Source organism: Pipistrellus kuhlii, unplaced genomic scaffold (genome assembly GCF_014108245.1).
Source record: "Pipistrellus kuhlii isolate mPipKuh1 unplaced genomic scaffold, mPipKuh1.p scaffold_m20_p_100, whole genome shotgun sequence".
In the NCBI taxonomy this organism is placed as follows: domain Eukaryota; kingdom Metazoa; phylum Chordata; class Mammalia; order Chiroptera; family Vespertilionidae; genus Pipistrellus; species Pipistrellus kuhlii.
In genome coordinates, this window is record NW_023425406.1 from 427986 (window position 1) to 553443 (window position 125458).

Consider the following 125458-nt stretch of genomic DNA (forward strand, 5'->3'; position numbering starts at 1 on the left):
AGAGACAGAAAGGGGATTGGTGGCTGGCAGGGGCCTGAGAGGAGAGGAATGGAGAATGACTGTTAATAGGTACAAGGTTTCCTTTTGGGGTGATGAAAATATTCTAGAACAGAGGTAATGGTTGCACAATACTGTGAATGCACTAAATGCCACTGAATTGTGCACTTTGGAAGGAACAATTTTGTGTTATGTGAATGTCACCTCAAAAAATAGATGACTGATTGATGATAGAGAATAGATTGATACATGATAGACAGAGAGAGGGGGGCATAGATGAGCAAACACACCACCTAAACTTTAGGTCCTAAAGCAACATAGACAAGATGTGCTGAGGCCTGAAATCCTGGACAGATTAGAGAGAGATTAAAAGAAAGTCAACAGGCATGGGAGAGGGGGCAGGTCAGGCACTGGGGATAGGGAAGGGGAAAGTCAAGAGGATCCCTAGGTTCTGGCTTGGGTGGTCTGATGGGTGACAGCACCCTTCACTGAGGGGTCAGGTTGGAGAGTAGCTGTCACCCAGTTAGCACTTGCTGGGCCTGCGCCTATAGCCCCCTGGGAAATGATGAGTAGGCAGTGGCCAGGGGAGTTTTCAGCTTGGATGAACTCTAGCCTTGAGATCCTCCGAGGCATCCAGGCATGTTGATTGAAGATCTGCATAGACAGCCTGGGGAAAGGGTGCTTGGTCTCATGGGGGTTGGGGAATGCGATACAGACTGCATTTTATCCAAGTTTTGAGGTTAGGATTTATTCCTGATTCCCGGGAAGTAGTAAATGCAAAGGTGGAGAGTTTTTGCCCAGCTCAGTGGTTGAGCATCAACTTACAACTCAGGAGGTCACAGTTTGATTCCCAGTCAGGCACATGCCTGGGCTCAGTCCCCAGTGTGGGGTGTGCAGGAGGCAACCGATCCCCAGTGTGGGGTGTGCAGGAGGCAACCGATCCACACAGCCACACACACACACACACACACACACACACACACATCTTTCCAAACAACCCTCCACACACACACACACACACACACACACACACATCTTGTGGGCTCAGTCCCCAGTGTGGGGTGTGCAGGAGGCAACCGATCAATGATTCTCTCTCATCATTGATGTTTCCCTCCCTTTCCCTCTCCCTCTCTGAAATCAATTTTTTCTAAAATTTTAAAGAAGGAGAGAAGTTGTTGAGTTGTTCCTTCTTCTCTTCCCAAGATTGTGTAAGTCATCCCTATCTGAACATAAATTCTTAAAAAAAATTAAATAGCTAGAATGGTTCTGTGGTCTGCCACCAAATCCTAATTGATTTGGATGAAAAGAGACAATCCAGGAAATACCATACTAATGGAAGTTAGTGAAGAGACATTAATATCAGACAAAGTAGACCTCAGGGCACAAATATTATTAGGGATTAAAAGAGGTTGCTGCATAATGATGAAATAAATAATTCATTTGCAGTATTAAACATTGTGAATATGTGCGTACCTGCCTAATGACAGAGCCTTGAACAAAAACAGGAAAAGGAAAAATTTATAAATCATCACATTCACCACAATAAATTATACCACCTCTCACTACAATTGGCAGCTCAAGCAGACAAAACTAGTATGAATATAGTGGGAGGGAATGAACAAACTTGATGAATGGGTTTCCCAAACCTAGAGACTATACATTCTTACCAGTTCACTTTGAACATTTACTATAACTCACCATGTCCTGAGCCACAAAACAAATCTCAATAAATACTGAAAGAATTGGTATGGCTGAAACCAGTTTGACTCAGTGGATAGAGCGTCAGCCTGCAGACTGAAGGGTCCCAGGTTCAATTCCGGTCAAGGGCATGTACGTTGGTTGTGGGCACATCCCCAATGAGGGGTGTGCAGGAGGCAGCTGATCAATGCTTCTATCTCTCTCCCTTCCTCTATGTAAAAAAATCAATATATATACATATTTTTTTTAATTTTTTTAAATAATGAAAAGAAAAAAAACACATGAGGAAATCTCTATGCTCTTGGGTAGGGGAGGATTTCTGAAACAAGACAAAAAGGACAAACCATAAAATAGAAGATCAATAAATGTAATTATATTCAAATCAATATTTCTTCATCTAATGATGCTATAGGCAAACTGAGAAGACAAATCCTGGGCATGAAGAAGACATAACAGACCAAAGACTGGTTTCTAAACTATGTGAAGACTCTCTCAAAATACTAAGGAAAAGACAATTCATATAGAAAAATTGACAAAGACGTGATCAGGCATTTTGCAGAAGAGGAAACACAAAGAAGCTCAATATTATTAGTACTCAGGGAATGTCGATTAAAAGCCCAGCAAGCCCTGGTCAGGGGGCTTGCTCAGTGGTTAGAGCATTGGCCCATGCACCAAAGGGTTGCGGGTTCAATTCTCAGTCAAGGGCACAATACCAGGTTCATTCCCCACCAGGTACATGTGGAAGGCAACCAATGAATCTTACATCAATGTTTCTCTCTCTCTCTCTCTCTCTCTCTCTCTCTCTCTCTCTCTCTCTCTCTTTCCTTCCCTCCCTCCCTCCCTCCCTCCCACTCTCTGAAAAGCAATAGATAAAATATCCTCAGGTGAGGATTAATAACAAAAAATAATAATAATAAGCAGCAAGGCATAACCACTTCACACGCCTCATATTGACACTAAGTACTAGGTAAAAGCACTAAGTACAGGGTTGGTAAAGTGTGAAGAAAAAGAAATGCACCAAATAAGTTCAAGTTCTCCCTGATTTGCTGACCTCTGCACCCTCAAAGCATACCTGACGATCCTTGTGCTCCAGGAAGAGGGAAACACCCATGGGCATGTCACCTGCAGATAGCCTCAGCAGTCCCTATCTCTCCGTCTTACAAAGCCTACCACGTTCATGGTCCAGGGCCACGTGGCCTCTTGGTTAAGTGCAGGGGCCCTGTGGTTGACTCTTAGCCTTGCCACTTACTAGCTGTGTAACCTTTTTATTTTTTTTTTATTTTTAAATATATTTTATTTATTTACCGAGAGGAAGGGAGAGGAAAAGAGTTATTGGATAGAAACATTGATGATTTTTTAAAATATATATTTTATTGATTTTTCACAGAGAGGAAGGGAGAGGGATAGAGAGCTAGAAACATCGATGAGAGAGAAACATCAATCAGCTGCCTCCTGCACACCTCCTACTGGGGATGTGCCTGCAACCAATGTACAAGCCCTTGACCAGAATCGAACCTGAGACCCTTCAGTCTGCAGGCCGACCCTCTATCCACTGAGCCAAACCGGTTAGGGCCCTTTTATATTTCTTAATATATTTTATTGATTTCAGAGAGGAAGGGATATATATATATATATATATATATATATATATATATATATATAATATATATATGAACATCAATGATGAGAGAGAATCACTGATTGGCTGCCTCCTACAGGGGTATGGAGCCCGCAACCTAGGCATGTGCCCTTGACCGAAATCGAACCTGGGACCCTTCAGTCTGCAGGCTGATGCTCTATCCATTCAGCCAAACCAGCTAGGGCTTTAAATCAATATATTTAAATCAATATATTCAAATATATATATATTGATTTCAGAGAGGAAGGGAGAGGGAAAGAGAGGAAAAAAACATCAATAATGAGAATCATTGATCGGCTGCCTCCTGCACACTCCACAGTAGGGGTCAAGCCGCCAACTGGGCATGTGCCTTGGCTGGGAATCGAACTGTGATCTCCTGGTTCATAGGTCGACGCTCAACCACTAAATTATACCAGCTGGGCCTAGCTGTGTAACCTTGTATAAGTTTCTTAACCTCTTATGGCTCAGTTTCCTCTCCTGTGAACTGGGAGAAATAGCTATACCCCCTTCTGGGGCCAGGAGAAGGACTGAATGAGTTAATATACCTGGAACACTTAGCCCTGTGGTTCCCATCCTTTCTTTGGCCATGCCCCACCTAAGCATCTCTGAAATCCTGATGGCATATAATTCTTATTATTCGAAAAGTGAACTCCTATTCACATGGAGGAAGCCTTAAAGGCTATTCACTTGGTCTAAACAAAAGGACCTGGCATCCATAAAAGAGAAAAAGAAAAGAATGAAAGGACAGTTGAAGTACTAAGGAGGAAGAAATCACTAAGAATTTTTTTTTAATGATAATAATATGAAGTGATATGAAAAAAATAGCAAATAGTTTCAAAAACTATAATAGAGAACTGAAACACATAAATATGTCACTATATATTTATACACTGAGTGGCTAGATTACTATGATCTCTGATCATTCAATATATAATGAAAGGCTAATATGCAAATTGCCCCATTAACCAAGAGTTCGACCAGCAGGCAGGCTGGCCAACCACCCATGTCCCCTCCCCCTGGCCAGGCTGGCCGGACCCCACCCATGCACAAATTCATGCATCAGGCCTCTAATATATATATATACTGAGTAGCCAGATTATTATGATCTCTGAACGCATAATAATCTGGCCACTCAGTCTATATTGTATATGAGGCCTCTACAATATGAGGCCCCTAGAACCATAAGAAATGCAAAAATTTCACTGTTAATAATTCATTCTCGAATTGTCCCCCTTAAAACTCAAATTGTCCCTGACTGGTTTGGCTTGGTGGATAGAACGTCGGCCTGCAGACTGAAGGGTCCCAGGTTCGATTCTGGTCAAGGGCATATACGTTGGTTGCCGGCACATCCCCAGTGGGGTGTGTGCAGGAGACAGCGGATCGATGTTTCTAACTCTCTCTCCTTCTCCCTTCCTTTCTGCAAAAAATCAATAAAATATATTTTTTTAAAAACTCAAATTGCCCCCTTATGGGGCGTGTGCCCCACGTCGGGAACCACAGACTTAGCCCAGGCCCAGACCTCCTAGGAGGGCCATAGTCACAGCCCTGGTTTAAAGTTCGCTTAAACCTCACTTCCGCTTCCTGAGACCCTGAGTGCCTGTAATTGTGACTTCTCCTCCCTGTGCCTCAAGATGCCCTCCACAGATGGGCTTTTCTGGCTGTGGGCGTTCACTGTTGGCAAGTAGTTCTGCCTGAGACCCAGAAAACATGAGCATGTGGATGTGGGTTTTGTCTCTGAACGGTGCCAATGCCTGGCACCCAGAAGGCACTTCCTGGAAGGCTATGGAACGCTTCCCTGACAACTCAGTGGGAGGGTACCATCCTGTTCTCACCTGCTCCAGCCAGGTGCCCACAGCCTGCCCCCTGCCATGCCTATCAAGGCCAGCAGAGGGCAGCAGCAACCGCCCAGCGCTGTTGGGCAAAGGGGTGGATGGGGAGGGGCTGGGCTGCTTCATCCGCCAGGATGAGCCCGGTTGGGCACGATTGCATTGTGGGGAGGGAGGCCGGGGCTCCACGGAGACGCACTTCTGGCACCAGCTGCTCCTCAGCCTCTGCCCGCGGCCCACCCAGGTAGGCAAGAACCAGGGCTGGTGAGAGAGAGGGGCGCAGGGGCCTCTGGATTGGGGAGTACCACCTCGGGCTGTGCTGGGACCCGAGAGAAGCAAGGGGTCCACAGGGCCAACTAACTCTCATCCAGGAAAGGCCTTCAGGGGGCAGCCCCGTGATGGTACCTCCTGATGCCTAAAGGGGCACAGCGCCCCACTGGGAAGTAGGACCCCGAACTTCTGCCCCCAAATGGAAGAGCTGGCGCTGCCAAGGGCAGGGCACAGGGTAGGGAGGTGGCCCGCCTGGCTCCCTGCCCCCACAGCCACCCAACTGGCCCAGCCAGATGGCGGCAAACCTGCTGCTGCCACCTTGCCTGCTGCTGCAGCGCACCGTGGCGAAGGGAGGGTCTCCAATCTCTGCACACCTGCCCCTGCGCCCCCGGGCAGAGCCCTGGCACTGCCGGCTTGGTGTGCCCACGGTGCCCTGTGAGGGTGGCAAGGCAGCCAGCTGCCAATGGGCACTCCTTTCCCCGCCCCGTGCATGGAGGGGGATGTAGGCCCTTCCTGGGATGGTGTTTCCTTGGGGGAGAGGGAGGGGCACTGCCAGCCACCAGTTGCCATGCCTGAAGCTCAGGGTTGAGTTTCTGCGGGCCATGCCCCCCACCCCTTGCTGTGCACCCTCTGCTGGCACCGTGCACCACCGCCAGGGTGTACCTGGCACGACTTTGCTGGTCCCCCGAGGTGGGGCTGGATGGGCCAGTTCTTCTGGGCCAAGGGGTGGGGGTGTTGGGGGAGAAAGTGTCCTGGACGCCTTGCCTTTGTCAGCGTCTCCCCTGCCCCCAGTCCGGACAAAGGCAGGCATTGAGAGCCAGGGCTGGCACTCCAGCCAGGCACCAAGGCTACTAAGGCTGAGTCTGGCATGGCGGGGACTGAGCGCCCTGACCCTCCCGTGGGGGCCGCGGGGCCTCCCCTGGGCTGCTCACAAGGAGGAGCTCGCTGGCTGACACCACAGGGGTGGGGCCGGCTGTGTGGCTCTCATTTTTCTGACTGGAGGAAACCCTGTCCCTTTGTCCCCAGATCCTGGGGGGTGTCTCTGAGGATGGGGAGTGGCAGGGAGCCCCCTGGCCAGAGCAGCCGGGGCGGGGTGCAGGGAAAGCACCAGATAGTGGGTTCCTGGCCTCTGAACAGAGGGGACATTGTTGAGGTGGAGGCAGGGCTCCCTTGGCCCGGCCACTATTGACAAAGCTGCCAGCTGTGGTGGAGCCTGGCCACTAGGCCCTTGCCCACCCCCCCCCAACCTCCCACCTCCCCCAAGGCCAGTGTGAATGGGGCCAAGCCTCAACTGTCTCCCTCCCACTCAGGGCAATGCCCCCCACAGCAGTCTTGTGCCTGTCACCACTGCCCTGGGGCAGCTGAAGTGAGGAGATGTGCTTCCCGCTGTTGCTCCCCTTCTCCACGGTGAGTGCTCGGGTCCCCAGCCCCCAGGGATGCCCCTGGGAGGGGTGGGCCAAGTAAAACAGCACCGGGGAGCCTGGGTGTGGGGCTCCAACGTGCTGAACCTCCTGGCCACAGTCCCTCTAGCCCATCACCCACAGGCCACGGCCACCACCGCCGCTGATATCCCAGGTCCAGAGGAAATGGCCCTGCCTTTCAGCCAGGCCTGACCTTCCTGTCTGTGTTCGCGAGATAAAGAGCTCTGACGCAGCCACATGCCTGCGAGCCCGGGCGTGCGTCCCCGCTGGCGTCTCTGCTGGCAGGCCTGGGACACCGAGCGACTGTGGGCCTGCCCCTGGCGCGCCCACATGCACAGTTATGCGGGAGCCTAGCTCGGCTTGCCAGCCAGCTCTGTCCCCTTCTCTGTGGCTCTGGGCTTGGGGTCAGGAGGAGGGTGAAGCGAGAGTCCGCCAAGGCCCACAGGCTCTGCCCTGTTGGCATTTCTCTCTCTGTCTCTCCTGCCTGGTCACCGAGGCAGCCGCTAGGGCTGTTGGGCAGGGACTGCTGTGAATGGCCCTCCGCCGGGAGGCAGGGATCAGGCTCACTCCCCCAGCAGGCCCGTGGGAGCTACCTCCGGTCTGGGGTCCGAATGGCTCCAAATGGGTGAGGAGCTGCGCCTATGGGGCCTTCCTCCCCTCTACCCTCTCCTCACTCAAGCTCTCTTCCTGGCTGTCTTCTTCTCACTCCCCCCTTTTCTCTGTCCACATCCACACTCGGGGTGCCAGGCCCCAACGGACCCTGGCCCTGAGGCCCACGAAGCAGGGGACAGACCTCCTGTACCCATGCTGTCTCTTAGTGACCTCCACTCACCTCCCCAGGCCCAGCTCTCCCCAACCTCTGCTCTGACCACCCCCTAGCCCTCTGTGGCATGACCCTGTTCTCATTGGTCCTGGCTTGCCCCCACTCCTTGCCATCTTTGGGGAGAGCTGAGGTGGTGTCCCGGCCTGCATTCCTTCGACTGCCTCAGTTTCTCCCTGACTCATTCTCCTCTCTCTAACACTTCCTCTCCACGCTAGTGAAGGTCCCTCTTTGTCACTGACCCAGGGCCAGTTTCCTATCCCTGATGGGTTCTCCCAGCTCTAGCCCCCATGCCATCTCTCTTGTCCGGGTGGGGGGCACAGATCCCCCACAATATGGCTGCCATCAGCCTTCCTTCTCCCACATCCTCTTCTGTCTGTGGGTTCCTGCTCCCTTTCCCCCTCTTCCGGGTGCTCCCATACCTCTGCCTCCAGCCTCTCTCCCCATCACCACCCCCTCTGCCCTGCCCTCCTCTCCATGCCTTTCCTCTCTGTGTCACAGCCCCCTCTGTCACTGTGTCCTATTTGTGCTCTGGTGGCTTTTCAGGATCTGTCCCCATTCAACAATCTAAACACATACATTTAAAGTAGAAGGTGAAAGAATTCTTCCCTTGTGACCCCCTCCCCTCCAACTCTTGGATACGCTCTTTGTCACTCTTTCTGTTCTCTCTCTGTCCCCTTTCTGGCTCCTTCTGGCTCTGTCTCCATGTCTCTCTCTGCTCTCTCTCTTCTTTTAAAATATATTTTTATTGATTTCAGAGAGAAAGGGAGGGGGGGGAGAGAGAGAAACATCAATGATGACAGAGCATCATTGATTGGTTGCCTCCTGCACGCCCCACACTGGGGATCGAGCCCGCAACCAGGGCATGCGCCCTGACCAGGAATTGAAACGTTACCTCCTGGTTCACAGGTCAACACTCAACCACTGAGCCACGCCAGCTGGGCTGTCTCTTCTTTTTGCTTCTCTCTGCTTTCTTTGTCCCTGCTTGATGCTTCTCTCCCTCTCTTTTTATCTCTCTTCTCAATTCTTCTCTCCCTCTGGTGCTCTTTCTCTACCCCCTCTTCCTCGGTCCCCCTCACCGCCCTGACTCATGCCGGCCAGGGGTGGGGAGGCAGTGCTCCCTCCCACTGGGCCTCAGGTGCTCGGCTCTCCCCCAGGCCCCCATGATGGCTCCCTGGTCTCCCTTCGGCCCCCACCTCCTGCTCGTGCTGCTGCTGCTGTGCCCACCGCTGCCCTCGACTCAGGCCCATCGCTTCTCCGCACTCAACACTACCTTCAACCACTTGGCACTGGCGCCCGGCCGGGGCACGGTCTACGTGGGGGCGGTGAACCGCCTCTTCCAGCTCAGCCCGGAATTACAGCTCGAGGCCGTGGCTGTCACCGGCCCCATCTTCGACAGTCCCGACTGCGTGCCTTTCCGTGACCCGGCTGAGTGCCCGCAGGCCCAGCTCACCGACAACGCCAACCAGCTGCTGCTGGTGAGCAGCCGGGCCCAGGAGCTGGTAGCTTGTGGGCAGGTGCGGCAGGGCGTGTGCGAGAAGCGGCGCCTGGAGGACGTGTCTCAGCTTCTGTACCAGGCCGAGGACCCGGGCGATGGGCAGTTTGTGGCCGCCAATGCCCCAGGCGTGGCCACGGTGGGCCTGGTGGTGCCTGCACCAGGCCGGGACCTCCTGCTGGTGGCCAGAGGCCTGGCGGGCAAGCTGTCAGGAGGGGTGCCACCCCTGACTGTCCGCCAACTGGCTGGGCCACAGCCCTTCTCCAGCGAGGGCCTGGGCCGCCTCGTGGTGGGAGACCTGTCCGACTACAACAACAGCTACGTGGCGGCCTTTGCCAACGCCCGCTCCGCCTACTTCGTCTTCCGCCGTCGGGGGGCCCGGGCACAGGCCGAATATCGCTCCTATGTTGCCCGAGTCTGCCTGGGCGATGCCAATCTTTACTCGTACGTGGAGGTGCCCCTTCACTGCCATGGGCAGGGCCTCATCCAGGCTGCCTTCCTCGCCCCGGACACCTTGCTGGGGGCCTTTGCCACAGGCCCAAAGGGGGCACAGGCAGCCCTGTGCGCCTTCCCCCTGGCAGAGCTGGATGGCAGCATGGAGCAGGCCCGGCGCCTTTGCTACACAGCGGGCGGCCGGGGCCCCAGTGGCACAGAGGAAGCCATCGTGGAGTATGGCGTCACTTCCCACTGCGTCACCCTGCCCCCTGTAAGTGGCTGGGCCCAGGCCCCACACTTGTCCTCTCACCTCAGGCTTTGCCCACCACCATCTTTTGGTGGCGGCTCTGGTCTCTTGCTGCCTCCTCTGGCCTTGCCTGCCTCTCTGTCCCTGTGCCTTGTGGTCCTGCGGCATCTCTCAGCCCAGGGCAGGAGCGGCCTTATGTAGTCCTGAGCCGCAGGCAGCTGGACACTCCCCTGTGACAATTATCCCTGGCCTCTTGGTTAGAGGATGTCACGAAGGGGCCAGCTTGATCTCTAAGTCTCCTAGCTCGTCTTTCTCCCTCTCTGCAGTGGGCTTGGTCTTGCCATGGGGCTCCCTGGCCCTCCCCTCCATCCTGCCTTGTTCTCTTCTCACTGGTCACTTGGCTGATCTCCTCTGACTAGCTCTGGGCCTGGGGAAGTACCTTCTGCCTTTTCTGAGAACTGATTGTGCCCTCCCTGCCTGTCCAGGACTCCCCTGAGTCGTACCCCTGTGGCGATGAGCACACCCCCAGCCCCATCGCTGGCCGCCAGCCCCTGGAGGCCAGGCCGCTGCTGCAGCTCGGGCAGCCCATCAGCGCCATCGCAGCCCTCCAGGCAGATGGGCACATGGTAGCCTTCCTGGGGGACACCCAGGGCCAGCTGCATAAGGTGAGGGCCTGCCATGGCCAGCCTCCTGGCCCTGAGATCATAACACTGCCGGGCCAGGTGCCCTCCGCCTCAGCTTGTGTCCTGGCTGGCTGGCTGCCACCTGCTGGCTGCCTGGCGCCCAGAGACATGATCTAGACCAGTGGTCGGCAAACTCATCAGTCAACAGAGCCAAATCTCAACAGTACAAGGATTGAAATTTCTTTGGAGAGCCACATTTTTTAAACTTAAACTTCTTCTAATGCCACTTCTTCAACATAGACTTTCCCAGTCTGTGGTATTTTGTGGAAGAGCCACACTCAAGGGGCCAAAGAGCCGCATGTGGCTCGCGAGCCGTAGTTTGCCGACCACGGGCCTAGGATGACGGCCCGGGTGCTTCCTAGGCAACCGCAACTTCTCCAGCCAATAGTGGGAGCTAACAGCCAAGGTGGATGAGGGTGGCATGGTGACAGGGTGGGCAGTGCCTGGCCCTCAGAGCCAGCCTAGCCCCAGAAGTCTCTCCGAGGCAAACTCTTGCCTTCTTATGACCTGTTTGCCTCCCCACAACTGCCTTCCCGCCCCTGATGCCCAAGGGCCTCACCCAGGGTGGCTCTGCCACCCTAGCTGGGTGATGCTGAATGGAGGAGGCAACCTGGGCAGAATGGACACCCACCCTATGTGGCCTGGGATCCCCAGTCTGGAAAAGAGCGCATGCCCTGAACAGGCACCTGGGGCCATCGGAGAGGGGTCGTGGCTCAGCGGTCTAGCCCAGCCCTGTCCTTGTCATCCCCCAGGTCTTTCTCAATGGCTCCCAAAGCAGGATTTACCACTCCCAGCAGGTGGGGCCTCCAGGCTCAGCGATCAGCCCCGACCTGCTGGTGGATAACAGCAGCAGCCACCTCTACGTCCTGACCGCCCAGCAGGTGAGGGGTGGCCCAGGAGTCTGGGTACATGAGGCCCGAGTGCCCGCACCCACTGCTTCTGTCCCTACTGCCCGTCCAGGTGGACCGGGTACCCGTGGCGGCCTGCCCCCAGTTCCCCGACTGCGCCAGCTGCCTCCAGGCCAGGGACCCGCTGTGTGGCTGGTGCATCCTCCAGGGCAGGTGAGTGCAGCGCCTATGCCCAGGTGTTGGCTGACATGTGGTGCATGCTGGGAGGCCACACCTGGAAGCAGCTCTGGGCATGCCAGGAGGCCAGTTGGGCTCCCTATGGCAAAAATTTGGGCCGTGCCCAACGTGGCTCAGTGGTTGAGCATTGACCAAGGAGGTCATGGTTCGATTCCCTGTAGGGCACATGCCCAGGTTGTGGGCTCGATCCTCAGTGTGGGGTGTGCAGGAGGCAGCTGATCAGTGATTCGCTCTCATCATTGATGTCCCTATCACTCTCTCCCTTCCACTTGGCCCTGACAGTGTCTACCACCTCCCCCACCCCAGCCCCATAAAATATATTAAAGATAAAAAGACTCAGGCCACTACGGAGTTCCTCCATTCTGTCCTATCCCACCAAACCAGGACTCTGCTCGGCAGCCCCTTCCCACCATGGCCAAACCTACTCACTTCCCATTCTCCCACCTCTACCTTGGTCCAGGCTTCTGTCACCTCTCCCAGGTGTCCCCTCCAGCCCAGGCTCTGCATGGCAGCCCCAGGAATCCCTACGGCACCCCTCAGAGGCGTGTGCCTTCCTTCTGCAGCGTGGCCTCCTCTTACTGTCAAGGTCAAAGCCCATGCATTGTCCACCTAGCCCTGGTGCTTGGCCCCTTCCTCCTAGGCCATCCTTCCAACCCCCTTGAGGCCAGTCATCCAAATAGCCTGAGACCCATGCGGTGACCCAGTGGGCCCCTGCCCGCAGGTGTACCCGCAAGGGCCAATGTGCGAGGGCAGCTCAACCCAACCAGTGGCTGTGGAGCTATGAGGAGGACAGTCGCTGCCTGCATGTCCAGAGCTTGCTGCCGGCCCACCACCCCCGCCAGGAGCAGGGCCAGGTGAGGCTTCTGTACCACCTGCATGGGAGGGATGCCCCAGGCTGCACCCATCACCCCTGTCCTCCTCTCCTACTGCGTCTACTTTCACTCCCTGTACTCTGGCTCCATCTCTCTCAGCGAGTTGTCCCCCCCTCCCCACCCAAGAAACCCTTGCCTGCTCTGTTTTCCTTGCACATCCCTCAGGTCACCTTGTCTGTCCCCCGGCTGCCCACCCTGGCTATGGATGAATACTTCCATTGTGCCTTCGGAGACTACGACAGCTTGGCTCAAGTGGAAGGGCCCCACGTGGCCTGTGTCACCCCTCCCCACGACCAGCTGCCACTTAACCCTCCAGGCACAGGTGAGGGGTCCCTGGGCTGGGTAGCCGGGGCAGGAACTGGAGGGGCAGAGCCAGGTGACCTATTCTGCTGCCACTGTCCCCTCCTAGACCACGTCACCTTGTCCCTGGCCTTGATGTTTGAGGATGTGGCCGTCGCTGTCACCAACTTCTCCTTCTATGACTGCAGCGCTGTCCATGCCTTGGAGGTGGCTGCCCCGTGAGTGCTAGGCCTGGCTGCGGGTAAGGGTGGCGACCCAGATAGTGCCCAGCCTGAGCAGCCCCCTGCCCCTCAGGTGCCATGCTTGTGTGAGCAGCCTCTGGCGATGCCACTGGTGCCCCCAGAGCAGCCGCTGTGTGTACGGAGAGCACTGCCCAGAGGGCGAGAGGACCATCTATAGCACCCAGGAGGTAGGTGGGCCCTGCCTGTTGGGCTCCCCTTCGCTGCTCAACCTCTCCCCTTTCCCCCCAATGGCTGCAGGGCTGCGTGTGTGGGCCTCTGCCTTTGCTGCCACTGCAGACCCACCTCACCCTGTGCCCTGCCCAGGTCCCTGAACTTCTGAAGGGCTAATGGAGCTTCTTTCCCCAGGTGGATGTCCAGATGCGTGGCCCAGGGGTGTGTCCTCAGGTTGAGGGCCTGGCAAGTCCCCTCCTGGTGCCTGTGGGCTGGGAGAGCCGCTTGGCCCTGCGAGTTCGGAACCTTCAGCATTTCCGAGTAAGCCATCTGGTGGGCAGTGAATGGGGACAGAGTGGGAGGTGGCTGACCATGTCCAGGGTCTTGACAGCGTCTACCCCCAGGGTCTGCCTGCCTCCTACCACTGCTGGCTGGAGCTGCCCGGAGAACTACAGAGGCTGCCAGCCTTCCTAGAAGAGACGGATGGGGATGCGGGCCTTGTCCACTGCCAGGCCCAGCAGGTGAGCAGCCATCCGCAGGCTCGCCTGCCATTGGATGCCTTCTGCAGCCCTCCCAACTTGTCCCATCCCTTCAGAGGCTCCCGCCCTACATCCCTTTGTCACGAGGCCCGCTCTGTGTAGCAGGAACACCATGCCCACAGCCTCTGCCCCAGGCTTGCTGTCTGGTGGGTGATGTGGGCACTGAACAATGGCACCCATTCTGGGTGGAGTGTCCCAGAGGAGGCAAGGGTCAGTGGTGCCCTGAGTTGGGCTAGGCATGACCCACCCTCCACCCACAGTTCCACCCCCCCATGGCCCAGCGGGAGCTCCCGGTGCCCATCTACGTCACCCGGGGTGAGGGTCAGCGGCTGGACAATGCCCGTCCTCTTCATGGTGAGTTTGGGGGCGACAGGGCAGGCCGGGCAGGGGGGGGGGGCGGGCGGCAGAGGGGAGGCGCCTCAGTGTGCTGCCTGACCTTCCCCAGTGACCCTGTACGACTGTGCCGTGGGCCACCCCGACTGCAGCCACTGCCAGGCAGCCAACGGGAGCCTGGGCTGCCTGTGGTGCAGCCATGGCCAGCCTGCCTGTCTCTATGGGCCACTGTGCCCACCTGGGGCCGTGGAGCTGCTGTGTCCAACACCCACCATCGACATGGTCAGCCCCCCAGCCCCAGCCCTGATCTCCACCCCCAACTCCTCCTCCATGGCCCAGTCCCTCCCCTCGTCCCCCACCCCCTCCCCATCTGCCTTGCCGTGCCCCTCACTGTCCTAGCCTCACCCAGGTCAGAAGAGCTGCCTCCAGCTGGCCAGCTGGTCAGGCACGCCCCACTGCAGAGCAGGCATGGCTTTGGGGATCCCACGGCCACCTTCCTTGCTGCAGATCGAGCCCCTGACTGGCCCCCCTGAGGGCGGCTTAGCCCTCACCATCCTGGGCTCCAATCTGGGCCGAGACTTCGCAGACGTGCAGGACGCCGTGAGCGTGGCCGGCCAGCCCTGCAACCCGGACCCTGCTCTCTACCGCACCTCTGCCCGGTAAGGCCCCCCGGGACCCAGAGATAAAGGAAGCTTGCAGCCAAGAAATGAGGGTCTGGGTCAGATGTGCCAAGGGAGGGGGCAGCTGGCAGTGAGAGGGGTGGAGCGGGTAGGCTTCAGGCAGTGGCTGGTGGGTGGTTCCCAGCTCCTGCCAGGGAAGGACCAGCGCATAAGGGCCCTAATAACTCCCGGGCCTCTGCTCCCCAGGATTGTGTGTGTGACATCTCCGGCCCCCAAAGGCACCACGGGGCCAATCCAAGTGGCCATTAAGAGTCGGCCACCAGGCATCTCCATCCAACACTTCACCTACCAGGTCAGTGCCCAGCCTGAGCTGGTCCCCATGCAGAGGAAGTAGGAGGGAGGGGCAGAAAGGCAGGGACACCCAGGTGAGGCTTTCAAACTTGACCTCAGCGTAGCCGGGAGTGTTGCTGCATGTGCAGTAGGGAAGCTACGTGATCTGAGTGGAGGACGAGCTGAGACAGTGACGCCACAGTGCAGACACTGCTGGCAGCAGCTGTCCAGGAGGGAGGCGGGCAGCAGAAGCAATAAGAACAGAGGGTGGCCCTGACTGGTCTGGCTCAGTGGATAGAGCGTCGGCCTGCAGACTGAAGGTTCCCAGGTTCGATTCCGGTCAAGGGCATGTACCTTGGTTTCAGACATGTCCCCAGTGGGGAATGTGCAGGAGGCAGCTGATTGATGTTTCTCTCTCATCAATGTTTCTAACTATCTCTCTCCTTTCCTCTCTGTAAAAAATCAAGAAAATACATTTTTTTAAAAAAAGAAAGAACAGCCGAAACTGGTTTGGCTCAATGGATAGAGCGTCAGCCTGCGGACTGAAGGGTCTCGGGTTCAATTCCAGTCAAGGGCACATACCTTGGTTGCAGGCACATCCCCAGTAGGAGGTGTGCAAGAGGCAGCTGATCTATGATTCTCTCTCATCGATGTTTCTAACTCTCTATCCCTCTCTCTTCCTCTCTGTAAAAAAATCAATAAAAAATATTTTTAGCCAAAACCAGTTTGGCTCAGCGGTAGAGCGTCGGTCTGCGGACTGAAAGGTCCCGGGTTCGATTCCAGTCAAGGGCATGTACATTGGTTGCAGACACATGCTCGGTAGGGGGTGTGCAGGAGGCAGCTGGTCGATGTTTCTCTCTCATCGACGTTTCTAGCTTTCTATCTCTCTCCCTTCCTCTCTGTAAAAAATCAATAAAATATATTTTAAAAAAATGTTATAAAAAGAAAGAAAGATAAAAAGAACAGAGCGTGGCGGGGCTTAGAGATGCTGGGACTTGCTGCAGGCCTGGCTGCCTGCGAACAGGGGGCTGGGGAGGGCAGGGATGCCTTCAAGTGTTAGCCTGAGCCTTAGGCACCTGCTGGGGCTATTTAGGGAGCCAAGAAGCCCAGGGCAGGAGTAGTGAAAGGCAGGGGCAGGTTAGCATTGGGTTAGCACTTGCTTGGCACATGCAGCATCCTAAAGAGGCAATTGGATCTCAGGGTTTACCGCTCAGGGAGGCCTGGGTGGTGCAAGCGATGGCAGAGGTGGCCATCTGGGAGGGGCAGACACAATGAGAGAAGGCCCTCCGTCCCCATGGGGCAAGGAGGCCGAGAGGAGAGTTGTGGGGCTATGGAAGCTGAGCATAGGGCTTCCGGGTGGGTGCTGTGGTCTGTAGCCAGGAGACAGAGCTGAGAAGTGGGCCAGCACCTCACAGCCCAAGAGCTTTGGGGGCTGGAGCTGAGGCAAGGAAGCGCCAGGAAGGGCTGCCATGCCTGCTGGTCTGCCATGCCTGCCCTGTCCCCCAGGACCCCATCCTGCTGAGCCTGAGTCCCCAGAGAGGTCCCCAGGCAGGGGGCACCCAGCTCACCATCCATGGGCAACACCTCCAGACAGGAGGCAACATCAGTGCCTTTGTGGGCAGCCAATCCTGTCCTATGTGAGTATGTCTCTCCTTTCTGTTCTGGCCGGGCTGCTGTCAGCTGCGGACATTCCTTGTGGGCCTCAGTGACCCCCTTTTGTACAGCCCAGAGGGGTGGACTCAGGGCTCCCTGAGGGCCCCATGAAAGTTCAAGAGAAGCCTGGCCAGTGTGGCTCAGTGGTTGAGCGTTGACCTATGAACCAGGAGGTCATGGCTGGATCCCCGGTTAGGGTACATATCCGGGATGCGGGCTCAGTCCCCAATTGGGAGCATGCAGGAGGCAGTCAGTCAATGACTCTCTCATCACTGATGTTTCCATCACTCTCTCCTTCTCCCTTCCTCTCTGAGATCAACTAAAAAATATATATTAAAAAAAAAAAAAAAAAGTCCAAGAGAAGTGGTCACTGCGACCACCCTTGGTGGACTCTGCCCTACAGGGAGCCTAAGCGGGGTTCTTGTGGGGTGGCCAGGCTGAAGCTAGAGTCCAAGATGCCAGACCCCCTCCCCCCTGCAGCCAGAAGCCAGTGTGTCCTGAGGCCATTGTGTGCCACACCATGCCGCAGGCTGGCCCCGGAGAAGCTGTGGTTCGCGTGGTCTTTGGCCAGGCCCAGCGCACCCTGGGAGCCAGCCCTTTCCGCTACACGGCCAACCCCCAGCTCACGGCGGCAGAGCCCAGCGTCAGCTTCAGAGGGTGAGGACCTGGGCCACCAGGGCGAGGGTGAGGACCTGGGCCACCTGCTGCCCCCACCCCTGCTGACCACTATCCTGGCACAGGGGCGGGCGGCTGATCCGAGTCAGGGGCCAGGATCTGGACGTGGTGCGGCAGCCCCTGCTGTCCGTGTGGCTGGAGACCGCAGCGGAGGCGCAGGCCATGAGAGCCCAGCCCAAGGACCTCAGGAGGGGCTGTGGGACTCCTGCTGAACCCCCGCAGGCTTGTGTCCAGCTTGAGGGGGGTTTGCTGCAGGTGAGCCCCCACCAGAAATCCTCGGGGCTGCCAGTGTGGCGGTGCCCAGTGAAGGGGGCAGGGCGGGTCACCCTGTTCCTGGGAGTGAGCGGGGAAGCCCCAGCTCATCCCACCTCATCCTGGCCCCACAGTGCTCCACCGTCTGCTCCATCAACTCCTCCAGCCTCCTCCTGTGCCGGAGCCCCGCCGTGCCCGACGGCGCCCGCCCCCAGCGCGTCTTCTTCTCCCTAGACAACGTGCGAGTGGACTTTGCCAACGCCAGCGGGGGCCAGGACTTTCTGTACCAGCCCAACCCCCGGCTGGCGCCCCTCAGCCGCAAGGGGCCTGCCCGCCTCAAGCCAGGCAACGTCCTAGACGTGGAGGTGAGGGCTTCCGTTACCATGGCTGCACAGGGGGGCTGAGGGCAGGCCTGGGCAGCCTGGCTCAGGCCCCTCGTCTGTCTCCCAGGGTGAGGGCCTCAACTTGGGGATCAGCAAGGAGGAGGTGCGCGTGTACATCGGCGACGGCGAGTGCCTGGTCAAGACGCTCACGCTCACCCACCTGTACTGTGAGCCCCCCCTGCGGGTCCCGCAGCCCGCCAACGGCTCCGGTGCGCTGCCGCAGTTTGTGGTGAGGCCAGGCCCTTGGTGCAGGGGCAGGTGGTCAGGGGAGCAATAAAGGCCCACACTCAAGAGCCTGCCTCCCCCCCTTCCCCCCCCCCCCCAGGTACAGATGGGCAACCTGCGGCTGGCCCTGGGCCCAGTGCAGTATGAGGCGGAGCCTGCACCACCTGCCTTCCCCGTGGAAGCCCAGGTCGGTTTGGGCATGGGCGTTGCTGTGCTGACGGCCGCTGTGCTACTCCTGACTCTCATGTACAGGTGAGCACCTCGCCCCCCGCCCCCCACCCCTTGTGCACCTGCACGAACTTTCCTCTTCACTTTGATTTGTTATTGTTTTGAATATATATTTTTAATATATTTTATTGAATTTTTTACAGAGAGGAAGGGAGAGAAATAGAGAACTAGAAACGTCGATGAGAGAGAAACATCGACCAGCTGCCTCCTGCACACCCCCTACTGGGGATGTGCCCGCAACCAGCGTATATGCCCTTGACCGGAATCGAACCCGGGACCTTTCAGTCCACAGGCCGATGCTCTATCCACTGAGCCAAATCGGTTTCGGCTGTTTTGAATATATTTTTATTGATTTCAGAGAGGGAGAGGGAGAGAGAGATAGGAACACCAATGATGAGAGAGAATCATGGATCGGCTGCCCCCGGCACGCCCCACACTGGGGATCGAGCCGGCAACCTGGACAGGCGCCCTGATTGGGGAATCATACTGCAACCTCCTGGTTCATAGGTCAGTGCTCAACCACTGAGCCACACCGGCCGGGCTCCTTCTTCACTTTGGAAAAGGGTGTCCCATGGCAGGCCTCCCAGCAGGCAGCTCTCCCGGCTTGGTGGCCTCCGTGCAGGCAGGCCTGGGTCTGTGGCTGACACCCGGTCTCGGGGCTGCAGGCACAAGAGCAAGCAGGCCCTGCGTGACTATCAGAAGGTTCTGGTGCAGCTGGAGAATCTGGAGATTGGTGTGGGTGACCAGTGCCGCAAGGAATTCACAGGTGAGGAGGGGGCGGTGGGGAGGGGGCCGAGGGCCCACTTGGGCCTGAGCCCACACCTCGGTGGCTCCCGGTCTGCAGACCTGATGACCGAGATGACTGACCTCAGCAGCGACCTGGAGACCAGCGGGATCCCCTTCCTGGACTTCCGCACCTACACCGAGCGCGTCTTCTTCCCAGGCCACGGCAGCTGCCCGCTGCAGCCCGTGTTCGAGGGGCCTGGGGAAGAGGGCCACCGTGTCCCCGTCCGCCAGGGCCTCACGCAGCTCTCCAATCTGCTCAACAGCAAGCTTTTCCTTCTCACAGTGAGGGCCACGAGGACGGGGAGGGGGTCTCCTGAGAGGTGGGGGGCAAGGAGATCGGGGGTGGGGGCTGGGCACAGGCTGGGCTGGGTGGCAGGTACAGGAACAACGCGGGGGTGGGAGAACTCCCGGGGGGAGGAGCTTCACAGAGTGAGCAGCAGCTTCCCTGCCACCACCCAGCTCATCCACACGCTGGAGGAGCAGCCCAGCTTCTCCCAGCGGGACCGCTGCCACGTGGCCTCGCTGCTGTCCCTGGCGCTGCACAGCAAGCTGGAGTACCTGACCGACATCATGAAGACGCTGCTTGGTGACTTAGCCGCCCATTATGTGCACAAGAACCCCAAGCTCATGCTCCGAAGGTTGGCTTGGGCCTGCCTTGGTCCTGGCAGCAGGGATGGTGGCTCCTCCATCTCTTTCCAGCTTTGCTCTGTCCTGGGGTGGGCGGGGCCAGGAACACCCAGGATGTGGGCGGGGCCAGGCACGCTCAGGAAGTGGGCGGGGTCGGGAACACCCAGGGAGTGGGCGGAGTCGGGAACACCCGGGAACTGGGCTAGGACCTAAGCCACTGGTGAGGGAGGATACCGACACAGAGGGTGACAGGTGGCAAAGCTCTGCATTGCCTCCAGTGCCTCCTGAGCTCAAGGACATGGCCCTGCAGTGCCCTCTCTAACCCGAGGCCTGCTCCCTGCAGGACGGAGACCATGGTGGAGAAGCTGCTCACTAACTGGCTGTCCATCTGTCTCTACACCTTCCTGAGGGTGAGGGGCGCCCTGAACTGCACCTTCTCCCCTTGCTCCAATGAGGGACTGTCGCCTCATTAACCTGCACCCAAATTCCCTCAGGGCCCAATGGGGGGATGGAAAGGGAAGGGCTTTGGACCACCCCTTCCCCACCCCCCGCCTCCCAGGGCCAGCTGTCGTGATCCACCCTCACTCTGTACAGCTGGCTGCTCCTCCCCAGCCCCACCCCCCAAGCCCTCTGCACCTCCCACAGCCCACTGACGCTGGCCCATCCTAACCGGTTGCAGGAGGTGGCTGGGGAGCCGCTGTATATGCTCCTCCGGGCCATCCAGTACCAGGTGGATAAGGGTCCTGTGGATGCCGTGACAGGCAAGGCTAAAAGGACCCTGAATGACAGTCGCCTGCTTCGGGAGGACATGGACTTCCGGCCCCTAACATTGATGGTGCTGGTGGGCCCTGGGGCCGGTGGGGCCTCAGGGAGCAGCTCAGCACAGCACGTGCCCGCCCGGGTGCTCGACACAGACACCATCACTCAGGTCAAGGAGAAGGTGCTGGAGCAAGTCTACAAGGGGACCCCGTTCTCCCAGAGGCCCTCTGTGCACACCCTAGACCTCGGTGAGTGAGCCCGACCACCTTCCCCTCCTGGGGCACCCGTAGAGGCTCAGCTCTGCCTTGCCCTGAATGGCAGACTTGGGGGACGGGCTACAGGCTGATTGGCTTCCCCGGGTCTCCCCCTGAATCCCCCCAGAGTGGCGCTCGGGCCTGGCTGGTCACCTAACCTTATCGGATGAGGACCTGACCTCAGTGACCCAGAATCACTGGAAGAGACTCAACACCCTCCAGCACTACAAGGTCCGGGGCGGGTGGGCACGGGCTGGGGGCAGGCCTCCTGCCTCTGGATCGGCCAGAGAAGAAGCCCAGCCTCTGCTCCCCTCCCGCCCAGGTCCCAGACGGGGCCACAGTGAGGCTCATCCCCCAGCTGCACAATGGAGGCACCGTCTCCCAGAGCCTGGCCCAGAGCTGCTCCTCCGGGGAGAGTAAGTCCCGAAATCCAGATGTGTGCCTCTGTCCCCAGGAGCTCGAGGCCGCCAGGCAGGAGTCCCTGGCCATACCGTCACCTGGGGCTCCCCATGCCTTGCCAGCGGGCCAGCCAAAACTCCAGGCTGAGCAAAGGGCCTGGGGCAGTGCGGGTAGCTGTGTGTCCCAGTCAGGGAGCCCTTGTGTTGGGCTGAACAAGCCCCTCCTTTCCGCATCATTACCCGCTGCTTCCATGGGCTCCTCCCAGCCTCTCTCAGCTTGCCAGATGGAGTGGGGTGGGCAGCAGGGCATAGGGCTGAGGCCGGCACATGCGTCCCCAGACATCCCCATGCTGGAGGACGGCGAGGAGAGCGGGGTCCGCCTCTGGCACCTGGTGAAAGGCACCGAGGAGCCAGAAGGGAACAAGGTTCGGCGCAGCAGCCTGCGGGAGCGGGAGCGGGAGCGGGCACGGGCCAAAGCCATCCCGGAAATCTACCTCACCCGCCTGCTCTCCATGAAGGTCAGTGCAGCTGGGAGCTGGGTCCCGGGGGAGCCAAGTGACAGGAAGGCTCCCCCAGGGCCCCCTGACTGAGGTGGGGGGCACGCATGCTCCTGAGATGCTGAGGGGCAGCCCCACACCCGCTGATGGAGCCTGTTCCCCTGCCTGTCCAGGGCACGCTGCAGAAGTTCGTGGACGACACGTTCCAAGCCATCCTGAGCGTGAACCGGCCAGTGCCCATCGCCGTCAAGTACCTGTTCGACTTCCTGGATGAGCTGGCAGAGAAACATGGCATCGAGGACCCAGAGACCTTGCACATCTGGAAGACTAACAGGTACCGTGCAGATGGGACGTGCATCCCAGAGGGACAAGGCCATGGCCACGATGAGGGCAGTGGGACCTGAACCGGAAGCCAAGCTCGGTTTCTGGCCACCCCCAGCATGGACTCACGGGACCGCTCAGGGCCCAGGCTGGTGAGGGGAGCTGGGCTAGCCACGCCTCACACCCACGGCTGGCCTGTGTCTCCAGCCTGCTGCTCCGATTCTGGGTGAACACGCTGAAGAACCCCCAGCTCATCTTTGACATCCGGGTGTCAGACAACGTGGATGCCATTCTCGCCGTCATCGCCCAGACCTTCATCGACTCCTGTACAGTCTCAGAGCACAAAGTGGGCCGGGTGAGAGCAGAGCCAGCCCATGGCGAGTGGCTGCAGAGCCCTGGGTGGGGCTGGGAGGGAAGGCGCATAGTGGGGACCAAGGGGAGGGGCATTGGTGGCGCGGTCAGGGTGACAGGGCCAGAGCTCTCCACCTCCTCACTCCCCCCCTCCCCCCAATCCGGAGCAGGATTCCCCGGTGAACAAGCTGCTCTACGCCCGGGAGATCCCTCGCTACAAGCAGATGGTGGAGAGGTAGGTGTTGGGGTGCCCGGCTGGGGGTGGAAGCTGCCTGCCCCTAACAGTGTCCCCTCCTCCAGATATTACTCTGACATCCGCCAGAGCTCTCCGGCAAGCTACCAGGAAATGAATTCAGCTCTGGCCGAGCTCTCGGGGGTGAGGCATGGCCCAGGGACCTCTCCACGTTTAGGGGACAGGGTGTAGGGGGAGGCTTGGGGCTGGAGGCCCAGGCCGGGGACTCACACCCTCCCCAATGTGCTGCCCCCAGAACTACACCTCTGCTCCCCACTGTCTGGAAGCCCTGCAAGAACTCTATAACCACATCCACCGGTACTATGACCAGGTGAGACCAGGGCGCTCTGGGGGGGGAGGGGGGACTCCCCTGGGGGTGGAGGAGGCGTCCGGGCCCACCCCTGCAGGCGGATGCGAGGAAGGGCCCAGGTTGGGAAGGGGCTTGGTTTCTGTTTGTTTGTTTGCTTGCTTGCTTGTTTTTATTGATATCAGAGAGGGAGGGAGGGAGGGAGAGAGAGAGAGAGAGAGAGAGAGAGAAACATTAATGATGAGAGAAAATCATTGACTAGCTGCCTCCTACATGCCCCACACTGGGGATCCAGCCCAATGTGCCCTGACCAGGAATTGAACCGTGACCTCCTGGTTCATAGATCGATGCTCCACCACTGAGCCACTCTGGCCCGACTGGTTTCTGTTTAGATTTCCCAGGGAGGCCCAGGGCAGCCCTGCTGAGATACAAGCAGGGCTGGGTAGCATGGAGTCAGTGGGCAGAGGGCTGGGGGCTATTGAGGGGTGCCCTGCTCTGCCGCGGCAGATCATCAATGCCCTGGAGGAGGACCCTGTGGGCCAGAAGATGCAGCTGGCCTGCCGCCTGCAGCAGATCGCCGCCCTGGTGGAGAACAAGGTGACTGACCTGTGAGGGCAGGCCACGGTGGGCGCCTGAGGCCCAGCAGCTTGGAGGGAAGCCAGCAGGACCCACCACCACAGTGCCTTATGATTCCTGGACCAAGCAGAAGAGGGACTGCAGAGAGTGGGGGGAGGGGGAGGGGGAGGGCCCCTGCAACCTCTCCTCCCCCACCCTCCCTGCCCCGGGCTTTTTTCTAATTTATAGCAATCCTTCCCCCTCCTCCTCATTATATTTATTTGCTTGCTGGAAAGTTGCATCTGGAAATAAAATCTTTTTAGAAAAAAAGTACAGTCCCCAGCCCCTTCCTTCCGCTGGAGTCCACACAGCCCTGTCCTTGGTGCCATGGCTGTGACTTCCTGAGGAAAAGAGGGGTCACGGGGCATCCTCAGGCCTGCTCTCCTCCCTCCCTTTGCCTCTACTGCCCCCTGCAGGAAAAGTGCCCCTGCCCTCCCATCCCTGTCTATGCCCACCCCACCCTACCGTTCTTTCCTGGCACAGGGACACAGGACCAAGTGTCCCCCATCCTGGGCTAACCATCCATCGTCACTGCTAAGCCCCCGTTTCGTTCTGAGTCCTCAACAGTCCCCAGCTGCCGGCTCTACCTTAGAATTTTTAAAAATATATATATCCTATATAATAAAAGCATAGTATGGAAATTGTTCCCTGGACCAGGATGTCATCTGCAAGTTGACCAGGGGGCAGGGCGAGCTGGGGGAAGGGAGGGAGGCCCCAGCTGGCAGCACTGGGCCTCTACTATATATATGCTTGATTTCAGACAGGAAGAGAGAAGGAGAGAGAGATAGAAAGATCAAAGATGAGAGAGAATCATTGATCGGCTGCCTCCTGCACACCCACAGGGGTTGAGCTGGGAACCTAGGCATGTTCCCTGACTGGGAATCGAACCCCCTGGTTTATAGATTGATGCTCAACCACTGAACCATGCTGGTCAGGCCGGCTCCACTCTTGCCCCCTCCATTCCATCCTGGGAGCCGCCAGAGTGACCTTTCAAAAGTGCCCATCCGTCTGCCAGAAACCCATAATTGGCCACCCAAGGCCTCCCCTCCGTTCCCCCACCCCAGCCACTCTGTGGCCAGGCCAGCCACGGAGGTCGCCAGCCGAGCAGGCTTCCAGCCCATCCTTTTGCCAGCCTTACCCCAACCAGCCCCTTTGTCACCCTGGAGACTTACCCTTCCACCCCCTTTCTGAGGACCCCATTCTTCTTGGTCCCCTCGGATGCAGCTCCAAGGTCACGAGATCTGCCTCTGACCTGGACATCTCTTTGTCACCAGCCCACGAGAGCCGTGGGCTTGTTTGCTCCCCACTAGACAAGGACCCCTGAGGGCAGGGCCGGTGTGGACAGCTCCCTGTGCCTCCCACTCGGGCACATGGCACGTGTGGGTGGAGACAATGAGCGGGGCCGGGAATGGCAGGCCTGAAACAGAGCCGCAGGAGACTGCACAGGGTCTCGGTGCCAGAGGCCTGGCTGGCCAGGTTCCCAGGCTTCCATTCGGCCGGCACCTCGGGTGGGAGGAACCAGTCGCCTTCAGCTCGTGTCCCTGACTCTTGCCACCCCAGGGCCCCCAGTGAGCCACATCCAGGAAAAGGAGGACATGGGGCTTCCATCTCTCTTGGGGGTCCATGAGACACAGGAAAAGCGGGAACCGGGCTGAGAGCGGGCAGGAAATGTGGTGCCCATGGGAATATGAGGGATCGCCTCTGGGAAGGCAGAGAATGTCCCCAAAGGGTCAATGGTGCTGGGCGAGGGGGGTGGGGTGAGGGGGTGGAGAGTAGGGACTGTTCTTGGCCTTAGAACTGGTTCGCCACTTCCACGGAGTCCCTGCATGGCTGCTCCCCTCAGCTGGCTCTGGAATTCAAGAACTCAGCCTGGAGTCCGGTCGGGTCGCCGTTTCCCCTCATGGGTAACCCCCTTGATCCTGAGGTGTCTGTGGGGCTGCTCAGTATGGAGGCTGGGTCACAGCCTGTCCCCGAGGCGGCCCCTCTGCCAGCCCTGGGGCGGCAGCGGGGGGGACTCATCCTGAGGGCCGGGCTGTCTCTGACCACTGTGGCCGCCTCACTGCCCCCTCCCCGCTGCATACCTTGCCCACAGCTGAGCAGCTGGGAGGCTATTTATAAAGGCGGGTGAGATCAGCGGCCGAGGCTATAAATTCACAGGCCGAGACCGGGCCCCACAGGAGCAGCGGCTCGGGACGCCAGAGCTGCAGGCCTTAGGGCCGGGATGAGCGCCAGCACAGGCGGTGGCGGCGGGGACAGTGTCAGCAGCAGCAACAGCAGGTAGGGCTCGGCCCTGGCGCCTGGCGGGGGACGTGAGGGGGTGGCCCTGGCGCCTCATGTGCTCACTGCTCGCCTGCCCCGCGCGCAGCTCACAGGCCTCCTGCGGGCCTGAGTCCTCGGGCTCCGAACTAGCACCCGCTGTGCCCGCACCTCGGATGCTGCAGGGGCTGCTGGGCTCCGATGACGAGGAGCAGGAGGACCCCAAGGACTACTGCAAGGGTAAGGGTGAGGCCTGGCCTGGGGCGCAGGCGGCCAGGGGCTGCCGTGTGTATGTGTGTGTGTGTGTGTGTGTGTGTGTGTGTGTGTGTGTGTGAGAGAGAGAGAGAGACAGAGAGAGACAGAGAGAGACAGAGAGAGGGTGCTGGCACCAGCCCTCATGGGCTGGGAGCCACAAGGGTCGTGGCTCCCACAAAGCTCTATTCACTCCCTTCCCCAGGTGGCTACTACCCCGTGAAGATTGGCGATCTGTTCAATGGGCGGTACCACGTGGTGCGCAAGCTGGGCTGGGGCCACTTCTCCACCGTCTGGCTCTGCTGGGACATCCAGTGAGTGTCCCCTTTGCCTCCTGGGTCCCAGTGCCAGCTGGGATCCTGCCTCCGGGCTTGGTTGGGGCCACCGTGATGTTCGCATGGGGCCGGCTGGGGCTGGCAGCCAACGCGGGTCTCGGCGTTGCAGGCGCAAGCGCTTTGTGGCCCTCAAAGTGGTAAAGAGCGCAGGGCATTACACGGAGACAGCTGTGGATGAGATCAAGCTCCTGAAATGTGTGAGACACCTCCCCTACCAGCTCCCAGCTCCCCGTGAGCTGCCCACGACCTGGCAATGTGGGTGCAAGGCCTGCCGGGGCTCCTGGCGGGGGGCAAAGGGGGTGGGACTCCCAGAGGGGCAGGCTCCAGCTGGCTCTACCCTCATGGGAGGGCCTTGAGGCGCTGTCGAGGGAGGGGGCCAGCAGCCCGGTGGGCATGGGAGAGGGGCCACTGCTGCTGGGAGCGACTGGTGAGGGGCAGGTTGGAGCCATTCATGGCTGCTTGGTTTTTTGCTCCAGGTCCGAGACAGTGATCCCAGTGATCCCAAAAGAGAGACCATTGTCCAGCTCATTGATGACTTCAGGATCTCAGGGGTTAATGGAGTCCGTATCCTCTGTGGGGGAGTGGGTACCCAGGGGGCTGAGTTATCGCCAAATAGCAGGGGCTGCCTCAGTGGCACAGCTGGGCACAGGAGGGGGCTGGTCTGAGAGGCCTGTGTCTGCTCAAGTGGCCTCTCTCTAGGATGACCACAGAATGTACCATCCTAGGGACACTAGGACCCTGGGGCAGCGGTGATCACCAAGACCACCCAGGCCCGACTCTGCAGCGCCTGAGCCTCATTGCTCCCCCATGCCAGCTGAGGTTGCTTGAGGCCTGGGATCCAGCTGTGCGCCCACCAGCTATCCTTCACTCCCAGTCCCAGATGTGTGCATGGTGCTGGAGGTCCTGGGCCACCAGCTCCTCAAGTGGATCATCAAGTCCAACTACCAGGGCCTGCCCGTGCCCTGCGTGAAGAGCATTGTGAGACAGGTGGGCAGCCGGGGCCCCGTGCGACAGCACCGGGCAGCCTGGGCAGGGCTGGCAGTGCTCAGGAGTGGCTCCCCCCAGGTGCTGCATGGCCTGGACTACCTCCACACCAAATGCAAGATCATCCACACAGACATCAAGCCGGAGAACATCCTGCTGTGCGTGGGTGACACCTACATCAGGCGCCTGGCTGCTGAGGCCACAGAGTGGCAGCAATCAGGGGCATCGCCCCCATCCCGCTCCACAGGTGCGATCCTGCGCGGGGCTGGGGCTGGGCCTGTGGGCCTCACTCCTGCCTGAGTCTCTGTTCCTTTCTCCCCTCTCCCCCATGCTCCTCCTCCCCCACAGTGAGCACTGCCCCCCAGGAGGCCACGGTAAGTTGGGGCACCCCTTTTCCTGTGCATCTCTCCAAGTCCTCAAAGCTTGTCTCAGCCTCCCTACTCTCCCCAGCACCCCTGCAGTGGCATTTCCAAAGGCTGTTGGCTCGGATGAGGGTGCTACACAGGGTGGGTCACGTGTCCCTAATGGCTTGCCACTGTGCTCAGGAAAAATACCCCACATTTTGGGCCAGGAGGGTCCAAGGCTGGTGCCAAGGGGTGGACTGGAGGGGGTTCGTGCCATGTTCTAATGTCCTCAGAAGCCCAGGGGCCAGGAAGTCTTGTCCCCTAGGGGGTGTGTGAGCCACAGACAGAGATCTGGGATGGTCAAGGGATGACCCTGGGGTGACCCTGGCTCTAACGGCAGCCGGGTAAGCTGTCAAAAAACAAGAAAAAGAAGATGAGGCGCAAAAGGAAACAGCAGAAGTGGCTGCTGGAGGAGCGGCTGCGTGACCTGCAGAGGCTGGAGGCCTTGGAGGCAGCGGCGCAAGCTGAGGGTGAGGAGCTGAAGGCACTGGAGGCGCCCGGGGGCTGCCAAGCATGGCAACCAGGTCTTTGGCTCTCATACCACTTCTGTCCATGTCCCCAGACTCTGGCTCAAGACTAGAAGGGGGCAGCGGCTCCACCTCTTCTTCTGGCTGCCACCCTGGGGGGGCCAGGACCGGCCCCTCCCCAGCTTCCTCCTCCCCGGCCCCAGGTGGCAACCGCAGCCTCAGCCCCGGCTCCCAGACTTCAGGCTTCTCCGGCTCCCTTTTCTCTCCTGCCTCGTGCTCCATCCTCTCAGGCTCATCCAATCAGCGGGAGACTGGGGGCCTCCTGTCTCCCAGCAGTAAGCCGGGCCGGGCCAGTGGGTAGTGGGCAGGTAAGGTGCTCAGGGCCAGGCCAGCTCAGCCTCTCCCTTCTCTTCCTTCCTCAGCACCATTTGGTGCCTCGAACCTCCTGGTGAACCCCCTGGAACCTCAAAATGCAGACAAGATCAAGATCAAGATCGCAGACCTGGGCAACGCCTGCTGGGTGGTATGACTATGGCTTGGAGAGCAGAGCTGGGTGTCCCGCCGTGAGGGTAGAGGGACAGGCCCACTTCCGGGGAGCCCCAACTCGGGCCTGTGGGGCACTTGGTCATTTGTTCAGCAAGGGCTCACCCAGCAGCACAGACTAGACCCCATGGTCTGCCTGGCACAGCAGACCCAGGGCAGACCCTATAGTCCTGCCCAGGCAGAACTGGGCCCATGGCAAGGGGTGGGACCCCTGGGAAGGGCTGGCCTCTGCCTCAGATCATCCGGCCCGTTCCTCCCGGGACTTTTGGGAGCCCCGAGGCTCACAGTGAGCTCCACTGAGCTCCTTGGGTACGTGGCCTAGAGGAGGTGGGAGATGAGTGAGAGGCTGGTGGGGCAGGCCAGCTGCGGCCCCAGCTCCTCCCCAGGACTCCCTCTGCCTCCAGCACAAGCACTTCACTGAGGACATACAGACTCGGCAGTACCGGGCCCTGGAGGTGCTAATTGGTGCCGAGTACGGGCCCCCCGCCGACATCTGGAGCACAGCGTGCATGGTAGGCCTGGGCTGTCCCCACCGGGGGCTAGCCTGCTGGCCAGCAGCCTCAACCTCTCCCTCTTCCAGGCCTTTGAGCTAGCCACCGGCGACTACCTGTTCGAGCCCCACTCTGGAGAAGACTACAGTCGTGATGAGGGTAGGGGAGGCATGCCTGGGCTCGGCCTCGGGGCCTCGGGGCTTCATGGCTGCCTCCCAACCTCATCTCTGTCCACAGACCACATCGCCCACATCGTGGAGCTCCTGGGAGACATCCCCCCAGCCTTCGCCCTCTCCGGCCGCTACTCCCGGGAGTTCTTCAACCGGAGAGGTGGGGCCCCACGGGCTCAAACTACCTGGGTCTGCGGGGGGGGGGGGGGGGGGGGGGGGCCTTGGGTTCTGAAAGAGGGGAGACAGGTCCCAGAACAAAGGCTATGCTGGCAGAGCCTGACCTGAGTCCCGCGCCCGCCCCAGGAGAGCTGCGGCACATCCACAACCTCAAGCGCTGGGGCCTGTACGAGGTGCTCATGGAGAAGTACGAGTGGCCGCTGGAGCAGGCCACGCAGTTCAGTGCCTTCCTGCTGCCCATGATGGAGTACATCCCCGAGAAGCGGGCCAGCGCAGCCGACTGCCTCCGGCACCCTTGGCTCAACCCCTAGACCCCGCCAGCTCCTGCCCCGACCCTCACCTGTCAGTGCCTTTAGGGAAAGAGTGAGCCAACTCCTGCCTCCCTCCTAGAGCTGCCCTCGCCTCCCCCAAGGGCACAAGCTCTCACAACCCGCCCCCCTAGCGGGGCAGACACGCTGGGGACAGGCCCGCCTTTGAGAATGTGTTCTGCCCCTGACCCTCACCGAGGGTCCCGAGTGCGAAGTGTACGTGTTTCTTTTCTTAATAAAGTGTGACCTGGAGCACCGGTGTCCTGGAGTGACAGAACACAAGGCCGAGAGCTAGGGCAGAAGGCAGTTTATTCTGGGTCTGCCGGAGAAGCCAGCTGGGGTGCTGGGGTTGGGAGGGGGGCAGCCTAGGCCTCCACGGCCCGGCCGTTGATGATGCGGATATGGCGGATGATGTCCTGGATGGCTTGCGACGTAGTGCCCTGGCCCCCGATGTCTGGAGTGTGCATCTGCGGGACAAGGTTGTGGTACCAGCTAAGGCCCAGAGCCTTACCCTACCTGGTACCACCCTCCACTTGGGGGCAGCAGGAAGTGCCAGGTCACACCCCCCCCCCAGCCCCTCGGGCATCACACCAGCTCAATCCAAGCTAGAGGAAGGGTTTTGGGGTGGGGGAAGGCAGGAGCGGGGGAAGGGGAGCCTCACGTTTTCATTGTCCATGGATGCCAAGACAGCCTTGCGGATGGAGGTGGCGTAGGAGTGGAGCCTAAGGAGGGAGAGCAGCCTTCAGTCCCCAGGACCTAAGGGGCCGGTTAGGGGGCTGACGGCCGGGCACGGAGAGGCCACTTACTTAAGGTGATCGAGCATCATGCAACTGGCCAGCAGCGTAGCCGTGGGGTTGGCAATATTCTTATTGGCAATACTTTTGCCTGTGTTCCTTGTAGCCTGGAAAAGCCAAGATGACAAAGGGGGGAGCAAATGTGAGAATGTAGGGAGTACGTTTCTATTCTTGTGAAGCATCCAGACAGGCAAATCCATGGAGGCAGAAAGCAGGATCAGGGGGTGCCAGGGGCCGAGAGGGGGGATGAGGACTGCCTGCTAATGGGGACAGGGTCTCCTTTTGGGGTGATGGAAATGTTCTGGAACTCGACAGAATTGATGCACAACACAGTGGGTGTACTTAATAGCCCTGAATTATTTACTTTTAAATAGTTACACTACGTTATGCGAATTTCATCACAATTTTTTAAAAAAAGGAAACCAAAAATGGGTCAATAAAACGTGGTTTATCTATATAACCAACTATTATGGAATCATAAAAAGGAATGACAGTCTACAACATAGATCAACCTTGAAAACATTATGCTAAAAGAAAGAAACCATTAATAAGAGGCCATCTATTATAGGATTCCATTTATAGAAAATGTCTAAAACAGGCAAATCCCGGAGACAGAAATCAGATCAGTGGATGCTAGTGGCAAGGATGGGGGGGTTGGAAAGCAACAGCTGACAGTATGGGGTTTCTATTTGGGGTGATGAAAATGTTCTGGAATTAGCCCAGCTGGTGTGGCTCAGTGGTTGAGCATTGACCTATGAACCAAGAGGTCCCCAGTTCAATTCCCAGTCAGGGCACATACCCGGAGTTCCGGGCTTAATCCCCAATATAGGGCATGGAGGAGTCAGCCAATGGGTGTGCGCCTTTCATCAATGCTTCTCTCTCTTTCTCTCTTCCTCTCTCTCTAAAATCAATAAAAACATATTGTTAAAAAGTGTTCTGGAATTAGATAGTGGTGAGCTGTGAATATTCTAAAAACCGCTGAATTGTACACTCTCAGTGGGTGAAGTGGATGGCACAGGAGCTATGACTCAAAAAGGCCAGCAGCTCTGGCACCATGGGCAGTACTCACCGTCTCAAACACAGCGTACACATGGCCATAGTTGGCTCCAGCCACAAGGCCGGGGCCCCCGACCAGCCCTGCGCAGACGTTGTTGACAATGTTCCCGTAGAGATTGGGCATCACCATGACATCGAACTGCTGGGGCCGGGACACCAGCTACAGGGCACGGAGGGGGCAGACAAAAGCTTGAGCATGAGAGGCCCGGGAGAGGGGGGGGGGGACACTAGAGCAGGCGGCCTCGGAGCCCAGTGGGCAATTACCTGCATGGTGGTGTTGTCCACAATCATATTCTCAAAGGTGATCTGGGGGTAGCGGGCTGCCACCTCCTTGCAGCACTGGAGGAAGAGACCATCGCCCAGTTTCCTGTGGGGGACACAGGACAGCAGCTTGGCCACTGCAATGGTCAGCTAGAAGGACGGGGTGTGCAGATGACCATGGAAGGCTGGGTTCTAACCTCTAGCCAGTCCCCCTTCTGCAAAATGGGCAGAATCCTACTCCGCCTCCCCCAGGTGGGCACTGGGGTGAGGGCACAGGCAACAGGGAACAACCCTAGGCATGGCCCCTTCGTAGGTGGCCCCGAATCCATGAGACCAGGCTGAGCAGGCTGCTCCTGTCAGCTGCTTCAGGACAATTGGCAGAATGGGCAGCAGCATGGCAAGGCAAGGGCAGGGAGCATACATAATGTTGGCCTTGTGCACGGCTGTCACTTTCTTGCGCCCAGTCTCATGGGCCAGTTTGAAGGCGTATTCAGCAATGCGCAGGGACTTGGTCTTGGTGATGATCTTCAGGCTCTCCACCACTCCTGCCACGCTCTGAGAAGAGGTGGAGAGAAGAGACCCGGGTCCTATCGGATCCTGCTCCCAGCACAAGCTTCTCCTTGGGCCCAGCCTGCTTCTCACCCACCTCGTGCTCCAGGCTGCTGTACTCGCCCTCCGTGTTTTCCCGGACAATCAGGATATCTATGTCCCTATGCCGGGTCACCACTCCTGGCAGGCTCTTGCAGTGGATGACGTTGGCATAGAGGTCCAGGCTGGTGCTGGGGGGAACACGGAGAGGCAGCAGGCCAGTGCCACCACACTCAGCTGGCACAGCCCATACTACCCTTGTGGAGCCCCCACCACATGTACTTGGCTCTCACCGGAGGATGTTGTTGCGGGATTTGTAGGATGGTGGCAGGTTATGGTTTGTTTCAATATTGCCTGCAGGACAGAGACAAGACAGGCAGTCTGAAGAGGGGACCCCCCCAGGCTCAGTTGTGCCACCATATTCTCCATCCTGACCCAGGGGACGGACACCAAAGGCAGCTCCAACCAGAGGAGATGGCTTTTGGCAACAGAAAGACTTCACAGGAAACTACATTGTGACTGCCTACATGAGCCCCATGAGGGCAGAGGGAGTGCGTGTGTTCACTTGGCTGCTGGCTTCTGCGGACCTAGAGGAGCACAGGCCCATACCAGACACTCAGTAAGTACTTACTGAGCGAATAAACGGACAAGGCTTGGCAGCTAACCAGGTCTCTCCAGACCCTAAGAGGAAAATGGCAAGACCAGGGTCTGGCTGGATAGAAAGTGACCACTCCTGCTTACTAATCGCTAGTAGGCCAGGCTGGTGCCAGCAAGGTGACCTTGGCCAAGGTTACTGCTAGGCCCTGCATCAAGGTGCCACAGAAGCCCCACCTCCGGGGCAGGAAGGAGCTGCCAGGAAAAGACCATGGCTTGGCCGTGGCTGGACTGAGGGCACCCAGAGCAGCGGGGGCAGCGGGCATTGGGAAAAGGCAGTCAGAGGGTGCCACGTAGAAAAAGCCACGAGGGCCACCGGCCCCTCAGAGTCATGCTCTGCCTGTACTGTCTTCACCCAGAGTGCCTCGGGCACCCTGTGGCTGGCATGTTAGCCCCTCCATTTGACGGCCAGGGCCTTGGCCTCTACTCTGGTTCACCTTTGCTCACACACTCCTCACGCCAGCAGTGATGGATTAAGAATCTGGACCAGCCGAGACCGGTTTGGCTCAGTGGATAGAGCGTTGGCCTGCGGACTGAAGGGTCCTGGGTTCGATTCCTGTCAAGGGCATGTACCTTGGTTGCGGGCACATCCCCAGTAGGGGATGTGCAAGAGGCAGCTGATCGATGATTCTCTCTCATCGATGTTTCTAACTCTCTATCCCTCTCTCTTCCTCTCTGTAAAAAATCAATAAAATATATATATATAAAAAAAAAGAAGAAATATTGATGAGAGAGAATCATCGATCAGCTGCCTCTTGCACACCCCCTACTGGGGATGTGCCCGCAACCAAGGTACATGCCCTTGACCGGAATCGAACCTGGGACCTTTCAGTCCGCAGACTGACGCTCTATCCACTGACCTAAACCGGTTTGGGCTCTCATCGATATTTCTAACTCTCTATCCCTCTCCCTTCCTCTCTGTACAAAATCAATAAAATATATTAAAAAAAAAAAAAGAATCTGGACCAAACCAAGGCAAACTTAGGAGGGCTAGAATTCATGTCTGTAACATCCACAGCTGTGCCAGCTGGAGCCAAGGTGGCAGGCAGAGGTTGAGAAATGCATCTCTGTGACATTTGGTTTGTAAAGACAGATTCTGAGGGTCAAATCTGACCCCAAGAGAGAGGGTTTCCTCAAGAGGGAAGAAGTCAGCCCAGCCGGTATGGTTCAGTGATTGAGCGTCAACCCAGGAACCAAGAGGTCCCCGGTTTGATTCCCGGTCAGGGCACATGCCCAGGTCATGGGCATGACCCCCAGTAGGGGGTGTGCAGGAGGCAGCCAATTGATGATGTTTCTCTGTCATCATTGATGTTTCTATCTCTCTATCCCTCTCCCTTCCTCTCTCTCATACAAAATCAATGAAAACATATTAAAAAAAAAGGGGGGGGGGAGTGGATGAGAGGCAGCCCATCACCCGCACAAACTAGTGCCACTAAGATCTCAGAATCGTGGCATGGACAGGCCCCAACTTCCATGCACTCTCCAAGCACAACGGTCCCCTCTCGCCAGAAAAGCCCGGAAGTCAGAGCTATGGGGCCCCAGGGACAAGTATCAGCTCAGTGGTGAAATGATCACGCACAGCACCCCACCCTGGGCCCCAAGCTCACCCTTCAGGGCCACGCGGTTCCGGCGGATGGCCATGATGGCGTTACGGATGTCCTCTTCGTCAGCATTGGAGCTCACATGCACCTCTTCAAAGTCCACAGGCACACACGCGTGCCTGGGGCAAAGCAGGGTCAGGGCAGCTGGCCTGGGCCCCTCCACACCTCTTCTAAGAAGCCTGCCTGGACCCACCCCGACCTGGCTCTGGCTGACAGGAGACTGGGTCCACTGGCCACAACCGATGGGGACTTGCTTGAACTCTACAACACAGTCAGCAGAACTGGTGCTACCTTCCCCAGCCCAGACCGGCCTGGTGGGATCGCCAGCAATGATGAAAGGCCTGGGCTTTCAGCCTTCCTGCCACTGGTGCACTGGGTACTTGGGCAAAGCCCCAGACAGCAGGGCTTCTGGGCTCACAGCCCCACTGGCACAATGTTGTCAGGGTACCTCCAGGCTGAGCCTGGGGCACACCCTTCGCTAAGGGGACACGTCACAGGGAGGGGCCTGGGGGCTCCATACCTGAACACAGACTTGACGTGCAACATGAGCTCCGGCCCAATGCCATCCCCTGGGATCATGGTCACCGTGTGCCGCCCGCCATACTTAGCAGATGGAGGCTGGATGGAGAGGGAGGGTGAAGGCAGGCCCTTAGTTCCCTTCCTCCTACAGCACTGGCCTGGTGGGGGGCCAGCTTGGCATATCTTAGCGCTGCACCCCACCCCATCCCAGGCAGGGCTGCTCACGGGGACTCCTGGGTCAGGAGGAAGCAGGAGAAGGAGTCCCTGCCCCCACCTGGACTTCGGTCAACCCCAAAGCAACTAAAAGCCCCAACTCTAATAGGCAGATGATAAGAATACTCACAATTGTTTGTTGCTAGAGGGGAGACAGAAGGAAGAAGACTCAGATTAGCCAAGGTTGGAGAACAAGACTCTGTCTTTTCCCTGGGGATGCTGTCTAACTAGCACAGCGAAGGTAAGGAGGTGAGGAGGAGGGTGGGTGACCTCTGGAGACCATGCCTCAGAGGGAAGGACATAAGGGAGCAAAGAGGCACAACACACAGAGCACATGCACACATCTACACACACACACACACACACACGAACATAAATGTACATATGTGCAAGCATGCACATGCACACACACCCACGCAAGTACTTACTGAGATGCTCCTCCGGGGGGCCTCATTGGCACCCAGAACCTGGCAAAGAGAAACCAGATGCTAGTGGTGTTGTCCAGCCCAGAAAGTCAATTTAGCATGGGAGAGCAACTTAACCCATGAACAATGTCTGGTAAACAACAGCACACAGCATATGCCCAGACAAATGGCTCCAGAGCCATTTCCCAGAGACCAGCCTGCTGAAGCACCACGGGGGGGTGGTCCTAACCCTTCATGCCTCCTTCAGCTGCATGGTCAGTTTTTCCTTTTTTGTTGTTGTTCATCCTCATCTGGGGGTATTTTTCCATTGATTTTAGAGAGTGGAAAGGAGGAGGAGAGACGGGGGGGGGGGGGGGGGGGGTGGTGGATCAATGTGAGAGAGACACACTGATTGGTTGCCTCCTGCACATGCCCTGACCAGGGCCGGGAAGGAGCCTGCAGCCAAGATAAGTGCCCTTGACTGGGAATCGAACCCACGACCCCTCAGTCTGCAGGTGATGCTCTATCCACTGAGCCAAACCAGCTAGGGCTGCATGGTCAGTTTTGAAAAAAAAAAAAAATGTCTCCTTCCCCCCTCTTAGGTTGTTTCTGATTCCTTTTTGGACAATTATTACTGTTCAGTGATGTTTGTAACATGGAAAAGGTGGTACCCTGAACATAATACAATGAGGAAATCACTATAACAAAATGGAGGGCCACCACGATGATCATTTGATCTTTATTCCTTATTACAAAAGTAGAACACGGAGAAAATCTAGAACATGGAGATATGGAGATCAGAAGAAAAAGACAGCTCCCAGCACCCCCTCCAGAATCAGAAATCCAAATTCAACCATGTTTATATGTGGGTGTTTTGTTTTGTTTTTAAATTTTCATCTGAGGATATTTTTTTCCATTGATTTTTTTTTTTTTCTTAGAGTGGAAGGGACAGGGAGAGCAGAGAGAGAAACATCAATGTGAGCGAGACTCATCGATTGGTTGCTTCCCATATGCGCTCTGACCAGGGCAGGGGATCGAACCTGCAATCGAAGTGCATGCCCTTGACTGGAATTGAGCCTGCAGCCTTCAGTCTGCGGGCTGATGCTCTAACCGCTAAGAAAAACCAGGTAGGGCTCGGCCATTTATAGAAGAATAACAGACACCAATCTTTTGGAAGACTTTCATAAAGGATTGCAAAACTGCTTCCCGGCTTACATGGATGGCAAATGTCCCCAACTGTGACTCAGAGGAGCCATGTTTGGCCACATGAGTGCCGTGCCTGACAGCTCCAGAGCAAAAGCCACCAAGCCAAATAGGACAGGTGCTGAGAAGTGACCAATGTGGAGTCCCCACACTGACCTGGAGGAAGCCACCCTCATCCAAGGTCCCCCCGCAGGGTGGCCACAGGCCCGCACTTTCCTCCCTGCTGTGCCCCCACCTGGGAACACACCGGGTGGCCCTCAATCCAGAGAGGCAGGGCAGAGCCAAGGTCCTCCTCGTCACTTGGGGATGCCCTGCCACTTGCCTGCGGAGCAGCAGCAGAGCATTCCAGTCAACAGCAGAGTCACCATGGCCATCTCTCAAAGAGCCGTGCCTTCCTGCTAGAAGTCTAGAAAGCTCAGGGAGAGGCTGACCAGGGGCTAAGAGGGGGAGGGGTGACTGCGAGGACAAGATGCCCTGGGGGTATCTGCTGATTCACGTGGCCCCTGTATCTGTAGCCACAGACGACACACTCGGAGCATTTCGGTTTTCCTTCTAGTCCCTGTCAATATTTGGAATCGTCTTGTCTTATAGGCTTTCATATAACCTTGTGAAAGGACACTTGAATTGCTCTTCCCCCAGGAAACCTTCTCTAATGCCCTGAGGGTGTTGAGCTATTAGCACCTTCCCCCTCCCCTGGGCCTCCCAAAGCCTTACCTCAATTCCTCCCAGTCCAAGCACGATCTTCTAGAAGGTTGTCTCTGCCTGGCTCCTTCCCCAACCCCTAAGTCCCTGAAAGCGGAGGCCAAATCTGTCCTGCCCCCTACTGTCACCCCAAGACCCAGCAGAATGCCTTGCCCAGAGCCAGGACACAGAAACATTTCCTGAATGAATGAGCACATCAGAAAAAGAAAGAAGAGATGGAGGGCTCTGGGGCTGGGGAGACCTCAGTTCAAATCCACATCCACTACTCTTGGCTGCAAACACCTTAACCTTGTCAGCTTCCCGTCCTCCCCTGGAACCCCCAGAACAGAGGTGCTTACTTATGTGACTCCTGAAGGATTGGGCAAGAGGTATGCGAGCTGTTCAGTCCCTAGCAGGGCACACAGAACTGTGCAAAAGCATACCTGCCCCTTTACCCCAACAGCCCCTCAGGCCAGTGGTCAAGGCTGGTGTCCAATGAGAGGGGAGGCTGGGCTGACCCCTGCAGTCCTGACGGTAATTCCTCCTGGGCTTCAATCCTCTGAAGTCCACTGAGTTCGGTGTGGTGGTGAGCCAGCCCTTGCACCAGGCCTGGCTCTGCTTCTGTGCAACTCCCCTCCCCCACCTTGATCACATCACCTCTTCCTCACCTGGTCCCTATGCTTTGGCCAAAGACTCAGGGGGCTCTCAGGATAAAGACTTCCTTAGCCTTGCTCTGAACGATGCAGGCACCTTCCTTCAGGGTTAAAGAGGTTCTGCCTCAAATCCAGGTCCAGTGAAGCTACCCATCAAAGGAGCTTGGTAGCCGAAACCGGTTTGGCTCAGTGGATAGAGCTTCCGCTTGCGGACTGGGGGGTCTCGGGTTCGATTCCGGTCAAGGGCATGTACCTTAGTTGTGGGCACATCCCCAGTAGGGGGTGTGCAGGAGGCAGCTAATCGATGATTCTCTCTCATCGATGTTTCTAACTCTCTATCCCTCTCTGTAAAAAAATCAATAAAAATATATATTTTTTAAAAAGGAGCTTGGTATGCAGCAGGATGGGGTATACGCACAGGCTTCCTGCTCATTCTTCAAATGGCAGGGGGTGGACTATCAGCCTTCGTTCTTTAAAAAAAAAACCAAAAAACACATATATTTTTTATTGATTTTAGAGAGGAAGCAAAAAACAGAAACATCAATGATGAGAGAGAATCACTGACTGGCTGCCTCCTGCACGCACCAAACTGGTGATTGAGCCTGCAACCTGGGCATGTGCCGATGAGGAATCAAACCGTGACCTCCTGGTTCACAGGTAGACACTCAACCACTGAGCCACGCCAAGACTCAGCCTTCGTTCTTTAATGTGCCATGAAAAGAACAGAGTCCAGGGTGATATATATTCTCACCAAAGGGCCCCCACACTCCACAGCTTACTGAGGCTTCTCTCTTCAACACGTTCGTTGGATTAAGTGTCAGTGGTGGCTACATGTTTTCCCACAGGGTCCCATCAGTGGGAGCAAAACTCTGGGGTTAATTTCTAAAGGTTCCCATAACCAGGTCAACCAGTCTCAGGGCAATGCCCTACCCGGATTGTTCACAGGCCCCCATGCCCACCTCACATGGATACATGCACACACACACACACAAAGGAGGTCAGGGAGGAGACGGATGTCTTCACCAAGACCCTGTGGGAGCCTAGCTGCCAGAATCTGGAAAGTCTCTCAGGTGGGAGGAGCCAGCTTTTTAAACAGAATTTCATAAAGGGTGTGCTGTTACAGGGCCATGTTCCCGAGGGGCCTGATAGGGAAAGCATGACAGGGGATGTGTCCACAAGGAGTGTCAGCAAAGTCGCAGGGTTCTGGAAGGTCAAAGTTGGCTGGATCCTTGAGACAGAGGTGAAATTGAAGCCCAAATAGAGGAGGGACCTGGCCTAAGGCCACACAGTGGGTCAGTGGGGTAGCCAGGCCTAGAGATCATAGCTTTTGTCCTCCAGGCCAGTTCTGGCTCACTGATGCTTCACGCAGAGATTAAATTATTCTCATTTACGTTTGTCAAGAGAGAGGAATCAGACCAGAATCCTAAAGGAAGGATTCGGTTAGCAAAGCCCCAGAGGCCTCCCACCCGGCCAGCCTCACAAACCCTAGCTCCTTCCTATTCCAAGCACCTGCGATGGGGAGAACTGGGGCTAGAAGAATGTCATGAGGAGGGTTGGGGGTCCTGGCAAGTCCATTTCTCCATCTCCACTGGAACATGCGGCAAAACAGTCCACAAGAAGAGAAACCCGAGGAACGTAGGCAGGTAACGGGATTCCGAAGGTAGCAACAAGAAGGCAGGCCAAGATACGTGACTGCCTCGTGGGGGATCCCACAAACGCACTAGGGAGGTGATACTCGGGCCTAGGCCCCCTCTTCCCACCTGTCTGGAGCAGCCCCACCACAAGATGCAGAAACCAGGGGAAGCCGGACCAACGTCATTGACAACGTAGACGGCCAATGAACTCCGGCGCGGAGCCCTCTCCCCGCCCCCAGATCCAATCCCACCGAGGGGCAAGCACCCCCGGCGAGCGCTGCGACCGGCCCTGCCGCCCGCTCGCCCCTCTCACCTCCCAAGGACGGCAGAGGAAGGCCGGCCTGAGCACTGCCTTCGCAGGGCCGCCAACAGCCATTGCCACCTTCAGCGCCATGACGGAAAGTGAGAGCAGCAGCACGCCCCTGCAGGCAGACGCCGCTCTCACGAGAGTTCGGATGGTTGCGGATCCGCGGAGTGGGCGTGTCCTTGTGGTGCGCATGCGCGTGACTTGCCGGTTCCCACGCCCTTTTCCGGTGCCGAGAGCGCAGCCGCCGCCGCCGCCGCCGCCGCCGCCGCCGCCGCCATCTTGGGGGGGCACCCAGCTGGGCCACAGGTCCAGTAAGGGGACACGTCAGTGCCGCTAGCAACGTCACAGGCCCGCCCGGCCCGCCGGCGTCTGATTGGCTGCCGCGGCCTCTTACGTGTCGCGCTTCCTTGTCTGCCCCTCGTGCTCAGTGGAGTCGCTCTCTTTTTACCTCGGCACAGAAGAGGCGATGGTGGCGCTGGCATCTCTCGGCGCCCTGGCGCTCCTCCTGCTGTCGGGCCTCTCCTGCTGCTCAGGTAGCGGCATGGCAGGAGCTCGTTTCTGGCGAGCTTCTCTTCCACTACTGGTGGTGCGTGGCGGGGCGGAGGGGTGCGGGGGAAAGCGGGGTACGGGGCCTTCTTCGTCTTGAGAGGCAGGTCGCCACGGGGCGCGACGACCAAGGCCACCAAGCGCCCCTGCACCACACATGTTTACCCAGCAGCCAGGCTGCTGGAAGAAACAAACCAACCTTTCTCCTTTCCTCTCCTGCGAGGAAGAGTTTCAGAGGTGCACCCGGCTCCCTCTCCAGCAGGGAAAGTGACACACGTCTCTGCTCCCTCTCCCAGAGTTCCGGGTCTCGGAGGAGGGTCGTTCAGGAGCAAAGCTCTACAGCGCAGGGTGATCAGGGGGAGAAAATGGGCTGGAGAAGAGGGCGCGGTGGGGCCAGGCCTCCCCAGGAAGGGAGCTCTTAAAGTGAAGAGGGAGAAGGGACCGACCAGGCAGAGCATGGGCGAGTTAGATCTGAGCTGAAGCGGTTACGGTAAGCGGGAGCTTGGCTGTCAGGCCAGACTGTTGACTTGAGTTTTTATCTGAGGCCCTGATGTAACTTGAAAGGGCTTTTCGGCAGAGCAGAACCACAGATCAATTGGCGTTCTTGAGAGATGAACACGTAGTGGCAGGGTTGAGCCCAGTCTGGAGTCCCGGAAGTGTGCTGAGGAGGATGTCCTTGCCGGAGCCGGAGCCTCCTAGGGGCTGGACTGGGGAGGGGTCGCTTTCTGTGCTTTCACTTTCCCTGCCCTCCTTCAGACCAGCGCCCTTGGTGTCCGCACCAGCTTAACTGGCCTGCCTGCACCCTTCTCACTTATCTCTCAGGGATTCCCCATGTTGTAGACAGAGAGGTCTGGAAAGGACATACCTGGCTGTAAACACGTTTTGGTGCCAAGCTTAGCTGGACACGGAAGAATCTCCAGGATGTGGCTCCTAAGAACTGCCCCACCAGTGTTCCCAGGCATCTCCCCGATGTCCAAATCTTCCCTGATTGCCTCAACCTAAGGCAGGGACACCACATTCAGAGAACTTTACCATTGGTAGCATTTATTATACTTGGCACCCTTTGACTTCAGTGGCACCTTTTCTCTCTAGCTTCTAGAGGTGGCTAAGGTGGCTAAGGCAGCATTCTTTCTCAGGGCAGCCCTGGTCAAGGGACCAATTGTGCATCTGGATCCAGAACCCCTCCCATTTCCTTCCCTCGGGAAACATTGGGGCTACTGTTGGCCTGTGTCAACAGTAGCTGGAGGCGGAGACCCCTCCCATCTTGAAAGCCCACGTGCTTTGCCAGCAGCACCACCTATGGTGTCTGTGGAGGACACTTTGAATAAACTGCCCAGGGTTCTTTTAAAAATATATATATTTTATTGATTTTTTGCAGAGAGGAAGAGAGAGGGATAGAGAGTTAGAAACATGGATGGGAGAGAATCATTGATCAGCTGCCTCTTGCACACCCCTTACTGGGGATGTGCCCGCAACCAAGATACATGCCCTTGACCAGAATCGAACCTGGGACCTTTCAGTCCACAGGCCGACGCTCTATCCACTGAGCCAAACCGGTTTTGGCTGCCCAGGGTTCTTCATGGCTCTGAACTGAGGTCAGCTTAAACCCCTGGGTTTCTAGAGTGCTATAGGCCAAAGGCAGGCTGTAGCCCCAAACCTTTGCATGGCTTCCCTATCTGTAGGTCTACAGACAGACACGAGTTATGCAGTGAATCCATCCAGTTCCCCCACCCCCCAATTGCCTGCTCTTTTGCCCTTCCATTGAGCTCCCACCTATACAAAGCCTTCCCATTCCCCACCCTGCCTTGCCATTGACTTCTGACTTATTTAGATCTGTTTCCCATATCTTACCTGGCAGAGTCCAAAGGGTTCCATGTGTCCTTAGCTGATGAGGTGTGATCATTGGGGTCAGGGTGGCCCCTCTGTCCTCCTGCCCAGCATGCATCAACTAGACCTTACTCAGGCATTCTCTGCCTTTTCCCCACAGCAGAGGCCTGCATGGAGCCCCAAATCACCCCTTCCTACTACACAACTTCTGATGCCGTCATTTCTACTGAGACTGTCTTCATTGTGGAGATTTCCTTGACATGCAAGAACAGGGTCCAGGTAAAGGAGGGGTGTTCAGCCAGGAGGGTACTGGGGTGAGAAACGGGTAGTGAGCCTGGGACCTTGGGCATTAGCTACTCAACTAGCAGACTCGAGGACCCCATGTGGATTTCCATTCACTAAGATCAAATTCTAGCAGGTGTTCAGAGAACATTCTCCTAAGCCGCCTGGTTTTGCCTAGATGCAGTAATGTAGGTAGACACTTTGCTGTGTCTTAAGAGAATGTATGTTGCCCAGCCAGTGTGCCTCAGTGGTTGAACATCAACCCATGAACCAGGAGTTCACGGTCAGGGCACATGACCGAATTTTGGGCTCAATCCCCAGTCTGGGGCATGTAGGAGGCAGCTGATCAATGATTCTCTCATCACTGATGTTTCTCTCTTCCTTCCTCTCTCTGAAACCAATAAAAACATTAAAAAAAAAAAAAAAAAAAAAAGAATGTATGTGGAAGTGAGAAACAGCCAGGGGTCAGTCCCCAGGCTCCTTCATCCATTTTCTGATTGCTCTTTGCCAAGGTATATATCCATGTGGGCATTAAGACTGAACAGACCTAGCTTCGGCCCCTGACCTTAACCAGCATCGCAAAGGCCCAAAGAAGGAAGTTAGTCCTTTTTGGGTACATTTCTTGGACAGCTCATTGGGTACTCCTTGACCCCAATGTCCCCTTACAAGCTCAGAAATAATGACATGTCAATCATCCCATGCTGATCACAGTTGACAGGATTGCTGTGGGTTAGGAGGGTCAGGCCAAAAAAGGAATGTACCCTCCCCCCCAGAATTGAGGAACCAGAGAAGTAGTGACAGTATCTGTGGGTGTTGGCTTCCTGGCAAGGCTCTGGGTTGTGCCCGGGCTACCTCCATGATTCTTACATGGTATCCCCTGTTCATAGGCCACAGGTGGGCAGCACAGTGGGGCCTCTGCCAACAGCCATATAGGGGAGAAAATGACTCCCCCCTTGTCTTCACCCCAGAACATGGCTCTTTATGCTGACGTCAGTGGAAAACAATTTCCTGTCACCCGGGGCCAGGACGTGGGACGTTACCAGGTAAGGGATACTGTGGCTGTCATCTTGGGGGAAGGCCACCCGCACCCGGGTGTGACTGGAAGCCCTAGAGGTGGCCTGGTCAAGCAGCATCAGGGTTCTTTGTCTTGGGCGGCTGGCAGTGGTGCTGTGTTAACACTGGCAGCGGGACCCTGATGTGTTCATTGTGCTTACCCTGTGCCAAACACCCAACCCAGGTGTCCTGGAGCCTAGATCACAAAAATGCCCACGCAGGTACCTATGAGGTCAGATTCTTCGACGAGGAGTCCTACAGCCAGCTGAGGAAGGTGAGTGCCACCTGTGGCTCCTCCTCAGCCTGCAGGAGGGAGGGCACACCCTGCCTCCACCCTCCAGCCCCTCTTCCAGGAGCTCGGGGCCACTAGGGGCCTTGCTTATAGGGAGCAGGATGGCTGGGTGGGTGCCTTCTTATACACCTGCTCCACCTGTGCTTAGACCTTGTGTTTTTCCCTTACCCATCTCTCTCCTCCCTTCTTCCCTGACTCAAGTCAGTGCTCTCATCTCTCATATCCCACCCCACCCGGCAGCACCCCTAACCCCACCACCTCCCTTGCAGGCTCAGAGAAACAATGAAGACATTTCTTCCATCGCCCCCCTGTTCACAGTCAGCGTAGACCATCGGGTGAGTGGGCTGAAGAGGCTGGCCTGGGCTTGGGAAACAGTAAGCACACAGCAAACCTTATACTTTTGGGGCTGGGGGCAGGGGATGGGCCGCTCGCCCATCCCTCCCCTGAGCTTGCTTTGCTCTCCCCTTTCTTACAGGGCACTTGGAACGGGCCCTGGGTTTCCACCGAGGTATTGGCCGCAGTCATCGGAATAGTGATCTACTACCTGGCCTTCAACGCCAAGAGCCACATCCAGGCCTGAGGGCAGTGCCCCCAGGCCCCCTTGCTTCTTTCAATAAACAGTTAGAGGCCCCTCACTTGCGTCGCTGCACCTTGCCTCCCACTCAGGTCCGGGCTGGGCAGCCAGCATCCGCTGGTCCACATGACAATGCAGCACTGAGCGGCGACTCGGCTGAAACTCCCGTCTCATGGGTTTGCTTTGCTCTTCGGTATTGCAAGCTTGCCTTCCCCGGCCCCCAGCTAAGCCTTCCCTGCCTGGTGCCCCGTGACTAGCATCTACCCGCTGCTTCCTGATTGCCTGCGTGGGTTTGCCCCTCCTCCCAGCACATGTGGTCTGGCAGAGGACTGCCTTGTTCTCTCCTGCCCCTCAGTCCCTCCGGCCTGCCCAGGGTACGGCCTCTGACCGCCTACCATTGGGACAGCAACTGCCTGGCTTCCCCCAAATCCAGCAGTCAGCAACACATGTAGACAGCCCTACACGGCCTGCAGTGTTCCTGTGTTTGCAGCCCTGGGCATGAGCCACACACTGAAGTACTCTCCATGCTTACATTGTGAGTGGCCAATTCACTGATACAGTTGAAGCCAGTCAACCTGGCAGCAGTCTGGGGTGTAATCATAAGCGCTACACCCCACCTTCATGTTGCCTTTCAATGTGCTCCCGCTTCATGGTGTTGGGTGGGATATACAGAAGGCACAGAAAGAACCAATGGCCTGGACCCCAACTTCTGAGGAGCCATTGCCAGCTTTTCCAGTTTGGCCTTGCACTTAGCGCTCCCCTGACCCCTCAGTGCCATCGGACACCAGGCACACATGTCTGTGCCTACGTCATGCTCCAGGCCAACCTTCAGCCCTCCTGCCCAGCCAGGGAGTTTCACTGGCATCACCCATGGCTGCAGAAGTGCCCAGAGCCCCAGGGTCCAAAGGAGCTAGATGGCAAGTCCTAGGGTATCTTTCCCACGTACATGTCCCAAGTCAGTTTGCTCAGCTCTGATGTGACTGCCTCCTATGGGGTCCTGGTGAGGGGTCATTGGTGAGTCCATCTGGCAAACGCTTGGACCCTGGTGCTTGATCACCATTGCCTGTTCCAGGAAAGAAATGGCAATAGTACCAGCCTCCAAAGAGGCTGCACTGGCAAAGGAAGGTAAGTCCTAAACCTCCCTGGAGATGAGGGGGCATGGATAGGGGCTCAGTGCCTGGGCTCTGTCCTCCATAGCAGTAGGAAGGGCTGGGAGCATGGAGAGCAAGTGGCTTGTGACCTGGAACTACCTGGCGACCTCCTCCAGACTATGGGATACCAGCCTGTCCCTACTCAGGATGGGAGTGACTGGAAGGCATGGGAGGCTCTCAAGAGCTGGGTCCTCACTCCCAAAAGCAGTACAGCTGAATCCCTTGAGGGCCAAGCCAGGCTAGGGTTGCTGGCTGCTAGGGTTGCTGGATTCCATAGACCAGCAGAGGGAGCTTAAGGGGCACCTGCTGGAGGTGGTGGGTGCTGGCGAGGCAGGCAAGGTAGACGGGCAGCTGCATGCCACCCAGGGGCCCTTTTTGATCCTGGCTCCACTACCCTGCCCAATGGCAATAGGACCCAGATGTGAAGTCACTGTCCTAGGGCTGCCAATCCTCCGGGTGCACCACCTCCAAGAATCGGTGAGAGCCCAGCCACAGCGCTGGCTTTCAGGGCCCCAGGCCCTAGGCCTGTCTTGGCCCACATCCCCCGAGTACTAGGCCACCACGCAAATCCTGGCTGAAACAAGAATGGGGAATCTCTGGAGCCATTCAAGTTGCCTCCCGACAGTTGGAGAGCTGTGCCCAGGGAATGGTAGGCTTGTCTCCCACTCCCCACCCCCCTCACCCCGTTTTCTGTGGCAGGAAAGCCCCATCCTCCTCTATGGGGTAATGTTCCCTCCAGAGAAGTGGGGGTCACAAGAATCTACATACCTAGTCTTCAGCAATAGGTCTTGGAGGGCTGAAGACCCATGCCCATGAGTCAACATCCCATGCCCCTACCCTTCTGCTCCCTTCACCCCTTTTCACTAACAAGCTCTGGGCTCCCTCACCCTTGATGGCATTCCAGTCTGCAGTGTGATGTTGGGCCTTCCTGCCCAGCTGCTCAACACAGTAGCTGGACATACATGGGTAGTAGCTGGACAGATGTGGCCCACTTGGGAACCTGCCTTCCCAGCAGGGGAATGGGCTTCTGGGAACGTGGACTCCTCACTCGTGCCCATCTCAGCCAATTTTCAGAGTTAATGAGAGGTCTACATAATTTATTTTTAAAGAGAATTTAAGTGTTTCCTTGCCCACATCAGCTGCTGGCAGCATCCAGTCTGTTCAGAAGCCCCCTTCATGGCCACACTGCCCACTCCAAGGAGCGTCACGCACAGAGCAGGCCACACCTGAGATGGCCTTCAGGGCCCTGGCTCCGGCCCAGCATGTAGCATGGGTCCTGGCGCTTAGCTACCAGTGGTTTGCTGCACTGAATGGAACATCTGGCTGCACCTCTGGAAGTCTAAGAGCCAGAAGGGCCACCCAGGTATTCATCCACATCATGGCCTAGACTTTTACTCAGCATCATCTACGTGCTAGGCACTGGGGTCCCCAAATAGGGAAGGTTTGTGCCTTTGAGAAGCACAAACAGTTCTTCTGGAGCAGGGGGAAGGGGTGGGGTGGAACCCCTTCTCTCAGGCTCCAGCAATGAAGGAGTGTTAGCCTCATTCAGACCTGAGCCAAGCCTGTCATCCTGCATCTGTGCACCACCCCTGAGGCCATGTCACATCCTTGAAATGATTCAAGTGACCCTGTCATACCTCCTGTCAGGTATAGGACACTGCCAAAAGATCTTGCTGTTTCCCAGCCGTCGTGGCTCAGTGGTTGAGTGATGACCTATGAACCAGGTCACAGTTCTATTCCCAGTCAGGGCACGTGCCTGGGTTGTGGGCTCGATCCAAGTGGGGTGTGTGCAGGAGGCAGCCGATCAATGATTCTCATCATTGATGTTTCTCTCTCTCTGAAATAATGAGGGCTGGGAGGAGGGGGGAGTAAAAAATGGGAGATACCTAGAATACTATCAACAATAAAAAATATATTAAAAAGCAAACAAAACCTTGCTGTTCCTCAGTGATATGCCAGGAAGGCTGAGAGACAGCTTTCAATTGGCATGTCCTCACCTGCCCTGCCCTTCACTCCCCTCCAACCCCCCCCCCCCAACACATACACACACACACACACACACACACTCCTCTGCCACCCAAGCTCGATTGATGAGAATAAACACAGGGAGGCCAGGAGTCACCATAAAAAGGCAGCTTGCTTTATTGTGATGCCAGTGGGGGGCAGGGATGGGCAATCTGTCTGCCTCCAAGCTGAGGCTCTCTGAGGCTGAGGGGCCCTGGAGAACATCCCAGTCCACACCTGCAAAGCGGGGTGCAGGACATCTCCCCAGTCATCCCAGCTAGCCTGGCACGGCTCTCGCTCGGCTCCAGGCAGCTCCCTCAATTCCATGTGGATCTTGTCACAAAGCTCTTTTGCTATGACACGTGGGCCTCGCTTCTGGACCCCTCACGACCCTCAGAAGAGAAGCCACGCTCCACATGGAGTCAGGCACAGCCCTTGGCTCAGGTATTTCTTCTTGGATGGATACTGGCCCCTCAGGCCCGTCTCAGCTCTCCCTTGGTCACAGGAGGTAGCCCCCAGGGTGAGCCTTGAAAGCTCTTGTCCCCACACCTCAGAGCGGAGGCCAGCAGGAAAGCTGCTTCCCATTCTTCCCTTCCTTCCCATCCCTTCCCTCCCACCCCTCCCCTCCCTTCTCTTACTCCCCTCCCACCCCCCTCCTTCCCAGCCCTCACTAGGGGGGTTCCACCTTTGTCAGGCTGCCTGAAGGAGCTGCTACCCCCCAGGGCAGGTGCACAAAACAGAAAAACAATTGGCAAGCACAGAAAGGGAGAAAAACCACAAAAACAGGGTCGCCTTTGTCTACAAATAGCGGAGGCTCCCAGCATGGGGGAGAGACTGCTCAGCTCAGGAGCTGGACATTCTCTTGTGCTTAGGACAATCCTCTTTACCTCTCCTTTTCAGCTCAATACACTGAGAGCTGGGGGCAGGGGGTGGAAGGGGGGAGTGTGTGCACGTGCATGTGCCTGGGCTAATGTTGCACACACATACACACACGCGCGCGTGCACACACACAGTGGAAGGGGTGCCCATTCTCCTTGGGGGCTTCTCTCTGGTAACCAAGTCCTGTGCACAAATACAAAGACAGGTGTGTGCACACCTGTGCACAAAGACACACACTAGATTCTACGGGAGACGAGGGGGTGGGATTCCTGGAGGCTCACTGGACCCGGGCAGGGGCAGGGGCAGAGGGCCCGCCCTGTAGCGCAGCTGGCTCCCATCTGGGCAGCTCAGACGGTGGTGACGGAGAGCAGAGGGTTGTAGACTCGCTTGCCGTCAGCTGAGCGGGTGCCATGGGCCAGCATCTCCTGAATGGTGATCCAGTTGTCTAGAATCTTCTTATTCCGCTTCTTCATGGTCTTGCGGTGGCTCAGGGCAATGATGTTGAGCTCAGCCTTGCTGTCGCCGTTCTGCTGTTCCCTCAGGCACTCCAACCGGCTCTGCATCATGAACTCACGCCGCTTGCGCTGCTCCCGAGCCCGGATCAGATGCTGCTTCCGCTCCTCCTTGCTCCAATAGCGGCCCATCTTCATCTCGCTGACAGCGTCGTCGTCCGTGGTCATGCCACTGCGCTCCTCACGGATCTTCAGGGCCCGGGCTTTCAGGAGGCGATCACGCACGGGCCGCTTGGCCACGTAGCGGGTTCCATCGCTGCGCACCTTGACCTTCCACTCCATGCGGGGCCCTTCACTGGCTGCGGCCACAGCCCCGCCCACCCGAGGGCCACCAGCCAGACTCAGGGGGCCGTGGCCCAGATCCTCCAGGCAGCGCGGAGGGGCCAGCTGCAGACAGCTTTGGTAGTGCTCGCCCTCCGGGCCCTGGCCTCGGTGGCGCCTGGAGAGGTAAGGGCTGCCCTCGGGGCCCACGCGCTCCAGGGCGACCCCCATCTTGGGGCTGCGGCGGACACGCTCCTCGGAGTGCTGTCTCCGGCCCACCTCGGGATCCCGGGACAGGGATCGGAACTTGCCGGGGCTCCCCGGCGGAGGAGCTGCCTTGGGGTGGGTGGCGACAGGGGGGCTCGAGGGGGTCCGATTCAAGTTGGAGTTGCCAGCAGCGGCCCGCCTCAGGGGGCTCTCCTGCAGCGGCTCGGTGAGCAGCGGGGTGCTGCGGCAGCTCTCCCCCGTGTTGTAGGCACTGGTGCTGTCCTTGTCAGACTTCTCGGGCAGCTCGGAGATGTCGGGCAGCTCACGCTTCTTGGGCTCGCTGGCGCCCAGTTCGTAGACGCTCTCCTCCTCCAGCAGCCAGGCCTTCATGCAGCGCTCCCGCAGCTGCTGCATCTTCTGCGCCCGCAAGATGTTGCGGCACTTGAACTCCAGGTGCCGCAGCTCCTCCTCCAGCATGGCCATCTCGTGGCCCAGGCTCTCGTTGCGGTTCACGTCCAGGGCACTGTTGCCCCCGGACGCGCGGGCGAACAGGAGGCCCAGCTGGTTGCCATTCTCCAGGTGGCACTTGATCTCCAGCAGCTCCCGGTAGCGCTCATACTCCTCGTCGGTGAGGCCCGGGACCTCAGCACCCCCTAGCCCAGCCCCCTCAGCCAGCAGGGAGTCCATGCTGAAGTGGAAGTCGCGGCTCTGCAGGGCGTCCCCTTGCAGGCCGAACTTGCGCAGGGTGCCGGGCGTGTTTGTGGTGCTCAGGGGCTCATCCCCCAGCAGGTCGTGCTCAGAGCTCTCCTCATTGCGGGTGCTCTCGTCAGTCCGACCCACCCCACTGTCCAGCTCCTGGCTGTTGCTCAGGCCTGGGCCCGCATCCGGGGCCCCTGGCTCCTCTTCTTTCCCGAGCTGGGGTAGAAAGATGAACCCTAACTCAGTCTGGGTCCCGTTAGCGGGGGCGCCGAAAGAGGATGGGGTGATCAGAAGGGCTTTGGGGTCCAGCCCGCCTCCCACACCCCCCCCAGCCCCTCCTCACCCTCCCTTCCTGCTGGCCCTCCCAATGACCTGCCCTTCCTCCTTCCTCACCTGCTGGGCAGGGGGGGATTTCAACTTCCCCTCATTCTCTGAGCCCAAGACATCCAGGAAGTCATCACGGTCACTGTCCTTCATTCGCTTTGCCAGCTGCAGAGACAGGCCCGTGATGTCCCCACTGTCTTAAAAACCTCCCCAGCCACCCTTCCAGTTGCTTTAAGATTCCTTACCCAACAGGGTTAAAAACCCCAGAAAGGGGGTGGTCCTGGCCATCATAGGCCAAAAGGGAAAACAGGCCCTGGGACACTGCCAGCCCGCTGTCAGTGCCAGGCTGTTGGCATGTCTGTGCTCCTGACCCAGATCAGCAGATTCCAAGACAGAACGCCCAATGGGAGTAGACCCAGAACAGCCTGCTGGACACACACCTGGCTCTCGGGCCGGGCCACCAGCAGGGAGATGTTGGTGTTCTCCTCTTGGCTCAGGATGGCCACTGCCTCTTCCCGGTTCTGGACGTCCACACCGTTTATCTGTGGCGGGTGAGGAACAATCAGCAGGGATGCCAGGGCTGGCTGAGGGGCGGGCCCTGGGGGAGCACCCTGGGCTGGGACGGGCTCCCCAAGCTTTGGCAGGATGGAGACAAGTGGGAGGTGCCTCAGGAGAGGACAGCCTGGCCTGTGCAAAGGCGCATGTGCTCAGAGGACAATGTAGGACAGATGTGCTCACATCTGGGGGGCAGAGGGAGAGGCTAGTTAAGGTGCCAGAGTAGATCTGACGGGCACACAAGAGTCACCCAGGGCAGCTGTGCAGAGAGGAGACCCAGCCAGTTTTAGGCTGCCTGACACCAAGCTAAGCTCTTAGGACAGAGCTGGGATCAGCTAAGAAGTGGTAGGGCAGCTTGGCCAGTGTGGCTCAGTGAGTGCCGACCTATGAACCAGGAAGGTCATGGTTTGATTCCTGGTCAGGGAACATGCTTAGGGGGCAAGCTCGATCCCCCAGTAAGGGGTGTGCAGGAAGCAGCCGACCAATGATTCTCTCTTATCATGGATGTTTCTATCTCTCTCCCTCTCTCTTCCTCTCTGAAATCAATAAAAATATTTTTAGAAAAGAAGAAGGTGTGGAGAGGCAGCTGGCACAGTGGAGCCTGGAGTCAGGCATGCTTGGCCTGCTCACCTGGACAATTCGGTCTCCCTCTCGGATCCGGCCATCTTTGGCTGCAATGCTGTTGGGATTCACCTGCAAGGCACACACATCGTGGGTGGGGACTGGGCACCTCTGCCAAGGTGCCCCCTCCGTAGAACAGGTCAGCCTCACCTTGGGAGTCCCCGAAGCCAACCAAAGGCTCCTTGCTCACTCTTCTTCAGCTCAGACCAGGAGCTCCCAAGCTCCAGGAGGCAGGGACAGAACAGGGGCCTAGGGCTAGTCACCTCTCCCTAGCACGAGCCACCAACTTACTGACTGAACCTTCCAGCCCCTTCCAACACCCCCTCGTGCCCATGTGCTGGCTGGGAACCCTTTTGCATGAAAGCCTGTTCGTTTTTGTGTCAGAGGCTAGGATACTTTCCCATGCTCAGAAAATAGCAGTGGGCCAAAACTGGTTTGGCTCAGTGGATAGAGCGTCGGCTTGTGGACTGAAAGGTCCCAGGTTCGATTCTGGTCAAGAGCATGTACCTTGATTGTGGGTGGGCACATCCCCAGTAGGGGGTGTACAGGAGGCAGCTGATCGATTATTTCTAACTATTTCTCTCCCTTTCTCTCTGTAAAAAATCAATATATATATATGTTTTTAAATAGCAGCAAGATAGTCCTATGAAGGTTAACTTTATTAGGATACTGCTAGACTGTGGATGGCAGCAGGGGAGTCATCGGGCACAGACAGGTGGAGGATAATGACCCTATGAGTGCCAGGAGGGCGGCTGCAAGAGGTGCAAGGAGTAACAAAGCCTGGCCGGGACCTCAGCCTGCCTCAGACTTGCCCACTGTCCCATCCTGGCCACGTACACTGGGGGAGGGCTGTCAGGCTGGGCATTCACTGACTATTGATGCTAAGCAGGCCTTATCCCTGGCAGTTGGGTCCCTGGGCAGTGTGCAAAGGCCAAAGAGTTGGAAACTATGGGGATTCTGTGTGCCAGGCCCTGCCCCACTACCCACCACCACGGTGCCCGTTCCCCTCACTGGTGCAGTACAGATGGGCATCATCAAAGTCCAGCTTTGAGGTCCTAGCACAAAGACAGCATGAGGCTCTGCTGCCTTCTAGAAGACTCCACTGCCATATCCCCACCGTCATACCTCTCCAACGTAGATGCCCAGGTCCTCCTCATCATCAGTGCGGTAGCAAACCATCAGGCCCAGCTTGTCCCGGTGGCTGGCTTTATACAGCTCCACCTCCTGCCACAAGGGGGCGTGGGGGAAGCAGAGGGAGAAAGCCCCGGAAATACGTGAGCAAGGACCCAAGCCGTGGCGGTGGGCACGGCCCAGCCCGGACCCCCAGAAGCACTTCACCTGAGCTGAGCCTCCAGATGCGGAGGATCTTTCTTACCATCCCCAAATGGCGCATGTGTTTCCTACCAGGAAATGCCCAAGACATACGCACGAGACGCACAGGACGCATAGGACACAGACATGTATGTGCGGGACACAGACTCACCGACATAAATGGACCGTGTGACCTCACCCGTGCCCTCCCCAACTCAGCCAGACTTGGTGGGTGAGCCTGAGTAACCAGCCACATCCCGGGAAGGACCACAAGGCCCAGCCGCCTGGAAGCAGCAGGAGCCAGACCTGAGGTAGGCTGAGGACAGCCATCCTGGGACTGGCTCCTGAGGCTGGCTGCGGGCCCTGCCCTGGCCGCCTGGCTCACCTCATACTCCAGCTCGTCCACACGGTCTGCCTCCTGCGGGCCGCCCTCCAAGAACTCCGCTGGGTCATAATACTCATGGCTGATGGGGGGGCTGCCCAGGAGAAGGGGGGGGGATCAGGCTGGCCATCTGCTCCTCTCATGCCCTTGCCCCAGCCCCAGCTCCGGAGCTGGCCAGTCCCACTGCACTCAGCATGGAGCCCTGCTCTGGGTACAACCTCAGGGAAGATAGTCAGAACTCCCTCCTTCTGAGCTACATGCATCCATGCATAGACCAGGAGTGTGCAGGGGTCCGCATTGGGGATGCAGGCATGCCTAGACCCCTAAGCCTGTCCTGCACCGTCCCCCACCTCAGACTCCTCCAACCATGCCAGCTGGCAGTGACTTCTCCAAACTGTGGGTATCCTTCCCGCCCAGCACTGACCCCACTCATGCAACGCCCCCAGGAGTTATCCAGGCCCCGGAGGACATCTGGGGGGCAGAGAAGGACCCACCCTACCTCCAAGGGTGACCCTTGTTGCCCCGAAGCTAAGCTTGGCAGCCGGCAGCCTTGGGCCTACCTCTCTGCGAGGGGGTCCCGGGACCACCTCCCTGCAGCCAGGGTTTAGACTAGCAGAATGAGTCAGTGCTCACACAGTCATGAGCCACCAGGCCTGGGTGAGAGGCCCTTCTTCTGAGTGGGCCAAAGCCAAAGAAAGAAGCCGAAGAGATGGAAGAAGTTCAGAGCAGGGAGAGAGATGGGACAGACAAGGATGCAAGAAGATTCAAGGGGTGATGCTTGTGAGGCAGAAGACGATGGGACGGCAGAGGAGAGAGGATGGAGGAGGAGCTGAGGACCTCAACCTTCCAGCAGCAAGATCCCGGGATGGTCCTCCCTTGGCCCTGGGGGTAGATACAACGAGGAGCCTGTGTGTCAACTTCCCCTGGCCCCTTCCCCGGCTGGTGTTCAGCCTGAGGCTAGAGGCCTGGAGATTTCTGAGCCCTTGGGTGCCACAGTCAACTCTGGAGGCCTAGGGGCCTGCTTCCTGCCCGAGAGGGCAAGCCAGTCGGGGGTCTCCCCGCCATGCCCAGAGCTGCAGCAACACAGCCTCTGGGTGGGGTGGGGATGGCTGCCCCTGGTGGCGTGGCCTCTCTGGAGGCAGGGCCCGGGGCCCTCCTGAGGGCGACTCACAGCTCAGACAGGACGTACGGCTCCAGGATGACCATGGGTGGGGTGGGCGGGCGCAGCTTGCCCAGCGCCATGATATGCTCGAAGGTGATGTCAGTCTGAGTGCCACTGTCCACCATCTGCAGGTCGTGACAGGAGCTGTCCCCCCGGAGGCGGGGGCTGCGTCTCAACACCTGTATCACCAGGGGCTCCTTGGAGGAACGCAGGGCCTCCAGGGTTTGCTCCTGAGACAGCTTGGAGAGCTCCTTCCCGTTCACCTGCGGCAGAGACATGCCCCCATGAGAACCCACTGTCCAGTGCCCCCATCTGCGCAACCAAGAATTCTGCTGTCCGGCCTGCGTGGCTCATCCTGTGAACCAGGAGGTCACGGTTCCATGCCTGGTCAGGGTACATGCCCGGGTTGCAGGCTCGATCCCCAATAAGGGGTGTGCAGGAGGCAGCCGATCAATGATTCTCTCTCATCATTGATGTTCTCCTCTCTCTCTCTCTCTCTCTCTCTCTCTCTCTCTCTCTCTCTCTCTCTCTCTTCCCCCCTTCCTCTCTGAAATCAATATATATATATTTTAATAAATCTGCTCTGCTTACCCATAGCGCCCTCATTTCCAGGCAAACCCCACTTCTCAGCCCTGTCCCCACGCAGTGCTGTCTGGGGATGCTGGGCCATGCCCCGGAGGCCAGGGAGCCCCAGTGACTATGCACTAGAACACCCTTCAGCCCTCCCCCGGGGAGTCACCCACCCTTCTGTGCCCTCACTCCAGCCCTGCCTCTCTTTCAGGCAGCAGAGGCCAGAGTGAGCAGCTCAAAGACTGCGGAGCCCACCTTGGCAATAAGTGAGCATTTGCTGTGTGAGAGGAAGACCCGTGATGTGTTCAGGCGGGAGGATCAGGGAAGAGCAAGACGATGCAAAGGACAGGATCGCTGTCCTCAAGGTAGCGAGGGAGTCAGCAAAGAGCAGAGGCCAACACACACAGAGCTTGGTGGCATCGCAAGGCAGTCTAAGGCCAAGGAAGTGGCCCTTCCCCAACCACCGCCGTTTCTTGGGCACCTGATGTGCCCAAATCTGAAGCTGACATATTTGGCAGATGAGGAAGCAAGGCTCAGCAAGACGAAGAGGGTGAGTCAAGGTCATGAGCCAGGCCAGGATGCGCGCAAGGGTAAGAGTGGGTTGAGCAGGGGAGGAGGAAGCCGTGGCAGGCTCTGGGGCCAAGAAGAAGGTGGGACTGGAGCCGGCTCTAGGGAAAAGCAGGCTGATACTGGCTGGGGGAAAGAGGGCCTTCTGGGAGATGGAGCTTCAGAGCAGGGTCTCAGCTGGGTAGAGCAAGTTGCCCTAAAGGTAAGGTGATCAGACGTCCCGCTTTTGGCAGGACAGTCCCGATTTTTAACCATTTGTCCCGCGTCCCAAACATCGGGACGTGGGACAAATTGTTAAAAAGCAGGACTGTCCCACCAAAAGCGGGACGTCTGATCACCTTACCCTAAAGGTAACTTGGAGATAGAAGACTGGCTCCAGCACAATCCCTAATTTCCGCAGCAGCCTGTGTGCCTTGGGCTCTGGGACGGTCACTTTCCAGCTAGTGAAGCCCGCAGCATACACTGCAGCCTCAAAGCCCTTCTTGGCACGGAGGTGAGAAGACTAATGACCCAACCAACAGCCAGCACCTGCCATGAGGCCAGGGGGGTGACAGGGTCTTCCATTTCCACAGCAGCTTGTGGAAGAGCTGTTCTGGGCCTGGGGAGGCCACCCACTAGCAGTGACGCCCCAAATGGCTACGGCCAGCAGGGAAGTGTGAAGACAGACCTTGGGGGGCTGCTATGGAAGCTCAAGGCCAGCCTGGGGAGGATGGGGTTAAGGGAAGGCTCCCTGAGCAGGTGCTACCTGCCCTGAATCAGGGGAAGAGATGGGGAGGCTGGTTTGCAGGTGGAAGCCAAGCCCCTGACGGCCAGCATGGAGAGTGCGGGTCCCGGGGACCCCATGGGCCAAGGCACCAGCTTCTCTGCTTGGCTGCGCTGTCCCGTCTTCTCATCCACACACAGTGCCACCTCCCTCCTGGATGTCTCGGGGGATGTGATTCCTCATAGAGATGCTCCACCCAACCGTAACACCATGTCTTCCCAGTTGCCACGAGACGGACCAGCCCCTGTGTCCTAGGAGAGTTGGAGAGTCAGGGATCCTTGGCCGCCCGCCGCTCCTGGGTACTTCCCCCCCTTTTTGCTAGGGGATTATGTCCTTGGAGATAACCTCTGGCTTTCTGTCTCTCCCTCCAAACATTCCGTGGTCAGAAACGATCATGTTTTCGTCAATTCTGTCTAATTATGAAAGGAACACAGGTTCGTTGTAGAACATTTGAAAAATACAGAAAACCGTCAGGTGCCTACGGCGTTCAGAGTTCCTGAATTTCGGAAGAACAGCTGGAGGGACCCCGAGCTGGTGGGGGGCCGTGGGGCTGGGAGCTCAGGGAATGGGAAGTGGGCTCAGTGGAACAGGTGGAGAAGCCCCCTTTGCTTTATGTAGTAGAGGTTGGGGGGTATAGGAGGTGGGTCCCCGTGTGGTGTATGAATGGCAGTGGGGGTGGGGATAGGCACTGCATGGGGGTATAGGTAGGGTTCTGGCTGAGATGTGGAGGCACAGGGGCAGGAGTGGGGGTAGGCAGAGTGCGCGCAGGGGTGGTTATGAGTTGGGTGGGTGTGGTCTGGGTAGGGCTGTGAGTGGGGGTGTGGGGGTGTGGGTGTGAATGGATTGTGTGGGTGAGGGGGGAGGCTTGGTGGCTGTGAGGGTGGGTGAATGACCTTGTGTTGAACCCTCTTCTCCTCCAGAAGCTCTTTGCTTCCCCTCCCCCCACTTCTGCCACCTCCCCACTCAGCACTCAGTGTCAGCCTGTGTCATTATCCTCCTTTGTCTCCATCCTAACCTTTTGGTAAATTATTCATCTGGGGGGCGGAGTGGGGGGGGAAGGGTGAGGATGGGGGGCCTCTCCATTACCTTTTTACCCACTGCACAGCTGCCTGCCGCTCTTTCCTGTCCCTTCACACATCCTTCTTTCTGGGGACTAGAGCAATAGGAGCGGGAGTCCCAGGCACCTGCTCATCACTTCCTGCCCCCCCGTCTCATAGCCACTCACGGCCAGGTACCCGTGTGTCCATCCTCGCTGAGGCTCTGCCCAAACACCTGGGCATGGCAGCCCGAGGAGGCTGCTGAGCATGCTAAGCTAAGATGACCAGACGTCCCGCTTTTTAACAATTTGTCCCGAGTCCCGCAGTGTTTTAAAAAAGTCCCGATTTTTGGAAAGATGGGGACTTTTTTAAAACGCCACGGGACGCGGGATAAATTGTTAAAAATTGGGACTGTCCCGCCAAAAGCGGGACGTCTGGTCACCTTATGCTAAGCACGTGGCACAAGCTGGACCCTGGTAGACCTAACACGTGGATCAGGCTTCACAGGCACGCGAGTTGGTTCCCATCAGGCTCTCGGGAACTCACAGATACACTCCCACCACACCCCGATTCCTGACCTGCGAGGGCCCACCGGGAGTCCTCAGGTCACCCTCAGATCAGAGAGGAAGCCAGGCCCCAAGGAGCCCCACGCAGCCTTCCCAGGAGTTTCCCACGTGGACCCGGGGTGGTCAGCTGCCCCAGAAGCCCTTGCCGTTGAAGAACGGCAATACTCGCTGGATGAGCTTGTAGTGAGAAAACCCACCCTGGGCTTGCCTTGCCTGAGGCTTCATGCTCTCTCCTCGGGGCCTCTGATTCCTGCTGCTGGGATGGGCCCAAGTGGGTTGGCCCATGGACCACAGCTCAACCCAATTCACTTTCACCAGGAAGAGAGGACTGGAGCCTTAGAGGCATCACTTTGCCCAAATGGGACCCAGGTGGCCGTCACAGCTTCAGACAGCCTGGTTCCTGCTGACACTGACAGAGCACTCACTGCCCGGTCACCACACAGGTCCCGAGGGCAGTAGCCACCTCCAGGCCCCATGGCACCCAGCTCTCCCTTATCCTGGCTGAGCCCATCCCCCGATCACACCCTCCGTCCGGTCCTTGCCCCGGAGTATAAAATGGTTATCTTCCTGAAGGAATACGTCAATAAGTTTAAAAACGTTCGTCCTACCCTCTGATCCAGTACATTTGCTCTAAAGAATAGATCCTAAAATGATGACAAATAGCATGCAAATTGCATTATTTGTTACTGTGGTAAAATAGACCTAAGGCAGAATTCACCATCTTAACCACTTGAAAATGTACAATTCAGTGGCATTTAGTAGTATATTCGCATTGTGCAGCCATCACCTCGATCTAATTCCAGAACATCTTCATCAACGGGCACGGAGGAGAGCAACGCAGGACGCTCAGGGGGCAGTCGCGATTGGGCAGGGGCCTGGTGCGGGTGAGGGAGGGCAGCCACAGCCACTGCAGCTGCCCCCAACCCGTCCCCCTGCCCCTTGGCTGTGCAAGAGCGGCCAGTGGCGGAGGGCGGGGCCCTAGGCGCGCTGGCCCCGCCCCCTCCCAGCCTAGAGCCTCAGACAAAGAGCCTGTCTCTCCCGTGTATCTCCCATCTCTCCCTCTTCCCAAATGCTCCGATGAGGAATCTGCGCAGGGCAGGAGGAGGGAAAAGGAGGCCAGGTTTTGCGGGGGTCCCCGGGGGACTCCCTGGGAAGCCCGGGGAAGGCCCTTTCACTCTCAGGAAGGCCTCAGGGATGTGTTTAATCACATAATTGCTATTATGACTCAACTAACTCCACTCTGATTAGGGAACTGGGGCTAGAAGAAAATAGAAACCAGAACTTAGGAGAAAATAGAAACCAGAACTACCCGCTGCCCTGGCGCGGGGAGCTCTGAGGGACCAGCTGGCGCTCAGCTCTGCAGTCCGGGAGTGTCCAGAGGACACGGGACACAGCTGTGTCTCTCTGGCTTCCCCAGCCCAGGCGAGTGCTGCCGGGACTTCCAAGGCAACAGAGCACTGGCCTAGACAGAAGCCTCTGCAGAGAACTCTGGAATCAATAAAAGTATATTTTTAAAAATTGATTGATGTTTCTCTCCCTCCCTCTCCCTTCCTCTCTGGAATCAATAAAGATATATTTGAAAAATTAAAAAAAATAAAATGTCCGAGTCTGGAATTGCCCTCATTAAATTCAGCTTAAGCACTTTGACAAGTTGCTGTATCCTTATCCTTTAAAAAAAATGTTTATTGGCCGAGACCGGTTTGGCTCAGTGGATGGAGCGTCGGCTTGGGGACTGGGGGGTCCCGGGTTCGATTCCGGTCAGGGGCGTGTACCTTGGTTGCGGGCATATCCCCGGTGGGGGCTGTGCAGGAGGCAGCTGATCAATGGCTCTCTCTCATCGATGTTTCTGGCTCTCTGTCTCTGTCTCTCTCCCTTCCTCTCTGCACAGGATTGATAAAAATATTTTTTAAAAAAATGTTTATTGATTTCAGAGAGGGAGAGATAGAAACATCAATGATGAGAGAGAATAATTGATTGTGCCTCCTGCACGCCCTACACTGGGGATCGAGCCCACAACCTGAACATGTGTCCTGACCGGGAATTGAAACGTGACCTCTCAGTTCACAGGTCAATGCTCAACCACTGAGCCACATCAGCCAAGACAAAATGCCTTCATTTGTAAAAATTCTAGCAAGGCTCTAGCTGGTTTGGCTCATTGATAAAGCAGCAGCCTGAAAGGTTCCAGGTTCGATTCTGGTCAAGGGCACATGCTTAGGTTGTGGGTTCGATCCTCAGTAGGGAGCGTGCAGGAGGCAGCCAATCAATGATTCTCTCTCATCATTGATATTTTTCTCTCTTTCCCTCTCCCTTCCTCTCTGAAATCAATAAAAAATATTTTTTAAAAATTCTAGCAAGAACACATCAGAATACTCCATCACCATGTAACTGGCCCAGTGAGTGGTATGTTCCCAGCTGAGTCTCCCTGGATAAGCGGTACCATCCCACCCCTATAACACCCCCAAAACCTTCCTGCTCTGAGACAACTCCATGAAAAGGAAGCATGAGAGGCGTTCACCTCCACGGAGGGTGGTATGTGCGCCTGGGTGCCCATGTGAGCTGCCTGTGTGTTGGTAAGGCTGTTGGGGGATGGGAAAGGAGGGTCAGTTCCCACACCTGGCTTGGAAAAACAGATTAACCCTTTGGGACCCACGTTGGAGAACGACCCCTGGAAATTGATTTGATAGGTCTGAGGTAGGGATGTCGAACTCAATCAGAGAAGGGGCCAAAATCTAAAATCCAGCCTAAATCGTGGGCCGAATGGTTTACTGAACAGTCATAAACTGTCATTGTGAAGGAAACGCAGCGGAGTGCAGTGATGACAGCGCGGTGCGGGCCACATTGCAAGGCCTGGCGGGACGGATTTGGCCCGCGGGCCTTGTGTTTGACACATGTGGTCTGAGGTGAAGCCTCGATTCTTATTGGTAACAGACTTGCGTGCTCAGTGATGTTGGTGTGATTCGGGGCTTCCCTGATTTAATCCAAGTTCCTACCTGAGGTTCTCACTACTCAGCGTGTTGCCCAAGAACCTGGAGCATGGACATCGCCTGGGGGGGTTGTAAGAAATTCAGAATCCCAGGCCCCACCCTGGACCTGTTCCTTCAGATCCAAAATGTTAACAAAGGCCCCATGGTGGAGTCAGCTGTCCCAGAGCGCCCTCTGGAGGAACCAGGAGGGACTTGCACTCACCTGAATCAAGTGCTTTCAAATGGCCTGTCTCCTCTCTCCTCTCCCCTCCTCCTCCCTCCCCAAGGTGGGTGGTGCCCAAACATGCTGAGCTGAAACCTGACCCATCTGCCCTGCCCAGGCTTTCCCAGGGAAAGCGGGCCTCTCAGGGACCTCTGCAATCCTGTTGGAAAAAGAGCAGCAGGCACAACTGAAAATACCCTCCCATCCACCCACTTCTGGACTAACCTGGCTGGCAGTAATCAAAATGGTGTTCTCTGTGGAGTCCTTTTCATTTCCTCGGCTCAAAACAGGCACGAGGAAGAGGCAGATTGCACTGGGAAGAGGCGGGATGCCCTAGCTGGCTTGGCTCAGTGGATAGAGCTTCAGCCAGCGGACTGAAGGGTCCCGGATTCGATTCTGGCCAAGGGCACATGCCTGGGTTTCGGGCACGATCCCCAGTAGGGGGCGTGCAGGAGGCAGCCGATCCATGAATTCTCTCTCATCACTGATGTTTCTATTTTTCTCTCCTCCTCCCTTTCTCTCTGAAATCAATAAAGAAATCTATTTTAAAAAATAAAAAAGAGGAGGGATGCCTATGACACCCCAAAGCCACCGCCAAACCCCAGCTTTTCAGTCTTTCCTCCTTTGGCTTGACTCCTGATCAAATCTGCCCATTGCTTTTCCATCAGGAGACCCTCAGAATGATATTGGACATCCTTCTGTCACTGGATATTAACTGTGACATGTCCAGGAGGAGTAAGGCCTTCTCCAGCCAATTTCAACATGTTAACAACCGACCTCACGCCTTGATGGCAGCAACTCCACCCCCCGCCCCCACCCAAATGAGATCCCAGGGGATCCAGTGCCAAGGCAATGACCCCAGGAGGCAGGCACTCCTTATTCCCACTTAGCAGCTGAGGAGAGGCACTGAGCAAGTATCAGCACCCCACCCTGTCTTACCTGGCAGGGGCCTGAAATAGAGGGAAGGAAAAACCTGCTCAGCCCCACTAGGACCCGGGCTGGGCTAAGCGCTCTCACCTGCTTTTTGTCCTTTGGTGTGTGTGTGTGTGTGTGTTCAAATGTATTTCTTGTTTTTATTTTTTTTTTAATTGATTTCAGAGAAGAAGGAAGGAGAGATACAAAAACATCAATGATGCCCTGACCAGTTTGGCTCAGTGTATAAAGCGTCAGCCTGCAGACTGAAGGATCCCAGGTTCAATTCCAGTCAAGGGCATGCACCTTGGTGGTGGGCACATCCCCAGTGGGAGGTGTGCAAGAGGCAGCTGATTGATATTTCTTTTTTAAAAAAAATATATTTTGTTGATTTTACACAGAGAGGAATTGAGAGGGATAGAGAGTTAGGAACATCGATGAGAGAGAAACATCGACCAGCTGCCTCTTGCACACCTCTCACTGGGGATGTGCCCGCAACCAAGGTACGTGCCCCTGACCAGAATCGAACCCGGAACCTTTCAGTCCGCTGACCGACGCTCTATCCACTGAGCCAAACCGGTTTTGGCTGATTGATATTTCTAACTCTCTATTCCTCTCCCTTCCTCTCTGTTAAAAAAGAAAAAAAAAATCAATAAAATGTATTTTTTTTAAAATGATAAAGCAAGGTGAGCCCATGCACATGATGGCTATTGGGATTCAGTGCCCCATCCATGCCCTCCACAGAATTTCCAGGGGACCTACTTCACAAGGACAGAACTGAAGGCCTGCTCAAGCGAGGTGGGGGGCACATCAGGTGGGGAGAGATGCCATGGAAGATAAATGTCGCCCAGCTGTCCTCTGCTTCATGCTTGGTCAGCCTGATCCCCAGTCAGGGCAGACGCCCAGGTTATGGCTCGATCCCCAGGAGGGGGCGTGCAGGAGGCAGCCAAATTGATGATTCTCATCATTGATGTTTCTCTCTCCCTCTTCCTTTCTCTCTGAAATCAATAAAAAATATATTTTTAAAAAAAAGATAAATGTCTCAGAGAGTGGGGACAGGCATGGGCCCACTGCCCTGCACCCTGCTCTCAGCAGAGATTGGCCTGTCTCTCCCCCACCATTGAGCCTCTTTGTTCATGCTCAGCACCCCTCCCGTTGTAAAAAGGCCCCGGGAGGGGGGCGCTGTGGTGTTCCAAGCTGAATGAACCCCTAGCGCAGAGGATGGTGGCTGGCACAGTGGGGGCTCAGCAAGCAGGTGCTGGACAAAAGGCGGCCTGGGAGACACCAGAAGAGCTGGGAGTTGTCCTTTGGCCTCTCCTGATGTGGCCAGAGGGGAGGGGACAGGCGGTGGACTCGCTGGTCCTAGACTCTGAAAGAAGAACGGAGGTGGCCGGGCCCCTCAGGCAATGGGTGGAATGGGCTGGCTGTTTCCTTTATCACCTATGCCTCCTTTGCCAGGCCTGCCAGCCAGCCAGCACATGATGGTGTCCAAGAAGGAGCAAAGAGACAAGCTCAACAGAGTGGAGTGTGATTCGACCAGCCAGAGAGAAGGACCAGAGAGAAGGACACGGGACCAGCAAGCAGGGGCACATGGAAGGCATTTTGTGCTTGAGCTCTAGATCACATGTGTCAAACACAAGGCCCGCGGGCCAAATCCGTCCCGCCAGGCCTTGCAATGTGGCCCGCACCGCGCTGTCATCACTGCACTCCGCTGCGTTTCCATCACAATGACAGTTTATGACTGTTCAGTAAACCATTCGGCCCGAGATTTAGGCTGGATTTTAGATTTTGGCCCCTTCTCTGATTGAGTTCGACACCCCTACTCTAGATGGTGCTAGGTGATGCTGCTTCCTCCCTTTCCACCCTTTGCAACCTGGCTCCTTCGGATTCTAACTCAACAAACATTCCACCCCCACCCCCGCCTCTGCCAAGGGTACTTTACTTTCTAGATGTTTCAAGCTCACCTCCCCACTCCGCCTGCCACCCCAGCATCCACCCTTGGAGGACATGGCTGTAATAATAGAAATAGAGCTGGAGTTCTGACATACTGCATTTAAAGTACTGTGAGAGCCCGGCCAGTGTGGCCCAGTGGTTGGGCATCAACCTATGAACTAGGAGATCACAGTTAGATTCCCGGTCAGAACATATGCCCGGGCTTTGGATTCAATCCCCAGTGTAGAGTGTGCAGGAGGTGGCCGATCAATGATACTCTGTCATCACTGATGTTTCTATCTCTCTCCCTCTCCCTTCCTCTCTGAAATCAATTTTTAAAATATATATAGTAATGCAATAGCTCAGCCAACATGGTTCAGTGGTTGAGCATCAACCAGGAGCATCGATTCCCGGTCAGGGCACATGCCCATGTTGCGGGGTCGATCCCTAATCAATGGTTCTCTCTCTCCTTTCCTCTCTGAAATCAATAAATATCTATATATATATATATTTTTTTAAAGTACTACAATATACCATACCAGTAGAATACAGGGCCAAAGTCATGTCACCATCTCAATAGCCACAGGAAAGGCATTTGACAAAATCTAATGACCCTTCATGAGAAGAACCCTCAAACTAGGAATAAAAGGGAACTTAACCTGATAAGGATCATAGGAGAAATCCACAGCTAACCTCATACTCATAGGTCAAAAACTGTAAGCTTCCCCTTAGATCAGAAGCAAAGCAAAGAAGCCCACTTCTATTCTCGCCTCCTGGAGGTTTTAACCAAAGCAAATAGGTGAGAAAAAGAAATAAGCCGAAACCGGTTTGGCTCAGTGGATAGAGCGTCGGTCTGCGGACTGAAAGGTCCCGGGTTCGATTCCGGTCAAGGGCATGTACATTGGTTGCGGGCACATCCCCAGTAGGGGGTGTGCAAGAGGCAGCTCATCGACGTTTCTAGCTCTCTATCTCTCTCCCTTCCTCTCTGTAAAAATTCAATAAAATATATTAAAAGAAATAAAAGGCATCCAGGTAGGAAGGAAAGTAAAACTATATCTATTTGCCCATCATATAACCCCCATATATAGAAAATCCTGAATAATCCACTAAAAACTATTATAGGTCATAAATGAAGTTTAGCAAGGTTGCAAGATACAGGATCAATATACAAAAATCTTATATTTCAATACAATGGCAATGAGAAAGATGAGAAAGAAATGGAGAACACAATTTCACTTACAATGGCATCATAAAAAATAAAATGTATAGGAATAAATTTAAGAAAAGTACAAAGACCCAAATGTAAAAACATCTGGCCATCTAGCCAGGCAGTTGGTTAGAGTGTCATCCCAATATACCAGGATTTCGGGTTTGATCCCCAATCGGGGCACATATAAGAATCAAACAATGAAAGCATAAATAAGTGAAATAAATCAATGTTGCTCTCTCTTATCTTTTTCTCTATTAAAAAAAATAAAATTTCAAATTGACACCCCATGTTCATGGGTAATAACTACTCACCCAAAATGATCTACAAATTCAATGCAATTCCCATAAAATCAGCTGGTTTCTTTTCAGAAGTTGACAAGTTGATCCTAAAATTCCTATGGAAACTCAAGGGACCCAAAATAGCGAAAACAATCTTAACGAGTACAAAGTTCGAGGATTCACACTTGCTCATTTCAAATGTTACTTGCACAGCTAAAATAAAAGCAATGTGGTACTGGCATAAAGAGACATTTTTACCCAAAGGATATGCAAATGACCAATAACTAGCACAAGAAAAGATGCTCAACATCATTAGCCATCAAGAAATGCAAATCAGAACCACAATGAGCTACACCTCACACACAGTATAGGATGGCTATTACCAAAAACACGTGTTGGACCCTAGGCGTCTTCCAGTGCACTGAGGTGTAGCCAGTTGGATTCCAGGTTAGGGTACTTGCCTGGGTTGTGGGCTTGATCCCCGGTGGGAGGCTTGCAGGAGGCGGGAGGCCAGCAGGGGGCAGGAGGGGTGCAGGGGGCGGGGGGTGAGCAGGAGGCAGGAGGGGTGAAGGGGGCGGGAAGGGTGCAGGGGGCGGGGGGTGAGCAGGAGGCAGGAGGGGTGAAGGGGGCGGGAGGGGTGCAGGAGGCGGGAGTTGAGCAGGAGGCAAGAGGGGTGAAGGGGGCGGGAGGAGTGCAGGGGGCGGGAAGCGTGCAGAGGGCGGGAGGAATGCAGGGGGCGGGAGGGGTGCAGGGGCTGGGAGGCAAGCAGGAGGCGGGAAGAGTGCAGGAGGCGGGAAGAGTGCAGGGGGCGGGAAGCGTGCAGGGGGCGGGAGGCGAGCAGGCAGGGGGAGGAGAGAGGGAGGCGGGAGGCGGGCCTGAGTCCGGAGGCGTGCAGGAGCGGGCAGGCGAGCGGCAGACGGGAGGCGTGCAGGAGACGGTATGCTAGCTGGAGGCCAGAGGCGTGCAGGATAGATGTCTCTCTCTCCCTGTCCCTTTCTCTCTCTCTAAGAAAGAAGAAAAAAAAAAAAAAAGAAAGAAAAGTCAATTAAAACTCATTTAACAACTTAATTAATTTAAAATTTTAAAAACCGTGCTAGGGAAGATGTGCAGAAACCAACCCTCTTACATTGTCGGTGGGAATGCAAAATGGTTAAAAGTTAAGCAGCTCCTCAGAAAAGTCAAACAGAATTGCCCCGGGATCCAGCAATTAATTCAATTTCTGGGCATACACCTAATAAACCTGAAAGTCTGAAGGAACGCAAACAGACATGTGTACAGCCACGGCATGATTCACAATAGTCCAAAGATGGAAGCAACCCAAACAGCCATCAACAGATGAATGGATAACTATTATGTGAGAATATTACTCAGCAATAAAATAAAAAAAATAGTAGTAGTAAAAAAGAAAATTAGTAGTAATGCATGCTCCAAGATGGCAAATGAATGAAGCCAGACACAAAGAGTCACATTTCGTATGGTTCTATTTAAAACCATTTTTAAAAATCTGGAAAGGGCAAATCTACAAAGTAAATTAGCGGGTGCCAGGCGCCGGGAGGTATGGGGGGGGAATGAGTACGGGGCTTCTTTTTAAGGTGACAAAAACGTTCTGGAATTAGACAGAGGTCATTAATTGCACAACTCTCTGAATAGACTAAAACCCTCTAATTTGTATGCTTGAAGGATATGCGAATGCTCTCAATAAAGAGCATTCAATGTTGTTTTGTTTTTTAAGTGCCCGAGTCATCAGGCGAAAAAGGCCTGGAACCCGAGTCTGGAATCCGAGTCTAGGACACTCAAGTCTCCCTTAACGCGGGGGTCGGAGACCTCTAAGATCCAGGAAGAGGCTCCGGGAGCCCCTGCAGAGGAAGTCACGTGACAAGCGATGTAGGTGGGCATGTGTATTTCTCTGGGCTTCAGTGTGTCTCAGGGGTGTCCCTTACTCTGGGGTAAGGTGCGGGGGTCACAGGCAGGTATGGAGGAGGCAGGGATCATGCCACGGAAGCTGGGAGAACCCCAGTGTTTAGGAAGCACTGGGGCCAGAGGCAAGGGGTCCCAGAAGCTGGCTGGCCTTTGGGGACAAAAGCTTCCTTGCTTGAGAAGAGACTCAGGGCAAAAGGTCTCCCTTCTCTGCCTGGGACTCAAGCCCCCAGAAACAGGCTCATCGGAAATAGCGAATGGCCTTCTCTGCTTTCCAGATTTGACCAGTTCAATTCTCTCTTGTCTTCCCTGAACGTAAAGGATGCTTCCTGCCGAAACCAGTTTGGCTCAGTGGATAGAGTGTCAGCCTGAGGACTGAAAGGTCCCCGGTTCGATTCCGGTCAAGGGCATGTACCTTGCTTGCGGGCACATCCCCAGTAGGAGATGTGCAGGAGGCAGCTAATCAATGTTTCGTTCTCATAGATACTTCTAACTCTCTATCCATCTCCCTTCTTCTCCGTAAAAAAAAATCAATAAAATATGTTTTTAAAAAAACGATGGTTCCTCTTTTACAACTCACCCAGCCCCCGCTTCTGTCCAAACTTTTGCAGGAGCTGTGAAAGGGATCGGCGTTCCCAGGGACTCAGTTAAGGGGGACTGTAGCCCAGACCAGGAGACAGCATGGGGGGGGGGGGTGCCAGCCTTTGCAGGACCCCCCTGCTGAAGGCCTACTTGCCCAGGACTTGGGGCTATCTCTCAGGGTGGAAAGCCTGGCCCGGGAATGGATTCAGACATGGAGACTCCTGAAGGCAGTCCCAGCCCAATCTGTGGCGCCTCCTCCGACCGCCCTGCGGACTGCACCCCCCAAAGGGTTACCCCAGTGCCTCCGCAGCAAAGCCCAGGGCCCACCACTTCGGAACCGCTTGCCTTTTTAAAAAGATTTATTTTTATTGAATTGATTGGGGTGACATTGGTTCGCAAAACCATCCAGTTTCAAGTGTACAACTCTAAAACATCCTCTGCACACTGCATAGTGCATTGCCCCAAGCAAAGTCGCTAGGGAACCGCTTGCCTTTTAATAAAATGATTTCAAGAAAGGAAGCAGCGAGGATGGGATTCCTGGGCCCTCATAGGCCAACCAGCGCACCCCACCTCCCCCGGATAGCCCAGGTGTCGGTCACTGGGAATCCACAGGACCGCCTCTAGGTCCCAGCCTGGGTCGCTCCCGAACCCCATCGCAGGAGGGAAGATAGCAAGGACCGGGGTTGGGGGTGTAGGGAGCGTGAAAAGCGGGGGGCTTGTGCCCCCCAGACCTGTGGGGGGAGAGCCGAGGAGTGCCTCCAGGCTAGGGCAAGACTGCCCTCCTGCTCGCCCGCCTGCCCCCCTTCACAGGGGCTAGAACTGGGCTCCCAGCCCAAATGCTGGGCTTTCCCGGCCTCCCCAACCCCCTGCTGCACTGATTCTCCCCCACTTCCCGCGACCCCGCTGATACCTGCTGGGGTCCCCCGTATTCTCCTAAGGAAACCCCATTTCCCCCAGCCACCTCTCCCGCCTGCACCGATTCCCCAGTCCTGACCAACCAACACGAAGTTGAAGAGCATCTGTCTGTCGGTTTGCCCCTGGGTCTCCACTCCCTCTGACCTTGAACTCACTGCACTTAGTCCTGGGGGGCGTCTCGGGCCACGCCACCTGGGACATTCCTCTGGACGGCTCTCAGGGCGCACACAGAAAGTACACACACGCGGGGGCCGCGGGGGCCCCCACGCACACAGAGATGGGGCACAGGCACGCACTCACGAAAGAACGCCACGCACAGGCAGGGAAGCCCGCTCCCAGCCCCGGAGCTGGGGTCCGGGCCGGAGCGCGCAGCTCGGTGTCTTCCTCCCGTCCACACCCCTCGAGGCAGAGAGAGAGAGAGAGAGAGAGAGAGAGAGAGAGAGAGAGAGAGAGAGAGAGAGAGAGAGAGAGAGAGAGAGAGAAGGCTGGGCACTCTGGAGCACCCAAGGTCTGGGAGCCCACCGTGTGGGCAGGGCCGAAGCGCAGAGTGGGTGCGGGTAGGCATCCCCGACGGGGCCAAGCATCCGGGGTGACCCGGGTTGCCAGCGCGCTCCTGCGCCCCTGTCCCGGAGAGACCTGGATTTGGAGATCCTCCGTCGCGGGCGCCAGCCTCCCTGTCCTGCTCTGGGTCCAGCCCGCCAGCGTGCGCCGGGTATAGGAGCTCGTTGCTATGCAACCTCTACCCAGCTCAGGCGCCCTCAGCATCGTGCCTCCCGGTTCCCAAACGCACCGGGATCGGACCGAGCCCAACTTCTCGACCCGGTCCGACCTGAACCCAGTGTTCGCGTCCCAATCTGCAACCAGAGCCCAAAGGATGCGCCCCGCGCCCCCTCCCCACGCAGCTCCCCCCCACCCCCGCCGCACCCCCGTCTGTGACTGGCTCCCGTGAGCGCCGACACCCAGCAGCTGCAGGAATTGAGGGCGAGGATGGCTCCCTACCTCTCCCTCCAGAACCCTCCGGCCCTCCCTCCCACATCTGCCGGGGGCCCGGCTCCCCCAGGCCGCCCCCCCGGGCGGGCTCCCCCCCAGGTGGCGCCCACGCCTCCCCCCCAGAGGCCCAGCCACCCTACCTGAAGCATTACTTTGTACTGCTCCTCCGGTTTCTGGACCACGCACATATTGCATCCCATGGTGCTGGCCGGCGAGGGAGAGGGCAGAGCGGGGTAAACGCCTTTCACTGGCCCTTGCGCGGGACCTCGGGTCCCGGGCCGGGGCCGGGAGCCATACCCTAGAGCTGGGGGCGGGCCGCCTAGCGGGGGAGGGGGGCACGCCCCCGAGGGGGGGGCAGCTCCACGCCCCTCGGGTTAACTCTTGCTTGGCTGAGGCCAGGGGCCAGCATGCTCCCCCGCACCCGGCCAGGGGGAAAAAAGGGAAGCGGGGGGATGGGCGGGCGCGCCGGGCGTTGCTTGGCTACAGCCCCCCAGGAGGCGCGGGGGCGCGCCGGGCCGCCGGGGGCGTCAGGGGCCGTGGGCCACGCGCCTCCCCGCCCGCGGGGCCCGCCGCTGCCGCTGCCGCTGCCTCCTCCGGCTCCCGCCCATGGCCGCCGGCCCCGGGAGCCCGGCCTTCGCGCTCGGCGCCGCGGCTCGGCCCGCCGACGGGGGTGGGGGGGCGGCGGCGCGGCAGCGACCCCCGCTCGCGGCCAGACCCGCGCCCCAGCTCCCGCCTCGCCCGGCCCTGCTCCCCGCGCTCCCGGAGCCCGATCTCCGGCCCCCGGCCGGCCCGCTATCTGCAGCTCCCGCCCGAGACCACGGGCACGCGCGCGCGGCCGCGGCGGGGGAGGGGGGGGGGCGCGGGGACGGGGCGCACGCGCGCGGGGGAGGGGAGCGGGGCGGGGGGGGGGGAGCGCGGGCGGCGGGAGGCCGGGGAGCTGGCGCGGGAAGCCGGGGGCGGGGCCTGGATGCGAACCTCCAAGGGGGGCGACCCCTGGCTCCCTGCCAGCCCAGGCGTCGGGTCCCGGGGTGCCCAGCCCCGGACGTGCCGCCTGGGAGACCGGGATCCTGTTTGGAGAAACGCCCCCCTGGGGTCTCAGAGAGAGCTCAGGACCTCCGAGGGGGATGCGATTTCACCCCCTTTGCCCGGTCCTTCAGGGCAGCCCGAATGCCTCTACCCCTCCCTCCTTTTCCCCGTGAATGAGGGCCTCTCTCGTTCCACTCGGCCTTTCGTTCGCTGTTGTTGAAACGGACACCTTTGTTTTTGTGTGTTTCTTTTAAGAATAAAAAGGAGAAAGGCTTGTGATGGCGTGGATCCTGGTGAGAGCATGCCAAGCCTCGGGCTGCCCCAAGCCCTCGCGTGAGCACAGGTCGGCCTGGGTCTGCTGCCTGCCTCCCTACCTGTGTCTCTACTCCCTACCCCCGCTCAGGCTCAGGCACAGAGCTTTGCCATTCCCTCCATCTCTCCCTCTTCTCTCCCACAGCCTGTCCTTTCTTCTCGGACAAGCCTAGAGAGAGAGAAGGCCTTTGCTTGGAAAACAATCTCTAAGGTGCCTGGCAGAGCTGCTGAGCGCAAGCTCCTTGGCTTGCACGCCTTGTTTCCAGGCTTTGGCAAGTGACAAAATCATGAACCACTCAGGGCCCTTTAATTACACCCCCACGGCGTGGGAAGGACCTTCCAAAGCCCTTTCCTGCCCGGCTCCTGATTTATAGGACTCCGGAGAAAGGATGTGAGCGTCCCCAGAAGCAGACCTTGAGACAAGGTCTGGTGAGCAGATTGTGTTGGAAAGTGAGCTCGGGGGGAGAGCCAGGGTGCCCTCTCACGTTGGGCACTGGGAGCTTCTGGCACTTGACCTTGCTAGGAGCTGGACAGAGTGCATCTCAGAACTGTCTGTCCCAGACTTGAAGAGGGGACTCCCTAACCTGGTGGCTTAAAACCGCAGAAATGTATTCTGTTACAGTTCTGGAGGCTCCACCACCAAAATGAAGGTGTTGGCAGGGCCATGCTCCCTCTTAGGGCTCTGAGTGTCCTTCTTGGTCTCTCCTAGCTTCTTGGGGGCGCCCCGCAAACTTTATTGTTCCTTGGCTTTGGCTGCATCACTCTGCTTTTTTTTTTTTTTAATGTATATTTTATTAATTTTTTTTTTTTTACAGCGAGGAAGGGAGAGGGAAAGAGAGTTAGAAACATCGATGATAGAGAAGAATCAATCAGCTGCCTCCTGCACACCTCCTACTAGGGATGTGCCCGCAACCAAGGTGCATACCCTTGACCGAAATCAAACCTGGGACCTTTTAGTCCGCAGGCCTACGCTCTATCCACTGAGCCAAACCGGTCAGGGCACTCTGTTTTAAATATATATTTTTTTTTATTGAGAGGAAGGGAGAGAGAAAGATAGCAACATCAATGATGAGAGAGGATCATCGATGACCTGCCTCCTGAACACCCCCCACTGAGGATCAAGCCTGCAACCTGGGCATGTGCCCTGACCTGGAATCTAACTGTGACCTCCTGGTTCATAGGTCAACGCTCAACCACTGAGCCACACCAGCGGAGCCATCACTCTATGTTTCACCTCGGTCTTTACACGACCTCTTCCCTGAGTGGGACTGTAGGGGGGCTATAGTGAGATGCCCATCCATGAATCAGATCTGAGTGTTTCCCCTCATCAGTCATAGGGAACCTCCTGCTATGAGTCTACAGGTGTGAGCTGAGGGGGGTACCATTGTGATAGAGGCAAGGGATCTGGGGTCTAGACTACCTGTCCATACACCTGACTTGAGCATCTGGCCCCAGTTGGACGTGGCTCTGAAGGCGCCATCTCCACTGGATTGCTGCTCTGCCTGCTTGGCCACAACTCCGTGGGTCTGCTGGTACTCAGCTCATGACAGGCAGCTCCAGTCAATAGGCACCTGATGGCCTATGGTCAGGCTCTAAGTCTGTACCATAGCCCATAAATATGATAGCAGCTGCATTCTTTTTCTTATTTTTTTTTAAATATATTTCATTGAGCCAAACCGGTTTTGGCTCAATGGTAGAGCGTCAGTCTGCGGACTGAAAGGTCCCAGGTTCGATTCCGGTCAAGGGCATGTACATTGGTTGCGGGCACATCCCCGGTAGGGGGTGTGCAAGAGGCAGCTGGCCGATGTTTCTCTCTCATCAATGTTTCTAGCTCTCTAGCCCTCTCTCCTCCTCTCTTCCTCTCTGTAAAAAATCAATAAAATATATATAAAAATAAAAAATTATATATATATATATATATATATATATATATATATATATATATCATTGATTTGATTTTTTACAGAGGAAGGGAGAAGAATAGAGAGCTAGAAACATCAATGAGAGAAACATCATCAGCTGCCTCCTGCACACCCCGTACTGGGGATGTGGCCGCAACCAAGATACATACCCTTGACCGGAATCGAACCTGGGACCTTTCAGTCTACAAGCCGACGCACTATCCACTGAGCCAAACCGGTTAAGGTAGCAGCTGTGTTCTGGGTGGTGAGTAGCTCTGCCACAGAAGAAACAGCCTTGCTCCCAACCTTTATGAGTCAGTGCTGAGATCCTTCTACTGAGGCTTTCCGCAGGCTGCACAGCCCAGTGTCTACAGACCTCTCTATTGCACTCTTGGTTGGTTGTGGTTGCATCATGGCTCTAGCGGCAAAGCAACTTGCACTGCAGCCCAGGCTGTAATAGGTCATACCTGTGTGTCCCAAGACCTGTTTGATCAGACATTCCACCAGTTTGGTGATCTATCCAAATAAATTTATTTTCTTGCTTTTTTCTTCCTTCAACCAGAAAATCCTACTCAATATGAAGACCTCTGAGAGTGTAGGAAGGAAGGAACTCAGAAACAGTTGATCCAGGGGCAGCTACTTGGAGGAAGAGGGTGGAGGGACATCCCAGCATGGCAAGAGGGTGGCAGGTGTGGTGGGCAGCCTGTCTGAAGCCGAACGAGGTCTTCAAGAGACAGAATGGCCCAACTGGTGTGGCTCAGTGGTTGAGTGTCAACCTATGAACCAGGAGGTCGCGGTTCGAATCCTCAGTCAGGACACATGCCCAGGTTATAGGCTCGATCCCCTGTGGGGGGCATGCAGGAGGCAGCTGATCAATTATTCTCTCTCATCATTGGTGTTTTTATCCCTTATCCCTTTCTCCCTCTCCCTTGCTCTCTAAAATCAATAACAATATTTTTTTTTATTATTTTTTAGTTTTCACCCGAGGATATTTTTCCATTGATTTTTAGAGAGAGGGAAAGAGAGAAACACCAATATGAGAGAAGCAATTGATTGGTTGCCTCTTATATGCGCCCTGACGAGGGTATGGGCCAGGAGGAGCCAGCAACCCAACAGAGGTACATGCCCTTGACCAGACTCGAACCCAAGACCCTTTGTTCCACAGGCCGATGTTCTATCCACTGAGCCAAATCATCTAGGGCAAAAATATTTTTTTTAAAGAGAGAGAGAGAGAGACAAACGTAGTGAGGGCTGTCACCACTATGATCCTTGTGACCATTGTAGCATTCTTTAATATGAAGCCCAAATGCCAAGGTGAGCCTGGCCCGGGATCTTCTAAACTGGTCCTGTTATGATGCCCTGAAGCTTGGATCTGCTGATGGCTTAGGTTACCTCACAGAACGGTTCTACTGCAACCCACTTCTCATTGCTGCCCTCATTCCATTGGACATGAGGTCTCTGGTCCCCATTCTAGTCCTGCCAGATGCAGGAGTGGGGAGCCCTGCTTCTCAGTACTTGATCGTGACCTTGCCCACTGGCTCCCCCACAAGGGAACTCCCAGGGACACTGAGGCCAGATCATGACCCGAAAACTCTGTTCAGCTTCTCTTCTCTGGGGAACCTTGCCTCTTCATCTTCTGTCATTGCAGAGTGGTAAGGTTGCCCGCTCCTAATGGGGCTCTAAGCCTTGTGCGTCTATTCCATCTTCCATCGGGTGTGCCTTTGACATTATATCCAAAGAAGTCATCACCAAACCCCAGGTTTCCCCTAGGTCCTCATGTTCCAGGATTTTACAGTTTTGCATTTCACATTTCGCTCTACGATCCATTTTGAGTTATATTTTTACAGTTTGCTCTGAAAGAAGCAAAGCTTTCCCCCCCACCACCCTCTTTATACATTTTTATTGATTTCAGAGAGGAAGGCAGAGGGAGAGAAAGATAGAAACATCAGTGATGAGAGAGAATTATTGGTCAGCTGCCTCCAGCACACCCTATACTGGGGATCAAGACCGCAACTCAGGCATGTGCCCTGACTGGGAATCAAACCGTGACCTTCTGGTTCATAGCTCAATGCTCAACCACTGAGCCATGCCAGCTAGGCATTGACTTAATTTTTGTGTGAAAGATATAAGGTCTATCTAGATTCTTTTTTTCTTCTTTTTTTTTTTTTTTTTTTTTTTTTTTTTGCATATATCCATCCAGTTGTTCCAGCACCATATTTTGAAAAGATTATCCTTTCTCCATTGAGATCAGTTGACAGTATTGTAAGGGTCTATTTCTGCTACTCCATTTTGCAAAACTGAAAGAAACCCTGTTGATGGCAGGGAATAAGCAAATGGGAGGCCCAGGGGACTTCTCATGTTCTATATGAGAACATGTTCTGACTCATGGGAACATGGGTATTTGCTTTTCTAGTGTGTACTTTTTTTTATTCAGATGCACAGAATTAGATTACTCACTATCATCAAATTAGTCCATTCAAGGCCTTCTTTCATTTTACTTGAAAAATAAGCCCATTAGCACCTGTGAAGCAATGACCCAACCCTGGCACAGTACCATTACCAGGAACTTACATATACTTTCCTGACCCCCCTCTTCCTCCAATCCCCACAGTGACCAATAGCCTGCATTTGGATTTATCATTTTCTTGCTTTTAAAATTTGTGGTAGAATATGTATAACCCAAAACCTGCTGTTTTAACTATTTTTTAAGTACAATTCAGAGGTATTCGTTACATTCACACTATTCAACCATCACCACCATTTCCAAAAACCTTTAATCACCCCAAACAAGAACTCTGTACCCACTAAACAATCGATCCCCATTCTCCTCTCTTGGGCCCTGGTAACCTCAATCTACTTTCTTTTTTATTTTTTATTTTTTATTTTTTACAGAGAGGAAGAGAGAGGTATAGAGAGTTAGAAACATCGATGAGAGAGAATTATCGATCAGCTGCCTCTTGTACACCCCCTACTGGGGATGTGCCCACAACCAAAGTACATGCCCTTGACTGGAATCGAACCTGGAACCTTTCAGTCCGCAGGCCAACACTCTATCCACTGAGCCAAACTGGTTTCGGCTCTATCTACTTTCTATGAATATGCCCACTCTAGATATCTAAGTGAAATTGTATATTTGTCACTTTATGACTGGCTTATATCACTTAGCTGACAGTGTTTCCCAAAGTGTGGTATGCGTACCCACAGGGGTACGGGAAGAGTTTGGTGGGGGTACGCGTTACACCAGAGTTTGGTGGGGATATGCACTGCACCGTGCTTAGCTGCGCCTAATTCTACGTTCTCATGAGTACGAGGGGTACTCAGCTTTACGAAAATTATAGAAGGGGTACACATATGTCAAAAGTTTGGGAAACACTGACTTAGCATAATGCTTTCAAGGTTCATCCATGCGATAACGTGTGTCAGAATTGTATTACTCTTTAAAAATATATATATTTTAATGTATACCCAAACATTTTAAAAAATATATTTTTAATTGATTTCAGAGGGGAAGAGAGAGGGAGAGAGAGATAGAAACATCAATGATGAGAGAGAATCATTAATCAGCTGCCTCCTGCATGCCGCCCCCAGACCTGGGCATATAACCCTTGACCAGAATCAGTCCTAAGGCTGATGCTCTATCCACTGAGCCACACCAGCTAGGGCTAAAATACATTTTTATTTATCTCATTCAGAGAGGAAGCACGTGCGCGAGAGAAATAAAACCATCAACGATGAGAGATAATCCTTGATTGGCTGCTTACTGCACACCCCACACTGTGGATTGAGCCTGCGACCCGGGCATGTGCCCTGACTTAGAATGGAACCATGATTTCCTGCTTCATAGGTAGATGCTCAACTACTGAGCCACACCAGCTTGGCAGAAATTTATTTCTTTTTATGGCTGAACAGCATTCCATTGTATGAATAGGCCATATTTGTTTATTCGGCCATCTGCCAATGGCCACTTGGGTTGCTTCCCCCTTTTTCAATATAGTTTTATTATATATTTATGTATGTCTAAAATTATGTGTTTTTGGTGTAGCATATTTTTAACTCTGTAAAAAGTATCCTGTCTGCAGTCTTCTGAGACTTGCTTTTCTCTCCTTAACATTATATAACTGAGTTTTTCCCCCCATGATGTGATTTCCATGAAGGGAATTTCAGTTGATTCCAGTTTATTGTTATGAGCTTTTGTGTGCATGCCTCCCAGTGCAATATATGGAAGCTCCTCTTGTCCCGCTGGCATGACTCAGTGGTTGAGCATCGACCTATGAACCAGGAGGTCATGGTTCGATTCCTGGTTTCGGGTTCAATCCCCAGTAGGGGATATGCAGGAGGCAGCCAATCAATGATTCTCTCTCATCATGGATATTTCTATCTCTCTCTCCCTACCCCTTCCTTTCTGAAATCAATTTAAAAAAAATTTTTTTAAAGAAATTTCTCTTGCCCTAGCTGGTTTGGCTCAGTGGATAGAGCATCGGCTGCGGACTGAAAGGTCCCAGGTTCTTTTCTGGTCAAGGGCATGTACCTTGGTTGCGGGCACATCCCCAGTAGGGAGTGTACAGGAGGTAGCTGATCGATGTTTCTCTCTCATCGATGTTTCTAACTCTCTATCCCTCTCCCTTCCTCTCTGTAAATCAATAAAATATATTTTTTTTTAAAAAAGAAAAAAGAAATTCCTCTTGCCTACTAGTACTGTATGTGCCCAAGAGTGGAAGATACGCACGTGTTCACCTTGATAGGGAAAGGCCTAATTGTTTCCCAAAATGATCCTACCAATTTACACTCCCACTCGCAATGTATGAGGCCCTTCAGTACTCCCCATTGGTTTAGTCATCCACTGGGGGGTCTTGGAACATATTCCCTGCAGATAAGGGGGGACTACTGGATATTTTCTTCTTTCTTTCCCCACCTGCCCCCTGTGTCACATATTAAAGGAAAGTCTTATCTTTGAGAAGTCTGTTTAGGGCTCTCTGTTCCATCCCACCGGCCAGTTTGTCTACCCTTGTACTGTTGTCAGCTTTGTTCGTTGTTGTAGCTTTATAATAAGTCTTGTTATCTGCTAGGCAAGCCCCTGCTCATTCATCTCCTTCGAGGGTGTGTTACTTGATCTTGACCTTTGCTCTTCCAAACAGCTGACAATAAAACTAATACCTAAACCTACTGAAGAGAGTACAGAACAAAACCTATGGACGACTCTCACCTTTTCTTAAAGTCTTTACCGTTGAAAGTATTGCATATGTCTCCTTTTCGCCCCATTAACCTCTCCCTGCCCACTCCCACCCCCACCTCCTACCCCCAGGCACAAGCCCTTGACTCTCACTTAAAAAAAAAAAATTAATTGATTTTTTTTACAGAGAGGAAGGGAGAGGGATAGAGAGTTAGAAACATCGATGAGAGAGAAACATCTACCAGCTGCCTCCTGCACACTCCCTACTGGGGATGTGCGTGCAACCAAGGTACATGCCCTTGACCGGAATCGAATCTGGGACTTCTCAGTCCGCAAGCTGATGCTCAGTCCACTGAGCCAAACCAGTCGGGGCTTGACTCTTAGTTTTTAAAAATTATTTTAAAAATTGGTTTCAGAGAGGAAAGGAGAGATGGAAACATCAATGATGAGAGAGAATCATTCATCAGCTGCCTCCTGCATGCCCCACACTGGGAAATCAAGCCCACAACCTGGGCATGTGCCCTGACCTCCTGGGAATTGAACCATAACCTCATAGATCATAGGTCAACACTCAACCACTGAGCCATGCCACTGGGCAACTCTTACTGTTGAATAAAAATGCAGTCATTCTAAAGAAAAGATGAGCAAGTGGACTCCAGCGATATAACAAAAGAATCAAACAATATGTCTGACCAAGAAGGATTTAGGCCCGAAATACAATGGTGGTTCAACATCAGGAAATCTTTTCACCGAAGTCATTACTCAGCAAATTATAGGAAACTGCTTGATCACATCAGTAGGGTTTGTAAGGCATTTGATGGAATTCAATATTCATGCCTGTGAAAGAGTCTGGACTTAGGAGCCTGGCTGTGAGAGACAGCGCTGTGACTGTTCTGCTGAGCTCACCAAAGAAGGGTGTGGGGGCTTCCCCAGGCAGGATTCTCAGGGAAGCTGCAGGGGACGGGTGTGCAGAGTAAATAATGACCTGCCCCACGCTCTCATATGCCAAATAAGAGCAGTGCATGTTGTCTAAGTACCGGGTTCATTCTAAAGTGGGACACGCCCAGCGGTGTGGCGCTCAGTGGTTGAGCGTGGACCTATGAACCAGGAGGGCAGCGTTCGATTCCCGTTCAGAGCACATGTCCGGGTTGCAGACTTGATCTCCAGCCGGGGCATGCAGGAGGCAGCTGATCCATGATTCTCCGTCATCATTGATGTTTTCGTCCCTCTCCCTGCTCCCTTCCTCTCTTGACATCAATAAAAACATATTTTTAAATAATAATAAAGTGGGCCACCTACAGCCCTGCGCCCAGCAAGAGCTACGGGGCCTGGAGAACGTGGGGAGGGGATACGTGCAATTAAAAGGCAGCAAGCATAGCACAGCAGCCAAGGGCAGCGCATCTCAGAAAACACTGGAAACAAAGTACACTTCCGGAGGTAAGGGACTCATCCTAAAGTAGTAGTAATCCTACATGCTTTGCATAAAACAGGAGCTTAGAGATCAGGGTAAAGACAATGGAGACGGAGCAGGAGCCACACTGGGGGTGGGCTGGGGGAGGGGCAGTGAAGATAGCTGAAGAATAACAGCTTGGCTTAGTAATGGCAGAGCTCAGGAAACACCAAGTTACTAATATTTCCCCTATGGTTAGTGCTTTTTGCATCCTGTTTAAGAAATCCTTTCCCGCCCTAACCTGTTTGGCTCAGTGGATAGAGCGTCGGCCTGCGGACTGAAAGGTCCCAGGTTCGATTCCGGTCAGAGGCATGCACGTTGGTTATCGGCACATCCCCAGGAGGGAGTGTGCAAGAGACAGCTGATCCATGCTTCTAACTCTCTATCCCTCTCCCTTTATCTCTGCAAAAAATCAATAAAAAATATTTTTAAAGAAAAGAAATCCTTTCCCAATACAAAAGAATACTGAATGTCAACTGTATTAGTAATTGAACAATAAAAGTTAAAAAAAGGTAATCAGAAAATAAAATAAAATTGAAAAGGAAAAGTCTTTTCTTTCCCAACTCTGAGATCATGAAGATGTCCTCCTGTTGGCTTTTTTGATTTGCCTTTTATTTTTAGATTTATACTACAGCTGGAATTGATTTTTGTCAAGCGTGGTCAAGATTTTTTTTTTTCCTAAAAAAAAAAAAAAAAAGACTCTTCCAGGTTGGAGATGCTCAGGAATGCTTTCTAGAATTTTATTACGGGGTCCAGGTTGTTTTTTTTTTTAGTGTGCTTTTAACAATGCCAGAAAGCCTACCAAAACACTCCCTTTAAAAAGTACATTGGGGGGGGGGATTGGAATGGGGGGTTGAGAACAAATATGTGATACCTTAATCAATAAAGAAATTAATAAAAAATAAATAAAAAATGTTTGAAAAAGTACATTGCATTGGGTGCAATCCCTTTGGGGGTGGGACATTGTCTTATACTTATTAGGTTGTAAAAATAATAATAATATAAATGGAGCCGCTCTAAAACGGAGCCGGAGCTGCCATGCCAGGGGAGCTGCCTTGCAAGTCTTACTCCTTAAACCTTTAGGATATGAAAACAGGACCAAATAGCCCGGCCGGCATAGCTCAGTGGTTGAGTATGGATCTATGAACAAGGAGGTCACAGTTCGATTCCCGGTCAAGGGCACATGCCTGGGTTGTGGGCTCGATCCCAGTGTGAGGCGTGCAGGAGGCGGCTGATCAATGATTCTCTCTCCCTCTGCCTTCCTCTCTGAAATCAATAAAAACATTTCTTTAAAAAACAGGACAAAATAACCTCTAGACTGGGGCCCAAGACAACCTTGTGTCCCAAAGAACTGTTTGCAAACATAACAAGAAAGCAGGTGGTATGATCACTGGATGGAACATTTAAAACACCGTTTAGAATTAACGTCACTATATTATGTCATGTGCATCAATAGACATGCCTTCCTTCTGTGGAGGTAATTGTCCCCGTTCCCCATCTCATCAATACCCATCGCTTTTGTGGCCTCATCCATCGGAACACTCTTTGGGTTTCTGCCAGAATCAGTGTCCCGAATTCATGCTTGTTGCCTCTCACTCTGGCCTTTTCATTTTAGACTTAACAGGGTCTTGGGCATTTTAAAAAATATATATTTTATTGATTGTTTTACAGAGAGGAAGGGAGAGGGATAGAGAGCTAGAAACATCGATGAGAGAGAAACATCGATCAGCTGCCTCCTGCACACCCGCCACTGGGGATGTGCCTGCAACCAAGGTACATGCCCTTGACCGGAATCGAACCTGGAACCTTTCAGTCCGCAGGCCGATGCTCTATCCACTGAGCCAAACCTGTTTCGGCGGTTTGGGGCATTTTTAAATTTTAAGGGAAGCCCTTGGAAATTCTTAGGATCAGATCCTGATTCTTAGGAGGGGATATTATCAGCATTCTCAACTTTTACAACTGTCCTCTTCTCTATAAACCAAGACCCATCGAAATGCAAGTCCCTTTGAGGGCAGAGGGGCCTGCCACTTTTATCTATTTATATCTATCTATCTATTTATCTATCTATCTATCTATCTATCTATCTACCTATCATTTGCCACTTTTAAATTGTAAGAGGACCACTGGAAATCTCTGTAGCCAGATCCTAATTCCCAAGTTCATTAATCTGTGATTTCCTGGGGAGGGGAGTAACCCCCTCCTCGCCTTCTGCCTTGAATCCCACCATCTCTGGCACTGATCTGGGCTGCAGTCTCCAACTGTCTGCCTTTGGTTTCTGTTTGTCCCCCACCCTCACCCCCCACCCCGGACCCCGGCTGGCTATTGCAAATGAATCTCTCTGTCCTTGGGAATGGGTGTAGGGAGAATGATATCTTCTTAGGGTTTCTCAATGGCTGGGCCTATGAATTAATCTGACATAAGACATATTAACTGGAGGAAAGCAGACACACATTAGTAAATGTTCACATGTCCATGACAGCCTTCAGAAGAGAATGGAGACCCACATGTGTGAGCATAGCGGGAAGCTTTTATACCCTTTAGACCACATGTGTCAAACACAAGGCCCGCGGGCCAAATCCGTCCCGCCAGGCCTTGCGATGTGGCCGGCACCGCGCTGTCATCACTGCACTCCGCTGCGTTTCCATCACAATGACAGTTTATGACTGTTCAGTAAACCATTCGGCCCGCGATTTAGGCTGGATTTTAGATTTTGGCCCCTTCTCTGATTGAGTTCAACACCCCTACTTTAGACAACGAAATGGTGCGTTTGTGAAGAATTGACAAGACAAAGGGATCTGGGCTAGGGGTAGTCCACGGGGAAGTGACTGGGAGCATAAGGCTGAGTTTAACAAGGTCCTCTCCGCACAGGGAGCGCCCCTTCACTGGGGAGTTTTAGCTCCTGCTTTCAGGGAGAAAAAGGAGGATCAGAGGGCTCTTCTCGCACCTGCTACTTCTCACGTGCCTTTGCTTCAAAATGGTCAACATGGCAAGGGGGCCAATGTTGGTTGACATGCTCTGGTTTGCTTCTGGGGCTTTATGAGCCTTGCCTCGGGTTCTTGGTCCCATGGATGTGTCCCCTTTATGCGTATCCATCAGGCTGTCTAGTTACGGCTTGAAGCTTTGCCGTCTGTATGCTATACTTGTGTACGAGCTCGCTTGGATCTTTTCCCTCCATCTGGATATTCAGTTGCTACAGCTCCAACGCATGAAAAGTGGTCCTTCCCCTGTTGCTGTGAAGTGTGTCGGGGAAATAAGATGTCAAACAAAACCCTCCCAACCCAGAACAAAAGCAGAAAAGCCAACGAATGCATACACCGGTGGAACAACAAACGGATGTTTCTCTCTCTCAAAGCAATACAAATTTTTAAAGATAAAATAAAAGCAAGCAAGCAAGAAACCATTGTCTCATTAGATAAGCAGGAAAACAGAATCCGGTGCGCATGGCAGGCCACCCCCCTGCAGGGTGCAGACAGAAGAAATTCTCACCCTCCTCAGAGTGTGTGTGTGTGGGGGATACTTGTCATTCCAATGGGGATGTTTTGCTTTTCGGAGCCCGGCGTCAGCTGAACGCAAACCCATCTCCTCCCAGGAAACTGGGCGTCCGGAGGTACTTTCCCTGATTACATTTCAAAAGATGGTCCCAGGCCCTTGAGGGGCCAGAAACATTCCTGAGTCTTGAGAATGGCCCAGAGCTTATTTACTGTTTAAAAGATTTACATACATTTGAAAAGACACGGGAAGAAATTCTGAATGAAAAGATTGGAGTGGGGGCGGGGGGGGGGGAGGGTGGCCTCGGGCCTTACTTTCTCTCTCCCTCCCCACCCCCGCCGGGCCTTATTTTCCACCGGGAGAATGAAGGCTGCCATTTTTAATGTGCATTTGCTTTACAATCACTGCCCCGTATTCCTATGTAACAGTCACTTGACAATATGAATCCTCTCCTTTGTTGTCGTCACCTTTTTTCTGGGCGAGTTGCAGATGCTTAAATTGCCAGCAAGTAAACTACAAAGCAAAACAGCCAGCAGAATTACAATCAGATGAAATTCAGTATGATATTTGCCTAGGGAGAATAACCTTTAAATATAGGATGCTTCTGTTGAGGCTTAAATCAGATTTTTGGTAAGCAATTTGTGAACATGTCTCTTCGTCATACATGAAATTTACTATCTGTTATGACAGTCCTCAAGCTTTCAAGCGCTTAACTAGTTGAGTGTTATTTTTAAGTTCTAGCCAATCCAAATCTAAAGAGCAGCTTCCCTCTGAAGTGTTGTCGTTAAAATTTTCAAGAATTTTTCTTGGAAGGCCCAATACACGTTTTCTGAGTTTTCATCAAACATATAAGCAGTAGCATCTTTACATGATCCTTTATGGCCTTCGGTAATTGTCCCATTTACTCAAATAATGTGGCTCAGATGTGAAATACAAAGGCACTTAAAGAGAATCCATGAGCCCCAAATGGCGTCCCTCGTGCTAAAAGCCCATGTTACCAAACCTAGTTTTGATACTTGATCTAATTTGCACTTTCAACCTCTCCAAGAAACATAATCTTAATCAAGCAGTCTGGAATGTACTGGTCAAGCACCAGTTGGGTAGTCTTTTTTCACGTGGACTCTCCATTCCCCATAGAAGAGGACCTAAATAAAATCAGAGATGACAAATACCATCTGACCTCATTTATAGGTGGAAGCTAAAAAATAAATAAATAAATAAACAAAACAGACCCAAAGGCATAGAGAACAAGTTGACAGTTGCCAAAGGGGGATGGAAATGTTCTTTAAATTAAAACAAATAAGTAAATAAGAAAATTAAAAGAAAGCTAAAGCAACCTGAAATAAGTAATAAATATAGAGTAACACATTTATTATCTCTATATCCATATTGCAACGAAATAAGATGCAGTAGTTTATCATTTTAAATGGAATCCCAGGAAACCACCTATTAAAATGTACTATTCATCATATCAGGTTAAAGGAAAAACTCAAATATATGCTCTTTAGAAGAAACACAGTTAAAAACAGCAGGGAAAATAAAAGCAGTGGGTAAATGCAACACATGCAAACCGAAGAACACGAGCTAGGTCATATTCATATTTGATATTAGTATCAAGTAATGTGGAATTTGGGATTTAAAAAAAAAAAACCACACACACACACACACACATCACAGAGAATAAAGGGAGGTACTCCATAATGATAAAATACACAACCGATGAAAAAGAATAATCAGAAAGATATGGGCACCAAACTTCGTAACAGCTACAGCTATAAATGCAAAACAAAATAAAAAGAAAATTGTATTTGGATGGAAAAAAGAAAACGGAAAGAAGAAGCAATCAGCATGATAAAAACCCTAGCCTTTCCTTTCCCTCCAAAAAAGAACATATCCGGGCCCCCAAATAATCCCTTCTTTTCTTTTGTTAATAGCTCCCTAGCCCCAATCTCCTTCCTACAACATCCTTCCATTTTGTACCCCCCAGAGTGCCCTAATAGTCGCTGAGTAGGATGCTGCCTGGTTCCAGAATTGCTTAAGAAAGCCATTAGATCTTCATGTTTACTCTGTTAAATTTTTAAAAAACAAAACCTATAGCCACCATCTAGTCTTATCCGGAGGCACGAATAGAACTTCCATGGTTATATTTGTCTTTAGTCTCAGGACAAACCCATTCTGTAGGCCATTCCTTTTCCTGCATCATTCCAAATCCAGTCATATCATTATAACATTAAGTCAATTACATCTCTCTGAATAACAGCCAACCTTTGTCTATCTATCTATATTGGGATGGGGGAACTTGTGTCCTAAAGTTAATCACGGGACATTAGAACTGTGGTCTGCAGTATCAATCTGTAAATGCCAGATTTCTGTTTGTTAATGAGATGCTTTTTGTCTCTACACCATCCTTTAATCTCTTCTGGAAGTCATGGCTACATATACCTGTTTCCGTAAATTCCAACAGTCCTGTAACTTTAATAAGGATATCCTAAAGCTCTTACAGCTGATGGATGCTGGACTCAGAGGGCCTCTGAGAGCTTGATGGAATGATTTTTTCCCCCTCAGCATTTAACTGTCCCGAGCAGTCCAATTTCAATTTTTAATACAGTACATATTTGTTAGTAAATGCATTTTTAAAATTGGTTTCAGAGAGTAAGGGAAAGGGGGAGAAAGATAGAAACATCAATGATGATGGAGCATCATTGATCGGCTGCCTCCTGCACGCCCCACACTGGGGATCGAGCCTGCAACCCAGACAATGCCCTGACCAGGAATGGAACTATGCTCTCCTGGTTCATAGGTTGATGCTCAACCACTGAGCCACGCTGGAAGAATCTTTTTTAAGAATATATTTTATTGATTTTACACAGAGAAGAATTGAGAAGGAGAGAGAGTTAGAAATGTCGATGAGAGAGAAACATTGACCAGCTGCCTCTTGCACAGCCCCCACCGGGGATGTGCCCGCAACCAAGGTACATGCCCTTGACCGGAATCAAACCTTTCGGTCCGCAGTCCGACGCTCTATCCACTGAGCCAAACCGGTTTCGGCATGAAAGAATATTTTTATATCACTAAGAAATATGTATATGCAATTCTTTTTAAAATATATATTTTATTGATTTTTTACAGAGTGGACGGAAGAGGAATAGAGAGTTAGAGACATCAATGAGAGAGAATCATTGATCAGCTGCCTCTTGCACACCCCTTTCTGAGGATGTGCCCGCAACCACAGTACATGCCCTTGACCAGAATCAAACCTGGGGCCTTTCAGTCAGCAGGCCAACACACTATCCACGGAGCCAAACCGGTTTTGGCTGTATATGCAATTCTTAAAGTGACTCCAATACCCAGCTACTGTGAATAGGGCAGTCTGCCCCACTATGAGAACAGGCCTAAGATGAGTGCCAATATCAGGTACTCTATGTTAGGGTCGCTGAAGGAGGAACATACATGGTGGAAAGTGGTAAAGAATTATAAATTTATTAAATCATCTGGAAACCAGATGGGCTGAGCCCCTAAATGATGCCAGCACCCGGGGACAAGGAGTCAAACATTTTATTATTCATTCATTCATTCATTTTTATAGCAAAGGTGGAAATTTATTGAAGAACAGGTACAGACTCCCACGTTGGGATGGGGAAAGAGTTCCCAGACTTTAAATATATTTTATTGATTTTTTACAGAGAGGAAGGGAGAGAGATAGAGAGCTAGAAACATCGATGAGAGAGAAACATTGACCAGCTGCCTCTTGCACACCCCCCACCGGGGATGCGCCCTTGACCGGAATCGAACTGGGACCTTTCAGTCCGAAGACCGATGCTCTACCACTGAGCCAAACCAGCTTTGGCAAGTTCCCAGACTTTAAAGGCCTCTGGCAGGCCTTTTTGGAGGGGAATCTCTGGGCGGATCCGGATCCTGGGCAAGTCCAGGGGGAAAGTGACTGGTCTTTGCAAATAGAATGTGGTCGAAGTGAAAGGGAATGTCAGTTGTGAAATGATAGAAAGGTCTGTTTCCCAGGAGAGGGGATATCAATTAGATTATCTGCTCACACTAACACTTCAGAGAAGTTCTCCGTGGGAACTGCAGTCCAGCACTCCTGCAGGGCTGGCTTTACCTGGGCAGCCTGGACCAGCTGGGTGTTCCTTTCACTCTGATGGCCCTAGGAATGTCAGCAGCACCTGGGAGGATCCCTCCCAGGGCAGTGACAGGCCGCCTTCCCTCTGGGAAGGCCTATAATTCTGTAGCCGAAATCTCTGTCAATCAGGATAGCAAATTTATTTGGCATGATCCTTCCAGGTCCTACTAACTTTATTTCTTATTTTTTTTAAATATATATTTTATTGATTTTTACAGAGAGGAAGGGACAGAGATAGAGAGCTAGAAACGTCAATGAGAGAGAAACATCAACCAGCCGCCTCCTGCAGACCCCCTACCAGGGATGTGCCCGCAACCAATGTACATGCCCCCAACCGGAATCAAACCTGGGACCCTTCAGTCCGCAGACCGATGCTCTACCGCTGAGCCAAACCGGCCTCGGCTATTTATTCTTTAGAAATATTTTTTTATTGCCCTAACCGTTTGGCTCAGTGGATAGAGTGTCAGCCTGCAGACTCAAGGGTTCCAGGTTCGATTCCGGTCAGGGGCATGTACCTTGGTTGCCGGCACGTTCCCAGTGCGGGGGTGTGCAGGAGGCAGCTGATGGTGTTTCTCTATCATCCATGTTTCTAGCTCTTCCTCCCTCTCCCTTCCTCTCTAAAAAAATCAATAATTGATTTTTGATAATTGATTTCAGAGAGGAAGGGAGAAGGAGAGAGAAATAGAAACATCAATGACAATCATTGACCTGCTACCTCCTGCACACCCCCTACTGAGGACGGAGGCTGCAACCTGGGTATGTGCCCTGACCTGGACTCTCCATCCGGTGACCTCCTTTAATATATATATATTTATTTTATTGATTTTATACAGAGAGGAAGGGAGAGAGATAGAGAGTTAGAAACATCAATGAGAGAGAGTCATCGATCAGCTGCCTCTTGCACACCCCCTACTGGGGATATGCCCGCAATCAAGGTACACGCCCTTGACCGGAATTGAACCCAGGACCCTTCAGTCCCCAAGCCGATGCTCTATCCATTGAGCCAAACCGGTCCCGGCGACCTCCTATGTTCATAGGTCGATGCTCAACCATGAAACCAAACCAGCCAGGCTCACTCTGATTTTTCACAAGGTGTGCGCCAAGCTGAAGGCCATAGCAGGTGGCAGAACTTTGGCCAATGAGTATTTTAGAGCTCGAGTGGTTAAATCCTGGCAGAAAGTAGGAATAAAATTACTTTTTCTGTCTGATTCAAATGCTCTGGAATGCCAGAAGTGTTTATCATGAAAATCTACCATAGCATGAGCAGTTGCTTTTATTTATTTATTTGTTTGTTTATTTTAATATCTTTTATTGATTTTTTTTACAGAGAAGAAGAGAGAGGGACAGAGAGTCAGAAACATTGATGAGAGAGAAACTTTTTTATTTTTTATTATTTATTTATTTATTTATTTATTTTAAAAATATACTTTATTGATTTTTTTACAGAGAGGTAGGGAGAGAGATAGAGAACTAGAAACGTCGATGAGAGAGAAACATCGACCAGCTGCCTCTTGCACACCCCCTACCGGGGATGTGCCCGCAACCAATGTACATGCCCTTGACCGGAATCGAACCTTTCAGTCCGCAGACCGACGCTCTACCACTGAGCCAAACCGGTTTCGGTAAGAGAGAAACTTAAAAAAAAAAAAAAATATATATATATATATATATATATATATATATATATATATATATATATATATATATATATAATTGATTTTTTACAGAGAGGAAGGAATAGAGAGTTAGAAACATCAATGAGAAAGAATCATCAATCAGCTGCCTCTTGCACACCCCCTACTGGGGATGTACCTGCAACCAAGGTACATGCCCTTAACTGGAATCGAACCCGGAACCCTTCAGTCCGCAGGCGGATGCTCTATCCACTGAGCCAAACCAGTTTCAGCGAGATAGGAACTTTGATCAGCTGCCTCCTGTACACCTCCTACTGGAGATGTGCCTGCAGCCAAGGTACATGCCCTTGACTGGAATCGAACCTGAGACCTTTCAGTCCGCAGGCTGATGCAGGTCAACACTCTAGATAGCTGAGCCAAATAGGGTGAGAGGAACTTTGATCAGCTGCCTCCTGCACACCTCCCACTGGGGATGTGCCCACAACCAATGTGCTTGCCCTTGACCAGAATCGAACCTGGGACCTTTCAGTTCGAAAGCTGACACTCTATCCCCTGAGCCAAACTGGTTTTGGCGTAGGGTCCCAGGTTTGATTCTGGTCAAGGGCACATACCTTGTTTGCAGGCTTTTCCCTGGGGTGGGGGGAGGCATTCAGGAGGCAACCAATGGGTGTGTTTCTCTCACATTGATGTTTCTCTTTGTCTTTCCTCTGTCTTCCACTCTCTCTACAAAACAATGGGAAAATATCCTCAGGTGAGAATTAACAAATAATAATAATAAATAAAAATAAATTACTTCCTCTCTTACTCAGATGATTTTTACACAACAATACTAACCAGTGTTGTAGGCAGCAGGGAACAGCGGCAGGTGTCTGAGCGGTGGGGTCAGACCAACCCTAGGTTCAGCAAACTCGGTTCTTGGGTCCTGGCTAGGAAAGAATTCAGAGCAGGACCCCACCTGGAAGAGAGCGTTTCTTGGGTAAGTGATAGAGGCAGAATAGTAAGTCCTAGAGGAAATGGGCTTAGGAAACGAGAGAGAGAGAGAGAGAGAGAGAGAGAGAGAGAGAGAGAGAGAGAGAGAGAGAGAGAGAGAGAGAGAGAAGAAGAAGAAGAAGAAGAAGAAGAAGAAGGAGGAGGAGGAGGAGGAGGAGGAGGAGGAGGAGGAGGAGGAGGAGGAGGAGGAGGAGGAGGAGGAGGGAGGGAGGGAGAGAGAGAGAAGCTGAAACCGCTTTGGCTCAGTGGATAGTGTCCGCCTGCAGACTGAAAGGTCCCAGGTTTGATTCTGGTCAAGGGCATGTATCTTGGTTGCAGGCACGTTCCCAATGGGTGGTGTGCGGGAAGCAGCTGATCTGTGTTTCTCTCTCATAGATGTTTCTAGCTCTCTATCCTTCTCCCTTCCTCTCTGTAAAAAAATAAATAAATAAATAAAATATATATTTTTTAAAAGGCCCTTGGAGCTTGGGAGTGAGGAAGCTAGTGATAGGTGGGGGTAAGGAAGAAGGGAAGAGCACACTGGTCCTCCATCCTAAGGGTTTTTAAAAAATATATATGTTTTATTGATTTTTTTACAGAGAGGAAGGGAGAGGGATAAAAAGTTAGAAACATCAATGAGAGGGAAACATTGATCAGCTGCCTCTTGCACACCCCCTACTGGTACCCGCAACCAAGATACATGTCCTTGACCAGAATTGAACCCAGGACCTTTCAGTCTGCAGGCCAACGCTCTATCCACTGAGCCAAACCAGTTTCGGCCATCCTAAGGGTTTTAAGGGCGGAGATTTTAGGGGTGGTCCCAGGGAAGATCTCAATAGAACATCCAGCAGTTTTCCAGGCGTGTCCTTTCAGGGCTGTGGTCCCCATGACTGATTGGCGGCACCAGGGCGGGGCCATTATTCCATGCAGCTGGTCCTGAGGTCACAGGTTCGGGCGCTTATCTGGGCCAGGAGCTGAAATGCAACTGAGGCCTGGGTGTCATCTCCAGGGAGGAAGGGCCAGGGGCTCCAAACCACAGGACCGGCATCTCCCAGGGGAGGGAAGGTCACCCTGGGGCGGGGTCCCACCCACCACGGGTTGTCCATTGTCTATGAACCAGGAGGTCGCAGTTCCATTCCCAATCAGGGCACATGCCTGGGTTGCAGGGTCGATCCCCAGTGGGAGGCGTGCAGGAGGCAGCCAATCAATGATTCTCTGTCATCATTGATGTGTCTATTTCTCTTTCCTCCCTTCCTCTCTGAAGTCAATAGAAATATATATTAAAATGCAATATCATTTACAAGAGCTCAGAGAAATGAAACACTTAGGTGCAAATCTAACAAAACATGTATAGGATCTGTTTGATGAAAATTACAAAAAGCTCATGAGAGAGCAAATAAAAGGAGAGACATAACCTATTCATGGATTGGAAGACTCAACATAGCAAAGATAAAAATTCTCCCAAAATTGACATGCAAATGTAATGCAATTCCTACAAAAATCCCAGCAAGATTTCTTTCTTGTAGATATAGACAATATTATTCTGAAGTTTATATTGAAAGACAAAAGAATTAGAATAGCTACAAAATCTATATATTTAAAAAATATATTTTATTGATTTTTTACAGAGTGGAAGGGAGAGAGATAGAGAGTTAGAAACATCGAGAGAGAGAGTCATCGATCAGCTGCCTCTTGCACACCCCCTACTGGGGATATGCCCGCAACCAAAGTACATGCCCTTGACCGGAATCGAACCCGGGACCCTTCAGTCCCCAAGCCGACACTCTATCCACTGAGCCAAACCGGTTTCGGCAAAAATCTATATATTTAAAAGGCTAATATGCTAAGTGCTCCTCTGACCATCTGACCTGTCACTATGATGCACACTGACCACCAGGGGGCAGACCCTCAGCACAGGAGCTGCCGTGATGAGCACTGGCCATTTACAGAGAAACAGCACCATGGACCTGGTGCCCACAAAGCAACACAGGCCCCACCACCACCCTGGAGCAATAACCCACCAAACCTTAGCCGACTCTGCAAGACCCCATGGTGCAAAATGCGGCGCACAGCCCAGCCCAGCTCAGAAACCATGGCTGTGGGTAATGACATCATGTAGCAACACCCAGCTTCCTCTCCTTAGGGACTAGCCTCCTTGGAGTTTCTTCAGCCCAGGAACATGACTTGTTTTATAGCCAGGTGGAAACGTTTTATACTTTAGCCAAATGTCTGTGAAGCGTTTTTCCATGCCTCATCTGATCTGATCCCCACAGAAGTCCTAAAGTATATAGATAGGAGACTCAATAGAATCCTATTTTCTGTTCATTAGCTGGAAAAATGGAAATTTAGCAAGTTTAGAAACTTGACCCAACTGAAAAGACGTAAGAAATGGTGGACCTTGAAAATGAATTTAGGTTTTCTCACTGCGCAGTATATACTCAAACACACAGATCCATCTTCTGAAGGGTGTTCCCTGACTGGTTCTGAGCTGGAGATGGAAATCAATTGACATTGGCAGGCTGGGTGACAGCAATAGGAACAGAAAGCAAACAGCAAGGAGCAAGATCCTGTTCCCTTCTCCAGCCTTGCAGTCTTTCTCTAGTGTTGCTCCGGGGGGAATTTAACAGAGAGCCAAAAGACAAAGAAGAAATGTGACTGTGGAGTCCCCATGGGCCAGTATCACAAAGCCAGATGTGGCATAATCCCCCACCCCACCCCTTTGGGTTCGATGCATCAATACAAACCCTTCTACATGTGTTTGAACTTCCATCTGCAATGCTGACAACTTGATGCTTCTGCCTGACAAAATGTCAGCATCCTTCGGAAAAATATGCTCCCACCTCTCCCCAAAGGGGAGAGACACAAAGTCCCAACAGCCTTTGTAATCTTCTCCAAATGACAGCCACCATAGTAAGGAGGTTAATTCCTCCTCTAAATAAGTCATAATCCCACTTGAATATTCTGTGACCCAGAGACTAAATTGTAAAGTTTCCTGTTAAAACAATTGCTGTAGCTCGGTCAGTGTGGCTCAATGTTTGAGCATCGACCTATGAACCAGGAGATCACAGTTCGATTCTCAGTCAGGGTACATGCATTAAAATAAATAAATAAATAAATAAATAAAAATTTTAAAAAATTAAATAAATAAATAAATAAATAGAAAAAAAAATATATATATATATCATTGATTTTTTTTTTTACAGAGAGGAAGGGAGAAGGACAGAGAATTAGAAACATTAATGAGAGGGAAACATCCATCAGCTGCCACCTGCACACCCCCTACTGGGGATGTGCCCACAACTATGGTACATGCCCTTGACTGGAATCGAACCTGGGACCCTTCAGTCCACAGGCTGATGCTCTATCCACTGAGCCAAACCGGTTAGGGCAGGGCACAGCATTTTGTCCACCTGTTTACCGAGTATCTTTTCCAGTGGCAGCCCTTCTAGGATGTCCATCCACATCCCTCTTCCCCAAACCTCTGTAACCCCAACCCTGTTCTCCTTCCCTCGCTCCTTCAGTGCCCTGCTGGGGCTACTGGTCACCTGGCATGTTCTGCACCACCCCCTGGTGGTCAGTACACGTTATAGCAAGCAATTGAACTCAAGTTCTCCTGGTCAAAGTCCCGAGGGGACACTTTGCATATTAGCCTTTGATAGATAGATAGCCAAGACATGGAAATAACCTAAGTGCCCGTGAGTGGATAAATGAATAAAAGAAATGTACATGTATACAATGGAATTTTATTCAACCATAAAAAGAAGGAAATCCTACCACTTATGACACTCTGGATAGACATTGAGGGCACTGTGCTATTAAGTGACATAAGCCAGTCAGAGAAAGACAAATGCTGCAATGATCTCACTTATACCCAATATATGAAACCTAAAAACATTGAACTTGCGCTAGCTGGTTTGGCTCAGTGGATAGAGTGTTGGCTTATGGACTGACGGGGCCCGGGTTCTGGGCAGGATCCCCAGTAGGGGGCATGCAGGAGGCAGCTAATCAATGATTTCCTCTCAGCATTGATGTTTCTATCTCTCTCTCCCTCTTGCTTCCTCTCTGAAATTAATAAAAATATATTTAAAAAAAACATACCAGTCCTACCAGTTTGGCTCAGTGGATAGAGTGTCAGCCTGAGGACTCAAGGGTCCCAGGTTCGATTCCGGTCAAGGGCATGTACCTTGGTTGCGGGCACATCCCCAGTAGGGAGTGTGCAGGAGGCAGCGGATTGATGTTTCTAACTCTCTCTCCCTCTCCTTTCATCTCTGTTAAAAATCAATAAACTATATTTTGGGGGGGAAAAACCAGAACACCCAAAACCCCCCACATTGAACTTAATGAATCTTAATGAATGCCTAAATAAGTGGGTCAATAAATCTCTCTCTCAAAAAAAAATAAATAAAAATAAATCTCTCTCTCAAATTAGTAATAATAAAAAAGAATGGACAATCGGCTGTTCTGCTCAACGTTCTGCCCCCTTGGAGAAGTTTCCTTTGCCATTGTCCTCAGGGTCGCCCATCAGAGCTGCTGCAATGCTGCAGCCATCTGCTGGCAGGTTGTGCAGAACCGTCTGTAAACGGGGCTTCAGTTACTTCCTCCTCCATCAACTGGTCACTGGAAACATTCCAGGAAGCATGGACACGGTTGAGGGAGAGGAGGCCTTGTTGCAGGACTTGGTGACGAAGGAATCAGAGGCACTGGCTCATGCAATGTTGTGTGCTTTCTGAAACCACCTGAGTTTCTATCTCTCAAATCCCATTTCCATTCATTGTGATGCACCGCAGCACGTGCTCAACCAATGGCTTCAGACGAACATGCAGCTCCTATTGGACAATTGAGGTCACATGGTCACCATTAGTCCTGAGAGTTCAGTCTCAACCAGGACCTGATAGCAAGCCAAAGGAGGATGGTTATTGAAAGAAGAGGGCATGGATTTTCTACAAAACCCTTCACGGTGCTTCTTCTATCGTTCTTGCTCTGATCCCCACCCAAAATGGGCAGCCTTGAGTTATACAGCAAATAGGTCAATGTAACACACTCACATGTGATATAAGTTTCTGAATCCAAGAGTCCGCCAAGTATTCTTTTTGTTTTGTTTTGTTAATCCTCACCCAATGATATTTTTTCATTGATTTTAAAATATATATTTTTTTATTGATTTCTTACAGAGAGGAAGGGAGAGGGATACAGAGTTAGAAACATCCATGAGAAACATTGATCAGCTGCCTCCCGCACACTCCCCACTGGGGACGCACACACAACCAAGGCACATGCCCCTGACTGGAATCGAACCTGGGACCCCTTAGTCCACAGACAAACGCTCCATCCACTGAGCCAAACCAATAAGGGCCATTGATTTTTATTTTTTTATTTTTTTAGACAGAGTGGAAGAGATAGAGAGAAATATCAATGTGAGAGGAATACACTGATTGTTTGCCTCCTGCACACGCTCTGACCAGGGCCTGGGCCAGGGAGAAGCCTGCAACCAAAGTACGTGCCCTTGACTGGAATCAAACCCAGGATCCTTCAATCCACAGGCCAACGCTCTATCCACTGAGCCAAATGGGCTAGGGCAAACATTCCTTTTTAGAGGTTGTTTGTGTAAGGTGCAGCATCTTGTCTTTTACCTCGAAGAGGATATCTTTATATGTTTTAGAGCATCGAGTTTCTAGACACTTCCCTGAGGTTTTACTTTCATAAATTTTCATGGGGGTAGATCTCCTGCCTTCTGATTTGCATATGTCTTACTAAGGCATTTATAGTACTTTCTGCTTCTTGCTCATCGGATTCGATCAGGATGATGTCATCAGTGTAGTGGACCCGTGGATGCTGTGAGGAATGGTAAGATAATCAAAGTTTCTAAGTACTATATTATGTCAAAGAGAAGGAGAGATGACATAGCCCACAGGCAAGACCGTGAAAGTGTACTGTTGGCTCTTCCAGGTAAAAAGAAAATGCTTCTGGCCGAAACTGGTTTGGCTCAGTGGATAGAGCGTCGGCCTGCGGACTGAAAGGTCCCAGGTTCTATTCCGGTCAAGGGCATGTACCTTGGTTGCTAGCACATCCCCAGTGGGGAGTGTGCAGGAGACAGCTGGTTGATGTTTCTCTCTCATCGATGTTTCTTTCTTTCTTTCTTTTCTTTCTTTCTTTCTTTCTTTCTTTCTTTCTTTCTTTCTTTCTTTCTTTTTTAATATATTTTATTGATTTTTTACGGAGAAGAAAAGAGAGGAATAGAGAGTCAGAAACATCGATGAGAGAGAGACATCGATCAGCTGCCTCCTGCACACCTCCCACTGGGGATGTGCTCGCAACCATGGTACATGCCCTTGACCGGAATCGAACCTGGGACCTTTCAGTCCGCAGACCGACGCTCTACCACTGAGCCAAACCAGTCTCGGCTCTCATCAATGTTTCTAACTCTCTATCCCTCTCCCCTTCCTCTCTGTAATAAATAAATAAAATATATTAAAAAAAGAAAAAGAAAGTGCTTCTGGTGGACTTTGCAAATTGCTAGAGTGGAAGACTGGATAAGGCAGTAGCTGCTCTGTTTCAACAAAGAGAGACCACATCTGGAACAGCAGCTGCAGTTGGAGTCACTGCCAGATTAAGCTTACATCGACCCACAGTCATTCTCCAAGGTCACAGTAAATAGACAACAGGGGATATGAGAGATATCACCATGACTGCACCTTTCAAGTTCAAGACACTGCTCCCTGCACTTCCTCTTAGGAATTATACCTGTGGGTTCTTTCCCAGAGTCAGGGTTGATCTAGCATTTTGATATCATCGAATATAGGCCACAGGTGAGTTCAAATTAAAGTCAACAAACCAAGTGGGCTGTTAAAGTCCCTTCCAGCTGCATGGGCTAATGGGAAAGGTAGAATCTTTGGTAAATGGACCCAACCCACGTTTACATTCCATTTTCCTTGTTATAACAGCCTTAGAATCCACTCCCACACATATTCCTCCAGGTTTCTGCCAGTATTTACTGGCAAAAAAATCTTGCTATTCTTTTGTTGTATAAGCTACTTTCTCCTCGGTCTTAGGATGTGCCTGCACTGCTAAACCATGTGAGAATGGACCTCATGGTGGGTCTCATGGCAACAGGGTTGGTTGTGGTGGGTCTTGAGGAGAATGGATGTTCCCTTGCAAGGCAGCAGAGAGCTCCATGACAGCCCTAAAAATTCTCTTACTCTTTGTAGCTGTAGGGCAGACAGTGCTGAAAATCAAGCACCACGTTGAACTGTGTGTGTTATAGAATCCCATGTCAGTTGAATTTTCAGCTTCTCCACATTTCTTTTTTTAATTGTTATACTTTTATCGGTTTAAGAGGTGAAGGGAGAGATAGAAACATCATTGATGAGAGAGAATCATTGATTGGCTGCCTCCTGCACGCCCCACACTTGGGAGCGAGCCTGCAACCCAGGCATGTGTCCTGACCGGGAATCCAACCGTTACCGAGCATGAAACAGAGGACAGCAAAGTGAGTTGGTACCCAAGAGACAGCACAATGACTTAATAACTGACACACCCACTCTCTGGCCCAATAGCTCTGTTCCTAAAAGGTATACCCTCTCCCTCCCCCCCTTACTCCCACCCCCCAAAGACTGCATATATCCACTGCCTGTTCCTCTTGCCCCTGGTGGGCCTCCAAGGCAGCTCTGGGCTACCCCTACCATTGGACCTGTCATTTCTTAAAATATATTTTTATTGGTTTCAGAGAGGAAGGGAAAGGGGGAGAGAGATAGAAACACCAATGATGAACGAGAACCATGGATCGGTTGCCTCCTACATGCCCCACACTGGGGATCGAGCCTGAAAGCCAAGCATGTGCCCTGACCCAGAATCAAACCTGAGACCCTTCAGTCCTCAGGCTGATGCTCTATCCACTGAACCACACCGGTCAGGCAGACCTGTCATTCTTGCAGTGGGGCAGAAGAGGGAGCAGAGTGTGGCCAGGTATCAGGAGCCTCTTCCTTCTCTAAAGTGACATAACCAGTCTGTGGATGCCCGCCCTTGGTGCCCATTATTGATTTGAGAGAGAGAAAGAAAGAAACATCTATTTGTTTTCCACTTATCTATGCATTTATTGGTTGCTGCTTTATGTGCTCTGACTGGGGATCAAACCCGCAACCTTGGCTTATCGGGATGATGCTTCAGCCAAGCTACCTGGCCAAGGCTATCCTCAGTTCTTGTCATATAAGAACAAGAAGATATATATATATATATATATATATATATATATATATATATATATATATATATAATTGATATTTTACAGAGAGGAAGGGAGAGAGATAGAGAGCTAGAAATGTCGATGAGAGAGAAACATCGACCAGCTGCCTCTTGCACACCCCCTACCGGAGATGTGCCCGCAACCAAGGTACATGCCCTTGACCGGAATCGAACCCAGGACCTTTCAGTCCATAGACAGACGCTCTACCACTGAGCCAAACCGGTTTCAGCAAGATCTATATTGAGGACAGTAAGTAGTTGCTGCTACAGGTGGAGGTTAAGCAGGGATGGTGAGTGCAGACAAGTGTTGAAGGGGTTTGCTATAAGTAGCAGAGAAATGGGACAAAATCTGGAAGGGCATGCAATGAGGAGCATTTTTAGTGATAGAAGCTATTACGGTACATTATGGGACTGACCAGCAGGTACTGAAAAATGAGAGGTATAGAAAAGAAAAGGGCCCTAGCCGGTTTTGCTCAGTGGATAGAGCATCGGCCTGGGGACTAAAGGTTCCCAGGTTCGATTCCAGTCAAGGCACATGCCTGGGTTGTGGGCTCAGTCCTCAGTAGGGGGCGTGCAGGAGGCAGCCAATCAATGATTTGATGTTTCTTTCTCCCTTCCTCTCTGAAATCAATAAAAATATATTTAAGCCGAAACCGGTTTGACTCAGTGGATAGAGCGTCGGCCTGCGGACTGAAAGGTCCCCGATTCAATTCCAGTCAAGGGTATGCACCTTAGTTGCGGGCACATCCCCAGTAAGGGGTGTGCAAGAGGCAGCTGATTGATCTTTCTCTCTCGTCGATGTTTCTACCTCTCTATCCCTCTCTGTAAAAAATCAATAATATATATATTTAAAGAAAGAAAAGACACAACAGAACAATCCTTGAGTGGGTCACAGGGGTGGGACCTGATACCTGGGGTCGGGGCTGACCTCAGTGGACTGGGGTTACCCCCAGGGGCCAGGAGAGGGCGGAGTGTTTGAGGTAAGGCTTCAGGGACAGATTTCATGATGGAGAGATGATCTTCTGAAGCTTTCTACCCACTCGGTTAAAGATGAAACAAAGGCCTGCGGAGGCCAGGGGTGGGGAATGGCGCGGGGCCTTCATCTGGGCAAGCCACAGAGCGAAGACTCAGACGTACCCAAGGCAGAGTGTCCCTGTGAGGCCGTGTGAGGTTTATATGTGGTCATTCATTTAAAGCACATGTGTCAAACACAAGGCCCGCGGGCCAAATCCGTCCCGCCAGGCCTTGCAATGTGGCCCGCACCGCGCTGTCATCACTGCACTCCGCTGCGTTTCCATCACAATGACAGTTTATGACTGTTCAGTAAACCATTCGGCCCGCGATTTAGGCTGGATTTTAGATTTTGGCCCCTTCTCTGATTGAGTTCGACACCCCTAATTTAAAGTGTGTACTGGTGTCGCCCTGCCAGTGTGACTTCGTTGTTGAGCGTGGACCTATGAACCTGGAGGTCAGGGCATATTCCCGGGTTGTGGGCTTGATCCCCAGTGGGAAGCTTGCAGGAGGCAGCCAATGGGCGATCCTCTCTCATCACTGATATTTCTGACTCTCTCTCCCTGTCTGAAATCAATAAAAATATACTTTTAAAAAATGCAATTGTACCAAAACCGGTTTGGCTCAGTGGATAAAGCGTCAGCCTGCGGACTGAAGGGTCCTAGGTTCGATTCCAGTCAAGGGCATGTGCCTTGGTTGTGGGCACATCCCCGGTGGGGGATATGCAGGGGGCAGCTAATCGATGTTTATAACTCTTATGTTTCTCTCATTGATGTTTCTCTCTGTCCCTCTCCCTTCCTCTCTGTGGAAGATCAATAAAAAATATATTTTTTGAAAATGCAATTGTCCCAATTGGTTTGGCTCAGTGGATAGAGCATTGGTCTGAGGACCGAAGGGCGCTAGGTGTGATTCCGGTCAAGGGCAGGCTACTCCCCGGTCAGGGCTCCTGCAGGAGGCAATCAATCAATGTATTTCTCTCACATCGATGTTTCTCTCTGTCCTTCCCTCTCTCTAAAAACCAATGGAAATATATCGTTGGGTAAGGACTTAAAAATAAATGAAATCAATAAAAGCATAGAAAATAAATCAATCAGGTATGTAGTGGTTTCAAGGGCTGGGCACCAAAGGCGGGACTCACAGACTGGTTATGCCACACTCTGCTCCCTCAGAGGCCCACCAGGGGCAAGAGGAGCAGGCAGCGAGGCCTGGAAGGCGAGGTGGCACTGGCCTACTGCCGGCACTGAGTGGATGGCAGAGGGGGTTGTGCTGGACAAAAACGACAACAGTCCCTCTTCGTTTCCAGGTTTTTATTTGCCTGTTATAATTCTGATATTTATATACATATATATATATAACTTTTTTGTACTGGGCTTTTCAACAGACCAAGCAAAGGCAGACAGGGAGATGGGGCTGCCGGCAGGAGCACAGCAGAGCTGGGAGGACCCATCTTTCCTGTTTGTTGGCTGTTTTTTTTTTATTTTTTGAGTTTTTCCTGGGATGGGATCAAAGCTAATTGCTAGAAAACCTAGAAACCACCTAGAGACTCAGACATCTGCCTACACACTAGTGGCATATGGGGAAAGGGCAAGGCTAGGAGTTTTCAAAGTCACGGTGTATTTACATTCCCAAGGTGGGCAGAGGGAAAGACCGAGGGGGGACAACTGTTCAGACTGGGGGTGCGGGGCTGCTAAGGGGTCCTAGTGTGGTAGCTGCTGGGGGAGGCGGGCGGGGGGGCCACGGGGAGTGGGGAGGAGCTGTACCCGCCCCGCACCCTGGCAGTGATGGAGGCCACTTGGATGTTGTGTGGTGGGTACCGAAGGCAGCGTGTGTATGGAGCTCCTGAAAGCCGGCCGCAGGGTAGGGTGGGCGGCAGGAGGAGGGTGATACTGGCGCATGGGGACTCTGGGCCCCCCCAATGGCCTCCTCTGCCCCCAGAGCCAGTTACCCAGCCCCCACCCTGGTGGAAGCAGAGATGGCAAAGAAAAGGGAGCAGATGGCGGGGACACCGGATTCCATCCTCAGTCCCAGCCAAGCTGGCCAAGGAGTGGCTGGGGATGAGTGTCAATCCGGGTCCTGAGGAGGTCCCTCCAGGCAGCAGGTTGGAGAGCCCTCCGGGACCGTCCCCACTTCCCCTCCCGGGCCAGCTCGGCCTCCGTCCGCCCAAGGCTGGCGAGGCAGCACCGGAAGGCTCTTAACGTGCGAGTGATCAGCCGGCCCCGAGCTGGAGCAAAGCAGTGTGCCCAGCAAGGAGTGCAGCTGGGTTTTGGCAATAAAGTGGGGTGCGGGTAATCAAAAGGGGGTCAGGCAGTGAACTCCTCTCTCCTGCTCTCAACTCAAGCTTCCCACAGGCTCAGGGCCAGAGGGTGGGGTGAGGCCTGGGGGAGACAGGGAGAGGCCTTGGTCCCGAGGTCAGGGACCCAGAACGGGCTTCGGGCCGGGGGTCTTGGCCTCCGACTCCCCTGCGGCCTGGTCCTGGGCTGCACCCCCACCTGCCTCGCCGGGCTGGATCCCACTACTCCAGGGGCCCGGTGGGGTTGATGGGGGAGGCAGCCCCCGAGCTGTCATTGCCTCCTGCCGCCTCCTTCTCCTTCTTGCCGCTGTACTGGCCGATGAAGGAGCCATCCTCGTTGAACTGGACGTCCACGCTGCCGCCATAGTCAGCCAGGCTGTCATCACTGCCCAGGGGCTTGATGTCTCCATTGAGGGATGGCTGGCTGCTGTTGAAGGCCTTCTCCTCGTTGTCGCTGCAGGGGCAGAGGCAGGGGGGAGTGGGAGGCTGCCCAGGGGGCCTGGCTGGGAGGCCTGGTGGGGCCCCCGTTGCCCAGGCTCTGTCTGCCTTCCATGTGCTCTGAATGCAATGGGGATGAGGTTCACATCCTTGACATGCATCCATGAGGGCTAGGGGCATGCACACCCCCAGGAGGGCAGGTGTGAGATACCCAGAATCCCGGCAGATGCGCTTAGCCTGGGCGGATCCTGGGGCCTGGCTCCTTGCCTGTAGGTGAGCCAGACCCCTAGCTAGCTGTCCGCCCTTGCACAGCCCAGAGTGGGGGAGCTGGGAAGGTGATGGCTGGGCCTGGAAGCTGGATGTCAGCGTGTGGAAGAGGAGCTGGAGGGGTTGGCTTGTCCCGGAAGCAGGGAGCTGCCAGGTCAGAGGTCATGGGAGTTCAGAGCCTGGCAGGCAGGGCCCCGGCTCTTCAAAGCACATACAGTCCCCAGGGTGGAGGGGAGGGGGTGTCCCTGCCATCAGGATCTGACAGTATCTTCCCACCACCCCTGCCTTACCTCTCCAGGGACCTGATGTCACCCAGCAGCACAGAGAAGAGAGAGAGACAGCATCAGATAGGAAAGGGAGGGTGGTGCTGGGCAGCTGACCGGAAGTACTCCCACCCCAGCTCACCTGTACTCGCCGAAGGTCTCATCCTTCATCGGCCGGGCCTCAGAGTCCACCTGGGTGTCCTCTTTGTCTTTTACTGAAGATACAGAGAGGAGCTGACTGCTTCTCCAGCCCCAGCTTAGCCCTGGACACTGGGCCCCACCCCCAGATGGGGGACACAGGCGCCCCCAGCACTGTCTCAGCAGCTCTCAAACGCCAGGAAACTTACAAAGGTGTACCCCTCACCCCACATGGCTGCCATCTGCTCTGGGTCCCTGCCTGCCCCCCAACACGCCCATGCCATCCTGCCAGGGGCTCGGGGACCCAGAGGGACTTGTGGAAGGGACCCAGGGTCAGGGTTACCTGAGTACTTGCCACCCTTGCTGCGCTTGATAAAGCAGAGGATGAGCAAGATGAGAAGCAAGAGGATGATGGCGCTGACGAAGCCGATGAACCAGCCCTCAGTGGCAAAACCAGGAGGAGGGAGTCTGATTCGGCCTGGTGGGGAGGGCCGGGTCCCAAGTGAGACAGAGCCACCCCCCTCCGCCTGGGCGCTGCAGCCCCGCAGCCCAAGACCATGCCCCGAGGTTCATGGTCTTGTGTGTGGGCCTCACTTTTGTCACAATCCCTCTTCCCTCACGGAATGGGGAGGGGCAGCGGCAGGTCTGGCCCACAGACAACAGAGATCAGAGGACCAGGTGGGGGTAAGGACCTGGGGTTGAGGGGTGCCTGTAATTTATTGATTTCAGAGAGGAAGGGAGAGAGAGGTAGACACATCAACATCAAGGATGAGACAGAATCATTGATCGGCTGCCTCCTGCATGCCCCCCACTAGGGATGGAGCCTGCAACCCAGGCACATGCCCTGACCGGGAATCGAACTGTGACCTCCTGGTTCACAGGTCGACGCTCAACCACTGAGCCACACCGGCTGGGAAAGGGGTGCGTGTCATTCATGCGAGAGGGGGGGCTGTCTGGAGAGCAGGGGGCAGGGAAGAAAACCTTTTGAGAAAAGGACTGCTTCAGATACAGTTAAAACAGAAGGATGCTAAAATGGGCTGTTTCAGGGGCCTGGACTTTTCCGTCATGGGCCAAGGGGTATCCACATTCTGGGAGGAGAGAGAGGAGCCATGGAACCTAGGGGGATGGTGGCTGAGCTGGGGACAGAGGGAAGCTAACTGCGTGGCGCCCTGAGCTCCCCGGGGCCTCACCAGTGCCGTTGGTCTTCACAGCTATCTGGCCCAGAAGCACCGTCTCCTTGGGCGTCTCCTTGAGCAGCTGGATCTCATAGTCAGTACCCGGCTGCAGGTCCCACTGCGTGTAGGACCTCTGGTTGTAGTTGACATACTGCGGCGGGATATAGGCATCCATTTTCTCATCTGCAGGAGCAAGAGGGCAGCAGGGATGAGGGGGAGTCCCAGGCAGTTCCTTGCTCCACCCTATCCGCAGCCCCTCTGGGCCCAGAGTGCCTTCTCCCCCAAGAGGCCTCATGCGTGCTCACCGCCCCGGGTTTTGAACACGATCTGGAAGCCGAAGTTGCACTGGCCCTCCTTGGGGACCCAGGAGACCACGCTGTAATTATCACCGGCTATGGCCGAGAGGCCGACGAAATCTGGGGTCCCTGGGGAGCGAGAGGAGGGTGTGGGACCTCGAGGCAGCTCCAGTTCCGCCCTCCTGGGCCTGGATGCCTGACGGGGCCTCCTCAGCCCCCACCTTACCAGTTAAGGCCATGGTGCCTCCTTCCCGCGTAATGGCCTCCCCAGGGCCCTGCTTTGTGGTGGCCTGCAGGTGGAAGCGGTACTGCAGGTGCGGGCTGAGGTTGGTCAGGTTGTATGACCGCAGCTCAGGGTCCGAGAGGTTGAAGGACAACTGCTCCTCGCCCCCGTCCCCCACTGCAAGGACAGGTGGGGAGGGAGTGAGCCTTAGCAGACAGCTCTACCCACACCCCAGCTCCCCTCCAGCTCCCACTCAGGCTGGGCTGGGGCTCTGAGCCCCCCAACATCCATACGTGGCAAGAAGGACAGCACGTAGCCAGTGAGCACGCCATTGTGGCTGAACGGAGGCTGCCAGCGCAGCAGGAGGCTGGTGTCAGACTGGCACTCCAGGTGCAATGCCTCCGGGGGGCCGGGCACTGCAGGGCACAGAGACGAGCAGCAGGTCCTCGCCCAGGCTCGCCCTGAGACAGCGAGGAGGGGCCAGGACCGGGGCACGGAGTGCAAACCTCACCTCCCTCTGGGGTGCTGAAGGTCATCTCACTGGCGGGTCCCAAGCCCCGGCTGTTAAAAGCCCGCAACTCCAGGCGATAGGAGCTGTAGGGCCGCAGGCCATCCAGGACGGTGCTGGTGGTGTTGGCGGGCACCACCATGTGGCTTTTGTGGATGTGCCTCTTGCTGTGCCTCCTCGGACTGCCCTCCAACCAGTACGTCAACTGCAGGTGGACAGGAGATCCCGCAGTGACCCCCGGGTACATGCTACCACTGTCCTCAACGGGGACCCTTTCCTCACAACCCAGGGACTTCCAGAAGAGCAGCTGGCAAATGGCAGAGGCCCGCCTCCACCCTTCTCTCACTCTCGGTGGCCTCACCCCAGGGATCGCCCCACCTCCCACACCTCGGACCCTTACATTGTATCCGCGGAGGTGGCCCTTGACCTGGGCTGGATCCACGGGCCACCATTTGACCAGCACAGCGCTCGCGTTAAGAATTTTGATGTCTTCCATCTTGGGTTTTGCCTGGGGATCTGGAAGCAGCCAGTAACATGGATAAGGGCCTGTGACATCCTGAGGCCAGTCCAGAACCCTCCCTCCGGGGCTAGGGAGAGGGGGAGAAGATGGATTTGGAAGCTCTATGGGGGAGAGGCAGGGCATTTGCATGACCTCGGGGTTTGTCTGTCTCTGCAGGCTGTTTATTAATTGCAAGGCAGAAAATAGTAACTACAAGTAACGGGAGAAGATCTTGACGAGGTGATCAAAGTGAACATCTGATGTTTCAGTTCAAGGGAAGGAAAGCAGCAGGACCCCGTGTGGGATCCTGGGCTGCACCCTGGACTGGACTCTGGACTGGATCCTGACTGGACCCAGGACTGGATCTTGACTAGACCCTGGACTGGATCCTGACTAGACCCTGGACTGGGTCCTGACTGGACTCTGGACTGGATCCTGACTAGACCCTGGACTGGACTCTGGACTGGACCCTGGGCTGGGGGAAAGACAGCACTATTACAATTGGAATATTGACGGCCAATTACAGAAATGTATTGTGTCGGTGATAACTCTTTGCAATGGCACTATGGTTATGTAAGACAATGGAATATTCTTACTCCTATGAAATGCGCTATTGAGAGGTAGGGGCTGGGAGGGGAGTGGGCTGTGAAGGCACATGCGGGCTCCACCCCCGCTACTCACAGTCTTCCCCCGAGTAGCCAATGGTGACCTGGGGCTCGGGGCCCTTGCCCTGGCTGTTGATAGCCTGGACCTTGATCTCATAGGGCACAAAGGTGGAGGTGTTGGACACCACCAAGAAGGGGTCGTTCACGATCTGTTCCTGCCAGGCCCCTCGCGTCCCCTGAGGGCGCCACTGGACGCGGTACTGAACCTGGGGGGCGTTCCAGTCCATCCACCTGAGTGGCTGTAGGGGGGTGAGCAGAACAGGATCTGGTCAGCCAAGAGCAGTCTCTTCCTGCGACATACCCCCACCTGTGACCCAGGCTCACACCCCCAGGCATCCTCTGGTCCTCAGCACAGCCAGGGGATTGGCAAACATGTGGGTCCTGGCATAATGTCCTGGGGGTAGCTCAGCCCGGGCCCCCTCACCTTCCAAGTGATGACCATATTGTTGGTCTCGTTCCCTTCCCCCTTCACGTCCACGGGGTTCTTCTCTGGGGCTGGAAAGTAATGTATTGTTAATACATCAATGCTGGGGCCTAGCCGGCGTAGCTCAGGGGTTGAACATCAACCCATGAACCCGGAGATCATGGTTCGATTCCCTGTCAGGGCACATGCCTGGGTTGCGGGCTGGATCCCCAATGTGGGGCGTGCAGGAGGCAGCCGATCAATGATTCGCTTTGATCATTGATGTTTCTATCTCTCTCTCCCTCTCCCTTCCTCTCTTTGAAATCAATAAGACATAGTTTAAAAAAATTTTAAAAAAGTAGAAAGCTTTAAAAAAGGCATCAATGCTATGAGCTCCTGCTGAGGCAGAGAAAGTCAAGAGGACCAAGGAAGGAACGGCCCATTCTGGCCATTAGCCTGGAGGGAACCCCATCCCCCAGCTCCCTTTGCAAACCTGGAAGCGGAGGACTTGGGCACAATCCCCTCTGCAGGCCCTGCTTGCAGAGCCCGGGGACCCTGCATCTGAGACCCCCTCCCAAATAGCTCACCTGCCTCGGGTGTAACCACAGTCTCAGAGGTCGGGCTGGGCTCGCCAGGACCATATTTGTTGATGGCAGTCACTCTAAAGGTGTAGTGGACATAGGGTGACAACTTGAGGGTGGTGGAGGTCTGGTTGCCAGGCACCTTGCCCAGACTGTACCATTTCTCAGGAGCCATCTCCTTGTCTTCAAATTCAATGTCATACTCTACAAAAAGGAGGGAATCGCAGTGGAGTTATCAGCGTGTGGCATGGGGATGGGTAATGGGTCCATGTCTGGCTCGGGCTGAGGGAGGGAGTGCCCAAGGCAACTGGCATTCTGGGACTTGCATGAGGAACCGGGAGCCCCAGTGAGGTGCAGTCACGGAGCCAGGGAGGAGGGAGGAGGGAGGAGGGATGGCTAGCCGGGGCGGCAATGGGGGAGGTGAGTGGCACCATGCTCAGGCCTCTTACTCTCAATGGGGGCGTTGTGGTCGTCAGCGGGGCTCCAGGACAGGCGCACCTGGCTTTGCTTCAGCAGGTGACGATCAGACAGCTCCAGCTGCGGCACCGGCCCGGGGCTCCCTGAGGGCCACGGGGGGTGAGTGTTCTGGTCCATGCTCGAACCCAAAGATCAGACCCCCAGCTCAAAAGGGCCCTGACGTGAACCTGGGCCCCTGTGCTCCAAGGCCTGGTGCCCCCCAGGCCTCCAGACCACGAGCCTGCTGTCCCCCACCTCCCCAGGACTCACCCACCACCTGGAGCTGCGCCCTGCTTTCCACCACATCCAGCTTGGTGCTGGCCACGCAGCTGTAGTTGCCCTGGTCACTGTAGTCCAGGCTGTGGATGACCAGGTGCCCGTCCTCTATGAAGTACCTGGGAAGGTGAGCGAGGGATGCTTGTCCTTCTGCTCCCGATGGACCCACCACTCTCTCCACCTTCTGTGCTCTGCTCCCTTCCTCCCCCTCTTGCCAGAACCTTCTCCCTCAAAGCAGGGATGCTCCCCCCATGGATGAGGCCAGGTCTGGACATTCTGCTTTGCCCACACCGCCCCCTTCCACTGGGCCCGCACTTGTCACTGTCCCCTAGCTCCTGCAGGCTGCGACCATCTCTACGCCAAGCGATGCTCTGCTGCAAGGAGGGGTCAAAGGTGGCCTGGCAGGTGAATGTCACCCTTGAGCCTTTCTTCTTGATCGTGCTCTGGGGCCCCTGCGTGATCCGAGTGGCATCTGGGGGCAACGATGGGAAGGGAGGGTCACTCTGGTGTCCTCCAGAGACCCCGACCATCCCTCCTGGAGGTGCCTAATCACATGGGGAGGGGGCCACCTGGAGGGGGCCACCTGACCTTTGACCTGCAGGTTCGCCACGATGGTTACATTGTTCTGGTCGTTGGCAGCCTGGCAGAAATAGTGTCCTGTGTCGTTGGCCTGGAGGTCTCGAATGCCCAGGGTCCCATTGGTGTAGGGGAAGAAGCGTTCGTCTTGTAACACCGTCTTTCCTTCCTTGTCCAGCCTGGCACAGGGGGGAAGGGGAGCTGGCTCAGACCCCAGCCATGCGCGCCCCGCCCTTCCTGGCTCCCTAGGCCAGAGGATGGCTCAGACCACCCCTGCTGAGTGGGAGCACTTACCACTGGACGCTGGGCACGGGGGCTCCAAAGACCTTGCACAGAAGGTAGGCAGTGCTGCCCTCGACTGCCAAGTAGGTCTCATTGTCTGGGGTCAGGATCTTGGCTGGCAGCTCTGGGAGACAATGCGGCGGTGGGGGGCGGGGGCGCAAGGGGGCAGATTCAGGGCTCTGCAGGGGAGCTCTACCCATCAGGCATCCCTGTGCCCAGCTCAGGCCCCCGCCAGGCTGAGCCTCTCTCGGCCTCAGATGTGTCTCCCTATCCCAGCCGCCCAAGTTTTACCAATCATTCGAGCCCCCACTGACAGTCCACCCCTTCCTGGCCCAGCCCCCACCTTCCCCGAGGCTCCAGGATTGGAGCCACCATGCTGGCCTTGGGCATGTCCTGGCCAGGGTGACATGGGGCGAGCCAGAGCTCTCTCTGAGGCTGCTTCCTCGTCTGCCCTTCCTCCGACTCCCTGCTCTGCTGTTGTGAGGATAAGCGAGAGATGGGGTGAAGGGCCCCAAGAGAAGGAAGGCACCAGTGGTAGACAAACCAGCTGCTGGCTGTCAGCCTCGTGGGAAACAGGGGCAGACTGGCGGTGGTGAGGCACAGAGGGGAAGGGAGGGGAGGGGAGGGGAGGGGGCCTAGCTTGCTGGCACTCACGGACAACATAAATGTAGGCATTAGCCAGCAGGAGCCCGTGCCGGTTGCGGGCCTCGCACTGGGTCACCATCGTGTCGCTGGGCTGCAAGTTGCTCAGGATCAGAGCTCCATGCTGGATCCGGTACTTCTGGTCCTTCCCCAGCTCTGTGAGTGCGGCAGGTGGGTCCATAGGCCAGGCCAGGGCAGTGAGCCACGCTGAGTCCCCTCCCCCTCTCCTCCTCCTCCCCCATCCCCTAGGGCTCCCCATGCTCTCACCCTCCACGGGGATGCCGTTGATTCTCCAGGAGACCTCTGGTTCGGGCCTGCCCTGCACTTGGCAGTCCAGGCGGGCAGTCTCCCCTGGCCCATACAGACGGCTCTGGGGCTTATGCAGCCAGTATGGGGCAGCTGCGGGGAAGCGGAAAGCCGCCCTGAGCCCGCAGCCTCAGCCAGCTCTCCCCTTGCCTCCCCCCACCCCCTGTGACATGATATCACAAACTTCGGTCCCCAGAGGTCATTTTTTTTTTCCTTCAAGATTTTCTAATTCTTTCTTTTTGAAATTGATGAGAGAGAGAGAGAGAGAGAGAGAGAGAGGGAGAGGGAGATTTGTTCTACCTATTTTATGCATTCAGTGTTGGTTCTTGTATGTGCCCTGACCAGGGATCAAACCTGCAACCTTGGAATATCAGGACGATGCTCTAACCCAGTGGTCAACAAACTCATTCGTCAACAGAGCCAAATATCGACAGGACAACGATTGGAATTTCTTTTGAGAGCCACATTTTTTAAACTTAAACTTCTAAGTCCACTTCTTCAAAATAGACTGGCCCAGGCCATGGTATTTTGTGGAAGAGCCACACTCAAGGGGCCAAAGAGCCTCATGTGGCTCTCAAGCCGCAGTTTGCCGACCACGGCTCTAACCAACTGGAGCTACCTCGATGGAGCCCCATTCTTGGAAGCCTTGCAACCTGGTAGGGGTTAAACCTGGCAGAGGCACCATACCTTCCACGGTGACATAGTAGGCATGCCGGTCACTGCCCAGGGCGTTCTCAGCCAGGCAACGGTACTCGCCATCATCCTCCTCGCCCACGTTCAGCAGGTGCAGAGTCTTGTTGTGGTTCTGGTAGGTGACTCGGTCGGCTGGCATGGGGCCGCTCGGACGCAGCCACTTGATGGTGGGCGTGGGGCTGGGCACAGTGCAGGGAGGCCAAGGAGGAGAGCAGAGGGGAGAGAGGACAGGGCTGCTGAGCCCCGCCCCTCAGCAGACACCCTGTCCAACCCCACCCTGGGCCCCTAGACTCACTAGCCCTCGGCGATGCACTCCAGGACCAGTGGTTGCCCCTGCAAGGCCACCAGGTGGCTGCTGGCATTGGTGGGGAAGAGCAGGCGCGGCTTCCTGTCAATCATGCTGTTGGCTGTGAGGAAGGAGCCAGGGAGTGGGTGACTCTGGACACCGGCATGAGCCCCCAGGGTCTGTTTCCTTCTCTGCTAAGGGGAGGCCCCATCTCTGCTCTTGCCCCCCCCCTCTCCCCGGGAAGGAATCTGGGGAGGGTTGAGATGGAGCCGAGCTGTCCTCGGGGAAGATTGAGGGCCTCCGATCTAGTGAATGGGTCAGGCCGGAGGGTCACAGAGGAGCGCGGGCATGTCAGAGCCTTTGGGACTCACTGGCTTTGACCCGGAGGTCGATGGGTTCCTTTTGAATGATTGTCCGTGTGCCAAGGAAGTGGGCATGGCAGATGTAGTCTGAGTGCTTGTCCTTGATGAGCACGTTGGCAAAGTAGAGGTTGCCATTCTGGCCCATTGTCACCCTCTCGTCCTGTGTGATGTGCATGATCTCTGCGGGGGCGGGGGTCAAGGAGGCAGAGGTCAGGACCCCCGTCCAGGAAGACGTGCCCACTGGCACGCCCACCCCTGGTGGCGGCCCCCTTGTGGGCACCCACTGCTGTTCATCCAGTAGATCCGCAGAGGCTCTGCACTGGGTGGAGGGTGGCAAGGCAGAATCACCGACTCCCCTTCCTCTACCTCAACAGGTTTCACTGTCTCCTTTGGCCACTTGGGAGCACCTAGAAGGGACAGAGAGTGCAAAGGGTCCCCACTCTCCTCTTGGTCCAGGCAGGTCAGGGTGGGGGAAAGGCAGAGGGATGGCTGAGGGTATGAGAGGGCCAGACCATGAGCAAGGTCACGTAAAAGGAGGCAGAGACTTTGGGTCGTTTCTGGGCTCAGGGCTGAGACCGGCACTCCATGCAGGAGAGGATGGGCTGGCCAGATGGCTGTAAAGGGTTAACCCTCCACAATTCTCAGTTCCCACCCCCAGGACAGGACAAGGATGGGTGGGGGGAGCCTGAGGTGCAGCAGTGGGGGAGGGGAGCTGTGGTGGGATGCGGGAATCACAGACCCTTCCATCATCCTGACACAGAAACCATGGCAACGGTTCCCAAGGTAACCGGAGGGGCAGAGAGAGGAAAAGCCAGCTTGGGAGGCAGCAAGCTCAGGGAGGATGGAATGCAGAGGGAAAACCCCAGGGAAAGGGCGACACAGATAAAGGCAGACCAGAGAGGCCAGGTTGGAGGTGGGGAGAAGGAGCAGGGGGGAGGGAGGAGGGGAAGCAGAGGGAAGGAGACAGTGGTGAGGGAAGTGAGAGAGAGGACCCAAGAGTGATAGAGAAACAAATGGGACTGCAGACATGGAGAGGGGACAGAAGCTCAAGCCCAGGCAATGACTCAGACAGACAGGACAGGCAGAGGGAGGCAAATGCAGGCAGAGCATCAACCCTCCACCCAACAAGCCAGCAAGCCGACAATGGCCCACAGCTCCCACACAGGGTCCCTGCGACTTGGTCAGGGACCCTGTCACGTGTCCCAGGCCTTTCCCCTGTCCCTGCAGTGCCTCGCACCCTCGGCCATGAGCTGGATCTCGTGGGACATGGCGGTGCCCAGGTCATTGCTGGCGAAGCAACGATAGGTGCCCTGGAACCTCTGGGCAAAGTTGGTGGTGTTGCTAGTGATGGTGAAGGAGCCCGAGTGGGGTGCCTGCTTCACGGTCACATCCGGTTCCTCTTTGGGTTTGAAGTGGATGCCGTCCCGGGTCCAGCGGAACCTGTGGGCAGAAGGGGCTCAGAAGACTAAGGCCCTGGAGCCTGGGTCAGGAGCTAGACTAGACCAGAGGCAAGGGCAGTAGCAACCAGGGGCCCCTGGGATAGGCTGGGATGGGGCAAGGACCAAAGGTGATGCGGGAACTCTGGGGCTTTGGGGCTCAGTAGTTGGGAGGCCTGAGGACTAGAAGTTGAAATCAGCCCGGCCGGCATGGCTCAGTGGTTGAGCGTCGACCTGTGAACCAGGAGGTCAGAGTTCAATTCCAGGTCAGGGCACATGCCCGAGTTGTGGGCTCAATCCCCAGTGTAGGACTTGTGGGAGGCAGCTGACCCATGATGCTCTCTCATCATTGATGTTTCTCTCTCTCTCTCTCTCTCTCCATCTCTGAAATCAATAAAAATATATAAATATATATATATTTTAAAATTAAAAGTTGAGGTCAATGGTCAACAACAGGGCTTAGAGGGCGAAGGTCACTCACTCCACTTCGGGCTTGCCACTGGCCTCACACTTCAGGCTGATCTCTTCTGTGGGGAAGACAACTAGGCGCCGTGGAGACTGTTCCGTGATGACAGGTGGCTCCATCACTGGGGACAGGATGGGGAGAGCGGTGGTGAGGATGACATCATGGCCGCATCCCCCATCTCATCATGAGAGAGGCAAGGTCCGGAGCCCGTAGAGGCCCCAAGGCCATGGGGGTGGGGGAAGAGTTAGGACAAACTAGAGAGACCAAATAGCTTGGCCACAGGCTTGTGGGACATGAAAAGAGAGAAAGGGGCACAGAACAAATAGAGAAAGAGAACAGAGAGAAAACAGCAACAGAAGTTCCAAAAAAAGCTGCCCCAAAGAGAGAGGTGAAGCCAAAGGGACTGGTAGAAATGGACAGAGAACAAAACCAAGGCCACAGAAACCAAAAAGGCAACCCCTCCCAGGGAGAGGGAGGATCAGAGAGAACAGAGCACCAGAAAAAAATGGCAAGAATGATGGAGAAAAGCCAGACCGGGGCAGTGACAGAACAAAGACAGCCCACATAGGTGAGGGACAGGGAGAAGGAGAGGCTGAGGTGGGCCTCCAGCCTGAGTCAGTGGGACAGGAACCCAAGGGCCAGAAAAGACAGCAATCAGCCTGGAGGTCACAGTTCAATTCCTGGTCAGGGCCCATGCCTGGGTTACAGACTCCATCCCCAATGGGGGAGGGGAGGGACGCGTGCAGGAGGCAGCCAATTGATGTTTATCTCTCTCAGCATTGTTCCTATCTCTCTATCCCTCTCTCTTCCTCTCTGAAAATAAATAAATACATAAATACATAAATAAAATAAGACAGCAGCCAGCACAAGGCACATGGCACACAGAAGAGGAGGGAGAGGGGGCCATGCTGGCACCCCCTCTTTCCCTCTCTCCCTGGCCTTCTGGCAAGCACTTTCACCCTTCCCCAACTTACCATGCTGTCCTTCATCTGAGAAATCCAGGCAGCAAGGGAGAAAGCGAAGAGAAATGCTGACACACCGCCCCAGCAGGAGGCCCGATGGCATGGGAAGAAATAAGCATGGGCAGACCCCCCTGGGCGAGGGGAGGGTGGGAGAGGCGGCGTAACATGGCGGGGGAGGCACATCCTGGGCTGGAGCTGCGGGAGGTCAATCCCCAGGACAGGACAGAGCACAGATCACTGCTTTAGGGGTGGGGCGGTGCCCGGATCTCGGTGCCAGAGAGCAGGGGGAGAGAAATGTGTGCCTTTAAAAGGAGTGCCCTTTGGGTAGAAGCTTGCATCTGCCTGACAGGGTTTGCCGAGCTGACCCCCACCCCACCCAGGATGCCTTGGGAGGCTGGGAGGCAATCAGCCCGCGCGGCCAATGCACCCTCCCCTGCTCCAGCCCACTTCCCTCCCTAATCCAATTAGCAGGACTCAGTGTTTTCAATTACCCAGGCCCAGCCTTCAGGGCCCAGCTGCCCCCCTCCCTGCAAAGCCCTCCCAAAGGCCCTGCAGTTTCCATCGCCCGCAGGGCTGACATAGTCCTCGTTTTACTCCCCTTGCTCCCTCCCCGTCTGCTTCCTCCCAGCTCCCTGAGGCCGAGGCCAGAGTCACTGCCCAGTTGCAGGACTCAGCCCAGCACTGGCCAGGGTGGCTGTGAAGGAGGAGAGAGAGGGCAGGCAGGGCGGGGAAGGGAGCAGTAGGCTGCTCCTGAAAGCTTTGTGTCTGCAGAAGACCTCAGCTTGAGGGTCCCCAGGAGAGAGGAGGGGGCCCCTGGGGACACTGCAAAGAGCCCTGAACTGGGAGGGGCTAGGGCAGGCAGCCCAAGAGCAAGAGACAACGACAGGGACTACAGGGTAGGGAAAATGGACTGGGTGGGGAAAGCAGGAAGAAACAAAGGGGCCTGGTATGGCTGGGGAGTGAGCTTGAGCTGGAAGCCATATTGTATCGAGGTTAATACCAAGTGCAGGCCAATGGCCAGGGCAGCCTCAGACCTGCCACGGTCTTTGGCCTACTTCTCTCTCCTTGCTCCTGTCTTTCCCCAAATTCTCCCTGCCTCTCCGCACAGAGACGCACCTGGCCAGATGGCCCAGCCCATGTGGCAGCAGGGTGGGCGGATATACAGGGTAAGGCATGAAAAGCAACTGAGAGGCGATGGAGAGGGAAGGAGGATGAGTATGTGTGTAAATGTGCAAAAGTGTGAGACCGGCACATGTGGATGTCCTGGGGTGTACCCCAGTATGTTTGTGTCCGCCAGTATATTTGTATAGGGGTGTGTCTTGCCAGAGTGCATGTGAAGGCTGTATGCATGCTTGCCTTCAGGGCATAATTTTGTGTTGTACGCCTGCCTCTGTGTCTGTGTGGATGACTGTTCCTTTGTGTCTAAACCCCTCATTTTTGTGTGTGTGCACATGTATGCTTGTCTGTGTGCCTCTTATGTGTCATCTCAGGGTCTCTGCCCCCTCTGTATCGCTGTACCTGGCTGGGTTCAGATGGCTTGGCTGTGTCTGCCCATGTGTGTGTCCATGTGCATCTGTAGGTGGGGGAGTCTGCATAGGCATGACTGCATAGACCTCCACGTGTATATCTAAGAGGGCATCCCCAACTTTTGTTCTGTCATCCTCTCTCCATCTCCCCTAAACCCTTGCTGCTCCCCAATGCCAGGAGCCTTCTAAGCCCACCTCCTTTGCCCCCCACCCCATTCCTGGCATGGATACTCTTTCTTACTATTAACTCCCAGCTCATCTCTCAGAGACACTGGCCTTCCCCAGTCCAGGCTCAGAGAAAAAGGTGGCAAAGATTGGAGCTATAAAATGCCCTTCACTGAAGCCGAACAGCCACTTACAGCGGTGTTTACAACTCCTGCTCACGCTCAGGAGAAAAGACCATCACAGTAACATACCTCCCCCCCACACACACACAGGTACTCACATGCAACCCCATTCACACGCACACACGATTCACTACAAGCAAATGTTAACAGGAAAATACCTACAGACCTTTACATACCTGACCAATAAATAACAGTTCAAAATAACAGGGAATCAAAACCACACTCAGGAGCCACAATTAGTCAATCATAGCCACGCACATCCACACATACAAATATACAGCCTGTCCAACTCACAGGCATAAAAAATACTCATGTTCAGTCACAACCCTCTAGTTACAATCCCAAACACCCCCGCACCTACCCGTGATCCCACACAAATGTAATGTTCCAGCAGCCCCACCTCCCAGACCCTCCAAATAACTGCATTAAGTCGTTAGCTCCAGAAGCCTGCTGGGCCTTTGCAAGGCGTAGTCTTTTCCTGTCTCCGTTCGTAGGGCTACATGGGTCCAAGATGAGATGACCCAAATTAGAAGTGGGGTCAAGATTTGAATCCAGGCCTTTACACAAGCTAGTTGAGCCCCCATTTTCCCGCCCGCCTGCCACACCCCTAGGGGTGGGGGACGTGGAGAGGTGGGGAGGACCCAGGGATGGCACAGAGGAGGTCCGGTGCCCAACCCTCTATCCGTGGTGCTGAAATTTCCCCAGCCCTGTCCGCGCCTCTGCTCTCTGTCCATGGTGCTGACACACCCTGCGCCTTCCATTCTGTTCTCTCCAAAGGTATCCAATGTCCTGGGTACCTCCTGCCCACTCCATGCCCAAGAAAGGAGGGATGGGGGGGATAAAGGGTGAGGGTCCGGAACCGGGAGAAGGTGAGGAATTAGAAAATAAAGAGGAGTCAAGCGTGGCGGTGAGGGAGGCTCTAAGGCTCCCTCTAGCTACTCACATTCATCAGGAATCTGGATGAGCAGGCAGGGGCTGCAAAGGAGGAGGAGAGGCCACAAGTACCGCAGCGCCACGGCCATCTTCCAGGCGGCGCCGGCGGCTCGGCACAGCCGGCCGGACTCGGCTCAGGCTCGGCTTGGTGGGAAGGGGGCTAGTGGACGGCTTGGGGCGGGAACTGGGGGTGGGGGCACTGGGAGAGGGGAGAATGGAAGGAAAAGGTGGGGGAGGAGAGAAGAGAAAACGGATGGTTGTTAGTTACAAACATCTGGGCGAGTCAGGGCTCTTGGCCCCGCCCCTAGCCCCGCCCGCTGCTGGTCAACTCCCCTATCCCTCCCCCCACCCCCACTTCGAAGAAACTAAGCACTGGCTGGGCCTCCAGGTGGCTTTTCATTTCCTTCCTATTTTCTCTATTTGCCTTTCCCATTAACTGCCTCTCCATCACCAACTTGTTGCCCCAATCAGCTCTCCTGGGCATGCCACAGGCTGCTCTGTGCATGTTGTTATCATGTATGACTTCATGTGCCAGCAAGCAGGTGCCCCTGGGCATGAGTGTGGCTATGTATGTGGCTGTGTGTGTGCACGCAGGAGAACATTTGTATGTGTCTTCTCTGGGAGGGGGCTGTTTTCTCGTGTATCTGTGGAGGGTATTTTCTCACATCTGCTATTTTTGTGTGCACGCGCAAGCATGGGTACACACGCATGTAGAGAAGAACTCTTGTTGCAGTCTCATTGGTATGGGTTTCACAGCCTACTGATCACCGAATGCTGTTCTGGCCTGGGGAGGCTTGGGAAGTGGAGACACGGAAGGAAGGAAAGGGGCCCAAAGAGGCCACATTGCACAGAATAGGTTGAGGAAAACGAACAAAGAAAGGGGGAGAAAGCCTGACCTCAGGAAGTGACAGGAGGGAGGGAGGGAAGGAGAAAAGCAACTCTCCGCTGTCCCTCAGGCCTCCAGGGGGCAATAGAGGCTCTGTGGCCTTCCCACTCCCAGATGCTCCAAGCCAGGGTCAGGTCAGGGGTCACGGAAAGCTTTGGGACAGTGCTTCCGACACCTCTTCAGTGCCTGGCAGGCCCCAGCTTCTGAAGAGAAAGCTTCCCAAGAAGCCAGACCACTTTGACACCAACCAGGAAAAGGTGCAAGAGAGGCAAGTGATGGAGGTGCAAGCGGGGCAAGAGCAGGATGCTGGGTGGCTGAGAGGTTGGAGGCTGGAGTCCGAATTCTGGATGTCTCGCTAAACCCATCCTGGGTATCCTCCTGTGCCAGCCAGGACCTTAGAAAGAGTGAGACCAACCTTCATCCAGGATGCCAGAGGGGTAGATGGGAAGCCTGGAACGCCACGCTAAGGTATTTAGACTTTGTCAGGGGGCTACCAGGAGCCACAAATTGGTTTTGTGTAAGGCAACCCATGAAGAGTAACAAATGCAACAGACTCTGGGGAAGAGGCAGGGAAAGTAGATGGCGGTGAATAGCAGTCAGCTTGCAGCTCTCAGACTCCCCCACCCAAGGCTGCAGTGGGGGGGGGGGGGGGAGAAGCACCAGTGTGGATGGGCTGAAGGCCAAGGGAATGACTTGGGAGGAGAGGAAGTGGCAAACATATAGCCCATTCCCAACCTGCAGAAGCTGAGCTGGGGCCCAGAAGGGAGGAGTATCGGCAGATCTGTTCCACCCCCACCTTCCCCAAGAAAGCCAGTGCAAGCAGGGTGGGCCCCAGGCCTCAACTTCAAGGCCTGTAGGAAGCAGTAGGAGACTCAGATCAGAGGGCAGGCGATCAAACAGCAGCCTTGGGAGCTCTGAGCACTCTGGTCTTAGGAGGGGGAGGGAAGGGAGAAGCGAGAAAAGACACTCAGAGAAGGACCTTCCTGCACTCAAGTGCTCCATTTGCTGGAATGACATTCCCTGCCATGCCAGCCCCTCCGTTTGTCCTCCAAATCTAGGCTCCCGCCCAGGGTAGGGTGTGGCATATATGCCCTGGACATAGACACAAGGAAAATTGCATCCCATCATGCCCCACAATCTCACACCCAACCCCTTTTAGTCTCCTGGTATTTGACAACCAAATCGCCACCTTCCAGGCGCTCAGAGCCAGGCAGGAGCCAGGTTGAGAGGCTCTCTGACAGCTGGCAGCTCTGCCTCCTCTCCTCCCACTGCTGCTGGGTCTCTGATCTCTCACCATTTCCTCTGGCAATTACAGAGCAAGCAGCTCAGGTTGTCAGCTCAGCGGGTGCCCCCCCCCACCCCCATCAGCACCTCCAGGAGCAGGGGAGGGGGAGTATTCCACAAGCTGGTGTACAGATGGAGCCAAGGCCATGTCTGTGAAGGTGGGGCAGACGGGGGAAGACTGAAGGGTGACAGACAGGGCGAGAAAGAGGCAGGAGGGAGCTGGAGAGGCTGAGACGTGGGGCTGGGGGAGGGAATGGAAGACAAAGACAGATGCTGGACCACCCCGCTTTCCAAGATGAAGAAATGGAGAAACAGAGACCCAGGCAGCAGGGAAAGGAAGAGGAGAGGGGAGAGGGGTACAAAGGGTGGGAGACAGCTACAGAAGGCACCGATGAGATGTGGTCAGCAAGGAGTGAGGGGTGTGTGTGTGTGTGTGTGTGTGTGTGTGTGTGAGAGAGAGAGAGAGAGAGAGAGAGAGAGAGAGAGAGAGAGAGAGAGGGAGAGAGAGAGCGAGCAGACCTAGGGGTGCCTCCTCCGAGTCCTGGACTCTGGGGGATGCACCAGACAAAGGGCGGGGAAGGAGAGATGAACCCGAGTCAGAGGCGGGGGCCTTTTTGGGCTTGGCCGTCAGGCTGGACTCGTGGGCAGGGTGGAGCAGAGAAGCTATGAACCAGCATCAGAGACAAACAAAGCCCAGGATGACAGAGACAGAGCAGCAGGTCCCAGCCACTTGTGACACTGGAGCAAGGGTGTGGTAGTAAGACGAGATGAATGAGCCACTGCCGACCGACCGGCCCTCAGGGAGCAGGTGGGCCCCCTGACGAGGGGGAGGAAGAAGCACCAGGAGGACCGCAGTGGATTCTTCCAAGATTGCGGCTAAGGCAAAATGAGCAGCCACCTGGTGGGCGTGGGGGTGGGGATTGCCCAGGAGTCCACAGACACAACAGTGAGTGTCCACCCACTGCATAAGCCCATCACTGGGCTGGGGGAGGGCACAACAAAGGCAGGCTGCTCCCCAGTGGGTCCAGCTGGGAGCCCATCCTCCCCTGGGGCCTCACACACCACTCACAGGCAGGCGGAGGGAAAGGGCGTGGCAGGAACTGAAGTGGATGAGGTTGGCAAGGTCATGCCCACTGGAGCCTGCAGGGAGGGGCCCGGCCCCTGGCCATACCCTGGCCCCGCTTGGCCCCTGAAACTGCTCTCCTCCGGCCTCTGTCCACTGGCTGGGGGAGACCTGGGAGGACATGGAGCCAGGCTGAGCCCGGGGGGGGGGGCTGCTTTCCTCCCTGAACACACCTGCCCCTGCCCCACTGAGAACCTTTAAGGGTGTCCTGCATGCATGCATGCCCACAAGCTCCCACGTCCTGCCTTGTCCTCTCTGCCCCTCCCATCTGATGGAAATGCAACTGCCCGAGGGATAAGCAACACGAAGGTGCTCCAGCCCAGCATCTGTTGAGAATGGAAGTGCCCCGTGACCTGGCAGACCTGAATGGGGGCAGGGCTGGAGGCTCAGTGCCCCAGGTGTGTGAGACGGTCCAAGCGTGGGTACCACGCCTGCGTATTTGTAGGTCTGGCGGGGGGGGGGGGGGGCTGTCACCTCAACAGGCCTGGAGGGGGCCTTGGAGCCTGTTGGCACATACACGAGGGTGCGGGTGTCACCTACATCCCATGCACTGTGTTCCTTTAATTCTCCTTCTCGCCCTCCCCCCCAGGCTGTGGCTGGCGGGTTTCCATGGAGATGGAGCCCAGCTCCCTCCACTGGCAGAGATGGGGGAAGCCTAGAGGAAAGCTCGCTGCAGCCTAATGGGTTATTTAGATAATATATAAAGGAGGCTGACTGGCGGGAGCGCCCGCAGGTTCCTGGGGGCATGGAAGCCTTAAAGGACGGCTGCTTCCTCTTCTGTGCCCCTGCCTCGCCCTTCCCGAAGGACACCCCCACTCAGAGTACCCCCTCAGCCCCTTCAAGGCTGAGGTCTCCAAGGCAACGACAGCTTACCTGTAAAGGACCATTCTCCTTACAGGATGAGGAAGGGGTGGGACAGAGCTTAACCCTTTGTGGAGGAGCAGAGAGAACAGTCTACGCCGAAGGCAGAATCTCACCATCAGTGGCAGGGACAGTTTTTCTCTGTGCCCCCCGCCCCCATGTCACAGTCAGCTGCCCCATTTTATTGAGTAAATTCATAGATAGCACTTCCGACATTCCAGGGATTTTCACACACGGGGACTCTTACACACATTGCTCATTTAACCCTTAAAATCGCCGTGGGGGAAGGATGTGCTATCGTTATCCCCATTCTACAGATGAGGAAGCTGAGGCTCAGAGAACCAGAGTATCACATCCAAGGTCACTGATGCTCAGCAGGCGTGGGGTTCTCGATGGGGCAGAGGCTTCCTCTGGGTGCCAGCTCGTCTCTCGGGGCCTCCGCTTCCCAGCAGGTGTTGCCAGGGGGTCAGGAGCCTAATTTGCTAGGAAGATGGCAAGCAAATGAGGGAAGCCAGGAGGGAATCTCGGGAGGAAGCCACGCGTAAGGAGGATATGACTCTCGGCACAGAGCAAGGACCATCCAATCCCTCGGCTTTTACGTGACTGCCCATCCCGGGAGGCCGCCCATCCACAAGAAGGCAAATCCCTTCCCCTGTCACCTCAGGACAGCCTGGGTTCCTTGGGCCCCTCCCGTTATCCCAAATGCTGGGTCGCTGTGGCCCCTTTCTTGACACCAATGGTCTCAAGGCCTCCTCACAAAGAGGCTTTGACTACCAGTCAGGGCTTAAGGACAGCACCGACTCCCTGTGCAGAAGGGGAAACTGAGGCCCGGTGGAGTAGGGGCCAAGACGCTGGCCTCCCAGACTCCTAGAATGCCAGCTGTACAGCCAAGTAGCCCATGCGCAGTTGGGGAAAATGGCACCCACAGGCTAAAAGCTGCCTCCTTGCCCTCTCCGAGCCCTTTCTCTGGCTCTGGACTCTGAGCCAGATCAGAACCTCCCGACCTCAGAAATGAACTTGGGCCTCGGGGACTAGACCAGAGGGGGATGTACATCCTGTTCCTCTCATGGGCAGCCTCTGGGACTGGAGGGGAGAGAAGGCCTCAGAGCAGGCAGGCCACGTGGGAACGTGCTAAGCAGAGTGGAGAGGCAAGGGGGGCCCAGCCGGCAGCAAGAGGCACCAGCCTTGGGATGCCGGGGGGAGGGGGTTCGGGTGCCTAGAAATGGTTCAGACACTGCCAGGCCTCTCCAGCCCCACTCCCAATGGCTTAAAGGGCAGAGGGGGCACCGGAAGACTGGGGGCGGACAATGGGGCCTCTGTCGTCCCAGGCATTCCTAAGGCATGAAGGCAGGAGGCTAGGGGAGGGGCCAGAGGACACCCCAACCGGGAAACCCCACATCATGGCAGCCTCTGCAGCCACCATCATCAGGCCCGCCCCTTCCTAGCTCAGGCCCAGTAGGGGCATCCGAGGGGACTCGTGGGCAGAGGAGGATCTGTGTGCGCATGCTCTCTCTCTCTCTCTCTCTCTCTCTCTCTCTCTCTCTCTCTCTCACACACACACACACACACACACACACACACACGCAACCAGATATATGATCCCCACATGCAAATAGGAATAAGCACACACTCACACACCCAAAGCTAACCTCCTATACAGACCTCCAGCCCTGCTGCCCTGGGGGGGGGGGGGTCCTTGGGACTCATGGCCCCCCTTCAAGAGGGACAGCCCAGCAGGACCTCATGGCCGAGTGTGCAAAGCACAGGACGCTGTCAGCCTCCCGCTCCACCCGTTCCGGGCCAGCACAGCTGTCCTTACTGGGTTTAGGGCCGAGGATCGGCTTGAGTGTCAGAACAGTGCCCGGGTGCTCCCTCCGTGGCTTTGTAACCTGGGACCCAGACCAGCAGTCCAGCCCCTGCCCCTGCGGAGGAACTCCCCGCCCTCCAGGCTCCTCCCTCTCCGCAGCCTCTGGGAAGCCACAAAGATCCTGTTGATATCAAGGGAGAAGGCAGGCTGGCCCCGCTAACCTCCCACCCCCAGGCCTCTGGGTGGAGGTGACCAGGTGCCTGCCCCCTGTCCACCCTCCAGGTCAGAGGAGGCCCCCACGCGAGGGCTGAGCCCACCCTGAAGCCAGGGCTCAGAGTTCAGAGGGGCCAAGTGTAATCAAGAGCAGGCCATGGGAGAGGAGGTAAGGCAGGAGGGGAGAGGCGCAGAGGGAGAAGCTAGACAAAAGGAGAAGCTGAGAGGTGGAACCCAGGGCACTCACAGGGAGGGGTGGGGCAGGCAGAGGCAAGTCGGGGGAGAAGGGAGTGGTGTGCACCCCCCACAGTGAAACTCCAACTGAGCTGGGGTGAGGGGGGGGGGAGGAAAGGTGGGTGAGTGAGAGCTGGAGGTGGGGAACCGGAAGGGGATGCCCAGGATTGGCACAGGGCCCCACCCAGGGATCTAAGCCCAATCTCCACAATAAGAGGAGGAGGAGACAGACAGGGCAAATGCAGCAGCCAGCTTGGGAACCCTAGAGGGGGGATCCAGACACCCTGGCTCCCCCATTGTCTGAACCACAGGGCAGGGCGGGGCCCTTGGGGCTCAGAAGGGGCCCAGTGGGCAGGGAAGTTGGCTGGGATGCCCACCTCTGCACAGGACCCCACCTCTATTCCGTGCTTCCCCAGCGCATGCTCCTCCTAGGCTCAGAGTACCCACACCCCTCCTGGCCCCTGAGCTGTTTTGATCCTTAGCCCAGGAAGGAGATCCAGGTGACGCTTCTATCACACCTTCGCCTGGGCCCTCCTGGAGGCTGGATGGCTCTGCAGGACCACGTGGCCTTCGCTGCCCAGAAAAGCGACCCAGAGGCCTTCTTTCCAGCTGTTGCCATTTAAAGGGGCACCAGGGACAGTTTGCCTCGAAAGGGACCTTAGAGATTAAGGAGCCTGTGCCCTCATGTGATAGCCAAGAAGGCTGACACTCAAAGGCAGAAGGGCCTGAGGATCTGGAGCCACTCGGCTGGGGAGTGGCAGGTATGGGGGGGGGGGCGCCTCCTCCACCCTCCCCAGCCAGTCTAGCCCAAGCACATGGCATGGCAGGCACCCTCCCCAGTGGGTGCTCCCGTCGGCAGGAGTGGGCCCTTCCTTACTCCACATCTCCCTTTCCCCTTCAGATCATCACAAGGAAAAAAAGGAAAGCCAATTTGTGCCCCCCTGAGGACGAAGACAGTGCCAGTCGGGTTCATGACTGGCTTTTCCATGGGCAGCCATGAGCCGGCAGGAGCGAGCACTTGGCAGTGAGCAGCTCGTGGGTCACTGAATTCTAGGGCGGGGAGGAGCTCATTTCTGCACAGGGAGGGGCCCGCCGCCTCAGGTCGCCTTGTGCTCACTATGTGCCCACTTGGTGCCCTGCATGGGTCTGGCCACGAGCGGAGTAACCTCCCAGGAGCAGGTTGCAGCAAACCAGGGAGACTGAGGCTGGGGAGTGCCGAGCGGGTCTCTCTCTTGGTGCTCAGATCCCCAGTGATTCTTAATTTCTTTTGTTCTTTTCTGTATAATGCAAGTGTGCCACCACAATGAGATGCACCACCTTTGGGATCACACACACACACACACACACACACACACACACACACAGAGAAATAAGTATGGAAAGAGACTAGGGTGCAGCATAGAGAAATGGCCAGGAGCTGGGGTTCCAGCCCTGACCTGAGCTCCCCATGAGGCCCCAAATACCTACGAGCCAGGGGAGAGGCCGGCCCGGCTGAGTCCCGCTGCCAACAGCAAGAGGCTGACCAGAGGGGAGAGGCCCCAGGCAGGCCCTGCCCCAGCCACCCCACGGGGGACAAGAGAGATGAGGCTCAGAAACAGTTTGTGGGAAGAAAGGCTGATTGGATTATTCACATGAGTCAGCAGAGATGGCACCGGGCTGCCCAGAAGCCCCTGCCGTCTGGGTGGAGTTAACTGGAAGGAGGGCACCTAGTGAGGCAGGATGCCAAGCCTCCCCTCCTTGAGGGGGCAGATGGCCCTAGGCCTGCCACCGAGAGACAGGCAGTGATGGGCGGGGCTCCAGCTATCCTGTAGGGGGCAGCAGGTTGTGCCAGGT

General features: G+C 54.6%; 6 protein-coding genes across 25 annotated transcripts in view; 3 read left to right on the plus strand and 3 right to left on the minus strand.

The window, feature by feature from the left end:
- Positions 1-5026: 5026 nt before the first annotated feature.
- On the plus strand, positions 5027-23908 carry PLXNB3 (plexin B3). 4 transcript variants are annotated; one of them, XM_036430006.2, is made up of 36 exons: positions 5268-5404; positions 6741-6837; positions 8829-9872; positions 10334-10513; positions 11284-11412; positions 11492-11592; positions 12338-12470; positions 12654-12810; positions 12898-13006; positions 13083-13197; positions 13376-13501; positions 13585-13701; positions 13980-14073; positions 14165-14334; positions 14560-14711; positions 14919-15024; positions 16509-16639; positions 17136-17312; positions 17396-17585; positions 17717-17947; positions 18033-18194; positions 18291-18442; positions 19084-19184; positions 19263-19486; positions 19664-19842; positions 20175-20241; positions 20511-20838; positions 20972-21075; positions 21167-21260; positions 21582-21760; positions 21913-22073; positions 22268-22415; positions 22582-22646; positions 22712-22787; positions 22900-22974; positions 23458-23902. In XM_036430006.2, exons 2-36 carry the CDS (start codon positions 6805-6807, stop codon positions 23560-23562), a joined length of 5715 nt encoding a protein of 1904 aa, XP_036285899.1. In that variant the 5' UTR covers positions 5268-5404; positions 6741-6804; the 3' UTR covers positions 23563-23902. The 4 variants fall into 4 exon arrangements, with proteins under 4 accessions (XP_036285902.1, XP_036285899.1, XP_045434642.1 ...); XM_045578686.1 differs by lacking the exons at positions 5268-5404; positions 6741-6837 and adding an exon at positions 6863-7476 and having other exon boundaries at positions 22900-22961; positions 23458-23908; XM_045578685.1 differs by lacking the exons at positions 5268-5404; positions 6741-6837 and adding an exon at positions 6864-7476 and having other exon boundaries at positions 23458-23903.
- Positions 23909-25666: 1758 nt separating this feature from the next.
- Positions 25667-30202, plus strand: SRPK3 (SRSF protein kinase 3). 2 transcript variants are annotated; one of them, XM_045578687.1, is made up of 15 exons: positions 25667-25842; positions 25931-26061; positions 26279-26387; positions 26518-26605; positions 26885-26972; positions 27289-27395; positions 27474-27639; positions 27741-27766; positions 28137-28266; positions 28359-28598; positions 28686-28786; positions 29211-29318; positions 29387-29456; positions 29535-29627; positions 29741-30202. In XM_045578687.1, exons 1-15 carry the CDS (start codon positions 25787-25789, stop codon positions 29953-29955), a joined length of 1728 nt encoding a protein of 575 aa, XP_045434643.1. In that variant the 5' UTR covers positions 25667-25786; the 3' UTR covers positions 29956-30202. The 2 variants fall into 2 exon arrangements, with proteins under 2 accessions (XP_045434643.1, XP_036285913.1); XM_036430020.2 differs by having other exon boundaries at positions 25670-25842; positions 29771-30202.
- A 42-nt stretch (positions 30203-30244) lies between these two features.
- IDH3G (isocitrate dehydrogenase (NAD(+)) 3 non-catalytic subunit gamma) lies at positions 30245-40691 on the minus strand. 2 transcript variants are annotated; one of them, XM_036430022.2, is made up of 13 exons: positions 40527-40690; positions 36067-36105; positions 35769-35780; positions 35427-35524; positions 34913-35025; positions 32945-33005; positions 32710-32842; positions 32485-32618; positions 32067-32169; positions 31816-31962; positions 30759-30853; positions 30614-30674; positions 30245-30419 (listed from the first exon to the last, which is right to left on the minus strand). In XM_036430022.2, exons 1-13 carry the CDS (start codon positions 40605-40607, stop codon positions 30318-30320), a joined length of 1179 nt encoding a protein of 392 aa, XP_036285915.1. In that variant the 5' UTR covers positions 40608-40690; the 3' UTR covers positions 30245-30317. The 2 variants fall into 2 exon arrangements, with proteins under 2 accessions (XP_036285915.1, XP_036285916.1); XM_036430023.2 differs by lacking the exon at positions 35769-35780 and having other exon boundaries at positions 40527-40691.
- A 122-nt stretch (positions 40692-40813) lies between these two features.
- Positions 40814-45155, plus strand: SSR4 (signal sequence receptor subunit 4). Of its 8 annotated transcripts, none has more exons than XM_045578689.1 (6): positions 40814-41053; positions 43054-43172; positions 44063-44218; positions 44413-44502; positions 44790-44894; positions 44996-45155. In XM_045578689.1, exons 1-6 carry the CDS (start codon positions 40987-40989, stop codon positions 45098-45100), a joined length of 642 nt encoding a protein of 213 aa, XP_045434645.1. In that variant the 5' UTR covers positions 40814-40986; the 3' UTR covers positions 45101-45155. The 8 variants fall into 8 exon arrangements, with proteins under 8 accessions (XP_045434645.1, XP_045434646.1, XP_045434650.1 ...); XM_045578690.1 differs by having other exon boundaries at positions 43057-43172; XM_045578693.1 differs by having other exon boundaries at positions 40815-41053; positions 43057-43172; positions 44144-44218.
- A 3208-nt stretch (positions 45156-48363) lies between these two features.
- PDZD4 (PDZ domain containing 4) lies at positions 48364-71423 on the minus strand. 5 transcript variants are annotated; one of them, XM_036430028.2, is made up of 8 exons: positions 70728-71423; positions 55172-55425; positions 54004-54094; positions 53433-53531; positions 52317-52379; positions 51572-51673; positions 51201-51296; positions 48364-51023 (listed from the first exon to the last, which is right to left on the minus strand). In XM_036430028.2, the coding sequence occupies exons 1-8, from the start codon at positions 70785-70787 to the stop codon at positions 49476-49478; spliced, it is 2313 nt and encodes a 770-aa protein (XP_036285921.1). In that variant the 5' UTR covers positions 70788-71423; the 3' UTR covers positions 48364-49475. The 5 variants fall into 5 exon arrangements, with proteins under 5 accessions (XP_036285921.1, XP_036285922.1, XP_045434652.1 ...); XM_036430029.2 differs by having other exon boundaries at positions 55190-55425; positions 70728-71422; XM_045578696.1 differs by lacking the exon at positions 70728-71423 and adding an exon at positions 54634-54882 and having other exon boundaries at positions 55172-55307.
- A 29791-nt stretch (positions 71424-101214) lies between these two features.
- Positions 101215-125458, minus strand: part of L1CAM (L1 cell adhesion molecule) — a 25358-nt gene continuing 1114 nt past the window's right edge. The window contains exons 2-29 of one of the 4 annotated variants that reach the window (XM_036430033.2): positions 117228-117416; positions 114424-114438; positions 113465-113570; positions 112785-112987; positions 111832-111954; positions 111557-111727; positions 111195-111306; positions 110894-111078; positions 110168-110299; positions 109913-110056; positions 109271-109382; positions 108989-109155; positions 108716-108872; positions 108395-108519; positions 108118-108228; positions 107675-107872; positions 107109-107179; positions 106701-106923; positions 105921-106036; positions 105524-105725; positions 105306-105428; positions 105016-105189; positions 104799-104918; positions 104509-104676; positions 103662-103796; positions 103323-103395; positions 103208-103219; positions 101215-102666 (exon numbers count right to left, since the gene is read on the minus strand). In XM_036430033.2, the coding sequence (XP_036285926.1) occupies positions 102435-102666; positions 103208-103219; positions 103323-103395; positions 103662-103796; positions 104509-104676; positions 104799-104918; positions 105016-105189; positions 105306-105428; positions 105524-105725; positions 105921-106036; positions 106701-106923; positions 107109-107179; positions 107675-107872; positions 108118-108228; positions 108395-108519; positions 108716-108872; positions 108989-109155; positions 109271-109382; positions 109913-110056; positions 110168-110299; positions 110894-111078; positions 111195-111306; positions 111557-111727; positions 111832-111954; positions 112785-112987; positions 113465-113570; positions 114424-114438; positions 117228-117306 (3789 nt within the window). In that variant the 5' untranslated portion in view covers positions 117307-117416 and the 3' untranslated portion in view covers positions 101215-102434. The remainder of the gene's footprint in view (positions 102667-103207; positions 103220-103322; positions 103396-103661; positions 103797-104508; positions 104677-104798; positions 104919-105015; positions 105190-105305; positions 105429-105523; positions 105726-105920; positions 106037-106700; positions 106924-107108; positions 107180-107674; positions 107873-108117; positions 108229-108394; positions 108520-108715; positions 108873-108988; positions 109156-109270; positions 109383-109912; positions 110057-110167; positions 110300-110893; positions 111079-111194; positions 111307-111556; positions 111728-111831; positions 111955-112784; positions 112988-113464; positions 113571-114423; positions 114439-117227; positions 117417-125458) is intronic. The other 3 variants (XM_036430037.2, XM_036430036.2, XM_036430038.2) reach the window with 3 other exon arrangements.

Bases quoted from the DNA above. Each gene is read 5' to 3' on its own strand.
- PLXNB3 (XM_045578685.1), top strand. From the start codon at position 7,384: ATGGCCCTCCGCCGGGAGGCAGGGATCAGGCTCACTCCCCCAGCAGGC. The intron at 17,313-17,395 runs GTGAGGACCTGG...ATCCTGGCACAG, and splicing joins CCCAGCGTCAGCTTCAGAGG to GGGCGGGCGGCTGATCCGAG. The intron at 22,647-22,711 runs GTAGGTGTTGGG...CCCCTCCTCCAG, and splicing joins TACAAGCAGATGGTGGAGAG to ATATTACTCTGACATCCGCC.
- SRPK3 (XM_045578687.1), top strand. From the start codon at position 25,787: ATGAGCGCCAGCACAGGCGGTGGCGGCGGGGACAGTGTCAGCAGCAGC. The intron at 27,640-27,740 runs GTGCGATCCTGC...CCTCCCCCACAG, and splicing joins GCCCCCATCCCGCTCCACAG to TGAGCACTGCCCCCCAGGAG. The intron at 29,457-29,534 runs GTAGGGGAGGCA...CTCTGTCCACAG, and splicing joins AGACTACAGTCGTGATGAGG to ACCACATCGCCCACATCGTG.
- IDH3G (XM_036430022.2), bottom strand. From the start codon at position 40,607: ATGGCGCTGAAGGTGGCAATGGCTGTTGGCGGCCCTGCGAAGGCAGTG. The intron at 36,106-40,526 runs GTGAGAGGGGCG...TCTCTTTGCCAG, and splicing joins TCCTCTGCCGTCCTTGGGAG to GTTCTGGGTGCCAATGAGGC. The intron at 35,026-35,426 runs GTATGGAGCCCC...GCTTTGCCCCAG, and splicing joins CACGTCAAGTCTGTGTTCAG to GCACGCGTGTGTGCCTGTGG.
- SSR4 (XM_045578689.1), top strand. From the start codon at position 40,987: ATGGTGGCGCTGGCATCTCTCGGCGCCCTGGCGCTCCTCCTGCTGTCG. The intron at 43,173-44,062 runs GTAAAGGAGGGG...CCCTGTTCATAG, and splicing joins CATGCAAGAACAGGGTCCAG to GCCACAGGTGGGCAGCACAG. The intron at 44,503-44,789 runs GTGAGTGCCACC...CCTCCCTTGCAG, and splicing joins CCTACAGCCAGCTGAGGAAG to GCTCAGAGAAACAATGAAGA.
- PDZD4 (XM_036430028.2), bottom strand. From the start codon at position 70,787: ATGGGATGCAATATGTGCGTGGTCCAGAAACCGGAGGAGCAGTACAAA. The intron at 55,426-70,727 runs GTAGGGTGGCTG...TCTCTGCCGCAG, and splicing joins AGTACAAAGTAATGCTTCAG to GTGAACGGGAAGGAGCTCTC. The intron at 51,674-52,316 runs GTGAGCAGGCCA...CACCCGCCACAG, and splicing joins AGGGAGACCGAATTGTCCAG to ATAAACGGTGTGGACGTCCA.